This window comes from Zootoca vivipara, chromosome 5, assembly GCF_963506605.1.
Source record: "Zootoca vivipara chromosome 5, rZooViv1.1, whole genome shotgun sequence".
NCBI lineage: Eukaryota > Metazoa > Chordata > Lepidosauria > Squamata > Lacertidae > Zootoca > Zootoca vivipara.
The window spans coordinates 17,093,713-17,237,891 of NC_083280.1; the positions used below are offsets into that span (position 1 = coordinate 17,093,713).

Here is a 144,179-nt window from a genome sequence, read left to right on the forward strand (position 1 = left end):
TGTTGAACACTCAAATGTGAGGAAAGAAGAAGAATATCTAATAAATATATCCTCTCCCAACATTTATTCACATCCCAACAATCATCCTATACTGGGGCATCCCAGGTGTAAAGGTAAGTCATCCAGACATGATGAATAATCCGTATATTTCATTTCCCAGTTTCCTGATCTGTAGCCAGACTATCTCCCTCTATCCCATCATTCTTCACAAAGCCTAAATATTTCTTTTAGCAGCTCAGACATAGCTTTATTATAAGGATTCCAGAAATAAATAAAACATTGTCACCTAGCAGAGAAAAATGGAAAACCGAATGCCCCAGGTCAGTAGATAGCTTGATGAATGTGTTGGCCAAGTATGTGGTAGCTATGAAAAGGGCAGAATTCTTGTTAGGGATAATTAGCAAAGAGATTGAAAATAAAACTGCCAATATTAGAATGCCATTATACAAATCTATGGTGAGACGGTACTTGGAACATTGTGTATCTTTTGGGTCATCTCACCTCAAGAAGGATATTGTAGAGCTGGAAAAGGGCAACAATAATGCTCAAAGGGTTGGAGTAAAACCTTTGACGCTTTTTGGTTTAGGGGAAAAAAGTCAATAAGTGGGTGGGGAACGTGATAGGGGTTGTCAAAAATATGCCTGGTGTGGAGAAAATGGATAGAAAAAATGTTTTCCTCCCTCAATTATAATACAAAAACTTGGGGCCATCCAATTAAGCTGAACTTTAGAAGATTCATGACAGAAAAAAACGAAGTTCACTCAGTGCGCAAAGAGTGGAGTTTGCTCCCACAAGAGTCTGTGATTGTCGTTGATTTGGATGGCTTTGAAAGAGAATAAAGGCAATCAATGGTTACTAGTCATGATGACTATGTTCTGTTTCCACTGTGGGAGACATTATGCCTCTGAATACCACTTGCTAGGAACAGCAAGTGGGATTAGTGCTGTTTCATCCAGGTCCTGCTTTTGAGCGTCCCATGGGCATCTGGTCTTCTTACCCCCAAAAAATCAGCTTTAAAAGTCCTCAGACCTATTTGCCTGAAACCCAGCAGTCTTCTTATCCAGGGGCACATCCTTCACATCTGCTCTTTTCAGAACAATGGTCCATAAAACACACGGGGAGATTAAGCGGTTTGTTTATCACCCACCTCAAAACTGTAATAGCTGTCCTTGTAGAGAAATCACTGCAGTTATCCTTCTGAAATTTGGCAGGATTCATTCTCTCAGAAGGGACAACCATGCCTGCAAATTCCATCCAGTTTGGCCATACTAAAAAATAGCCACAGCTAAAGTTAAGTCCAGGGGTGGGGTGGAGGGAATCTCACCTCCCAACATAAAACCCCATGGACCAACTTGTCTGCAATCTTGAAGTCTAGGGGCTACCATGCTTCAAAATTACACATATTTTAGTTTTAGCTCATGTTTATTTCCTTATAGGAGATGCCGCAGAGGAAATGAGGCAAGCCTGGACCCCTGAGGTAAATTGGGGAGCCTCTAAATTGCTGGGTTAGGTTGTTTTAAGGAGCACCAAATCAGAGTCTGAACCAAACTTTGTGGTCAATGCACACATGCATCTCCACCATATAAGGTTTCAATTGTCTCCTTGTTAATAAAAAGTTGGTAATTATACCTCAAGTGCACATTTCACCACTAGAAGAAAAGCCCAAATAGGAAACCCATAAATCACTTTAAAAGGGATATGTGCCTTTAAGAGGGGAGGAGGTTCATTAGAGTAAATATAAGTCTTTCATGAAGGAAAGATCAGGATGGCTTACACATGAAGTAATTTTTTAAAAGCTTCAATATCTTCTGTAACACCAGTTCTGAAAATCGTGCCGAGAGTCGTTTTGAAAGATAAATTTATATGTCATCAGAACAGCGCTTGGATGCTTTCAGCTCACTCTTAAATTTAACAGATCTTGCTTTCTCCTTATTTAAGCTTATTTTAATCCCTGCTTGAACTCCCAGGACTTTCTATTGCTTTAGAAATGCAACATCTGACTTGCTAGATGGCAACATGAAGTGATGTTAGAAGGAGTGTAAAATAATGCACTTCATCAGCCTTGGTCTTACGTAGCCACCATGGTATTAAATGAACAACCTGTGGCATGAAATGAGGATAATTCAGATTCAGGACCTGGGGGGGTCTGTCGTCAGAGAATAGGAATAGTTGCCTGTTGACCAGCTGCTGTCCCTCTCTCTGGTCTCGATTGTAGCCCAGTGCCCATTCTGCCTCTTGCTGCCTCTATGGGGTTTCTGTTGTGATGCCACCAGAACAATATTGTACTTTGGGGCAGAGGTCCAATGTCCTGCTCACCAGAATGAGCAGGAGGAGCCCCCAATGCATCAGGCATGACTTATCACATTTTAAAGCAATAGAGACGACCATCATAAAAGGAACCCTATAAGACCTGCACCGCTGTGTTTCTCTTATACAGTGGTACCTCTGGTATACGAACTTAATTTGTTCTGGAGGTCCGTTCTTATCCTGAAACTGTTCTTAACCTGAGGTACCACTTTAGCTAATGGGGCCTCCCGCTGCCGCCGTGCGATTTCCATTCTCATCCTGAGGTAAAGTTCTTAACTCGAGGTACTACTTCCAGGTTAGTGGAGTCTGTAACCTGAAGTGTTTGTAACCCGAGGTGTTTGTAACCTGAGGTACCACTGTATTTTACTGGTCTATTGCTGCTGCCATCAGCTTCCACACACTTCTTACTCCAGCAATAAGTATGACTATAGCTCAGACTCTTAATCTTAAGGTTATGGGTTCGATCCCCATCTTGTGCAAAAGATTCCTGCATTGAACTGGATGACCCTTGTTGTCCCTTCCGACTCTACAATTCTTTGATTCTCTGATATGTGCCATTAGGACAGCAGTGCTGAAAAACCATTCCTTTGTTAGACCACTCCAGTGGTCAGTTAATTATAGGAAAGGGTGGTAGTCAGTTGATACTAGATGAAGCCTGGTCTTCACTGAGCTTTCATTGTGATTTGTTTGTGGGGAGGTTATAAGGGAAAGAATATTCATCCTGAAATGATTGCAGGGTATTTACACATTTTCCTGTAAATAATCCGTTCACTCCACATTCTGAAGTGCATTTTCCTATCATCTTCCTAACTGCAACTAACTTATTTTTAAGTGGATTTGTTACGCCAAGGCGACAGAGCTCTCCCTTGAATTGTGCAAACCTATATTTCTGCTGTGCTCTTGAATCCCTCCTGCAAAATACTGACAGCCTGGAGGCAATCTTACTTCTGAGAAAACATGCATAGGGTTGCGCTCTGCAAGCTTCCAATACTTTCTCATCCAAGTAATCTAACCCTGAGTCCTTGGAACTTTTCACCACTCAAGCGATGCAGAAGTTCTTATAATCTGCTTGCCGCAAACTGAGCAAAAGAAAAACTACAAGTGACAAGATGGCATATCCATAACAATGCTATGCGAGCATGCATGCACAGTACATTTTTTAATAAATGCATTACAGCTTTTAAAACCTAGCATATGGGTAAATGGCATCAAGTTACTTGCAGGACCAGGCATCGGATTCCTGTGCAAATAAGACACCAAGGAGGCTGGGTTTTGTGTCAAAACAGGCCACAACTTTATTGAATACAGATGAAAGAGGTTTGGCTTGGGCATGGGGCAATCAAAATACTTCTGGCCCACCCACTGGAAGTGATGTGTGGTCAATCCATATGGGGGTTCCTAAGACTCACATCAAATAGGTGACCCCCGCAGGGACTGCCATCTGGGGGAGTGCCTTCGGCCCTGCTCCCCCTTACATGGCCACTCCCCCCATATCCCTTTAACGGGATACCCCAGGGGCAGGCGGAGACTACAACCTCCCCTCCATCCAAAACAGAGGATTGCCCCGATGCCCAACCAGTTGTGACGATTGCTATGAAGTCCATGCCAGTTAGCCCGGTGGGCAAATTCCTACCCAGCCTCTTAAAGGACGGCAACCGCTGTTGCCACAGCAAAGTCATTAACTATCAGCTTAAACCAAGGGTGGGTGGGCAGGGGAAAAACCCGGCGAAGGAACAAACAGGTAATGCCCCAGGTGCTGGCTGCTTAAATGGGCAAAGGGTGGGTCTGAGGGAAGCATACCTGCTCCATCAGTTCCGCCCCCTCGCACAGCCCAACCCCCAGCCTACACCCCCATTAGCCAAAGCCGGGTGCAGGCTAGGATCCAGTTCCTGATAGGAGACAGAGGGGGCTTAAGCCCCCATGCCTCAGGAAGGGAACCACTGTTCCAGTTCCCTCTTTGGGGCCCCGATGAAGCCTCTGCCATCCTGCAATGCTGCGGCACCAAAAGGGGTGAGCGGACCTATCACCCTAGTGCACAGTTTTAAACCATTTATGCCAATGGCACTAATAAGGCCAAACTTTAAGACATAATATGGGGCTTATAGCACATGCCCCCCCAACATCTGTACGGGATTGAAGCTGGTTGCTGCAACATCTCTTTTTTCTTTATTTTTGTTTTGTTTTGAAAATGTTTTACGCAGGTTGGACTTGCTGTGAAGTGTAGCACTGGCTGAGTCTGCTCCAGCCACCTGCCTCCTTCATTCCCCCAGGGTGCCTCTGGGCCCCATGGTGAGTGGTTGGAGCAGCCTTAGCTGGTGGTCTGCAGCACAGCCACCTTCTTGTAAAATGTCTTTAAAAAACCTTTCCCAATCTAGTGCCTTTGTGTCCCAGCCAGTGTGATCAATGAACAGGATCTCTGGAAGTTGTAGTCTTAAACAGCTAAGGACCGCAATACCTCAAGCATCGTCTCTCTCTCCATATGAGATCATCTTCTGAGGCCCGTGTTCTTCCATGAGAGGTCTGGAGGGTAGCAACGCAAGAATGGCCCTTTTCTGCAGTGGCTCCCTGTTTGTGAAATGCTCTCCCTAGGAAGGGTCGGCTGGCACCTTCATTATACAGTCATACCTTGGAAGTCGAACAGAATCCGTTCTGGAAATCCGTTTGACTTCCAAAACATTCAGAAACCAAAGCGTGGCTTTTGATTGGCTGCAGGAAGCTCCTGCAGCCAATCGGAAGCCACAGAAGCCCCATCAGACGTTCAGCTTCCAAAAATAGTTTGCAAACTGGAACACTCACTTCCGGGTTTGTGGCGTTCGGGAGCCAAAACGTTCGAGACCTAAGCTGTTCGAAAACCAAGGTACAACTGTATATACCTTTAGGTGCCTGGTGAAAACATTCCTCTTTAACCACACCTTTGGCTGATTGACATCCAATGCCCTTTTAAAATGTGTTGTGGTTTGTTTTTGGTTTGTTTCTGTTCTTATTTTTATTCTGTATTTTGTGTTTTTATGGTGTCCTTTTATATTGTGAACCACCCTGAAATCTATGAATGTAGGGCGGTATACAGATTTAATTAATTAATCAGCCACAACAACAACATCTGGATGGCATGAGGCTGGGGAAAGTCTGCTCTAAAATAAAGATGACAGAAGTGGCCAGAAAGTGACAGGGTGACATGGGGGAGGCTCAAGAAACTGGCAGGATCCCTGCAGCACACCTTGACTAGCCCCCTGCCTCAAACCTGGCAGCAATACTGGGACCACCGCACAAAACAAGCCATGTTTTGAACATCTGGGCTATGGTGAGGGAGTTCAGGCCTTCCTAACCCTTTCCTTGAGACCATGTCAATTTCACAAGCTTACCACAACCCTTTCAGAAGTCCTGGGCATCCTTCGAGACTCCTGGAAAAGGCATCCTTCAAGGATACATTCATGAAGTTTGAATCTGGGAAAATGTAAGGGGCCCTTGTTAAATCTGCAAGGGCTAGATTTCTGCAATAAAAAGAAGGAAACATTCAAGACTATTAAGAGGAGAAAATGTGATGCGCCTTCAATAATGGAACGATTCCAGAGGATATGGCCAGTAGCTTTTATGTCCAAGTTGATGCATTTTATTAGAGGGCATGAAGATAGACAGCAAAGTAGCATGATTGTTAAAAACTGTGCACTAGGATGATAAATAATTTGATGGTGTTAACCCATATGCTAGGTTTTAAAAACTGCAATGCACTTTAAAATTATTATTAGAAATGCACTGTGCGTGCATCCATAGCATTGTTATGGGCTAGCTGTGCCATCTTGCTACTCAAAGCTTTCCTTTGCCTCAGATAGGGCCAAGGATCCGGCCATGCGGCAAGGCGATTATAAAAATGCCTGCACCACTTGTGGCTTGGCAGATGGCTTCTGAACTGGGTCACTCTAGCCACCTGCCTAGACTGTGTCACTGGCAGAGCTGGCCTGGTTTGTGGCCAATTCATTAATTACATGGTGATCCTGCTCCCCCCCCCCCGCCAAGGAGCTCAAGATGATACACATGGCTGCCCCCCTGCTGTCTCACTTTATCCTCACAGTAACCCAGTCAGATAGGTTAGGCTGAAAGATGGTGCCTGGTTCCAACCACAGCCACCCAGTGAGCTTCATGGCTGAAAAGGAATTGAACATGGGCTTCCCTTCTCCTGGTTCTACCTTTTTCAAACCAGTACCAGCCTTCGTTAACATGGCCAGTGGTCAGTGGTTGATGGGATATGTAGTCTAACAACAACTGGAGGGTTGGGGTAAAATGAATGAATGAATGACTAGCACGTCCCTGTTTCCATCGGAATCATGTTGGAGGGTTGGCACCTGCTGCTCCACCCATTTCTGCCTCTAGTGCCACACGCCACTGGCTTGCAGCCTCTGGGTGATTGCCCAGGAGGTAATGCGGCCCTCAACCTGTGAAACCTTCCCCATTCCTGCTCTGCCCCATTCTGGCTCTCAGATCAATGCTAACTTAATAGATAGGGATGTTGGACCAACCCATCTGTTGTTTTCATCAAGGCTATGCTCTCATTGTGCCTGAGTGGCTGGCTCTGTTGTTGTTTAGTTGTTTAGTCGTGTCCGACTCTTCGTGACCCCATGGACCATAGCACGCCAGGCACTCCTGTCTTGCACTGCCTCCCGCAGTTTGGTCAAACTCATGTTCGTAGCTTCGAGAACACTAGAGTGGTTAAATGAGTGGCTGGCTCATTTAAAAGCAAATTCGGTTCTCGGGAGAGGTGATTCTGCCATTCCCCATTCTTACTCTTTCTTTGCTCCAGGTATAATAGCATTTGTGTTGTGTCTCTTCATCTTGACTGCAGACTTACCTTAGGGAGCACCTTGGCCAGGAAGCGGGGATTATGAACGCATGTCTGTATTGGATAACTACCCTATTACACAGCTGGTTTGTGTTCTTCAAATGAAGATGTTAACTCTTAACACTTATTTTCTTCAGGTGAAGCCTTCGCGCCGCTTCAGACACTGTTCTCCGTCCCCTCAGAAGGAAAGGCATTTACATTTAATCTTGCCAATGCCCTCTACCTTCAAGAAGGATTCATGGTGAAAGAACAGTATCTCCATAGCAACAAGGAATTCTTTCAGACAGCTGTAAAGCTGGTGAATTTCCAAGATACGAAAGCTTCCGCAGAGGCCATAAGTACTTGGGTAGAAAACAAAACAGATGGTAAAAAAAAAAAGCTCCCTGCCCCTTTCTTGCATGGGTTTGCTTCCCAGTGCATGCTGGTTAGGCCTCGTTGCTTTTTGGAAAGGGCAGAGCTTGTGGGAGCAACCATTAGGTGGATTGAGGCAAATGCCTCAGGTGGCAAAAAGTGGGTTGCCGCAGCAGCGCCCCTAGACATTGAGCCCCTGTCCATTCCCCTCTTTTGTCACACATGCCCTAAGTTAGCTTGCTCTCCTCAGCTGTACTGGAGATGGAGGACACTATCCCCATTGCCAGTGCTGAAGGCAGGTGCAACTGGGGGAGGCGCCATTTTGTTATTTGCCTCAGGCGGAAAAATGCCTTGGGCTAGCCCTGGAGTTAAAGGCACATTCACGTGAATAAAAGAGTAAAAATATTGGGAAATTTTGTGCACACAGTGCAATGTAAGACTGTTCAAACTATCCTCCTTTTAAAAGATATTTTGGCTCCAAAATTCAGCTCGGCTTTGTATGCTCATTTCACTAATGTAATCTGACATTTTGCATATAAGCCATAATAGTAACCAAGGAGACCTAATAAGTACCACACTTATGATCCCTAAACTTCAGCTTTGTTCTATTTAATATGCCTTTAAATTTATGGTTTTTATATATAGATGGAATTATTTTTGTGTCATGGTGTACCAATTAAATGCATAATTTCTTTATGAAAATATATTTTAGTTCTACCTCCACAGTGAATGCTTTAAAGCTAAAAATATGGGAATTGTCCTCTTAGGAAATTTTGCTAGTCTTACAGAAATTCCTTTAAATTCTTACAAAATTCCCTACTGATGTATTACCAAGCAACACCCACCAAACTGGTCTTAAATTTCATTTCAACTCCCCCCAAAATATTTTTCCCCAAATATGTTAATTTTGATTACACAACCAAACAAACATAATATATAATCAAAGCCTATCGGAATAGATATTAAAATGGACAAAGGTAAGAGCTGTTTGACAGTGGAGCAGACTCCAATAAGAGTCTTCCTTAGAGGTTTCTTCTTCTTCTTCTTCTTCTTCTTCTTCTTCTTCTTCTTCTTCTTCTTCTTCTTCTTCTTCTTCTTCTTCTTCTTCTTCTTCTTCTTCTTCTCACTCGCAGCCGAGTAAGATTGTCTTCCATAAACACGATTTTAACAATGGGTCCGTAAGTGGAGGCCAATTCTGGATCCACACGTCCTTCCACAGTGGGGACATTGGTTTCCAGGCGGGAGTTGATCACAGTGTGGATTTGCCAAGCGTGCCTTCCTCTTAGCAAGTTTCTCCCTTGCGTCCTGAGATCGAGTTTCTTCAAAGCCCATGACACCTTTGGTAAAGGCTGTTCTCCAACTGGAGCGCTTGCAGGCCAGTGTTTCCCAGTTGTCAGTGTTTACATTTTTTAAGATTTGCCTTGAGACAGTCTTTAAACCTCTTTTGTTGACCACCAGCATTACACTTTCCATTTTTAAGCAGAAGTTGGATGGCCATCTGTCATGTATGATCTAGCTGAGATGCCTGCATTGCAGAGGGTTGGGCTAGATGACCCTTGGGTCCCAACTCTACAATTCTGAGATTCTATGCCATTGTTCTTATTTTATCTTTATTTGTATCCTGGCCAATTAGAGAAACAGCTAGACACACTGACAGTCTCTTTATGCGCAGGTAAAATCAGGAACCTTGTGGCAAGTGGCGACCTTGGTCCCTTGACCAGACTTTTGCTGGTGAATGCCCTTTTCTTCAAAGGGGACTGGAAGCAGACGTTCAAAGCAGAGGACACCAGTTTGATGCCTTTCACTAAAAGTGACGGTTCTGTGACTGAGATACCGATGATGCATCTTCAGCTCACGGCAAAGCTTGGTAATTCAGACATCCCACCTGGTTTCACATGCATATATATATGAGTTTGTATGAATGGATGTGTAGATCAGTCCATTTCTGCTCTAGATCGATTTCTCATGTGTTTATTCCTAAGTCTGTAATAATAATAATAATAATAATAATAATAATAATAATAATAATAATAATAATTTATTATTTGTACCCCGCCCATCTGGCTGAGTCTCCCCAGCCACCCTGGTCAGCTCCCAATCGAATAATAAAACAATACAGCATTAAATATTAAAAACTTCCCTAAACAGGGCTGCCTTCAGATGTCTTTTAAAAATATGATAACTGCTTATTTCCTTGACACCTGTTGGAAGGGCGTTCCACAGGGCGGGTGCCATTACCGACGAGGAGGAGCTCTGTCTGGTGCCCTGTAACCTCACTTCTCGCAATGAGGGAACCGCCAGAAGGCCCTCGGCACTGGATCTCAGTGTCAGGGCTGAATGATGGGGGTGGAGATGCTCCTTCAGGTATACAGGTCCGAGGCCATTTAGGGCTTTAAAGTGTTGGTCAACACCAACACTTTGAATTGTGCTCGGAAACATAATGGGAGCCAATGTAGATCTCTCAGGACCGGTGTTATGTGGTCCCGGCGGCCACTCCCAGTCACCAGTCTAGCTGCCGCATTCTGGATTAATTGCAGTTTCTGGGTCACCTTCAAAGGTAGCCCCACATAGAGTGCATTGCAGTAGTCCAAGCGGGAGATAACCAGAGCATGCACCACTCTGGTGAGACAGTCTGCCGGCAGGTAGGGTCTCAGCCTGCATACCAGATGGAGCTGGTAGACAGCCGCCCTGGACACATATCATTTCCATATCATTTCCTCACCATGGTGTGATTCTTAAAAATAAACAACCAATCTGTACAAAAATAATATCTAAACACCTACTTAACTATGTATTTTAACATAAAATATGTATTCAGTATCCTTTTACCTTAAAATAGACATTTAATAAATGCATTCTGGTACGCTTTTGGAGACAAGAATTGCATCACAAAATTTTAGAGAAGTGCAAAATCTGAAGGTTAATTATATTCCAATCTGTTTATCAGATCAGTGAATCAACGTACTTGTCCGTCTATAAGGCACCCAAATTTTGGGACTCAAATGTAAGAAAATGGGGGGGGGAGATGGCACAGAGTTGTTGAGCTTTTTTGGGGGAGAGGATTACCCAGGATTGTTTAGCTTTTTTTTTAGAGGGGATTGCCAAAAATTGTTCACCCGCACACATTGCGAAATCCGCCTCCCGTCTGTCCCATCGCCGGTAGAAGCTGCCAATTGCCTGCCCACCTTCCGGAGTGTCAGCCAATCAACACCACCCATTGACACAGCAACCAGTAACACGCACAATAGCCACTGACAGCCACTGCAGCAACCAATCAAACACCCACCCTATGCACTACCCATGTATAAGATGACCCCCACTTTTTAGCATGATTTCAAAAGAAAAAAACACAGTCTTATACACGGAAAAGTACAGTTGGTTCTGTTGAACTCTGAGTATAGTCGCATCAGGACCACGAGATCCTGTGTGCCCAAAGCTACCATTATTACAGTCACTCTGGGCTTTTTCCCCAGGGGGAACTCACAGGAACTTAGTTCTGGCACTCCTCAGGTGGGCGCCATTGCCATTCTAAGAAAATGAGGGAGGTGTTCATGCTGAGTTCCGGCACCGTTTTTTTAAAAAAAGAAAAATAGCACTGCAGTTAATTACTGGATATTTCCTGTGGCATTCTATCCTGTGCCGTTTTAAAACTTCCTTTCTTCGTTGCTTTTTAAATTGTTAATGTCATTTCTTTTAGTCTTCTGGTGGCAGTGCACCCCATACTGTGAAACCCAGCACAGAAGTGTTGGTATGACCGTGACGTTTTAAATGTGTGGTGTTTCGGAGGGGATTTTTCTCCACAAAATGCAGACGCTTTCAAAGAGAAGTGGCAAAGCAGATCAATGGACTCTTTCCTCAAAATTGCGAAGTAGCAATAGTGACATTCCAATTAAATCATGTGCATGTACAAGACAAATAATTTCCACATCTCAAGTTCTCTGCTCGTTATTTCTGTCTCTTTCTCTGAATCTAACCTGATGTGTTGAATTAATCATGGACAGAGCATGTCAAACTCCTTCCCTTCCAAAATGAAGGACTCATGTATGGATTTCAGTTTATTAGTGAGTTTGATCCTGTCTTATAAGGGAGTAGGGGGCCTTGAACCAGGGACTCTGGCAACTGGGTGACTGAGGTGCCCATGATTTAACTCACTGCACCATTGTGGTAGCTTATCAGGAGAAGGAGCTGCCTCCATGCCTCCTTCTGTGACTCAAAGAACCAATAAGTTTCCACTTGGTCTTATAAAGCTGTTGACTGTTCTCAGTGGCGGAGGAAGGGGGTGTGGTGGGGGTGCATCGCCCTGGGTGTCATCCCTGGGGGGGGGGGCATTCGGCGCACCGCCTGCCCATGACTCCCAAGCCTACCGCGAGCCATCGGGGGTAGGGGGGAGCGGCTCGTGGTAGGCTTGGGAGTCACGGGCGTGGGTGGCTCTGTTGCAGGCAGGGGACAGGACTGGAGGGAGGCAAGCGAGCAAACAACAGAGGGGGAAGGGAAGAGGAAGGAAGTGGGATCGGTGGGTGCACCTTTCATTGTGCCTGGAAAATGAGCGCCTACAGCTCCACCCCCGGCTGCAGGGTGCATGCGCCGCTCCGTGCACCTGAGCGGCTATCCTGTGCCTGGAAGGGCACCCCCCGCCCCCCTTGGGAGCGCACCCCACTCCCCTCTGGAGCACGCCCACCCTGGGCATATGCTACACCACTGGCTGTTCTGCCTCCTCACTCTTAAAAAATTGATACTCAGAAGTGCTCTGGCTAACTCACTTTACAGAGATTTCTAAAAAATACATGCAAAATCGGAACCTGATGGCTTGGCAGAGCATCTCTTACATAATTTAAGACGCAACACGGGGATAGGTGTGAACACTAGTGTTGCATATGCAAAATTCACCCTGTGTTTAAAAATGCAGAGTCAGTGTGGTGACCTATTGTCTTGTCTTCATGCCATGGTGAAAGGTGGACAGATGGGACCTGATGCCAGCCAGGGGGTCCCAGGCTGGCTCAGCCCTATCCCCTCCCTGGGGGAAGGGATGAAGCTCAGTGGTAGAGCATCTGCTTTATTTGCAGATTGTCCCAGGTTCAATCACTGGCATCTCCAGGTAGTGTTGGGACAGACTCCTGTGTGGAATTGCGAAGAGCCATTGCTGATCTGTGTACTGAGCTAGATGGACCAACAGTCTAACTCAGTATAGACTTCCTTTGTTCCTGTCCACAGAATGCCCCATTTCAGAGGTTTCTGTTGCACTGCCCTGGCAAGGGAAGCACCCAGAGGCGTAGCAAGGTCATGTGGTACCTGGTGTGATTTTTTGTGTGCAACCCCCCCCCCCAAGTTGGGAGTTGTGGGCGGGTTGCATTCCTCTTGGGCAGCTGGAAGGAGCTCCGCCCACCTGCCACTCCCCTCCCGGTCACCAGGCGACTGACAACACATCAAGGGGCCTCTCCTCCGCCTCTTCACTCTCCTTTTTTGTGCTCCCCGAAGGACCCTCCAACGCAGCCAGAACGTAGAGCCCCTTCTTGCTCGGGGGCTACCCCTATTCAACACCCCTGCACCTGGGAGAGCCCCCTTCACCCCCCAAGCCCACCAGGAGCGTGGCCAGAGGCCACTCAAACTTTTGGTTCCTATTTAGCAGAGCAGTCAAAATGAAGGGGGAAGAGGGGAAGGCCGTTGGCAAAGCCACTCAGCTCTCCCCTTCCCGTGACAGCTCAGGGTAGGCCTGGGAGTCACGGGTGGGGGGTGACATTCGGCACACCTCCCGTGTGGCTACCCCCAGCAGCCTTGGTGTCACTCCCGGGGGCTGCGTGTCCTGTCGCGGCTGGCTGTGCCCATGGCAGAGTCTTCCCCCGGTGCTTGCGAGGCATCCTGAGCCCTGGAGGAGGAAGGAGAAGAAGGGCGCTGGAGGCTGGCCAAGAGTGGAGCAGCTGCCCTGCAGAGCCAACAGCAGAGCTAGCCGCTCGGGCACCCGGTGGCGTGCACCCGGGGGATGGGGCGAGCCGCCCGGGGGGGCGATTGGCACGGCGATTGGCGCCCAGGGGGACGGCACGGCGATCTGTCCAGAGGGGCTTTTATCACCCCTCTCAGAGATGACACTGGGGCGGACTGCCCCCACCGCCCCCTTCCTACGCTACTGGCAGCACCTGCAGGCCTTCTGCTTGTGCATTTGGCAGCCAGCTGGAGGCTGGCTCAGCTGGCAGAGCTGAGTGGAGGGATGCCTCCACTCAATCCAAACCAGACACAGTCTTTTGTAAGGGAGGATTGGATTGCTCTGTAAATCTTCACCATGGTCTAATGAATAGTCTGAAGCCTCTGGGATCCTCTTTCATTTGCTCTTGTTTTGCCACCTCTCTCCTATTACAGTTCGGTAATTAAGACTTTTGCACATTTTCTATTCTTTGTTTTAGGTCATTTCTCTGACCATAACGTGAGCTACCAAGTCTTGGAGCTGCCGTACAAAGGAGAGGAATTCAGTTTTGTGCTGATCCTTCCAGCAGAAGATGTGCCTGTAGAAAAGGTAGAGAAACTCATTACAGCCCAGCTGATGAGAAGCTGGTTTGCTGAGATGGAAGAGGACGAGGACGTAGATATCAGCCTTCCTAGGTATGTAATGACCTCTGTGACGATCTGGCCTTCCTCATTATCCCTTTTGGTCTTAAATCCTTCTTGTGGAAGAGTTCGTGGAATTAAGACACTGAAAAGGGCAAACTGATTTACTGACCTGGGAGCTTTGCAGTTATTTCAGCTAATGGCAGTTTGTGCTTACTAATTTCTCTAGCGAATGTAAATGAAATTAAGAGCTGACAGGTACGAAACGTCTATTCTCCCAAGAAGCACCTTGAAGCTGGTAATGGTCCCACATGCTTTTACTACCCCTGATCCAGAGATGGCACCACAAATGTAGATGGCTTCCAATTCCCATCATCACTGGTCAGGGATTATAGGATGTATAGTCCAACAACATCTAGGGGGCCAAAGGTTCCCACCCCTGCTTTAATCCCTTGTACTTACTGTCCCAATTGTGTCTGTTTTTAAATGTTAGCATGCGTTGCTAGTGTCTTGGTGGACTGCATGGCTGGCTGAGTCCTTCGAGTCCTGTATAGTTCATAATAAACTGGAGGAGGGCTTGGTTGTCTTCTCAGGGAACCTGAACAGGAACACTCAAATTAAGGGCTGAGAATAGGCTGCAAGACCTACTGGTTCCATAATATGTGCAAGCTGAAGTTTAAAACAGCCTGGTGCAAAATAAATGAACCAGTAGGTGGGAAAGAGTCTTCAGCAGTGTGTAAAAATTGAGGGCTCAGGGAGTGATCGTTTCTGGAGTGCGGAACAGAAACATGAGCACCCTTGTATTTTCACCTGCAAAGAGTTGTGGGTGGGTGAAGGGAAGCGGATAATCTGGGAAAGCAGAACAAATGAAGTGCTGCCTGTTAATAGAGCCAATTCATCTTTAAAATATGGGTAAAGAGGAACCAAGGGCATGCTAGTAAAAGATACAAACTTAGATCCAATCCATAATTTAAGCAGAAAAACCAAGTAAAATAATTACTACAATTATTATACTCCAACCACTCTTATTACAATCAAGATGATTTATTACTGTATATCCCTTATAATACATCCAATGAAACCGTCAAAATGCACCTGTCATAGCCTTCATATAATATCTATAAAGAAATATTCAAAATCTGTCTGGTGTAGTAAATCTTCTGCCATCACATCTCCACTTGCATGGGAGTAAACCCAATTGGCCTTAATGGAATTACTTCTGCGTAGTGTTGTACATATGTACATATGTGTACATATGTGTACATATGTGTTGCATTGTCACGCTGCCAAAGCTAAACCTCATTAAAATGCCACAAAAGGCTTCTTAGATATATATTTATATTTCCCCCACAAATTAAAATGTTTCTCCTTATCTCTCATCTTGCAAAGCATGTAGGCTCATCAAGGACATTGTCTGTCTGAGCCTTTGCAGAGATAAATGCAGAGTCCTTACTTACCATTGTATGTATCTGCAACAACATCCTCCTCACCAAAGGGACCTTGGATCCAACTTACAACAGAAGCAGTAAAACACCCTCCCCTCCAAACGACTCATAGGGATCAATATTTTGGAAGTTTTAAAGATCCCTTCTCATCAACTGGTTTGGGAGAGGGCCATGGCTCCGTGCCCCTTCCTCTAATCACCAACTGCGAAACCCCATAGATCAGGCATCCCCAAACTGGGGCCCTCCAGATGTTTTGGCCTACAACTCCCATGATCCCTAGCTAACAGGACCAGTGGTTGGGGAAGATGGGAATTGTAGTCCAAAACATCTGGAGGGCCAAAGTTTGGGGATGCATGCCATAGATGCTCCTCACATCTGGGATTAGCAAAGGGAGGCCAGATGGGGCTGCTTCAGAGCGAGGGATATTCCAGGGCCCACCATATTCTCACTCTCCAGCTTGAATGAAACTGAGACATAAAGAAAGAAAATTTCAATCGGGATTCAGGCCTCATCATGGTCGCGCTGGTTGATGATTTCCGGTGGGCTAGGTACAAAGGTTAGAGTTGTTTCCTAGTTCTGCTGGATCTCTCAGCGGCCTTTGATACAATCAACCATAACATCCTTCTGGACCGTCTAGAGGGGTTGGGAGCTGGGGGGGACTGTCATACAGTGGTTCCGCTCCTTCCTCCTGGGCTGTGTTCAGAAAGTGGTGGTGGGGCTCTCACTTGTGGGGTGCCTCAGGGTTCTGTCCTCTCCCCCATGCTTTTTAACATCCATATGAAGCCGCTGGGAGAGATCATCAGGGGGTTTGGGCTGGGTGTTCATCAGTATGCGGATGACACCCAACTCTATCTCTCTTTTAAATCAGAACCAGTGAAGGCAGTGAATGTCCTGTGTGAGTGTCGGGGGCGGTTGGAGGATGGATGGCGGCTAACAGACTAGGGTTGAATCCTGACAAGACAGAAGTACTGTTTTGGGGGGACAGGGGGCAGGCAGGTGTGGGGGACTCCCTGGTCCTGAATGGGACAACTGTGCCCTTGAAGGACCAGGTGCGCAGCCTGGGAGTCATTTTGGACACACAGCTGTCCATGGAGTCACAGGTTAATTCTGTGTCCAGGGTGGCTGTCTACCAGCTCCATCTGGTATGCAGGCTGAGACCCTACCTGCCTGCGGACTGTCTCGCCAGAGTGGTGCATGCTCTAGTTATCTCCCGCTTGGACTGCTGCAATGGGCTCTATGTGGGTCTACCTTTGAAAGTGACCCGGAAACTGCAATTAATCCAGAATGCGGCAGCTAGACTGGTGACTGGGAGCGGCCGCCGACACCACATAACACCGGTCCTAAGAGACCTACATTGGTTCCCAGTACGTTTTCGAGCACAATTCAAAGTGTTGGTGCTGACCTTTAAAGCCCTAAATGGCCTCGGCCCAGTATACCTGAAGGAGCGTCTCCACCCCCATTGTTCAGCCCGGACACTGAGATCCAGCGCCGAGGGCCTTCTGGCGGTTCCCTCACTGTGAGAAGCAAAGCTACAGGGAACCAGGCAGAGGGCCTTTTCGGTAGTGGCGCCTGCCCTGTGGAACGCCCTTCCATTGGAGGTCAAGGAGATAAACAACTACCTGACATTTAGAAAACACCTAAAGGCAGCCCTGTTTAGGGAAGTTTTTAATCTGTGATATTTTAATGTATTTTGGTATTTGTTGGAAGCCGCCCAGAGTGGTGGGGAAAACCCAGCCAGATGGGCGGGGTATGTATAAATAAATAAATAAATAAATAAATAAATAATCTGTGGTGGACCAAGGATACCTTAATGCTTTTTTGCACAACCCAGTTCCATACATTTGTAGAGGTTGTTCCATTAGGGTGAATGTGTCCCATCGCCCTTAGCCTTTCCTCAGCTGGTCCCCGCCATCTTTCTTACATCCAGCTCAGGGGGCAGCAATGTCTGTCAGCTTCCTCCTCCTTAATTTCTGTGTAGCCCATGTAGAACTCAGCTGGGAGGTGGGCGGGGTCAAAACTAGAATTATTTGGCTCTGCCTCTCATTGACTTGTGCTCCACCTATTACTGGTGTCTCTGCCTTGCACCTAGCTGGTTCTAAGGGTGTCTCTGCCTTGCACCTAGCTGGTTCTAAGCCAACACTGATTCTATCTCTTCACTTCCTACAGGTTTAAAATAGAGCAAATGGTGGACTTGAAAGAGATTATCCAGCCTCTCAACGTTACTGAGATTTTTAATAATGGCTGTGACCTTTCTGGAATAACAGGTGCTTTGATTTATTATGCTGATGGTTGCTGCTGCGAACATTTTATCTGTGTTTTCGGTCCTTATTGTCTGCTGTAATCATGTACTGTACTTTTAACAAAGTGTGTTTCAGCATTTCGCTCAAGGACAAAGGAACACCCTGCTTTTTAAACATATCAGGGTTTTTTAAATATATAAAAAGAGTGAGGGGTTATTATTCCGTGACAGAATCCTTGCTTACCTCACCCCAGATTTCAAGCAAAGGCATGAAAAGGAACAATGTTCAGAACAGAATTGCCACACGGTTTTGGGGCCTCAGAGGGAAGCACATGTGAAACGTGGTCTTTCCTTAGGAGAAACAGCTAAGGAATTTTGAAGGCAGATCACAAGAATTTTGTTAAAAAGTAGTCAGTTTTGTTGCAAATGTTCATGTCCCTCTTTTTAAAAATAAAATAAAATACAGCAACAACACACAAATCACTTAAAGTAAAATTCAAGGCCAATGAGGAAGTTCCTTCTCAGGAGAAGGCATGTTCATTGTTCAAGGCCTAGTTGTCAAGTTTTCCCTTTTCTCGTGAGGAAGCCTATTCGGCATAAGGGAATTTCCCTTAAAAAAAAAGGGAGAACTTGACAGCTATGGTTCAGGGAATAAAGTGTTAGCAAAGGCAGCCATGAAACTGTTGCTTATCTCTCAGGGCCAAACTAGATGCGTGACACAAACTATGTCACTTGCTGCTGTGTTGTTGTTTTTTAAAAAAATTAATGTCAGCTTATCTCTCCACCCCACCCCACCCATTTATTGTCGTTGGGACCATGCAGACATTCAAAATGCTATCCTTACCCACTGCGTACTTGACAAAAACCCACATACACATGCCTGCCATTAGTCTCTGAGGGGAATTTCCTAATAGCACCAAAGACTGCAATTAGTCTCTGAGAGAAACGTCTGGAGTCTAATAGCAGCTGTAGTAGCAGTGGTAGGAATTTTGTTGGCTACAGTATAGCAGTGGAAGGTGTCGGGAACTGCTCGCCACTGTCCCACATGGGAAAGTGAGTAACTGCAGAATACACACCACGAGGGAGCGCTTCCCTTGGCCTATATACCTTGCAAGGTTGACTGGGCTTCTAGTCATGAAGGCTGCATGCTACCTCCAGGAACTGAGGTTCTTCTGAATATCGGTAACTGGGTAACAATAACAGGAGACAAGTTGTGATCACTCTTTCGGCATCTGGTTGACCCCGTTGCAGACAGGATGGCTGCATAAGGCTCGTCTTATGCTCTGGACAAACCCATGTGATCCCCCCCCCATATCTCTAAAGGCAGGGTTGAGATTAATAATGACACATGCATCATATATGAACTCTTTTATCATTCATGTCCCCTCTCAGATTCTGCTGATGTCCACGTTTCTAAAGCCATTCAAAAAGTCTGTTTTGAGGTGCATGAAGATGGGAGTGAAGCAGCATCATCTGCCGGTAATGACCTGACAGAGATCTTACTCCAGGCATCCCCAAACTCGGCCCTCCAGATATTTTGGGACTACAACTCCCATCACCCCTAACTAACAGGACCGGTGGTCAGGGATGATGGGAATTGTAGTCCCAAAACACCTGGAGGGCCAAGTTTGGGGGTGCTTGTCTTATTCGGTCTATCAGGATGAATGTTACGTGACCCCAGATCTAGGCTACCGTATTTTGATGTGATGGGCTGGTGTTAGGTGCCCAAAAGGTCAAAGGGTTGTGCTTTTTTAAACTGTGTATGCACTTGTGGGCAATAATACCGTACTCATGGGAAATAATGGCACATGCTAAATGTTCGTTGGTTGGCACAATACTTCCAGCCTATGGAAGGAAGTTGCATGTCAGGGTAAGGGCAGGGGAGCCCTGGGAGAAGAGGAGACAAATGCTCTGCAGCAGGCATGGCAAACCTTTCTTCCTCCAGACATTTCTAGACTACAAGTACCATCATCCATACACATTGGCCATGGAGGCTGGGGTGAATGGGAACTGGAGGTTGAGCTACATATGAACAAGCAGGGCCGTCTTAAGCATACCTGGCGCCCTGGCGCTGTTGTGCAACGGATCCCTCTGGCGCCCCCGCCCCGCCCTGTTTCCCAGCGCGGCGGGCAGGCGGCCGCAGCGAGCAGCGCGGCTGCCGCCTGGAGGGCCAGAGCCCTGCGCAATCCAGCCTGGCCGTAGGGCCGGCCCTGGGCCAGGGGGCGCTGCCCACCCCTGTTGCGACGCCCCTGCACGCGGCGGAGGCGGCCCCAGGCCCGCATGCCTCCGGAGAGCGGCCTGAAGCCGCTGAACAGCTGAGAGGCACGCCTGGGGCGGCCTCTGCCGTGCCTCTCAGCGGGCGCAGCGGCGCCCCGCGCCACCAGACCCGGGCCTAGAGACGGCCCTGTGAACAAGCGTAGGTTGTTATTAATTAATTCAATTTATATACTACCCTTCATCCAGGGATCACAGGGCGGTTTTCAATATAAAACACACACAAATCTATAACATAGTTACTATAAGCAAAAACAAACAAACAAACACCACCCACCCCGCATTTTAAAAGGCCTTAGATGGACAAATTAAACAAAAGCCCAGGAGAAGATGAACCTAAAGATATGTAATGAAGGTGCGTAGTGAGCCTCCCTTTGCGGAGGATTTCATAAGCTCGGGGCCACCACAGAAAAGCCCCTGCCCCCAGCCCTGGACTCCAAGCAAGTTTTATGTGGCTCACTAATGTGCAGCTGAAGAGGGTCCTTTAGAGACTGGAGATACATTGTACAAGCACCATAGAATTATAGAATCATAGAATCATAGAGTTGGAAGAGACCACAAGGGCCATCCAGTCCAACCCCCTGCCGAGCAGGAAACACCATCAAAGCATTCTTGACATATGCCTGTCAAGCCTCTGCTTAAAGACCTCCAAAGAAGGAGACTCCACCACACTCCTTGGTAGCAAATTCCACTGCCGAACAGCTCTTACTGTCAGGAAGTTCTTCCTAATGTTTAGGTGGAATCTTCTTTCTTGTAGTTTGAATCCATTGCTCCGTGTCTGCTTCTCTGGAGCAGCAGAAAACAACCTTTCTCCCTCCTCCATATGACATCCTTTCATATATTTGAACATGGCTATCATGTCACCCCTTAACCTTCTCTTCTCCAGGCTAAACATACCCAGCTCCCTAAGCCGTTCCTCATAAGGCATCGTTTCCAGGCCTTTGGCCAGTTCAGGTCGGGAGCTTGTTGGGCTTTACTGGGGCAAGAAAACAAAGGATGCAGGAGAGGGCATGGTCCTATTTTGAGAGGAGATGTTGAACTGTTGTTATTCTGTTAGCCCTCTGGTTTTCCTTTGGTTAACTTATAATTTAGGCAGAACGCATTTGCCCCCAAAGCACGAGGGTCTAAAAGTCAAGACCCAGAGGAGCCATTTGTTAGTGGCATCAATAATTAATGACACATCAGAATATATTTAGCGCTTCTCAGCAGTCTACAGCGATGCAAAAGATGCCGCCTGAATTTCTATGATCTGAAGGCTGCAGTCCTAGAACTCACACTCATTTGGGAGTCAGCCATGTGGCTCTTTCTTCCAAGGTTCTTCCTGTTTAAGGGCTGAATTCGCTGAAAGTTCTTCTGCAGACACCTCTCAGGATTGCAATGGCCATTGGCCCAAATGGAGCACAATCTAATGTGAAGTTCATTGTTTTTCAATGGGCAAGCACTTTCAATGAACATGCTGAGCTGAACTATGGCTGAGCTGATGCTTATATGCCTATGGGAGAGAAAAGTTGCTGTATTCTTTTGAGCTCATGCATGTGCATCCTAAAGGGCTGTTCCTACCAGCTCCTCTTAGCAATGCACTTTTCCAGTTAGGCAATGTGTATAAAAAGGGTAAAGGGATATATTAGTGAAAGCACCATACAAAAATTGATGTCAGGAGAAATTGCTTTGCAAAATATGTATATTAAGCAAAATTGCTTACAAATGTGTGTATAAAGAGAAATGCACACTAAAATGTGGGTGGATTTTCATGAGGACTTAAAAAAATCATAAACTGTGTGCAAATTTGGAGAACTGTACTTAAGATTGGAAAACCAAAGAACTGAGAGAAACCAAAACTGGCAGATTTGCCTATCCCTAATGACATTTATATTTCACCTTTCCCCAAAGGAGCTAAAGATGGTGATGTACACAATTTTCTCCCTCTCCATCTGATCCTTGCAACAACCCCTTTCTGTTTAGGGTCTATGCACACTTTCTCTTGGTCCCATGGCTTTCCTCTGGGGGAAACGGCTCTTTAGCACCCAATCGGAACAAACAGTAGTTCTGTTTTTTTTCTGGATTGATGTTTGCTCCAATTTAGCACTAAGGAGTGAGTTTTCTGCGGGAAAAGAGCGGGGCATGGGGGAAACTGCTCAGACCCATGCCTAGAAAGCAGAAGCAAAACAACGCTTGAGCATGTGCTGTCTAGGCATGAGACAAGAAGAAGTTTCACAGGTTAGGCTGAGAGATGAGGATTGGCCCATGGTCATCCAGTGAACTTCATTGCTGAGTGGCAGTTTGAACCCTGGTCATATGGCAGACTGGCTTACATGATCTGGTCCTCTTCTGCAAGCCCAATTTTTCTCACAGTTAGAAGAAGTACAGATCAAAGGCTTGAATGCCTGTGGTGCTCAGGAAACCTTGGACTGGAGCGTTCCTGCTTTGACCGTTTTGTATGGCATATTTGTATGCAAGTGGTACAGTATATAACGTACCTTCACTTAGCAAGGGTGTTAATAAGAATCTGAACAAAAGCTGATATTTAGTTTAATGGCATAGTTCCCTACTATCATAGTGCCTTCTACTAAAAAGTAAGAGAAAAGAGGAAAAAGGCAAATGTATTTTCAAATTTAAACCACTCTTCTAAAGCACATTTTGCAGTTTATGTGGCCCATTTTAAACTTTCAGTTTGACAAATGCCTGCAGGGAAGGTAATAACTATAGTTAAAAGTGAATATAGTCACAAATATGTCCTTCAAATGAGTTTCAAAATGGAGAGGCGTATCTAGAGATTTCAACTTCTTCAACTCAATGCATCTCTAGCAGGTTATTATCCTTGATAGCTTTTGAGAAATCCCTAAAGAAAATGCCATATTATAAAACAACGGTGTGGTGTATAAGAATTTCCCAGTAATGGCTCAATTGCCTTTTGATGATTTGTAACTATAAAGCGGCAGAGCGGGATGGGGGTGGGGGGAGAGAAAGTTGTAACTCATTTTCCACTTGCAAAGATTTTGCTCAGAACGGTAGGTGATCCGAAAAGTGAAAAGCATCTAACAGGATATAACAATTGCTTCTCTTCTTCTGAGTCATATTTTGGAGGCTTAACTGATGGCACATGGTGGTTTGATCTCTTACAGGAAATCTTTTTTTACTAAAAAGGTTATAAGGAAGATTGTTAATCTGTGACACATTCAGCTATGTTAATACATAGGCATCAGTGTCCCCTTGGCCATGAAACTGATCTACGGTTCATGACGGCTGAGCGAAGTAGGTTATAAAATATTATGCTTTTTCTGCTGGAATATCCCATCGGGTGACAGGACAGGTGGACACTTTGCAGATGATTTAGCTAAGCAACTTCTATAGGCTGTAGCTCAAGGGTAGAGCAACTGCTTGCATTCAGAAGGTCCCATGTTCAATCTCCAACACCCCCAGGTAGTTCTTCCAACGTCCTCTGTCTGGAGTGGAGATGTTGGAGGAAAGCAATACATTCATTTGTCCATCCCATACCTGGAAGGGAAAGCAATCTAGTGAATATGATTGGTATTTGAAATTAGTGTCTCTTTCATAGGGTCATAGAATTGTAGAGTTGGAAGGAACCATGAGGGTCGTCTAGTCCAACCCCCTGCGATATAGGAATCTTTTGCCCAACATGGGGCTTGAACCCACAACTTTGAGAACCTCATGCTGTCCTGAGTGAGCTGATTGAGTCAGTCCACAAACAATATGCAATTGATTACGTTTTCCCCCAATTTGCATTGCACTTCCTTTGCATTTAAATGAATGGGGTGAAATAACACAATGGCAATGTAACTATGTAATTTTCACATCTGATTTATATAATTGATTGCACAGTTGATTATGAGAATCACATAAATTAGGCAGTTTCGCAACAGAAAGGAATAACATGTTTTTGGTGGAAGACAAACTGCACTGGAACAGGAACATTGTGGCATGTGACAAAAATGGCCAAACAGAAAACGATGGTCTCTTACATTCCTACCCTGGAGAGTCACATGCACACATGTCAGATATGACAATTGGATGGTAGTATGCATTCATTTAAGCATTTTGGAAAACTGTTTCCCACACACATTTGCTGTTTGCCTTTCAAGTACCTGCCACTTCAAGAAACATTCCTTTCTCTCCATTACTCAGCAGCTGATTCCACCCCACCCCCATGCTTTCAGTAGAGGGGCAGAATATGTTAGAAGTGCAGGCAATCAGGAATTATGGCTGTGATGAACTAGTGTAAAGGACTCCCAGCCAGGTATTGGCATCTATGTACAGCTGGTAGAACTCTCATTCTTGAAAAGCATCCTTTATTTGACTGACCAAGCCATATTAAACCAGTCTTCCCCAACCTGGTGCCATGTAGATGTTGTTTGACTATTGCTCTGCTTTCCAGCGGGGTTTTGTCATTTGGGCAGCCCAAGACCTCCATACACGCTGCCCAGCATTGCACCCTGGGGAAGTCACCTCAATGCTGCTAATGCGTCCCTGGAGGCACACTCCATCAGACAGACAGATGGCAACTATATGTCTTCCCATCACCTTTGACCATTGGGTACCCTAGCTAGGAATGATGGGAACTGTAATCCAACAACATTTGGAAACCCAGAGTTGAGAAAGGCTGCTTTAGGCTCTCATTTCCTTTCTGGACAGCTCACGTTTTATAAGAAATGACACATGTTTCAGGAATTATCCTTATCTATAAATCACAGAGCCCTAGCACCGTAAAATTCTATGGGACACATAAAAAAATCACAGCCCTCCCTAAATTATCACCTGGGTTTGTAAGTCCATGACTTAAGCCCTATATTTCTCATTTGCTCTCTTGTGTTTAGGGGCAAAATCACGACTCTCTCTATTGATTAGCTACAAAGCCTTGATTTTATATTTGATTCCAACGCTTCCCTTGTTCTTGTATGGGCCATGCCACTGCTTCTGAAAAAAACACAGCAGGTACCCACCCCTTCCTTCGTGCTCCCTTGGCTACAAGTCCAGGTCATGCTCCCAGGCTACTGCAGGGATATTTCTTCTCTCTGGCCTCTGCTTGCTGTGCCTCTCATCTCTAACCAGAACACCACTGCCATTCATTTTTCATTGCCCTGATATGTGGCTCTTCAAATCCCTACTTTGATTCCTACTACAGTATTTCTAGCTCAAAATTCCATTGTATGACTAGGGATGGTTGAAACTGTCAATTTTGATTTCTTTTCATTTTTTATTTTTCTAGTGTTCAAGTCTTCACATTTCTGCATCACTTTGCTTTTTAATATAAAAATGTTCTAGTCCGTATTTTAGTGTGAATCTCTCCTAATATAAATAATTTGGATGCAATTTTCTCAAATATGCACATTTTTTACAAGTAGTTCCCCCTAATATAATGCATAGTTGTATTTTTATTTTCACTAATATGTGCATGTTTGTGCCCATTACTTGACAGGAGACTTTGCGTTACAAAATTCAGGAAAGTGCAAATTTCACAGGATGTTTCAGTTTCAGAGTCCTCCCTGCCAATAGATGTGCAGTTGGCAGGGAATTGATGTCTGTGAGAGAAAGAGAGGGTGGGGGGGGGTGGAACACTTCTAGGTTGTTGCACCTGGTCCATGGAGCAGAATCCCAAGATTGTTCTACCTGGCTCATTCTTTGCTTGCTTTAAACTTTTAAAGCATACAGCAAGCCCACAAGTCACATACATTTTATTTGTGGGCATTCAGCTTTCTGTGCCTGGCAAAAAATAAAAATAAATTTAAAAGGGGCAGGCATCTGGGAAAAAAAAACTCTGATTTTGGCTTTAGGAGTGATCCCTGGAACTTAACCCCTGTTTTATGTCAGCGTGGATTTGATTAGTTAAGGACTTATACTATCGCTGTTCCTTGGTGCTGTGGTATAAACCACTAAGCTTCTTGGGCTTGCCGATCAGAAGGTCGGCGGTTCGAATCCATATGCAATGGGGTGAGCTCCCATTGCTCTGTCCCAGCTTCTGCCAACCTAGCAGTTCTAAAGCACGCCAGTGCAAGTAGATAAATAGGTACCGCTGCGGCAGGAAGGTAAACGGCGTTTCTGTGCGCTCTGGCACTCGTCACAGTGTTCTGCTGCGCCAGAAGCAGTTTAGTCATGCTGGCCACATGACCCGGAAAGCTGTCTGTGAACAAACGCCGGCTCCCTCAGCCTGAAAGTGAGATGAGCGCCGCACCCCATAGCCACTTTTGACTGGACTTAACCACCCAAGGGTCCTTTACCTTTTACCTTGTTCCTTGGTGGGATTTAGGGCTACTATTTCAGTTTTGCTATATTTTTAGTTACAGGTAGGTAGCTGTGTTGGTCTGATGTAGTCAGAACAAAATAAAAAAATTCCTTCCAGTAGCACCTTAGAGACCAACTAAGTTTGTCATTGGTATGAGCTTTCATGTGCATGCACACTTCTTCAGATACACTGAAACAGAAGTCACCAGACCTTTATATATAGTGAGAGGGTGAGGAGGGGTATTACTCAGAAGTTTGGTGGGAATGGGTGATTGGATGATAGGAGTGGTAAACCTATCACCTATCAGCCAATCACCCATTCCCACCACCCTTCTGAGTAATACCCTTCCCCACCCTCTTACTATATATAAGGGTCTGGTAACTTCTGTTTCAGTGTTGCTATATGTTACAGCTGTTATTTTTGGATTGTATATATTTTAGGATGCCATCCTTAACCCACTGACAGAGTAAGCACCACTGAACTCAAAGGGACTTACTTCTGGGTAGCCATGACAGAGCTAATAATTTAGGTTGTTACTGTATCTTTCTATTTAAAAAAAAACACTTCCTTTTGTCTGAACCTTGCACTTGTTTTTGCCTTTGTAAAAAATATATTGCAGGCATGCATTTGACAGCAATCATGAGCCTGTCCCACAAGCAGGTTGTGGCAAACCGACCATTCCTCTTTATCCTGAGACATAACTCGACAGGTAAATGGATAAGCAACATATTTATTGTTACATTTGATTAAATGTTTTGTTGTTTATTAGATGGTTGGCTGGTAAGGGTTTGGAAGTTAAAGACCATTGTCCTAAACCACTTCTCGGCAGGTGAAGACACTAGCTTTTTCCAGGCCTTCTCCTCTGATATGATTACCATTGTGTGTGAGGGGGAAGAATGGGTCTGCAGCCCGTCACTGTACGCCCATCAACGTGTGTGTGTGTGTGTGTGTGTGTGTGTGTGTGTGTGTGTGTGTGTGTGTAGGTCTGTCTGTCTGTCTTCTGTTCAGGTTCTGCTTTCAAGTTTCATCTGTGAGAACAGGACACAGGACTAGATAGGCCATAGCTCTTATTATGCTCACATGGGCTCCTCACAGAATTTAGAGCCCTGATTATGTCTGTTGGGTACTGTTGTTGTGGTAGAAACTGGATCGGTTTAGGTGACCAATGAATTTTCTGACCCTCCTGCTTTTCTTATGAGTTTTTTGTTTGTTTTTTGTTTTGTTTGTTTTTTTGTTTGTTTCCATTCCTAGCTGGAGAGAGGAGTTTAATTGGCACTGCCAGTGTGGAACTATGGTTAAGTCACCTCAGGGCAGTTTCACACATTATGAAGCCACAAGCCCAGGTGACTCACTGAATATACACTTGACAGGAAGCTGCAGCCAGCAAATCCTAGCTCCTTGACCTTTATGATACACATTTTTGAGGCATTCATATTTTACAGGTTTAGGCTTTTGAAGAGTCCCTCAGCAAGGGAGTTTGCCCAGACCCTAGGGCAAAGTCATCACCAATATGGCACTGGCAACTGTAGGTTCACATGTGCCTTTGGAGGCTTTTGCTGGTACCCACAGGGTCCCGTCATGTCCTCAAGATGAAGTTTTGCAGTGTGTTCTTGGTGCCTGGGTATGTGTGCAACGCCCACAAAAGTTCCCCCTAATTTGCAAATGTTCCCACAGGCCCAACAAGATTGACAACTCTTTCCATAGAATCAACTACTCCAGGCAATCCTGTCATAGAAGTTATAGAAAGTAAGAAGGAATAGGCTGTTAAACTGCTACAATATCTATTACTGTTTCTTGTAAAAGCTGTAGAAATGCACATTACTATTTTATGATCTTGGCTAAAACCAAACTGTCTAAATTTACCTGCTGCTTTAAATTGAGGATTAGGAAATGGGGCAGCTCATTTTCAGGAAATAACAGTGGCTGAATGCAAAAGAGAAATCACTGTTATTTTAAGCAATTACACAATCAGTACTTTTGTCCCTGGACTCCACTGTAACTAAGCCTAAGTAGGTACCACTGAAATAATTGTATTTTTTTTCTCCTGTTCATCTCTCCCCTCATTTCCTTCCCTCTCCTCTGCTGCTGTTTTCCAGACTGTGTATTTTTTAGATGCCAAACCATTTAGGGCAGAGACTTGTTCTCTCATTCTTTGAAATCTGTCACAAAGACTGATATATTAATGATGATAATAAATAATAGTAATTTCTAAAAACTACTGTCTTATTATGTGACATGATTTCACATCCAGCCTGCGACCAACATTATCTGACTCCATTTAAGGGCTGGCTGCACAGGTGGTTGTTGTTGTTTTTTCGCTGGATGGTGGGCCCATTCGTGGGTTAGTTGCTACATCAGGGATGGGCAACCTGCCCCCTACATTTCTGGACTAAAAATCCCATCATCTCTTGCCATCGGCATGGGCTGATGGGAACTGGAGTCTAACAACACCTGGGGGGGGGGCGCCAAAGGCTCCCCACCCCTGCCCTATATCACCCCCCAAAAACAGAAGCAGTGGGTCTCTGAACAGACACTGCAGCCAGACAGCTGCCATGGGAACATTATCCATAGGAAAATATAGGGGAGAAAATCCAGCCTTTATTGGCTCCATAACATTTAACAACCTGTTCTTAAGTAAGGTGTGAGGGCTTTTTGGGGGGGAGGGGTTGCATTACTGTTTTATGCTCCCTGCTGAAATCAAACTGTCTAAAAGTAACCCGCTGCTTTAAATTGAGGATTAGGCTGAATGGCAGCTCATTTTCAGGAAATAATAGTGATTGCAATAAAGAAGGGAAATTACTGTTATTTTTAGCAATTACACAATCAGTATTTTTTTGTTACGGCAACTTTGATATTGAATTACTGATCATTTGTCATCGCGATGGCAGACAGGCTTCATCAAAGCTCTTGATAACCTTACCACAACGTAATTAGAGCCTTGGGAATCACAGTGGTGTCTAATCTCTCATTTGGCATGTAAAGATGAAACATAGTTAAAATTGTTGCCTCCAAATGGTGGCGAGAGCAGGATAGCCTCAGCGGCAAAAGCAGCATTTTAGCTTGATGTCCGAGAGCGACCTTCCTGTGAGGTATAAATCAATCTATACCGTACCTTTCCTCCAAGGGGTTCAAAGTAGCATAAATGCTCCGCCCCTCCCAATTTTATCCTCACAACAACCCTGTGAGGGTGCTTATGGGCTAAGAAGCAGTGACTGGACCAATGTCAGCCAGTGAGCTTCCTGGCCAATCAGGGATTTGGTCTCCCAGGTCTGAGGCTCTAACCACTACACTGCACTTCCAACCTCCTACATCAGTGCTGGATCCAGGTGTCTTTTTGAGAGGGTGGGGCTTTGTGCAAGATGCCCAAAGTGGGCCTTTCCTCTGAGTGTGTTCCCCTCCTCTTTGTCCCTTCTGCCCATTTGCTTGTCCTCTTCCTCTGCTCTCAGTCCATACAGCTGAGCTTGAGGCAACTGGAAGATGCTTCTCCATATACAGGTGAAACTTGGAAAATTAGAATATTGTCTAAAAGTGCATTTATTTCAGTAATGCAACTTATTTTTTTTTTAATTTTTACAAATGCTTTCTTTCGGAAATTCCACAGTAATAAAACAAATAGTTACAATAATACAAAAATAAACATCGCTATTACATTTCATTAATTACATTTCATTTATAATTGACCTGCCTAATGACAAATAATTACAATTACAACAAATAAAGGCTTGACATATCTTGTTTTGCATGTCATTATGTCATATCTTGCTTTGCATGCCATGGCATCTATTGAAATAAATGCACTTTTCGACGATTTTCTAATTTTCCAAGTTTCACCTGTATATATATATATATATATATATATATATATATATATATATATATGCTCTTGTTGCTGCTTGCATGCTGAGAGAGGGCACATAAACAAGCAGTGGAGGCTCTGGGCTAGTAAGCATCAATCCTTGACACCAGCCCTGCTCCTTTTTTGGACTTTTAATCTGTAAGCAGACTGTCTTTTTAAGGTTTAAAAGACCCAAGGGGCAGTGTCAGGCTTGAGCCAGAAAACATCTGGCATAAGCGAAGTGGCTTTGTCAAGTCTCTATGGCTCAAGGATCGGTAAGTCCATATGTGGGAAGACCTGATATTGCTGCAGCCAGGGTCAGGCCCAGCTTGACGAGATGGAGCAATCAAGTAGTGTATACATTTCCCATCAGGGAAGGAGGTGGGGTGTAAATAAATATAAATTGATAATAATTATAAGGCAGGCACCATCAGGCAAACAACTATCCCTCAGTCTCAGCCCTTCCACCTGTGATGAACCAATAACAATTCAAGCCTGTTGCAATGACCATGGGTTGTGTCCAGTGCTACTCTTACTCAGAGTAGAGCCATTGAAATAAATAGATATATGGCCAGCTTAGGTCCATTCATTTTAGTGCGGCTACTCTGAGGAAAACTTAGTTGGGTAAAACCCAATGAACATGCAGTGCTTGGAGCTCATGAGAAAAGTGCAGCATAAGTACTCATGATTGATTGTGAGATGCTGCGATTTTTATTTGTTACAAGTGGTTTTGCGTAGTGCCCACATAGGCACTAGAACAGGCATCCCCAAACTGCGGCCCTCCAGATGTTTTGGCCTACAACTCCCATGATCCCTAGCTAACAGGACCAGTGGTTGGGGAAGATGGGAATTGTAGTCCAAAACATCTGGAGGGCCGAAGTCTGGGGATGCCTGCACTAGAAGGTCAGGTTAGAAATGTCCAGATAAACATAATGAAAATGAAATTATTGCAATTATTTGGAAGTTCCCATCTGAATAACTTTTTCTCTGCCTTCCATTCAGGGTCCATTGTATTTATGGGGAAGCTGGCCAATCCTGACATGCAGCAGCAAAAGAGAAGAGATAGAGACTCCCTTTAAAAAGTAATAAGAATCACACTAAGGTCATATGTGCTTTGAGGGGGAGATGGAAGTGCGGTTTCTCTTATTGCTGTTGCCTGTTGAATATTCTCTCTGCACCTCATATAGCAAGGTTGAATAAACCATTTCTGCATGTACTGTTCATTTCTAGCTTCTCTGTAAATTATTTTATGTACTTTGGATGCTCTCAAGTACTCCGGGTAATTATAGAAGATTCGTAAAGTGGATATTTGAAAGGAACGATGTGCACTTCAAGAAGCAGCTATATACAAGAGATCTTACTGTTTCTGATCTAAACCATAAAGGGAAAAAGAGAAAAACAATTCTCATGCCTTTCTAAGTTCTCATGGAAATTTTCAAATGGCAAGCTCTTCCGTTTTGATTGTACCTTGACAGTTATTGCTTCAGCCTACGTGCTGCTCTGCTTTGCTAGCAAACGGGTAAGAAATAAAAACAAAATCCTTCAATCCATTGGCGATGATGAGATAAACAAAAAGGAGATTTTGAAAAAGAATATACTGTTACTATTTCTGCATTTTTTAAAAAAAACACAAGAAAACAAAGTATATGTGGATTTTGAATCCATGCTACAAAACTTTTCTTTTCTCTGCCTTTTATAACTGCAGGGTCTGTTTTCCTTCAGCTTTCTTGGGCTGGGACCATGTTTGAAGAAGCCCTGGAAAATAATTGACACCCAGGCCTGCCTAGCAATACCATGGTTTATCCCACCAAAGTAGGATTACAAAAGGGTGGGTGATGGGGCTTGGGTGAACATCATGATTTGATTTTTTATACCTAGAGGTTAGCAGAGCATAGACAACAGAAGGGTATCCCTGTCCAGCTGGGCCATCTGCCCAAACTGATGGAAGACACTCTGCACCACCAAGAGCCTTAAGACACTCTGCACCACCTGAGCCTTAAGCGACAGCCATGGATCCATTGATCCTCTAAGCCAGGCATCCCCAAACTGCGGCCCTCCAGATGTTTTGGCCTACAACTCCCATGATCCCTAGCTTAGAGGACCAGTGGTCAGGGATGATGGGAATTGTAGTCCAAAACATCTGGAGGGGCGAAGTTTGGGGATGCCTGCTCTAAGCTGCATACCTGCTCCTTCAGAGAGAGTAACCCCATCAAGAGCAGGCAACCATCCACGTGGTCTAGGGAACCACCCAACGCAGAGTGTCCCAGTCTTATCTGGATCGAGCCTCAGTTTGTTGGCTCTCGTCCAGTCCATTACAGAGGCAAGACAACAGTCCAGCACATCCACTGCCACACTGGGGCAAGCAGTGTTGCTCACACCTGTACTAAGAAGGGAAGTAGCAGGTGAAGTACCTGAAGCAACCGCCATCTTTCTTTCCCCAGAATGCTCCTGGATCCCACAGGTAGAGTAATGCAGACAGCCAGGTGCTTCTCACTACTTCTCAGTCCCTAAACAAATTTATTTTATTTTATTCAAAGGAGATGTTGGTGTTAGCCTGTGGGTCCTAACATTTCCCCTGCCATACCAGGTGTTGGCACTGGGCCTAAGAGCAAAAGATCCTACTCGACTGCCTGCCTGCCACTCTCGCACCTGCCACCTACCCCCTTTTCTCTCAGCCTAATAATGTGCTTTCTCTGACTAGCTGTTGCTTCCTCCGCTCGCACTTAAATACGGCAGTGTCTAATAAATAAGATTTATTTATTGATTTGACTAATCATTGCATTGCTGCATCATTTACACATTTTATTATTCTAGTCTCAGTGATTTATTTATTTTTTTGAAAAAAGGGCTGCGCACATGCTCAACTAATGCACGATGCAGCAGCAGGATCTGTATTCTGCATAATACAATATCCAGTTTTTAAATTATGCTTCCCCTTTTAGCTGGCTTTTTGTTAGCACAACCAAGTTTGAAGCAGGCATGATCCCAGGCTGTGTACAAACTGCTCTCCAGAGAGCACAGGTCATCACAAGTCCAGGCAGATATGACCTGCTTCTTCTTTGGGTCTGACTTCTTAAAATGCTGTGCAGCCTCTTTCATTTTGGCATGGCATGGCAGTATCTAAACTTTCTGAGCAGGCAGCCAAGTTGTGGCTATCAGCATTTCCCCCCAGATAATCTGCTAAACAGTCATCAGCAGCTATAACGTGGACAATGTGATTCTAGCAACAGTGCAACATCTGCAGTTCTGTGCTCTTCCGTAATGATTTTATGTATACATAAAACCCAAAATTCTTGGGAAACCAGAGACGTTTATCTGATATCTGTTGCACTGAATCATCATCATCAGCTGCTAGCAATGTCCATTAGCACTTCTTTATATATCAACGTTTTATCATGGAAAGCCTCATTCGCTGGAGGATGCTAATGAGGAAAATTTATTTATACTATATTCTCTTTATTCAAAGATACTCAGGCCTTATGCTGACTGGGTCTGTCCATGGCTATGATATAACAGATAGGAAATTGCAAACCCTCCAAGTGTCCCTATTTTCCAGGGATAGTCCCGGATTTACAGAAGCTATCCCAGTTTCTGATTTGATCCTGAAATGTCCTGTTTTTCCTTAGGATGTCCCTATTTTCATTGGAGAAATGTTGGAGGGTATGGAGTTATCTGACCCCCCGAGCCATCTGGAGGTAGCCCTGTATACTGTAGGCAGGTTTTAAAATGTTTAATATTTTATTATGTTTTTATGTAGGTATGTTGGAAGCTACCCAAAGTGGCTGGGGCAACCCAGTCAGATGGGTGGGGTATAAATAGTAAAAATATTATTATGGGATAGGACAGGCATCCCCAAACTTCGGCCCTCCAGATGTTTTGGACTACAATTCCCATCTTCCCCAACCACTGGTCCTGTTAGCTAGAGATCATGGGAGTTGTAGGCCAAAACATCTGGAGGGCCGCAGTTTGGGGGTGCCTGGGATAGGATGTCCCTGTTTCCATTGGAGAAATGTTGGAGAGTATGAAATGGAAGTTTGGGAACTATAAGCCACATCTGTACCATACATTTAGAGGACTGTTGTGCCACTTTAACAGTCATGGCTTCCACCAAAGAATATTGGGAACTGTCGTTTGTTAAGGGTGGTGAGAGTTATTAGGAGATCCCAGTTGCCCTCAGAGAGCTGCAGTTCCCAGAGTTCCCTGGGAAGTGGGGTTGATCCTTCAACCACTGTGTCAACCACGGCAGTTGCCAGGATTCTTTGAGTGAAGCCATGATCGTTTAAGTGGTATAATGGTACTTTCAATGTATAGTTACCCGTTGCCTTGCAGGACATATAGTATTCTGGAGAAGAAAAGGCTAAGGAGTAAACCCTACACATATCTGGAGTGGAGAAGGATGGTGCCTTCTGGCGACTCCTGCAGCCAAGTTGGTGCCAATGTATTGCTCTGCTTTCCTTTGGATCACATCAGCGAGGCCAAGAGGTTGTTGTCTGGGCAGCCCAGGACCTCCATTCATGCTACCCAGGCTGGCACCCCAAATATGTCACTTTGGTGCTAAAAACAACACAGGAGGCAGCAGTTAAGAATTATCGGTCTGCAGCCCGCAGCAGGTGCCAGGCCTCTCTAGTGGCCTTGCCTTGCCCCCGGCGGCACACTTCATTGCCTTTCGAGACAGACAGATGCCAGCATACATGGCGTGGATGTGGCCATAGAGTCCAAATCCCTCTTCAGCCATTCTTAAAAGCTAACCGTGGAGAAATACAATGCTGACTGCATGGAGCCCACACGCATGAACGTTGCCTGCAGAGCTTCTGAAGGAGACTTAACAAAATAAAATAAAAATCCTTCCAGTAGCTCCTTAGACACCAACTAAGTTTGTCATAGGTATGAGCTTTCGTGTGCATGCACACTTCTTCAGATACACTGAAACAGAAGTCACTAGACCTTATGTATAGTCAGAGGGTGGGGCACAAGATCCTGAAGCTGAGGCTCCAATACTTGGCCACCTCATGAGAAGAGAAGACTCCCTGGAAAAGACCCTGATGTTGGGAAAGATTGAGGGCACAAGGAGAAGGGGACGACAGAGGATGAGATGGTTGGACAGTGTTCTCGAAGCTACGAACATGAGTTTTACCAAACTGTGGGAGGCAGTGGAAGACAGGAGTGCCTGGCGTGCTCTGGTCCATGGGGTCACGAAGAGTCGGACACGACTAAACGACTAAACAACAACAACATGACAAACTTAGTTGGTCTCCAAGGTGCTACTGGAAGGATTTTTTAAATTTTGTTTTGACTACGTCAGACCAACACGGCTACCTACCTGTAACTAGTACTGAAGGAGACTTGTAAGTGCAACTGGGAAACCTGGTAAAAGTGCTTAGAAACCTGCTTGTGGAAGGGGCTAGCCAGGGCCTGTTTTCCCAAACGCTACGCATATATTAAAAGACAAGACAATCCCTGCTTTACAGGTTCACAATCTCATAAACACAATACGAAACATGTGTTGCCGTTGTTTAGGGGATTAACACATAACCTTGACACTTGGTTTTAAAAAAATGGTTTTAAAAAAATTGTATGTGTGTGTGTTTGCTTTTATTGGTGTTTTTAATAGCTTTTTCAGGCTGTTTATTGTGAACTGCTCAGATGTATTTTGTTCTAGTAAGCAGTGGGTGGGAGGAAGGAGGGAAGAGAAAAGCAAAGCATAGGAGCAGCTGCTGAGCGATGGGGTCAAGTCGTTCTTCCTCTTGCCATGATATTCTTCTTGGTTGCCTGTCTGTGGCCCTAGGTCATGCTCTGCTTTGATTTTGGGTGGTGGTGGTGGGGAGAGGATGTAGGAGGAAAAAAGAGCAATTAAACCCTTATATGTCAAGATGTCCTATCTTCATTGGCAATTGGGAAAACCCAGCCAGATGGGCAGGGTATAAATAAAATCTGGTATGCAGGCTGAGACCCTACGTGCCTGCAGACTGTCTCACCAGAGTGGTGCATGCTCTAGTTATCTCCCGCTTGGACTACTGCAATGCACTCTACGTGGGGCTACCTTTGAAGGTGACCCGGAAACTGCAATTAATCCAGAATGCGGCAGCTAGACTGGTGACTGGGAGCGGCCGCCAAGACCACATAACACCGGTCCTAAGAGACCTACATTGGTTCCCAGTACGTTTCCGAGCACAATTCAAAGTGTTGGTGCTGACCTTTAAAGACCTAAACGGCCTCAGTCCTGTATACCTGAAGGAGCGTCTCCACTCCCATTGGTCAGCCCGGCCACTGAGATTCAGTACCGAGGGCCTTCTGGCGGTTCCCTCACTGCGAGAAGCAAAACTACAGTAGTGGCGCCCGCCCTGTGGAACGCCCTCCTATCGGAGGTCAAGGAGATAAACAACTACCTGACATTTAGAAAACACCTAAAGGCAGCCCTGTTTAGGGAAGTTTTTAATCTGTGATATTTTAATGTATTTTGTTACTTGTTGGAAGCCGCCCAGAGTGGCCGGGGAAACCCAGCCAGATGGGCGGGGTATAAACAAACAAACAAACAAACAAACAAACAAACAAATAATGAAATAATAATAATAATAATAATAATTAGAATTAGAATTAGAATGGGGACTGGATTGGGCAGATCACTGAAGTTGGGGGGGGGGGTGAAAATACATGAATGAATGGCAGAGAGGGAGTCATCACCTGGGATCAATACTTGAGAATATGAGCAGCGAAATCCATTCTTCAAAGAGACGTGTCAGGGAAGGAAGGGATTTCTTGCCCAGGGTCTTCTCAGTGGCTACATCCAGACTTTGGGACCTTCCCAAGGAGACTTTCCTAGCTTCCTCTTTTGTGTCAGGCCTTTAACCTGCTGATGCAAGATGGGGGATTTTGCTGTTGATGTTCCTCATTTGCATTGATTTACTTGTTTCTTATCTGCTCCTGCTTGAATTGATTGCCCTACTAATTAATAAGCAGAGGGAGGCTATGGGGTGCCTGCCCCCCTTACTGAGCATCTGTTGCAGATGCTGGACTGGATAGTCAACAACGACACCTCCCAGAATCAAAGATTCTGTGATATCCTTGCTCCTCAGAGCAGTCGGAATCTAGTTGTTTGGAGCCTTTGCAATTCTGCTTACATTTTAATAGTTGGGACAGGGTTTTCACACTGGCAAAGATAAATTCATCACAGCCTGCGTAGTACTTAACAGAGGAGTCTGTACAGAGGCAGAAATGTGCTGATCCAGGTTTTCAACAGGCTCTCGGAAGCTATTTTAGCCCCCCGCAAAATTGGAATGTACTTCCTTGCACTCATTAATCATGGCAGCTGAATGTGTAAAGGTCTAAAGTTCAGACCAGCCTTCTGAAGTTTGGTTAGGATGTTCTGTAGGAAATCTGCCCTTGTTCTCTTGATATCTTCTGTTAGCACAAAAACTCCTGTAACATAGAGCATATATTCAAAAGCAGTATGATCTGTTAGTTTCTCTTCTTCTAGTTATTACAGTGAGGCATAGGCATGAGCAGGGGGTGTGCCCAGGCACACCCCGACGCTTCAGAAAACAGGGGATCATGAGAAGCAGACAGAGAAACACAGGAAAAATAGAAAGACTGGATCCAAAATGGATATGTAACTTCTGCCTGCATCTGGATACAGCGGTGGAGTAATTGGTTCCAGTGGTAGCAGTAAGGGAGGAAGAGGCACTCTCTCCTCAACAGGCAGAAGCTGCAGATCCTCCTGACCTTCCCCCCCCCCCTGCCTGTCTCTGAATCTGTCTCATGGCTCTGCCTCCATCCAATCTCCACTGGTCACCTTTTGCGGAGAGAGATCTGTGCGTCTGAGGATTCCTGCATTGCAGGGCATTGGACTTGATGACCCTTGACCTCCCAACTCTGAAATTCTATGATTCTACAAGTTCCTCTATTACTGGAGTCGGTGGTGAATGCCAATAGGGGACGCCTAAAATTTGCAGGAGTACTACAAGTTATTTAAAGCTCAACAACAAACCTGTCCCTGCCTCTCTCCCCAAAACTGCCCAAGGAGGAAATATGTTCAGTAACCATGGAATGTCAAGTGCCAATTGCAAAAGAAAAACGGGGATTTCAGGAGGAGGGATAGACCAACTTGCCGGAGAAGTACACGGCCAGCAGATTGAGACCCTCCATAGGAGGTGAGAATATATTGCAACATTTTCTTGCAAGTTCCACTGGTCAACATAGGTCCTCTACTCGGCTTACTAAATCAGTTGTCTAGAGCAGTGTGAACATGGGAAGGCAAACTAAGGCCCAGGGGCCAGATCCGGCCCAATAGCCTTCTAAATCCAGCCTGTGGACGATCCGCGAATCAACGTGTTTTTACATGAGTGGAATGTGTCCTTTTATTTAGAATGCATCTCTGGATATTTGTGGGACATAGGAATTCGTTCATTTTTTCTTCTTCAAAATATAGTCCAGCCCCCCACAAGGTCTAAGGGACAGTGGACTGGCCTCCTGCTGAAAAAGTTTGCTGACCCCTGATTGTGAATTACAGCAGATATTCACAGATTCTAGATTTCCTTACTTCTGAATAAGATTATCTTTGCATTATCACATTGTATGTTTAGGATTAACCATCTCTCTCTATTTCTCTCTGTAGTCAGATATATAGTATCATAATGTGACTGCGTTGCACAGATGCCATCTTACAGAGCACTGACTGTGCCTAATAGCCGACTGCAGCAATTATATCCATAACCTTGGCCCCAATTGCCATACTTGCCAAATGTAGCAGCCTAAAAAAAAAAAAAACCATTCAAAGTCAAAGCCACGTGTGTCCTGAGAAATCCCCAGCTGATGTGCAAAAGGCAGGCAACGGCCCATCTGCAAAGCATTGCAGGAGCACGTGAGGACATTTGCTTGCTGTTTCATTCCTCCCATGTAAGCCAATTCAAGGTGTATTTCCTGGTACTGAAAAGCCACTGTTGGCTTGGTGCTCAGAGAACGACACTCTCTCCTTGCTTTCCGTAACAAAAAGAAGCTCTAGAATTATGGACATTTAACCTGTGATTGGGAGAAGCTTCTCTTTCCAAAAAGGAGAGATAACTTGGAAGGAAATGCCTCTTGGGTTATGACTGGGGAATTTGTGACCCTCCATCAGACCCAGCCAACATGGCCAATGGTCAGGAATGATGGGAGCTATGGTCCAACAGCACACAGCATACCTGCCAAGTTGCTGTCAGAGAAATAAGGGACCGGGCCGGAAATAGCAGACCGGAAGTAGCGCTGCCGCCATTTTGGAACTGAGTGGAGCATGCTCAGAAGTGACTTTTGATGCTGCTTTGCCCAGTTCCAAAATGGCCTCCGTGCCAGAAGTCGCTTCTGAGCATGCTCCGCCCAGTTCCAAAATGGCCGCCACGCCAGAATTAACTGGGAAAAAACAAAAAATCCATTTTTTCAGCTAGGAACAGCTGGAAAAACGGGTGTTTCTCGGGGGAAACGGGAGATTTGGCAGATATGGATGGTACCCAGAGTGAAGGCTATGGGACTCCTTCTAGGAATAGAGGATAAATTAACACAGGTCCTTTTGTGTCTTCATCACTATCACTCATTTTCACATAATATTTCCAGTAGCTTCTTTTATAGGCCAAAAAGGACACACACACGCGCGCACGCACGCACGCGGACACACACACACACAATTCATCCTCTGAGTGTTGATCTTTATTTTGCCAAAATGATACCCTCGATGAGTTATATCCTCATCTTATCCAGGCGGAGCTTCAGGCTGTTGTCCTCATCACAGAGTCTGTATCATTTAGCAGCATGTTGAAGTAAATACATTTTTTTAAAAAAAGGTTTCTATTGGGTTGATCAGGGTCCCATTCCAGAGCTCTCCAAGAGTTATGCAAAGTTATTTTGCATTACCAGACATTACATCATTAATAATTTGATATTTTTTATGATGTCAGAGGTGGGCAAACGCACAAGAAGTGCATTCAGACATGGGGAATATGGTGCTATTTTTCCATATTATAATGCTAGCGTTTCTGTCCTGTAGTCTAACGTTCTTTTCACACTGCAGTACCTGTCGCATTATGGAACTGTGGCTTTTTGATCAATAGATCGGCATGGCAGGCTACATTTCATTCACACTAGTGGGCGTGATGCGACGCAACAACAAATGTCACTGGACAATGTCATTACTCTTCCACCCTTTTGACATGTGCGTGTGTGTGTCTCCCCCCCCCCCATGATAACAGCACAGAACTGTGTGCTGGTATATTACCCCAAATTTCATCACTTTTCTCTGGTGATTATCTGGGTTAAACTGGCTTTGGGTGGATTTCCCCCACCCAGCCTGGCAATGACACAGAAATTAGCATTAAACTTGCACCGCAGTCCATTAGTTTTCCAGAAGTGGCTTTTATATCATATGGAAGTTCAGATATAATGTGGAAATTAACAGTTAAGTGAACATTGAGGAAATGGAATAAGCTACCATGTGAATGCAGCCAGCGTCTTCAACCCCTTCAACCCCTGCAAGCTTTCAACACTGGCCAATACTCCTCTGGCAGATGAACCATTGCTCTTGCTGTGGAAAAAAAAAATCAAATTACATTCATTACATTTAATTTAAAATACCAAATTACATTACATTACATTCAGCATTGTCGAGCACCTCTCAGGTGTGTGCTTCCTTCCTCTCCTCACACCCCTCCCTTTAATACCTTCCATTGCCTTAAATCTTTTCATCCCATCTCATCTAAAGACACCAGATAATTTGAAGACTTATTTGTAATTAATGGTTACGATTACAATTAGGTGTGAAGAAACATAATGTCTTTATTTCTAAGCAGGGATAACACACACACACACACACACACACACACACACACACACACACGGCTCAGATGGGAATGATTTAAGATGAGCTTTCTTGATGGTTCTTTTTTAATCCTTGCCAAGAGAACAAGGGGAATTCACAGGAAGCCAAGAGAACAAGGGGAATTCACAGGAAGAATCTTGGTCAAAATTTTTTCCTGCTGTAAAAGTACTGCCTTTTGTGTGTTGAGGGCCCCTTCCCCCAATTTACCGACAGGTAATCTCATTCTGTTTGGTGATTCTGTTGGATAAGCCTCAACATTATTACAAAATATAATCCATAGTAATGATAAACTAGGCAGAAATTGGTTGTTGGGAAGCACATAGCGGTCACCACATAACTAGGTCTGTGCAAGGATCTCTCTGTGTCTTTGGGGATAGACTTATTGGAGGGAAGAACAGACTTGCTTCGGGATACAGCCATCTTGCCAGTTCCAATGTGTATGTGTGGTTTTGTTGTTGTTTTTAGTTTCTTTTCAAATAGAAGCTGAGCAGAAAATCCATCAAAGCATATTTGGAAGCAGTAAAAGCTCCTCTCCCAAGCCTTGTCTTCTTCATACAGCACATAGTTTGACTGCAGAACTTTCTCCAGCAGGAAGTAGTGGTGGCCACCAATCTAGAAAGCTTTCAAAGAGGTTGAGAAGAGAAGAAGAAGAGTTTGGATTTGATATCCCGCTTTATCACTACCCAAAGGAGTCTCAAAGCGGCTAACATTCTCCTTTCCTTCCCTCCCCCACAACAAACACTCTGTGAGGTGAGTGGGGCTGAGAGACTTCAAAGAAGTGTGACTAGCCCAAGGTCACCCAGCAGCTGTATGTGGAGGAGCGGAGATGCGAACCTGGTTCCCCAGATTACAAGACTACCACTCTTAACCACTACGCCACACTGGTGTAGGGATATTCAAGGAGGATAAGGCCGTCAATGGCTACTAGTCATCATGATGGCTCTGTTCTGCCTCCACAGTCGGAGGCAGCAATGCTTCTTAATACAGTGGCACCTCGGGCTACGAACTTAATTCGGGTTACGAACTTAATTCGTTCCAGAGGTCTGTTCTTAACCCAATACTATTTTTAACCTGAGGTGCACTTTCACTAATGGTGCCTCCTGCTGCTGCCACACAATTTCCGTTCTCATCCTGGGGCAAAGTTCTCAACCCAAGGCACTACTTCCAGGTTAGCAGAGTTTGTAACCCAAAGTGTTTGTAACCCGAGGTACCACTGTACCTGCTGCCCCAGGGCCGTGACATTCAGGGCCGGCCCTACGGCAAGGCTGGGTGGCGGAGGGCGCCAGGGCACCGGGCCGCCAGGGGGGTGCCATGCAGCGGGCGCTGGGAAACGGGGCGGGGGGCGGGCGCCAGAGGGATCTTCGCACCATGGTGCCAAGATATGCTTAAGACGGCCCTGGTGACATTTTTGTTTCAGAAGACTTTCCTTTGTGACCCAGCTATTTATGGAATGCTAATTGTACATCCATAGAAACATTCAAACCATTTTATAGTTTTTAGGTCTTTCTGGAGGTCTTTTTGCTGTTTATTCCACTTTCGTCTTGAATACTGCTCCAATGGCTTCATCCTAGGAAGCAGTTCGTAAATTGGTTAAACCAGTGCGCTTTTTTCTTTAAAAATGTTTCGGGGTACTCTCATTTTGACTCAAGAAAACCACCATTTTATAGTTCAAATTGGGAAAAATAAATACAGTATATGGACAAAAGTACAAAGATTCACAAAATGTTTAGGGGTATGCATACACCTGTGTCCCCCCCCCCAGAAAAAAAGCACTGGGTTAAACACAATAAATAAATATGGAGGGACAAACGATAAAATACCACAAAAAGACAAGCAATAAAATTATCCATCCGTTACAATAAAGCAAAGGTAGTTATCAATCTGTAGTAGTATCAGTACCCTGAATTTTGTCATTCCAAAACATCACAAATAAACTCCATCATTCTATACATTTGTTGGACTGTTGGTTGTAATAAATTCTTCTGTAATAAGTCAGTTCAGAAAGAGTTCAGATGCATTCTCTATTTTATTCTACCATTCAAATTGATGTGGGGCCATATTCTTTTTACATTGCACTTTACCCTTGTGGTGATGAGCTTTTTTGTTTGTTTGTTTGTTTGTTTTTCATGTCAATAAAGCATTTCTAAACCAAATATCACTGTCCGCTTCTTACAAGAAGACTGACCCCTGGAAATGAAATTATTGTGCTCTGAACCAGGGAATGTAAATACACGACTAAAGAGAGCTCAGCGGACTCCCAAGTCCTGCAGCTACATGGACGGGAAAAAACCTCCCAGCGGGAGCTTCCCAAAGTACAAGCCAGGTAGAAAATAAATATTACAACACCAGAATTTAATGTCCCCATATTCAAGTAACTATCAAGCAGGGAGCTTCAAGGAGAGTTGAAGAAAATTATGCTGCGTTTGAACTGCCGTAATACTGAGGAAGGGAAAGGGCCATTCAGCGTGATGCTTTAATATGAGCAACACAGATCCATTTGGAACAGTTATGGGGAGCCTGGGGCCCTCTGGATGTTATTAAACTACACATAGGGGTTTTCAACTTTTTTGGGGTGGGGGGGCAGGGAACACATTTGGGATTTTGAGGAAGTGCCAGTCACAAAGGGTCTGTTTTTTGAGCGGGGGGCACGGCATAAGACAAAGCAGCTGCTGTGCGGAGATGGCAAAACATGGGTGCTATGGGAGGGGGGTGTATCATAACACAAAATGGCTGCCACATCTAAAAGAGCAGAAAAAGAGGACCATGGTGCAGCCATGCCACCACGTAACTTGGTGATGGTGGTGGTGGTGGGATCTACTTCAGTCACTGCCACACTCGCAGAGAGCAGCTTTTTGCTCCTCTCCTCTGTTCGTAACAGCAGACCCTTCAAGTTCCCCTATTTTCCAGGGACAGCCCCGGATTTAGAGAAGCCGTCCCGGTTTCTGATTTGATCCTGGAATGTCCCGCTTTTCCGTAGGATGCCACTATTTTCATCGGAAAAATGTTGGAGGGTATGGAATGAGACTTCCTGAGGGCTTGTTATCATGCGGAACCCGGCGGAACTCAGTTCCAGCACCTCTCAAGTGGGCGCCATTACCATTATAAGAGAACAAGAGAGGCATCCATGGTGAGCTCTGGCAACTCTTTTTCTAGAGAAATAGCACTGGATGTCCTTATTTTCATTGGAGAAATGTCAGAGGGGATGTCTCTATTTTCATCAGAGAAATGTTGGAGGGTATGTAACGGATGTAACGGCTCCTTGATCACTGCAGATGGTGACAGCAGTCATGAAATTAAAAGACGCCTGCTTCTTGGGAGAAAAGCAATGACAAACCTAGACAGCATCTTAAAAAGCAGAGACATCACCTTGCCGACAAAGGTCCGTATAGTTAAAGCTATGGTTTTCCCAGTAGTGATGTATGGAAGTGAGAGCTGGACCATAAAGAAGGCTGATCGCCGAAGAATTGATGCTTTTGAATTATGGTGCTGGAGGAGACTCCTGAGAGTCCCATGGACTGCAAGAAGATCAAACCTATCCATTCTGAAGAAAATCAGCCCTGAGTGCTCACTGGAAGGACAGATCCTGAAGCTGAGGCTCCAATACTTTGGCCACCTCATGAGAAGAGAAGACTCCCTGGAAAAGACCCTGATGTTGGGAAAGATGGAGGGCACTAGGAGAAGGGGACGACAGAGGACGAGATGGTTGGACAGTGTTTTCGAAGCTACGAACATAAGTTTGACCAAACTGTGGGAGGCAGTGGAAGACAGGAGTGCCTGGCGTGCTCTGGTCCATGGGGTCACGAAGCGTCAGACACGACTAAACGACTAAACAACAACAACAACAACAACAACAACAACAACAACAACAACAACAACATGTAACAGATGGGTGAGAGATGTTCAGTTGTGGTATCCAGTGAAATGTGAGTAAATATAAGTGGTGGTATTCAATGTATGAGGGGAGGCTTTTTTGTGGGGGCGGGAACCATAGGAGAGCCAGTGTGGCATAATTAGAATAGAATAGAATAGATCTTTATTGTCATTGTCCCCTTGCGGGAACAACGAAATTTCTGGTTAGAGTTAGAGTTATGGTTAGAGGATCTTAGAAACTAGGGTTCGATTCTGCACTCAGCCATGAACCTCACTGGGTGATCTTGGGCCAGTCATAATATCTTAGGCTAACCTACCTCACAGGGTTGTTGTGGGGATGAAATGGGGGGGGGGCAGGAGAACCATGTACACCACCTTGAGCTCCTTGGAATAAAAATGTGGCAAATAAATAAATAAATGGTGGGCATGCTGGCACCTATGGGCACCATGTTGGTGCCCCCTGATTTCCAGTTTATGGAATCTGACAGGAACTGGAGTTCAACAACATCAGGAGCTCCTCATGTTCCCTGTCCCTGATTTAGAAGGACAATTCATGTTGACTTCGAATGGTACTAAATGGTTGTGTGAACCAGGCTTTGGTGGCTTAACTATTCATTTCTGAGTTCTCAACGTTTGACTTCCTCCTACACTCAAACATTTATTTTTTTTCCAGATTGCTGTCTGCCAGCACCACTCAGTTATTTTGGTAGCTGTCTCAAACCGAGGTAATAATTGCTGCAGAATAATATTTGCAGATCCTCTTCTCCCGGCTACTGTAATTTCATTGCTGAGATTGTATTTATAGAAACAACATGTAATGAATTAGCTGGGAAAATGAAGGGCCTTGGGTGATCACTGTGAATGCTAGGAGGCAGGTTGGGAAACTAGGTGCATTCTTAAAGTTATTGATTCCAGCAAGCCAGAAATAGTTGTTTTGGCACAGGAGGCAATAACAGTTATAGAAGCAAGTTTGCACCATCTCAGGAAAGATGCCAGCCCCGGGTTTTTCTGCTCCACAGTTTTACTCTTCTGGATTTGTCAGTTACTTTCACACCTTACATTTATAGTACATTTAATGCACATTTAAAGTACATGGCTTCCCCCAAAGAATCCTGGGAACTGTAGTTTATTAAAGCCCATTTATAGCACATTAACAGTTATGGCTTCCCCCAAAGATGCGTTCCCCAAACGATGACCATTCATTTTTTCTCCTGTTATTTGATTGTGCACATAAACAAGCTTTTATTTGCAAACCAGAGTCAGTATTCGAATTGTTGGTCAAATATGCCTACTTTTCAGTCAGGTAGAAAACGCTGGTGGCTGCACATCCTTTTTTGGGGGGGTGCCGCCGTATTGCTTATTAGCTGGCTTCATATTTAAATTCCCGCCTCCTGCCTTCATTGTCACCTCTTTTCTATTGTGTGGGAAATCAAGCTTGTATTTTCATATGTGGCATGGGCACACACTTCTCAGGGGATTTGAAAATGGTGGTGGACCTATCCTGAACATTTGCCATATTGAGCACGCCTCTTATTATGCACCTAATGGGAAACATTTTTAAAAGCCCACCAAGTGCCAGCTCCCCCCCCCTTTCAAATAGGCGAAAAATATGTCACCCCAGACGCCATTTGCACGTTCACCAAACAACACTGTGGCTGGATCTAGATACATCAAAGAAGCGTTTCAGTTAAACACGTTGCAAACTTTGTATGAGAAACTTGATTGGCAAAAATGGAATTCCACAGCGCCATCTCATGTCACAGTGTTAGAATGCACAGACAACGCATATAAAGCGCTTTTTCTTTGTCAAAGTAGCTGAGACCTGGCTGATGGCAGACATTGGTTATGAGCAGTGCTTTTTTTTCTGGGGGGATGCAGGGGGACGCATATTCCTAAACATTTTGTGAATCTTTGTACTTTTGTCCATTTACTGTCTTTATTTTCCCCAATTTGAACTATAAAATGGTGATTTTCCTGTGTCAAAATGAGAGTACCATTTTAAAGAAAAAAAAAACACTGGTTATAAACACTTTGTCCTCTGTTACAAACTATCCTGAAGTTGAATAGGACCACTGTGTGGGAGAGATGGAACGTCATGGAGAGAGACAATCTGGAGAAAACACTCAGGGTTAGTGCATTAAAAGAGCTTCCAGTATTTCCAAATATGTTAGCATCTGAGAAACCAGTATACACAGTATGGTTCACAGATCTCCTAAAGGTGTGCCCACCCCACTAAGCAGTATGTGACGTACAGACCATAATGTTACCCTCCCATTTTCATGCATGAGCATATTCATGTTTTGGTTACTGCCCCGTTAGTTCTCTAGGCACTAAGACACTTTGAATTCTCCCACACCAAGGTTCCCATTGTCCCCTTTTTAAAAGTGACTCTCCTTTTAGCACTGTTTGTGAACTGGTTTTTTTTTTTTTTTTTGGTCTTCAATCCAATCATAAAGATTGGATTCCAGGCAACAGGCTTAGCAGCTGTTCCTGGTTTTGCTCTGATTAATTTCATTTCCACAACGGAAGGGAGTTCCCAGAGCACACGCATCCCAGCTCACCTCTTAAGTATGACCTGAGTGCTGTTAGGTTTTACCTTTAAGACTGATGTGGTCAATGGTGCTACACAGAGATGTGTGTTTGTAACCTTTATCTGAATATTAACACACCTGTGAGCTTTTGCTAATTTGAATAATTGAAGGTAGAGTTTGCTTACTGTAATGTGTTTGGGTAATTGACTATTTTGAATTCTGTATTTAAGCTACCCAAATGGTTCATGGGTATGGTGGTGTAGTGTGAGATATAGAGGAATGGAGTAGAGGAGTGTGCTGTATATAATTGTAAATACAGTAAAAGCAAGCAAAGATACTGAAGACGACTTTGTTATTTCGTCAACCCTGCTGCTGTTGCCACTCGGTTGGTGTGTATTGCCCAACATACATAGCCTTGCTAGCTGGAGGCATTCCACTCCAATCAGCCACTTAAAAATGGTCTTCCGGTTTTGACCAGTGCTTGGTGTACTGTGTAGCTGGTTTGTGAAATGGTGCAGTCTAAGGGAAGGGCTTTAGCTCAGTGGTACAGCATCTGCCTTCAAGCAGAAGACCCTCAGTTCAATCCCCAATAGTATCTCCCAGTATGGCTGGGAGAGACTCCATGCCTGAAATCTTGGGAGAGCCACTTTCAATCAGGGTGGACAATACTGAGTTGGAAAGACCAGTGGGTCTGACTCAATGCAAGGCAGCTTCCTATGTTCCTAGTCTGAGGCGCATTTTCCCACTGGTCCTTGAGGTGAACCCCAAACCATACATAGCATTTACAGCAGGGGTCAGCGACCTAAGGCCTATGGGCCACAAGCGGCCCATGGGGGTCGTTTAACCGGCCCATGGACCCCCGCCACCCGCTCGGGGACCCCTGCTGCCTGCTCAGTCGGCTCCCGTGCGCCGTGCTAAACCAGCACACAGCAGAGCGGGGACCTCCTTCCGCAATGCTGGCCGGCTTCCCATTGGCTGCAGGAAGCTCCTGCAGGCAATGGGAAGCTGCGCAGCCTCCTCCATGCCGGAAGGACGCTGGAAATAGCATTTGTGCAGTCTCCGGCCCTCCGTGGCGTCTGTGGGACCGTGAACAGGCCCAAGCCACAAAAACTTTGCTGACCCCTGATTTAAAGCATATGAACGTCACCGACAGCTTTTGGAGACACTGTTGTTTGATTGGGCGCTAAACAGTCACACTGTGTTCAACAAATAACTGTGCCCAGCCCCTCACCCCCAAAAATGTGTTTGAGATTTCATGGTTGCCTCATTAATTCATCCCGCTCCCCAGAAGCTAATTTTGGGTTGTAGATGTGACACCGCAAATTCTTACAAACCTTCCCTTTTTTACATTAAAGGTAAAGGTAAAGGGACCCCTGACCATTAGGTCCAGTCGTGACCGACTCTGGGGTTGCGCGCTCATCTCGCATTATTGGCCGAGGGAGCCGGCGTACAGCTTCCAGGTCATGTGGCCAGCATGACAAAGCCGCTTCTGACAAACCAGAGCAGCACATGGAAACGCCGTTTACCTTCCCGCTGTAGCGGTTCCTATTTATCTACTTGCATTTTGACGTGCTTTCGAACTGCTAGGTTGGCAGGAGCTGGGACCAAGCAACGGGAGCTCACCCCGTCACAGGGATTCGAACCGCCGACCTTCTGATCAGCAAGCCCTAGGCTCAGTGGTTTAACCACAGCGCCACCTGGGTAAGGCAAAGGGGGTGTTTCTGGCACTGCACAGATTGCCTTAAAAAGAGTTTTCTTAAAAATATGCTTAATATGGTGGGGTTTTTTTGGTGGGGGGAGAGGAAGCCTTGTATCTCCTCCTTTTGCGTGTGTGTTAGAAATTGTTAGAAACAAACACTGACCAAGACCTGTGAAATGTAGGAAGCTGATAACTTATAGGACAACTCCACCATATGGATTTCAGCTGAATTTCAGGTCTTGCCTTCTCTTGCTGAAGGCACACGTTTAAAGGAAAAGTAATTTGGGAACAATTACTGGCAAGGCTTGGAAAGGGAAGGTTGGATGCACATCGGGAAGGTGTGTGCCCCTGTCCCTGCATAAACAGAGTCCTCCATGTGTGGGAACTCGGCCTGGACTGGTGTGCAAGTGGGAGGGTCGCTTATCTTGTGCCATTACGCATGAAGCATAAGGGAGAAATGCAATGAATAAAGATCTGAGCTGCATTCTGGTTTCATTAAATCTGGTGGGAGGTTTGTTACCAATTTCAAAAGGGTAGGGTTAATTATTACTATTTAAAAATAGGATCCATGCTTTCCTTTATACATATCAAAGTGGCTTGCAATAAAAATAAAAGGTATGTAACCAATGGCTTCAAGTTACAAGAAAGGAGATTCAGACTAAACGCCAGGAAGGACTTTCTGGCGGTAAGAGCTGTTTGTCAGTGGAATGGTCTCCAGGGGCAGATTTAGGGTACAGAGTCTCAGGGGTGCCACAGGGGGTGCCACAACTATTATGTAGGCTGGAGCATGAGAGGCGGGGTCACTGAATTTTGGTGTTGCATTGTTGTTGTTGTTTAGTCGTGTCCGACTCTTCAACCCCATAGACCAGAGCACGCCAGGCACTCCTGTCTTCCACTGCCTCCCGCAGTTTGGTCAAACTCATGTTCGTAGCTTCAAGAACACTGTCCAACCATCTCGTCCTCTGTTGTCCCCTTCTCCTTGTGCCCTCCATCTTTCCCAACATCAGGGTCTTTTCCAGGGAGTCTTCTCTTCTCATGAGGTGGCCAAAGTATTGGAGCCTCAGCTTCAGGATCTGTCCTTCCAGTGAGCACTCAGGGTTGATTTCCTTCAGAATGGATAGGTTTGATCTTCTTGCAGTCCATGGGACTCTCAACTCTCCTCCAGCATCATAATTCAAAAGCATCAATTCTTAGGCGATCAGCCTTCTTTATGGTCCAACTCTCACTTCGATACATCACTACTGGGAAAACCATAGCTTTAACTATAGGGACCGTTGTAGGCAAGGTGATGTCTCTGCTTTTTAAGATGCTGTCTAGGTTTGTCATTGCTTTTCTCCCAAGAAGCAGGCGTCTTTTAATTTCGTGACTGCTGTCGCCATCTGCAGTGATCATGGAGCCCAATTTATTTGCAGCTCCCTACGCAACACCCAATATGTGCTACACCCAATATGCCAGCAAGTTTGGAAAACTCAGCAATGGCCAGAGGATTGGAGAAGATCAGTCTACATCCCAATTCCAAAGAAGGGCAGTGCCAAAGAATGCTACAACTACCGCACAATTGCGCTCATTTCACACACTAACAAGGTTATGCTCAAAATTTTACAAGGCAGGCTTAGGCAGTATGTGGACCGAGAACTCCCAGAAGTGCAAGCTGGATTTCGAAAGGGCAGAGGAACCAGAGACCAAATAGCAAAATGCGCTGGATTATGGAGAAAGCTAGAGAGTTCCAGAAAAACATCTACTTCTGCTTCATTGACTATGCAAAAGCCTTTGACTGTGTCGACCACAGCAAACTATGGCAAGTTCTTAAAGAAATGGGAGTGCCTGATCACCTCATCTGTCTCCTGAGAAATCTCTATGTGGGACAAGAAGCTACAGTTAGAACTGGATATGGAACAACTGATTGGTTCAAAATTGGGAAAGGAGTACGACAAGGTTGTATATTGTCTCCCTGCTTATTTAACTTATATGCAGAATTCATCATGCGAAAGGCTGGACTAGATGAATCCCAAGCCGGAATTAAGATTGCCGGAAGAAATATCAACAACCTCAGATATGCAGATGACAAAACCTTGATGGCAGAAAGTGAGGAGGAATTAAAGAACCTTTTAAGGAGGGTGAAAGAGGAGAGCGCAAAATATGGTCTGAAGCTCAAAATTAAAAAAAACCAAGATCATGGCCACTGGTCCCATCACCTCCTGGCAAATAGAAGGGGAAGAAATGGAGGCAGTGAGAGATTTCACTTTCTTGGGCTCCTTGATGTTGGGAAAGATTGAGGGCACAAGGAGAAGGGGACAACAGAGGACGAGATGGTTGGACAGTGTTCTCGAAGCTACTAACATGAGTTTGACCAAACTGCGGGAGGCAGTGCAAGACAGGAGTGCCTGGCGTGCTCTGGTCCACGGGGTCACGAAGAGTCGGACACGACTAAACAACTAAACAACAACAGGGAGCTGCTGAAATTTGAGACCCAAGGTCTGCCACTGTGGACCCCCTCTGAAGGTGGTAGTGTCTCCTTCATTGGAGGTTTTCAAGCAGAGATTTGGTGGCCACCTGCAGTGCAGTGTCGGATTAAACCATGTAGAGGCCCCTAGGCAGTCAAAATTTTGCCCCCCCCCCTAATGCACGTGGTCTAGTCGAACTAAGAAATTTTGATTGTCATTTTGTTTCAAGATCAAATCAATCTTACTTTGAGCTGTTTCCCGCGGGGCCCCTAAACCAGTGCCAACTCTGTCTATTTGGTAATCCGGCACTGGCCACCTGTCATGGATGCTTTAGTTTAGATTCGTGCATTGCAGAGGATTGGATTAGATGACCCTCGGCGTCCCTTCCAACTCTACAATTCTATGATAGATTTAGCTGCAGTGGAGAATGCCAACTAAGGGGTTGTGCCAAAGGTTCATTCAGAATATTAAGAAGCGCCATAGCTTTGACGAAGAGCATCTGCTTTGCATGCAGAACTCTTAGATTCAACATCTGGCTTCTCAGGTAGAGCTGGGATTGTCTCCTGCCTGAAACCCCGGAGAGTAACTGCCAGTCAGTGCAGACAATACTGAGCTTGATAGACCAACACTTTGGCTCAGTACAGGGCCGAGCCCTACATCCGAAAATATACTTATTTTTTCATATTTTGTTCTTCAGTAATAAAGATATTGAATGCAATCAGATCCACATCTTCTGTGTAACATTAGTAGAGAGCTGTTTGCAATCTGCTTTTGAGACATTTAATTTCACAACCTGAGTGCTGCTATATATATGCCACCTTCATTTCCAATTTATGTTACTTCCAGTTCATGTTTCTCAAGTATTCTTATGGGTTTTATGTAGCTGCAGAATCACGCTGAGGTCTATTGTCTAGAGAGAGAGATTCTTTCAGCATTCGTTCCAGATTATCCAAGGATGCAATTCTCATCCTGCAGCCTGTATTGATTATTCTGCTGTACAGTTAAGAGGCTGGCGTATCCCTGGGTGAATGAAAAAGAATCCAGCTGCCCCCGTGCATTCAGGCAAGTAATTACCAGACACACAAAATAAATGAGTCGAAGAGACCTTTGATCAGACCAGGATCATTTACGAGAGCAAATATAAACAGCTGACCCTCTCATGCCTTAGGTCTCTTGGTATTCTTTCATGGGGAAAGGCGAGCAGAGCAGAATGTGCAAAGTGAATTAGGCTGCAATCCTATACCAACTCACTTACCTGGGAGGAAGCCCCATTGAGTTCAAGGGAGTTTTACTTCTGAGTAAACCAGCATAGCATTGAGCTGTGAATAGGGTAAGAGACAGGGTTCCTGCATGTTTAATAGCTTTGTAGAAGAGGGAATTTCAGCAAACGTAATCTGTCATGCAAGATACACCTGCTTAGATTCTCTCTTCGCTACTGAATGGAAGTGACCTATTCCTCGTTTATGTGTGGCCACCCAAGCTGCAAATTAGATGAACAATGGACTTACTCTAAATTAGGTCTGGCTCATAAAGAACATTGTATTTTATTTATTTCGCAAGATTATATACCACTTGATTGTAATAAAACCTCAAAGCAGTTTGCAGAAAGAATAAAATTACCAGTAAAAAAGATGAAAACTATTTAAAAGATACCAAATAATTAAAATCTGCCAAATCATTTTTTTATTTTACATACATATAAACCAGGCATGTCAAACATGCGGCCCTCCAGATGTTTTGGACTACAATTCCCATCTTCCCCAACCACTGGTCCTGCTAGCTAGGGATCATGGGAGTTGTAGGCCAAAACATCTGGAGGGCCGCATGTTTGACATGCCTGATTATAAACATTTTACATCCATACATATTTTCATTATCTTTCTTTCGTATCGGCTCATAAGCCACGATTTCCTTTGACCCCTCCTAATGACTTTCTATCATTATTTCTAACTACTATATTTCTTATTTCTAACATTGTCCTGATTTTTATACTGTCCTTTCATATTATACTGTCCTTTCGCAATATCTTTTACTACTTATATCTACAAAGATTCTTTCAATCCTACTAACATTTTCATTTCTGTACCACTGTCTTTCAAATATTCTGTATATTTTATTCAGTCTTTGATGAACTTCTGGTCCCGCTGTTCCCGGATTCTTCTCGTCATTTTGTCCATTTCTGTGCACTCCATCAATTTTATAATCCACCCCTCTTTCGTCAGTAATTCTTATCAATGATAAGCTGAAAACCATATTAAAATGCATGCCAACAACATAATACGTGTCTAAACAGGCTTGCGTGTTTATAGCAGGCACCAAAGAAAGTATAGTGAAGGTGCCTACCTGATGTCAATAGGCAAGGAGTCCCAAAGTGCAAATACTGCCACACTAGAAGATCAATTAATTATAGCCACAGAACAAACAGGCCATGAGCCATAAGGAACACCTTTATATATTGACTCATGCAATCCTTCTGCAGCCAAAAATTCATTCTGTAAGGCACTTTGAATTTATTTTATGAAGGAAGGTGGTACGTATATGAAATCCAATATTAGGTAAAGTTAAAGAACCCCTGGACGGTTATGTCCAGTCAAAGGCAACTATGGGATTGTGGTGCTCATTTCACTTTCAGGCCAAGGGAGCCAGCATTCGTCCACAGACAGCTTTCCGGGTCATGTGGCCAGCAGGACTCAACTGCTTCTGGCACAACGGGGCACCGTGACGGAAACCAGAGCGCACGGAAACACCGTTTACCCTCCCGCCGCAGCGGTACCTATTTGTCTACTTGCACTGGCGTGCTTTCGAACTGCTTCCTTCCAATCGGCAAGCCGATTGGACCACAGCGCCACCTGCGTCCCAATAGCAGTAACAACAACAACAACAACAACAACAGACAATACCGTAGTTTAAAAGGTAAATAGATAGCCTTCCGGAAAAAGCTTTCTTCCCACAGGGACGCCAATATCACCCCATTGTTGCAGGATTCCCCCTTCTGACATGCAACTGGGCAGGAGTGCTGCTGTAGCCTGTTGGGATGCTCCAAAGGGTGGGAAGAGTAAGCTGGCTTGGGAACCAACAGATCCTGAGCTGATTTCACTGCTGTTGTGCCTTGGCGCTGGACCCGACATGGATCCAATAGTTGCACCAGCTGCAGCAGCAATCTTATGCCCCCCCCCAAATTTGCAGCTGGTGCCCATTGGAAGAGATGGGGTGTAAAGCAGGAGAGCAAATAGTGGTACCAGGGTCAAGGGCAGCTGGTACCAACAAATTCTAGCCTTGTCCCCATCTTTCCCCCCTGCTTTACATGGGCAATACTATAAGCAGGAAGGAGCTGTAAGAACCACTGCAGGCAGGTGGGGGCTTACTGGGGGCACACTGAGGTTAGCAGGGCAACGCCCACCCCCTGCCCCTAATGGACCAACTTCCCCTGGGGGGCTCCAGTGCCCTGGGCAACCACGGAGACCAGGGATCTTGTGGATCTGGCAAGGTGGTGGTGAGGTTTGGCTTGCAGCCTTAAAGCGCAATATAGAATTGGGATGTTTCAAATGCACCAAAACATAGCTGTCAAGTTCTCCCTTTTTCTTAAGGGAAATTCCCTTATGCTGACTAGGCTTCCTCACGAGAAAAGGGAAAACTTGACAGCTATGCACCAAAAGCGGCTCGGAAATGAAAAGCCGGCTCATTCCACCCACCCACTTCCCATAGCTGCCAAGTTTTCCCTTTTCTCGCGAGGAAGCCTATTCAGCATAAGGGAAAATCCCTTAAAAAAAGGGATAACTTGGCAGCTATGCCACTTCCTCCCACCCCCGGGCTCATTCTCTGTTCCACCCCCCCCCGCTCTGCAGCATGGAACCTTCCGAAGCTCCAGCCGCGGAAACCCTCCCACCCCCGCTTTCCGAAGTGGAACGCGCCTCGTTGACCCGTTGCCATGGAGACCGGAGAGGCCTGGTCCGGCGCGTCGCTCCCGCCCTGCGATAAGAGGGATTCGAGGCGGCTGGTTGCGTGGGAGAGCTGCTCGTGTCGCTGCGGCGCTCAGTTCGCCCCTCTCCCGCGTTGGAGACAGGTCTTGAGGGGTGGGGTGGGCGAAATGCTGGGCCGAGGGGCAGCTGAGGGGTGGGGTGTGGTGTGGGGCAAAATGGTTCTGCGGCTGCGTGAGGCGGGGGGAGCCGGCGGCCAAGAAAGGGTTAATTTAAAGGGGCGGTGGGGGTCTTGTCGGAAGGGCGGCGGGTTATTCTTGGGTGGGATGGGGCAGGGCTGGACTGGTAGAGAAGTGAAGCCACCGCCTCCCCACCCCCGGTCCCTTTGCATGCAGACCCTCAAATCCTGGAGAGCTAGCTGCTGTCATTCAGTGTAAGCAATACTGAGGAAGATGACGTGATGCCTTGATTTGGGATTTTTTCTTCTTATCTTTTTCAAGGCAGCTCCCCCGAATTTACAGGGGTTCCTGCTGAAGGGCCAAACATGAAATACTTTGAGTCTAAAAAAACACACACCTGTGGGTAGGAACTAGAAAGCTTCACTTGCTTCATTTCTGCAATTGGTGAATCCCACCCATGGGCGTAGCCAGATTTTTGCTAGGGTGGGTGCAGGAGTTTGTTAAGGGTGAGTGCAGAACTGTCGTGATTGGTCAGTTAATTAAGTATTTCTATTGTTTTACTTGATCTAAGGTTGCAGCGCCCCACCCCCCGCCCTCCCTTGATTACGCCCATGATCCCAACCCTGAAGGGTGGGTGCTGTTAGGCTGCCACCTTTCTTTCTTCTCTCCCCCCCCCCAAAAAGCTGGGCCTTTGAAATGGAGCAGCTGCAAATCAGGCAGAAAAACAGTGGGTGATGCTGGGGGGGCGACTGGGGGGCTTTCCTTGTTGAATTTCTGCCTGCTGCAAATCCACCATGAGAAAAAAAAAGGTGGTGAATCCTGGTGGTGAAGGGGTGAGGTGCAGGCATAGATGAAAAAGTTAACTGTCAATAGTGGCTCTGGGAGATAACTTGCAGTGGGGTTGTCAAGTAGGTGGCGGGGTTAGGATTTGCAAGCAGCAAAGTGATCCTAGGTACCTAAGAAGCTGTGCAATACCAGTCCAAGCACTCTTTGCCGATGGTCTAGCAATGTAGTGTCTGCTCTGACTGGCAGTGACTGTTCTGGGTCTCTGTCAGAGAACGATGTTTCTCCTCACATGCCGCCTAATTCCTTTCATCGGAGATAACCACTACAGTAGTTTATTTATAAGATCTTCCAAGGCACCGTACATGTTTTTTTCCTTCCTCATTTTATCCTTACAGCAACCCTGTGAGGTGGGTTAGGGTAAGAAACTGTGACTGGACCAATGTCACCCAATGAGCTTCGTGGCTCAGTGGGGTATTCAACTGGAGTCTTCCCTCTCTCTGCCCTAGTCTCAAACACGCTTGCTGACTTTCTTCTGCATGCAAAAGATGTGCTCTGGCCCTTCTCTCATTTGCACATTCATTAAAACGTATAGTTCAGTCCGTCCGAAATGCTTATGAAGGGTAGCAACAATAAATAGTTAATGTTTTTAAAAGTATGAAATATATCTCTCAAAAGAGCTTCAACAAGCTCGGTATTAGTGTGGTTGGAATTGTGAGTGAACCTTTTCATACACGGACCAGTTGGATAAAAGAACGCCTAATAACAGAATGTTCCACTCTTGTAGAATAGCTGTGACAAAACCCTATTGAAACCCTTCTACGCCAGACTCACTCCTCTTTTACCACCATGAGCAGTTCTGTCTTTTCTCATGCGTGCTCCCAGCAATTCTGCTTTGCACACAGAAGGTGCCTGGTTCAATCCTCAGCATCTCCAGGTAGGGCTGGGTGAGAGTCCCACCTAAAATCCTGGAGAGCTGCTGCCGGTCAGTGTGTAGACAATACTGAGCTAGCTGGGCCAGCGGTCTTGTGTTCTTAATTGGCAGAATGTACCCAAATGTACCTACCTCTCTCTACATTGTCACATTTGTGTAGGGCACAGAATGAACATACAAAGCTGCATTTTATTGGGTCATACATGTACTGTTGGCCCATCCAACCCAATACAGTGGAACCTCGGTTTATGAACACCTCGGTTTATGAATTTTCGGTTTACGAACGCCGCACACCCATCTGGAACGGATTAATTCACTTTCCATTACTTTCAATGGGAAAGTTCGCTTCAGTTTATGAACGCTTCAGTTTATGAACAGACTTCCAGAACCAATTGTGTTCATAAACTGAGGTACTACTTACAGGTAGGTAGCCGTGTTGGTCTGGATCGAAGTAAAATGAAAAAAATTCCTTCAGTAGCACCTTAAAGACCAACTAAGTTTTTATTTTGGTATGAGCTTTCGTGTGCATGCTGTTTGTTTACTCTCCAAGGGTTTCCGCTGCCTTATTACCTGTATGCTGCCTGTGCTTTTTGGCTGGGAATATAACATGAAGAGCATTTGTATGTGAAGCATATAGAGCCCAGAACTGCAGCCCCCCTGCAATGTTGCCATATGCTGCTGCTGAGTCTAATGTTGCCATTTGGGAAGGGCTTAATTGACTTGCTTGCAAGAAAGGCAGATGTGTGCCAGGTTTACTCCTCTTTCTTTCTTGAATAGACTTTTATTTCTATGTGGATGTAAGATGGTAACGCAAGCCTTTAGACCTTTTGACTTGTTCCACCTAACACTCCCCTTCTGTACCTGGCTACCAACTTTTTTTATTTTACATAATTTTTCCCCTAGTTGCCTTCTTCAGAAGTTTGATTTGCTGACATTAGCAGATGATGATAATAATTGTCTCCATCTTTTAACTGTTGCTTATTTATGTTGCTGATCAAGCTGCTGTAAAGGTGCAGGTGAAGTTGAGGGTATTTTAGTTGACAAACCAATGTATGTCTCAACACCTCGGCTGAATTCTTCTTGTTGCTTAAAACTTTATTTTTCAGTTTCTGAAAATACTTGTAAGCAACAACTCCTAGCTTGCTTCCCACTTGCAGAATACTAACCTCAGTTTCTAAGACGCTAGTGTTAAACTTCCATTCTTAAATGGTAATATGTAAATTATGTACTGTATATAGATAATGCAAATTGTTCACTCAAATCTTTTGGAAATTTTCTGTTATGTGTACCCCACTTTTCTTAAACAATTCAAAGTAGCTCAACAGCAAGCTCAATAAAAAAGAACAAATAAATACAATAAGAATTACTGGTACACATCAGCAGAGAGAAGAAAAATGAAATTGACAGACTATTTTCCAGCAATATAACCACAGAGAAGCAGGGAAGGATCCATATCAGAAAGAAGACAGAAAAGAGGGCCAACTAACCATTCTCCAAAATCTCCTTAGAGAGCCAGATTTTAAAGCTTCTGAAGGCAGTGTTTGGGCCAGGTGAGCATCCTTGGGGAGTTCCAAGGGATGAAACAGAGATCTGCTTCTAGTAGACACCTATTAAAAAGTAGGAACTTTGATGAGGAAGGGAATGAGTAAGAAGAGGGTTCTTTTTTCTTTTTTTACATTTGCAGTTTTGTACAAAAGAAAAAGTTGCAAAGCGACTTAACCACATGAAGCACTACAAATAAAACAAAACCAGATAATTTTAAACACCAAAATCCATACCATGCTCACCCAATAACGTATTCATAAGGACAAGTCCTACCCTAAGTGGTGATCATCACTATAGGGGCCAATACTGTTTTACCATTTATTCTACATATTTAATTCCTATACCTCTAATCCTATTTATTATATAACCTTAACCTAGTTGGATTAAATTACTCTAGTTTTTTTTTTAAAAAAATTGTCAGGTGTATCCTGTATTTGTTTTTAGTGCCGTATAGCTGTTTTATTTATTTAAAATATTTTTAGACATCTCTTCATTGTAGAGCGATTTCACAGCAGGGTACAATTTAAGTAATAACTGAAATTGCACGACATCTACGCAAAATAGGGTTGCCATACATCCGGATTGCGATGATGGCATCGGCAAAATGTCCCAGTTTTGGAAACGTTCCCCCCCCCCAAATCTCAGCAACTTTCTTTGGGCGACTCCCCCCCTCCCCCCCAAAAAAATCTCAACAATTTTTTGTCTCCGGATTATCACTTCTTGAAATATGGCAACTCTAATGTAAAAGCGATGGCATATTAAGGACAGATAAATTAAGAGCCTCATCAAAATGTAACCAACCAATCTTTCAAATGCCTGTGTGGGTGACAAAGTCTTTAACTGGTACTGGAAATTCAACAGTGTTGGCAACTTCCATGAGTGTGGAATTCCATGAGTCCTGCCCTCACCGTAATGAGAAGGTTCTGCTTCACTGTCAGAGGCAGCTGGCATTCCAGTTGCTGGGAACCACAAATGAAGAGATTGCTGTTGCATCTAGGTCCTGCCTTGGGGCTTCTCAGCTGGCCACTGAGGAGAGGGTGTTAGACTAGGATGGGCTTTTCGTCTGATCCAGCAAGGCTCTTCTGATGTTTTTGTGACAGTGATTAGCATAATTAGGCTTTCTCATATGGTAAGCACCCCCCAAATTCTGTAAGCGTTATCATGTTGCATCTTCTGCAGCAAAAAGCCTTAACAAAAATTATATTAAATAATTTTATTTTAAAACGATTTAGCATGTGTGGCATAACCCAGCTTTGTCCAGTTCGTCATATGCACAGGCTTAGTGGGGCTTCCTTATGGTAAACACACATTGAATTAGGCTGTGCCTGCAATTCCCTGAACACTTGTTTGGGAGAAAGCACTACTGAATTCATTGGGACCTACAACCAAGTAAAGACGATTTTAGCATGCTGCTGCATCACAGTTGCTATAGGGCAATCTGTTTTTGTGTGCCAAAATGAGTCATTGACTTTCCTATTTCTCTTTTTAAAAATATATAGTTGGAATTGGTAACAGGTTATGGATATTGTCTTAATTTATTTTATTTATTTTTTCATTCCTGAGCAGATATCAAGTCTGTACAACTTGTTGTATTGCTGTAATTGTTTGACAATTGGCAATCATGAACGCCAGTGACTTTGTGATTCTCCCTGGTTCAAAGACTGGAGTCTCTGTAAAACTGAAAGCAAAGTAAGTTCATTTCTTGTAACTGTCTCGTGTGCTTCGATAACCTATTGGCTTTTTATGTGCAAGCTATTCATAACTATGAACAGAACAATCACCTGCATGCAAACCCTGTTGAGTTCAATGGTGTTTTTGTTGTTGTTTTTACACACCTAGTTATGTATGTAAATACTGTATAGGATTGCAGCCTATGGCTACTGTCATAAAATAATTTGCTTGGAGTTACTTCTGTTGAAGGGACGCAGGTAGCGCTGTGGGTTAAACCACAGAACCTAGGGCTTGCTGATCAGAAGGTCGGCGGATCGAATCCCCGCGATGGGGTGAGCTCCCGTTGCTCAGTCCCTGCTCCTGCCAGCTTAGCGGTTTGAAAGCACGCAGTGCAAGGAGATAAATAGTTATCGCTCCAGCAGGAAGGTAAATGGCGTTTCCATGCGTTGCTCTGGTTCGCCAGAAGCGGCTTAGTCATGCTGGCCACATGACCTGGAAGCTATACGCCGGCTCCCTCGGGCAGTAAAGCAAGATGAGCGTCGCAGCCCCAGAGTCGTCCGCAACGGGACCTAATGGTCAGGGGTCCCTTTACCTTTACTTCTGTTGAAACGTATGGGATTTGCTTCCAAGTAAATGGGTTTAAAATTGCTTGTTTCTGAACCATGCTGATCATATACAGTGGAACCTCGGTTTATGAACACCTCGGTTTATGAATTTTCGGTTTATGAATGCCGCGGACCCATCTGGAACGGATTAATTCATTTTCCATTACTTTCAATGGGAAAGTTCGCTTCAGTTTATGAACGCTTCAGTTTAAGTACTCCGTGGACTGTCTGGAACAGATTAATCCACTTTCCATTACTTTCAATGGGAAAGTTCGCTTCAGTTTATGAACGCTTCAGTTTATGAACAGACTTCCGGAACCAATTGTGTTCATAAACCGAGGTACCACTGTATTGCAAATGGGAGGAGGATAATCTGAATTTGGTGTTTGAACTTAAATCTCTCTTCAGAAGTATACGAGAGCTGCAGTTGGAGAAGGTTCAGCTGGAACTTGAAAATAAAGAGATGGAGAAAACACTTCAGCAGCTACAATCAAACATGAGCAGAGAAAAACAAGAGAGGGAGTAGGTGAAATTTTATGACTTGAAATTTAAGAGTCATGATTCTAGTGAACCCCTGCCCCCCCCCCGACCCCAACCTCCCACTTTTGGGGACTGGGTTGAGTTGTATTCCTCAAGAGTTTTTTCTTCAATTATTATTTAATTTCAAACTCCACCTTTCTGCTGTCTGCACCCAAAGTGTCTTTCAATGCAAGAAATCTGCACAGGAAAAGAGATCACCATCTTAAAATACATAACAACATAACTTTTTTAAAAAATGGAGCAGGTAAATAAGATCGTTTGAAACAAACAGCAGCCAATTAAAATTGCCAACCTCCCCATTTTCAGTTGGATAACAGCTGTTAGATTGCACATTGCTTTTGTGCTTTTCCTTTAAAAAAAAAACATCCCATAGCTTGTGGCAGGGTTTTCCCCTGACACTTATGTGCACTCCCCAGGGGTGCTCTATGCTCAGCTGGAAGAAGTCTAAGTGAAAACTTCTAATTGTTCCTCATCTGGCCATAGGGGCAAAGTGGATTTTAAACTGAAAAGTGGCTTCCCTATTCATCTGTGCCAGCAGCAGCTGTAAAAGCATCAAGATACCCCCCAGCTATGTATCTGCTTCTGCCCATTGCTTTGTAGAATTGCAGCCTTTGTCTTTTGCTGCTGTTGGGATTTTGATACCAGAATTCAATTTCAATCCCCGCTCTCACCCAATGAACTCTGCTTGGTATTCTTTCAGGGAGCTTCATTGTTCATGAAACGGTCATTATCTTTTAATAGAATCTCAATTCTATGAGTTTTAAGTTGCATATGCATGCATTTACAAAAAAACACAAGGAAGTTGTAATTGTTCTGTATTTGATAGAATCCATTTAGGAAGTCAAAATGTTCTGCAGACAAAGCACAACACTGAATATCTGTAACTCTTCTCTCCAATTCCGAGAGCCACTTTTATTAACCTCTCTATATCTGTTTCCCTTTCTCAGTAATGTGAAAAATAATGCTAACTTTCCTCTCAGAAGAGCTTTGCAAGGGTGCAGTCATTAGTGTTCTGCTGCACTTAACAAGATATATGGTTCTGTTTAAGTGTTAAGTGTTGCTAATTGCCTTGGATCATAATAATTAATTTCTGCATCCTTTCTTGGAGCATTTAATGCTGGATTCTGGCTTGGAGAAGCTCAGTAGTTACGGCCTCATTTTTTAAAAGCAATGACACTTCATTTTTTAGTTCATAATTATTTGTTTTGCTGTTCATTTGCAAAGGAGCAAAATAGTACTGGAACTGGAAGCAACTAATATTCTCTCAATGGGATTTTCCCCAGTATGTTGACAGTGTATTGAAAGTTGGGAAATGCTAGGTTTAAGAATCCTGTAATCTGCAGCGGATGTGAGGGAACATGGTCGGGAAATCATGACTAGCTGGGGGAGAAAGGCTTTCGTAATGCATAAAGCCACCCAGTTTAGTAATGCAGTATCAAAGTCTTAAACCCAAGAACTTCTTGATTCATAGCTCACTCAGCCTTATAGTCAGAGTCGCCATGCTACATCTAGGAATATCAGATAATTCTAACAAAATTCAGGAACAGAAATGGCTGGTGTTCAATTATTTGTCCCATCTTCAGAACAGAAACCAAGGCATTCTGAATGCATTCCTCCCCCTTACATTTTTTTCTGCATTGAAATGAATGGGGTGAACTAATGACAACGTAGTTTTGCCACAGTGAGCAGCAAGACAGATAATGTAGTTTTTGGTGGAACTGCAATAGAATGGAAAAAGTGCTGCATGTGATGAGTACAGTACAGGGCAGAACAGAAAAGAATGCCTTCTTACATCCTTAGCTATACCCAGTGCTTCCCCTCCTTTTTTTTTTAAGGGTACAGTACTCTTATTTTTCTGTTCATATTGAAATAATGCCCCTCAATGAGGCCAAACTTAGATTTACAAAATGTTTATGGTTATGCGTCCCCCCCCCCCCCGAAAAAAGCACTGGCTATATCAATGCATCTAGTTTGATGCTTCTGTCAGGTACAAAGACACAACTCCGCTGATGGTCAACCAACTTGGCAGTAGAAATCTGCTTGCTCAGTGGGACCTTTAGTTTTTATTCTCCTCTGGACTCCCAGCATCTCAAAGGAAGGCTAGTTCAACCCAATGCAGATTTCTTTTGGGGGGTGGGGTGGGGTGGGGAGGATGAGGATGCTGTTTGCTATTTAATGTAAATTACACAACATATGTAACTATTTATATAACTTATGTAACTTTACATTCATTTCAAAGTAAAAAAAAAGAAATCACGGTAATCTAAAAGCAGTGATAAATTATGTATTGTTTATGTTCTTAAAAACAACAATGTGAATGGATACAGATTGCATTTGCTTGGCTGATTTCTGTTGTTGACCACAGATGAACATGTGAGCTGCAGCAATTTGCAATTACTTTTCTGTTTTTGTTTTAATTATCTGACATCCTTTGATGAAGCAGCAGGCCCACCACCCTCTCCAGCCCTTCCTTAAACAGAAGAAGTTTCATTGCACCAATGCTTGGTGCTGCTTTAATTATGAGGAGAAGCCGAGGCCTAGGCATGGCTGCAAATGGATGAATTTGCTCCCAGTCCCTTCATACCAGTATTGGGAGGATAGGGTGACATCCTTTGCCCTGTTATCTCTAGACCTATTCAGACATGATGAAAGTCACATGAGGGGAAGTGGCATCACCTTGTAACTCCTGCTCGCTTAGGGGCATCACTGTTTCCACAAATTGGAGGGTGAAGACTTGAAGCCTCCTATGCATGTAGAGCAGGCTTCCTCAAACTTGGCCCTCCAGATGTTTTTGGCCTACAACTCCCATGATCCCTAGCTAGCAGGACCAGTGGTCAGGGATGATGGGAATTGTAGTCTCAAAACAACTGGAGGGCCGAGTTTGAGGAGGCCTGGTGTACAGTAAAGCTGGCCCACCTTCCTTTCCTGGGGCTGCATCCCAGTGGTGAAAGGGGGAAGTGGGCGGGGCAACAGATGTGAGTCTTGCCTTTGTACAATGGACTTCATTTGAGCTATGGACAACTGTATTTTTACACACCTTCCTCCAGGCAAGCAAGAGGATTATTGCAGTTCAATGGCACATTCTGGTAAAGCAAAAGCACTTGAGGGGTGTCATGGCGCAGGACCAGGGTGAGGTATGGCATGGGAAGAGGCCCAAAGGGCAGATAGGGAAGCCTGGAGGGCTGCATTCAGCCCCTTAGGCCTGAGATTCTGCATTCCAGTTGTGGACACTCGCTGCATAGGTATAATAATATTAATTGCACTCCACTCTCCCTCTTGTGATTTTCATTATGTGAACAAAGAATGCCTGAATAGGTCTTCTTTTTTATTGATGTTTTTTATTTTATTAAAAGCCATTGCCTATTATTCAAAAATAGCATAGTGGTTTGCAGCCAGCTAAGACAGACACACTCATCTTAATTAATACATGAGCAGTAATAACAATAATGAATGCAGCAGCAGGCCATACTAATGGGCCACAAAGGCCTCAGTTGTGCCAGAAACACATTACAGCTTTCCAAAGGTAAAGATTCTAGGAACCCCTCCCCCCCAATTCCCTGTTTTTAGAAGTTTACTTTTGGTTTTGGCAGGGTGGGGGGAAAGGAGCGTAGTAAAAATTTCTCTTAATCTGAAAGCATGTACAAATGCAGTTTTGGAACTTTTATAGACGAGCAAGTGCATATCGCTGGAAATCAGGCCAAGCTGGCCTGGGCATGCAGCCCCAGCTGTTGTTGCAGAACAAAGAGAATGTTGGAAAGGTAAGACTCTCACTAGAATTCCAATAAGGTAGGCTTATTGCAACTCAGGGCTATGTTCAAAAGGTTGTTAACTCTGCAAAGCCATTAATTGAACCATTTCCCCCATCTTTGTTATACCACCTTTAAAGGAAATGGAGAAGGGCGATGCATGGTTGTTTTTTTCCTATGAAGAAGTTTGCTTTGAATATTGCAGAAACCACCTAAAAATGACCCATTACCTTCTAGCTTCATTGAATTTCAGGGTTGTAACAGATTGAAGTTATTTTCGCCAATGAGAAACACTTCAGAATTATTATGCCTTTATTCCACATTATGCTTTCTTGTTCCTGGGTATGTTTTCATTGTTCATTTTATTTTTCTTTCTTTCTTGCTGTTCTGCCAGTGTTTTTCTGTCCACCAGCTGCTGCTGAAGTTGCACGATGAGAGAAAAAGGGCTTTCAAAGTTGTTACATATGCAAGGCTAGCAGTGGGGGGAATAAAACACTGTATTTGCAGTTATTGATGTACTTGATAATATTTTCCAGCCCTCCTAGGCTGATTCATATGGCGACTTTTGAGGATTAGTATATATTTTTTTTATCAACCAGCAGTGAATGTGAATCAACCTTTCAGAGAAGCAATCTTCTGAGCACGGTTGTGCATCCAGATTCTGATTTTCTGGGCCGCATTGTAAAAATGCTTCAAAACTGTCTGTTGCATGATGTGGAAATAAAGTCTGACTGCTTGGACAACTATACTGCACATGCATGCTAACATGAGATGAATAGAAAATAGTCAGTACGACCAAAAATGACATTAAAATCAGCCCAGATTTTAAATCATGTCTAACATAACTCTTTGCTTTTTATTTTAACTAGGTTTCATCAGGCAAGATAAAATTAAGAATACTCAAAGAACAAATTCCAGGTAAGAGGATGCTAGTGTTGGAAAAAGTGTTATAGGAATATAGATAACTGCCTTGTACCAAGTCAGACCATTGGTCCATTTAGCTCAGTATAGTCAGCACTGTCTGGCAACACTGTCTGGCTTAATAATAATAATAATAATAATAATAATAATAATAATAATAATAATTTATTATTTATACCCTGCCCATCTGACTGGGTTTCCCCAGTCACTCTGAGCGACTCCAAACAGAATCAATGATAATAATAATAATGAAGCGATAAAACATCAGACATTAAAAGCTTCCCTAAACAAGGCTGTCTTCAGATGTCTTCTAAAAGTCAGATAGTTGTTTATTTCCTTGACATCTGATGGGAGGGCATTCCACAAGGGCGGGCACCACTGCTGAGAAGGCCCTCTGCCTGGTTCCCTGTAACCTCACTTCTTGCAGGGAGGGAACCACCAGAAGGCCTTGGGAGCTGGACCTCAGTGTCCAGGCTGAACGATGGGGGTGGAGACGCTCATTCAGGTATACTGTGCCGAAGTCGTTTAGAGATTTAAAGGTCAGCACCAACACTTTGAATTGTGTTTGATACTTTTTATGAATACAGTAGTAACCAATAAATATTTTTTATAAATAAGGCAAGCCTACCTGGATGGTGTGGGGGCAGGGCATCAGTGTGGTTAGGGCTGCATGGATACAATGGGGCAGCCAATTTGCTGCATGGCCCCAACCGCACTACCATCCAGGGAAGCTGTAGTGACACCTGAGTCAGGAGAGCAGCTCTTAAGGGTCTCTCTTACCACACCGCCATTATTGTTAAAATGAGCTGCAGGTAAGTAATAAAACTGTAGTCTGAAACCTTTGCCATCTAACTGGGATGTTTTTATCTGAACACAAACAAGCTCTTGCCTTGTTACTTCATTTCTATCTAGTGATCTAACAGTATCCTATAAACCTGTGGGTTTTAATTCTCTGAGTCCACATGCGCACAGTGGTTTGTCCAGATGGTTCCACCTCTCATCCAGAGCATTGCCCATCAGTGCCCCGTTTTAATCCATGCTCTGTACAGTTTATGGCTTAAAACAACAACAGTGACAATGCTCCACTACATTTTGCAGCTCCAGAGCCAGCTAAGCAGCCGCTTGCAAGTAAAGTAGCAAAGGATGCAGCCCCTGAAAAGCCCAAAGTGAAGGGAAAGGCATGTGGGCAGTGTGAGACAAAGACTGCGCTCTTGGTAAGTACCGGTAGGTGAAAGAAAGGAAGAATAGCCGCATTTGTTAGTTCAGTGTACTCTTGAAATACTTTTAAAATATTTCTCTGTGAGGGGATTTTGTTTAATGCCTATGAAGGCTAGTAATATACTTTTGGTATCTGAAGGAGTGTGCATGCACACGAAAGCTTATATCAGAACAAACTTAGTTGGTCTGATGCTATTGGACAATTTTTTATTTTTTTATTTTTATTTCGCCTGCATCAGACCAACACGGCTACCTACCTGAACCTGAAATTGAGCATGTTGGTGACTGAGCAGATTGGCAAATTGGGCCAAAAATATGAAGCAAGAAACTATTGCTGAAGTTACTGCTCTGCGTACTATGCTTTGTTTGTAAAGTGGTTTGCACATTTCAAGTTTTTTAAAAAAGAATAAAAAGTATCACTGTTTACATTTTGGACTAGCCCCTTCATAAAGAGGAGGTTAAAATACCTGTCCTATATTGTTCCGACGATTCAGACATTATTCTACAATCTCTCTCTCTACCCCCTCCCCCCAGTAATTCATACTATACTGTGTTCATATTTGTTTTCTGTCTTGCTTCCTTAATTCCATAGTGGGGCCTGCTGATATAATAGAGTTTGCATATAGATCCCATACAGTTGCCTTCTTCCTTGCCCAACCCATCTTCAATAGATCACATAGTTGTGGAATCTGTAGAACATAGGAGCATGAATTCTGATTTTAGCATTTTACCTCATCTTAAGCTTCCCTCCTGCATACTACGACTGTGATTAAGTGGTATGAAATTTAAAGGAAAATATTGTTGAACTAGTTTTGCTGCTTATGTGAGACTTTTCTACAGTGCTATGTTCTTTTAGCTTTTTCTGTCAAGTTGTTCAAACCTCCACACGATTGTCAGGTGTATATGGCTTCCCAAAACTTTGAGAGTTACCTGCTGATCTGGATGCTATTCTGTGATAGCAAAAGGACCAGTCCTGGCTTCTTCGCTCTGCCAACCTTGGAGCTGGTGCAGTGAGCGGGTATTTTTTCCTGCTCATCCTTCCATCTTGGCCACTATGAGTGGCAGGGCTAAGGGATCAGTGCTGGCTTTGCCTTTCCATCAAGCCCCACCCCCAAGTTAGCTTAACTTGAATTTACATTCAGATCCATGAGACTTGGCTTAGTCATGGCTAACCTGCACCCTCTGATTTCAATGCGGGATCTGACAAAGCTGATTCCGCTGGAAGGGGGCTAGTAACTAAGAGTGCAACACCATCAAGAAGGCCTCCACAACTGAGTCCTGCAATGCTCAGACAGTAGGGAGAGAGGCACTCCGGAAAGTAAGTCTCAAATTATTCAGGGTTTTCTAAATATCTGGATCCCATGCAGCAAAAGATGCAAGAAGTGCATGTGCTATAAAATGCCTAGAAAGGCCCTTAAGATAATGTTTATAATAAATCAACGGAGAAAATGTTTAATCCCAAGTTAGGTCTGTTTAAAACAGGCATCCCCAAACTTCGGCCCTCCAGATGTTTTGGACTACAATTCCCATCATCCCTGACCACTGGTCCTGTTAGCTAGGGACCATGGGAGTTGCAGGCCAAAACATCTGGAGGGCCGCAGTTTGGGGATGTCTGGTTTAAAACGTAGGCTTCCCCCAGATACTGTAGGTGTAGACAATGGCACAATAATTTGTTTAGCTGATTGTTTAGCTAATTGTACCTAATTGGGGTGACGTTTTAATTAAAGCGACAGCCTGACTGAACACCAATTGAAAATTTGAAATCCCACTTCCCACTTGTCACTTTCTGCCTTCAGTTTTTAGCCTCCCATTGTGAGCTGTGATGAGACAGTGAAAGCTGTGTTATCAACCTTAGGCTACAATCTTATATGCACACTTCCCTGGGACTTAGGTGCCACTGAACTCAGTGGGGTTTGGTTCAGATAGACATGCAGAGAGAGCTTTGCTGCTGCTTCATGTTTATGCCTTCATTTTCTTTTTTTCAAGGTGTGCTTAGAGTGCGGAGAAGATTACTGTCCTAGCTGCTTTGCCAGAGTGCACCAGAAGGGGGCACTTAAGCTCCACAGAACTACTTCTTTGCAGGTATGTTGCTTTCAAAAGTTTTTATGTTATAATTGTACAATAATCCTCTCGAAGGAGGCACATATCTCATCGCCATTACAGTATTATTATCACAATTTCAGGATCTCCTTTAATTGTCCCATGTAGAAATCCTTTCGTTGGGATCCTTTTCTGCATTTATTTCCCCCCCTGCTTTTATTTATTTATTTATTATTTGTTTGTTTTATTTATGCTTGCAATTCTAGGAGCAACTTTAGTTGTCGTACCTTTTTGCTGTGCTGAGGTCATTTTTCTGCATTTATTCTTAGACAAAGAATAGAAACAATTGCAAGCCAATTGAAAACTCAGAAGACAAGACTGGAAATGTGTGACCATAATTTGTTTTTTTAAAGAAGGCTATTGACACTTGTCAGGTGATTGACACGTGTCGAAGTTGCTGTAACCACAGATCAGAAGGCCTTCAGAGAAGCTCTCTTCAAATGATAACTAGCTGATTCTCAGAGGGAGGCCCTTTGAGTCTTTGTAGAGAGCTGAATGCTCCTAAAACGGAAGCATTTTCCTCTCTGCAGAGAAAGCAGTATGTGTGTGAAATGTTGGGGGAGCGCATGAGAATGCACAGTATGCTGGGTTGCAACAGTGGGAAAAGGATTTGCCTCCAGGCCCTACTTTTAGGGTTCCTGGAGGTATCTGGCTGGCAGCTATGAGGAGGAATATGCTACACTGGATGGGCCTTTGGTCTGATCCAGAGGGGTTCCTGTTTCATCCTTGATTGTCACAGTGTGTCATGCCATTGTTCCACCAAACATGACAAAGCCATCCAGGAATGTGGCTTAACAACACTTATGATGCGCTGAAACTGTATACATCACAATACGGTCATGAGCAGTAGCAGAGACTGTCTCTGAAAGGTGGAGTTGAGAGTTTGTCGTCTGAACCTTAGCAAATAGTATAGGAAATTGGCTTGTCATCTGGTAGAGAAGAGGGACCTGAAATAAGGCTCCATAGCAGACGTTAAAAAGCACCTGTACCTGTCGTAAGTTATCCCCCAGTGACCAAAGGCATTAGGTTTGAAGATTTAGTGCATTCAGCACTACAAAACGCAATCTGTTTCCAAATACATGGCACTGCCACAGTTCTGGTGCAGAAATTCTGGGGCATGTAGTTGTACGAAGGGGGAAAGAATTGAGAACATTAAAGGGTCGGAAAAGAAGAAAAGGGAAAAGTTGTACACAGGGAAGGGACGGCCTCTAAAAGGGAAAGGGAAAAATGGGGAGGTGGCTGGAGAGAGTATAAACTTTGTCCATTGCAGGGAAATAAAGGAGAATTAATAACATTTTTTCTATCAGCTTTTCTCTTGCCATATGTAGCCTTGCTTTGTGATCTGATGGAGACTTTAGGATCCAGTTCCTCGTCCTTCCATGAAATATTTGTAACTGATTTTTCCTCCTTTGCCTTATTTCAGTGTGAAGTTTGCCACCCTTTAATGCAGTCTAATGTTTCTTTAAAAAAATAATAATTATTATAATAACAACAATTATCTGAATGAGCATGAGGGACACTTGCATGGCCTCGAAGTGACACTTGTAGTCTACTTGCTTTTCTGTTATTTATTGCCAAAAACAAATTCTGAAAGAATTTGCTACTCTGCTACTTCCAAAGAATAGCTAAGGTTGCCTCTGTGCATGTAGAAAAGAATGAGAACAGATGTATAAGAGAGAGAGAGAATCTAAAAGTCAACAGAGTAGAGAAAGTCAGATGCTGAACATAACAGGCAATGCAACACAAAGCAATTAGACTGCCTCTTTGTAACATAAAAGAGTATTCACTAATTCCTGCAGAAGAGAGAAAGAATTTACACAGTGTGTTACTGGTACTGTTGATTCTGTTGGAGCATCTGCTTGGAGTACTGCTCTCCAAAGCATGGAAGAGGAATGATTCGTGACTCTAGTGCATCATCTGCCACATGGATATGCAGTACAACACCCTGTTACATGTAGAATTGACTTGAGTATTCTCCCGTTGGTTTTTTTTTTTTTAAGTAGCCGCAAACCATTTTAGTGGATAGATTCACACGCACACATGAAACAACTTCATTGAATATTTGCTTTTTTTATCCTGTTTGTGTCATTGGACTGAATCACACGTGTGATAGGGGAATTGGTATATGTGTCATGGACTTGTATGATCCCTCCTTCCCTTAAACCAAGGGTCAGCAAACTTTTCAGCAGGGGGCCAGCCCACTGTTCCTCAGACCTTGTGGGGGGGCCGGACTATATTTTGAATAAATAAATAAAATGAACGAATTCCTATGCCCCACAAATAACCCAGAGATGCATTTTAAATAAAAGGACACATTCTACTCATGTAAAAACACGCTGATTCCCGGACTGTTCACAGGCTGGATTTAGAAGGTGGTAATAATAATAATAATAATAATCTATTATTTATACCCCACCCATCTGGCTGGGTTTCCCCAGCCACTCTGGGCGGCTTCCAACAAAATATTAAAATACAATAGTCTGTCAAACATTGAAAGCTTCCCTAAACAGGGCTGCCTTCAGATGTCTTCTAGTTGTTTTTCTCTTTGACATCTGGTGGGAAGGCATTCCACAGGGCAGGTGCCACTACTGAGAAGGCCCTCTGCCTGTTTCCCTGGTTCCCACTTTTAGGCCATGATTGAGTTTGCCTACCCATGCCTTAAGCACTCCCAAGAGTCAGTTAAAAAAACCAAACAGTCAAGCTGAACTTTGCCATTACATTCGCACTGGCCATCTATGACTTCGGTTTGTCCTCCAAATTAGGCCAGGAACACACTTGGAAGCTGGTTTCTAGTCCTGTTTGGGAGAGAGCAAGTGCAAAGATAGTTTGCCAGTTCAGTTGCAACAGAACCAGAAAGTAGCAAATGTGTGTCTGAGCACGAAGGGAGGATGCAGCACATAAAGTGCCATGTTCCCAGTCTTCCAAACCATTATTTGGAGGACTGGACATGTTATATTTGAACCAGCCCGTGCGTTCTCTGACTGCTGTTTCAATACTATTTTCTCCTAGTACATGCTTCTGCTGGTAATTTCTACTTCTACACAAACTATTGCTAAATGTTAAATCCCTAGACTTACTATTTCTATCTTGCTTTTCGTCGAGTGATAGCCTAGGTTATGTTCCAAACATTTCAGCAGTGTGTAGACAGTTGCCCCTTTGATTGTCTACTTCTGATCCTTCTCCACTCGACTCTTGAAACAATGGGTGAAATTCCTGGGAACAGGTGTTTTGTTTGTTTTTGGAAATCCGGAATCGAAGCCTCCAAGTGCAAGAGAAATGCCTAGTTGACTACATCTACTTACAGGAGTTGGGGACCTTTTGGCTGTCTAGATGTTGCTTCAGCCCTAGCAAACATGGCCAATGATCAGGGATGATGGCAGTTTGGGTACATTTGGAGGGCCAAAGATTTCACACACCTGATCTGCTATTTTGTGTACTGCAATAGAAGACCCAGGCAGCATGCCTGTAGTCTCCTCTTGTTGGTCATGCAAAATATCTCTTTTTGTTTTGAATCCAACATATGACTTATTTTTTTTCTGTAGGCAAAAGCACGTATACCAGTAAGGAAATTGGAGGCTGCTCAGCAGTTCCTGAAAACAATAAATCCCGAGGAATCTAATGGCTGCATAAATAATGGACTGAAGAAGGAAGTTAATGATATATTAGTGAATACTTCAGACATTCCTTCGCCTTTACCAAAAATGCCAGCCTACAATATTGAGGTAATTCAGGAAATTTACCATCTGAAGTGCTGTGTGTTTTAAATTCTACGGAAATTTCTCTTTCATAATCACAGCAAAAAGGTGGCCTTTTAATGGTTATTTTACGGGTGCCATCCAGTCAAAGGAACCGTTTATTAAGGATGTGGTTAATTTTCTAGACATTTTCTGTCTAAGGAATTGATTCTGGAAATCTTAGGATTCTCTCCTTGGGGGAAGGATTTTTGACCTCTTGAATTGGTCCATTAGTTTGAATGTTATTGTTTTGAAGGGGTATGGCTATATACTTATATTTCACTTGACTGTTCTAGAGGCCAATGTACGCTATTCTTTGCTGAGAAAGAGAGTTACTAGAACTTTTTTTTCTAGAGGAGGAGCCACCACCCCTGCTTTCCCAGAACGGCTGTACCTTCCCCCCCAAAAAAACCAGCACTTTGATTTCTCTCTCTCTTTTCAAGAGTCTTTCTGTTTTTCATCTTGCACAGTCCTATCCCTTTTAATTAGATGCGGGGACTGGGATTTTGTTACAAGTCAAGGGAACCCCAAAACACTTTGGTGGATTCTTTGCCTTATATTGCACGTCACACCTGGGACAGTGTTCTGTGTTTTTTTGGCTGCTAATCCTTTCCATAGTTTTTCTTAAAATTAAGGGGGTGGATAGGTGGGGATATTCCATAGCTGCCAGTCGGTCTGGATGGCAGGGGGCAGCTCTTCCACCAGAAAAAAAATCTAGTGACTCTAGGAGTCACATATTGCACAGTGCCATCCAGAATCAACAGAAGTTAACCCAGTAAGAAAAGTCAATTCCCCCTCTCTTTCCAAGTATTTCACTGGATTTGAGTATGCATAACTGTACTGGAGTAGGGCCATTGTGGTCATATAGAGATGTCCTAATGTGGCCTTGAATTGCATTAGTGATAACTTGGTCCGTTTTGAAGCCTATATACCAGGCTTACTCCACGTTACTCTATTCTAAATACACGGTTTCCTTAAATTCAGGAAGCTTTATATATTCCAATCGTTTGGTATAAAACAGGTTTGTGACCGACTGACATACTGGGATGTATCGGAAATGGGTGAATTTTGGTTAACCCAGATTAATTCTCGAAATCAATTCAGGAAGCGTCTACAGAACCTTCTGCGGAGGATAGGCCTGAGAGCCAGAATGGTGGGTCTTTATTACATGGTGTGTTTGACGAAGAAGAATCTGCAAAGTCTTTTCAGGAAGCTCTGAATCAGTGGAGAAGTAGAAATCAATCCCCGAAATCTAAGGAGGAACGTTCCTGTCAGGTTGGACCAGGTACGGATTAATAATTGCTACATAATATTTGGAAAAGAAAGCTGATCTAGCTTACATTCTATGTATTCCACATGACACAAAGATAGGTCAGTATTTGACTTGTGAATAATGACAATGATTGTTCAAAAAGTGGGGAAATATTTAAATAAATTCCTGGGCATGAACTCATATAAGTGACACCGCACTGCCCGGATTAGTCTACACATTTGGCTTATAGTTTTTGTACATTGTGCAAGGGCTGCACTAATATGAGTTGCATTTTATGATTTTATATTATCAATTCTGAATTATTTTCTTAGTATTGTTAATCCCATTGGTTCTGCCAGAGCCGTGGAGCTACTGTTGGCAAATTAATGTGAGTGATGTCCTAATATGTTTGAATGGTAGCTGATAGTTTTTTCTATATTGTTATAGAAAGTACTGGTTCCTGCCAGGTGCAGACAAGCCCTCCAGTTGCGAAGAAAGCTCTTGAAATTGAATTCAAGGAAGATGGCTTGAAGTATATGGAAAGATTATTGATTAAGAAGCACAGAAGGTATTCGCTGGATTGCTGCAATACACAAGGGACTCTAATCTAATTGCTTATTCTAAAATAGTGTAATCAAAGTATTCAGGCAGTAATATTGGAAAATACTCCTTCATAGGGAAAGGAGTTACTGATATAGAATGGTTATTGGGAATGACTTTATGGATGTCAGGGTAACTTAGGGTATAATGTTACAAATAATTCTGAAAGTGTTGAAAGTGAAAGAGTTGTGAAGGGTTGCATTTTTTAAAATTGAACTTGAGTATCTCAGTAGATGCTGGCCCACTTTGCACGTAGCGCTAAGCCAAACCATGGCTTTCTACAAGCAGAAGTATGTGGTTCCCTCGAGAGGAAATCACATCCTCTTTGCACCTTCTCTGATCCTACTGCTGCTGCTCTGATCCTACTCAGGGCTAAACCATGGTTTGGCTTAGTGTGCCATCCGAACCCGGGCATGTTGTTTGTCACACACCAGACGAATCGGGAGCTGAAACCAAGGTTTGTTCTCAGTTTTCATCTTGTGATTTGTCCAGAGGAGACAAACCATGAAGCCTAGGTTCCGACGACATACTAAGAACCAAACCATTGTTTAACTCACAGTAGCAGGATCAGAGGAAGAGCGAAGCAGCTGCAGTCTCTCTGGGATCCTGCATGTTTGTGCTGCACCATGGTTTGCCTTCGTGTTGTGACTGAGACTCAGCAAAAGACCCAGTCTGGAAGTAGATAAACATCAGTTTTCTCACATTCTCTGTGCAGACCAAAAAGAGTAACAGTGTGATAATAGGCTTGCAGTTCTAAAGCATTTCCCTCTTTGTTTTTATAGAACTCCAGTTGATAAGTTGCCAGATAGTATTATAGCAGAGGAACTGAAACTTGAAAAGCCACAGATTAATGAACATGATGACACTTGGCTTGGAGGAGAGGAAGAGGATGAAGACGAAGACGATGATATAGCAGTTGCTCGTTTTGAAGGTTTGCTGGACTTCTCAATCTGTTATAGTGTACCTTTATGCTCCCAGTGGCAAGCTACATCAGGAACCTGAATGGCTACTCAGGTTTATGGAATAATTGCAATTGGGACATACTGAATTCCCCAAAATGCGATTTGACAATTTACAAAGTCAAATTAAGATGCAGTTGCACCATCATGCAAACGGTGGTATAGAAAGTTGGGAGTGTGAGGTGAAGCAATTGCACAGCCATTTCATTCCTTGCCCAGAGAGGATAATACTCAAAGTACATTAACCCACTCTCTCCATGTGAAAATGGTTGTGTCGCCCAGTCCTGAGAGATTCAAGAATTGAGAAGGTTGGGCTTGACAAATATTAGCTTGGTTTACAAGCCCAGCCTCTCCTTTTACCCAGTTCCTAGCAAGCAGAAAGGGAAAGGTAGAGCCTTGCTTCACTTTTTTGGGGGGGAGACTTGTTGCATAAGGGGAAAAAACAGGAGAAAAACTTGCTGGTTCTTTTGCAAAGTCCCTGCAAGTGAAAGGAAACACTGCCTTGTCTTCCTGCCCTCACTTGCTAGACAGCTTGAAGGGCACACAAGCATGAGCCGTAACTCTCATTCAATTGGAATGCAGATATACAGGATGGGAGATTTGTGCTGGCATTCCCCACCTTTTTTAAAAAATTGACATTCAATCAATAATTGTAGATAAGGTGGTCTTATTTTAAATAGGCCAGGAAACATTCTGAGTACAAGGAAGCATGATGCTAGATAAAAGCCAGCTATTGCAAATGTATTTTTCTTCAATTTGTGAGATCTTAAGACCCTTTCGGTGCTTCAAGTCTGCAAAGTTTGTAGATACAGGGTGCTTTAATGCTTCCTTTTTTTGTTTGCCAACTCCACACGGCTGATAAAATCTGGTAGGAGACAAGTGAATATGGGTGCCCTTAGATTCAGTGAGTGCTTAGGTGATTGTTCTTCAGAAAGGCTCTTGACTTTTCCCTCAAAAGCTTAATGTGTCAATGGTTACATATTACACTGTAATATCAGAAATGAAACTGGAAATACATTGTCCATGTGAGTCCTTAAAATCTTTCCTTTCTCCAGACAATCCCTTGTTACTGTACCAACCTTATCCAGATAATGGTGTTGTTGTTGTTTTGGTCTCTGGCTCCATCCATCGCACTGCCCACTGCACTTACTTTTCTTGTGAAATTATACTGCTGTTGAGCTATCATCCTATCATTTGATTCTCTATGTTTTCAGCATTTCCCCCCCCCCCATTCATTGAGCTGTTATCACACATTATTGCTACAGATAGGGATGTTCCTGCTTAGCACAAAGCTTACTATCCTAACGGTTTCAATTATTCACACCTAGAACAAGAGGCAAGAGAATACCTTGCCATTAACGCTTCCTCAACAGACTGGAATGGCTGGCATTGCAATTTTGCAGCTGCGTAAGAACAATTATTTAGTACAAATCTAAAATACAAACACTTGCAGAGTTTTAATTTTTAATTCCAGCTAAAGAAATGAAAAAGTACTGGGCAGATGTTTCCAAACGAGAAGAGCCCGAGGCACTTCTTGCAAACGTTGAGCCCTGTCTGGAAATCAGGGTCCTTGAAGACGTAAGTGTTTTATTGCCTGGCTAGTTCAAGTTCAGTTTCAATTGTTGCACTTAGTAGACTTTACAAAATAAACAGTAGCATAAATGTGTACAAATGGGATCGCCCACCGCATAAAATTTCCTTTGTCTGCATTCCCATGACAGTTAGCTTGACAGGCTGTTCTAACAAACCCACGGTTGACCGCAGTAGCACGAAGCGAGGTGAGGAGAACACAAATAATCTAAGCAGTGCTGAACACTAGTAACATTAACAGCAGTTAAAGCAGAAAATAAATAAATATGGGATCGGTTGCATTACAGGCTTGCCAGGAGGAAGAAATATGGACATGAGTTTGAGAAGTGGTTGCAAAATGCATAATGTACAGCATTAATGGCCCATCTTTCTAACAAATATTCAGGGCAGTTAGAGCTGGACTGCATTACAAGCCCAAACATTTCTGCGTTGTTTATGTGTTAACCTTATGTATCCATTCCTTTAGTGAATGCAGTCAAGGAAGCGGCACATTTTCATGGATTCCCTGGCATCATATGATGGCATAAATTTAGCCAATATTTTTTGCTACATTTTGAGTCAGGGCTTACCTTGCACTTATTTTGGGTACCCTGGAATATGCTAAATAATTTGCAACAAGAGTGTGCTCTTTTTAAGTTACAGAGCGTACCTTGGTTATGTCAGCGAAAAAGCAAACTCAGCCCTTGTGGATGGGTATATAGGTCCAGGGGACCCCCTGAATTATAGCCTCTGTCATGTTAGAAGGAAAGTGCAGAATGAGCTCTATTTATACCCTACCTACTTATGCTGTGAAGGCACAGCTGACTATGCTGGACCAAACAGGTCATTGATTTTTATAACAATTATTGTGGCTTCTACTTCGATGAAATGGATTTGCCCAGTCAACAAGCATAAAATGAATGCACTGTATTAAAACTATTTTCTACACAGGTGTATTATTTAGAGCAATTGTTGAGAGTCATTGGCTCCCAAACAGTGGCTTCTCTCCTTTTGTTACCTATCTGTATTGGGAGGCAAAGTGGGAAGGAATGAAACTTGACTGGTGCAACAGGAAGCCTTGTTTGTTTAATAAATTTTATATGCTGCTTGATGGTAAGAAAAACTGTTTTAAGTGGTTTACAAATATATAAAATATCAAAATTATCTGTTAAAAACAGGCCCAATCCTCAGACAACCAAGGGTTTGTTGTGTATTGTCTACAGTACCATGTAATTGTTTAGATTTTAGGTTACAGTATTGCGAACGTGACGGAGTGGACTGAGATTCTCTTTTGAATGAATGAATGAATAAATAAGTTTTCTTTCTGATAAGGCTTGCAAAGAGGAGCCAGAAGAACCTGCCAATTTTGTGGTGTCAGAAGCTGGATCTGATGATTTGATTGATTACAGGTAACAATTACAGTGTAATTATGGAACATGGTTACACACATTTGTGCCGACACATTTTGATCTGCATCCCCAGTCGGTCTGCAGTTGTCCATGGGAATTTTTTATTCAAATCAGAACCTGAACAGGCATATATTGGAGAAGTAGCCCATTTGATGCGATATTCCAAGGCAAGGGGGCTCCAAGCATTGAAAAGCGGTACCAGCATTGCACTTCTGGGCCTGCTTCTAGGTCACCTGATTCCCCAAGCCCCACCCCTGATGTCCACACATTGAGTGTAAACACCCACAAAACAGAAGCCTGCAGGTGTAAACTTCTGGATCCATTGAAAATTTGTTGGCGTATAAGGCTAGACATGCCAGGCTTCCATTTTGCAGGTGCCTAAACCACAGAGCCTAGGGCTTGCCGATCAGAAGGTCGGTGGTTTGAATCCCTGCGACAGGGTGAGCTCCCGTTGTTCTGTCTCAGCTCCTGCCCACCTAGCAGTTTGAAAGCACATCAAAGTGCAAGTAGATAAATACATACTGCTCCGGTACTGCTGGCCACATGACCCGGAAGCTGTCTGCGGACAAACGCTGGCTCCCTCGGCCTATAGAGCGAGATGGGCACACAACCCCAGAGTCGTCCACGACTGGACCTAACGGTCAGCGGTACCTTTACCTTTATGCATTTTGCAGAGGTGTGGAAAGGGAAGCCACATTGCAACGGAGGTAGGGCCTAGAGTGCAATGCTGTTGCCTTTTCAGTGTATAGATGCCCCTTTACTGTAATAATGCATGAAGGATCTTCCCAACATTGACCTATTACAATCGTAAGAAGAGCCATGCTGCATGAGGCTCAAGGTCCAGCATATATTTCTCAAAGTGGCCAGCTAGATGCCTGTGGAACCCCAAAGGCAGAATATGCACATGACATGACTTGTGATCAGCTGGTGCACGGAAGCATACTGCCTTCAACAGTGAAGCTACCTGGGTTCTGGTTTTAAGTTTTAAAAGCCCCATTGCCTCATCCCCTTCATGTGAGCAATGTGTGCAGAGGCTTCTGCTATTTCATCTCTTCAGAATCCGCTTCAACTGAAGGAACTCATCCGCTGCTCAATCTCCTGAAAATCATATTTTAGAATCTTTAACTTGGCCTCATTTTTTCCTTTGTTTCCTGAAACACGTAGCATATATTTTTGTACATAAATTACAGCTTTAAAAAAAAGCGGTGCAATTAATGAAATTTTCTGTGTGGAATGTAAATGCAAAAGTAATTATCCCAGATAAAAATCATAATCACCACACAAAATCAGTATCAAATGGCTCCAGTGTAAAATTGTCACACGGTCTGAATGTGGCAGCTAGACTGGTGACTGGGAGTGGCTGCCGAGACCATATAACCCCGGTGCTGAAAGACCTACACTGGCTCCCAGTACGTTTTCGAGCAAAATTCCGAGCAAAAAAACGTTTCCGAGCAAAAGTGTTGGTAGTGACCTTTAAAGCCCTAAACGGCCTCGGTCCTGTATACCTGAAGGAGCGTCTCCACCCCCGTCATTCTGCCCGGACACTGAGATCCAGCACCGAGGGTCTTCTGCTGGTTCCCTCACTGTGAGAAGTGAGGTTACAGGCAGAGGGCCTTCTCGGTAGTGGGGCCCGCCCTGTGGAATGCCCTCCCGCCAGATGTCAAAGAAATAAACAACTATCAGACATTTAGAAGACATCTGAAAGCAGCCCTGTATTGGTAAATTTTTAATGCCTGATGTTTCACAATGTTTCATCTGGCTGGGAAAACCCAGCCAGATGGTCGGGGTAATAATAATAATAATAATAATAATAATAATAATAATAATAGTGTGTTTTAAAAGCCTTAAAAGTCATTCTCTCTCTCTCTCTCTCTCTCTCTCTCTCTCTCTCTCTCTCTCTCTCTCTCTCTCACACACACACACACACACACACACACACACACAAATATATATGTATTTATATATGTTTATCTCCCATAGACCTGTAGGAAGATGCTTTAATGTGGCAATCTGGTCATTTTCTGTTCCAATTTTTGTCTCGTACCTCAAGTGGTCCCATGTTGGAAAATCAGAAAACTGAACCTGACGTTTTTCTGGCGCAAGCTGGCAATATTACCACCAGGTCATCGCTTTCATCTGCAGCTCAGAAAGAACAGTGTGTAAATGTGCTTCACAATAAACAGGAAGAAACACCTCGAGGTGAGCTTATGGTAGTCACTTCTACTGGTAAAAGAGGATTTATGTTGACATAGTTTTCTCCCCCAGAGTAGGTGGTTTGTGTTTGTACAGATGTCTTATCCCGTGGATAAGTGACAACTTCTGTGCTTATTCCCAAGGGCGCACACCTTCCTAAAAACCAATAGTGGGTGCCTTTTAACCTCTATGCACAACTAACTGTTTCTGTTGACTATGCAGTCAGGCAGGAGGCCTGAATCTCCCAGTATTCAGAAATGCTACATGAGCCTTTGACCCTTAAGCATCATTCCTGGAGTATGTACCACCGAGTAAAGACTTGTTTAAGGGAAACAGCTTAAGGTGAAATGTGGCAAGGAGGAAATAATAAAATATAGCTATTGGCCTGCTTCCAAACTTACATGCACAGTTCTTTTGTGGACTGAGCATACTTTGTTCCTAGCTTCTGTCTGGATGTGCAGCCCTCGAGTGCGGGTCCCTGGTTTTACATGCGAATTGATGTAACTTGTGTGTTAATGGCCTATTTTAAGGCAGCCATTTGAGAAACTACATGCAGGGATTTGAACTGACATGGTTTCTCTCTCTCGCTCGCTTGGGGCTGTTCCGGCGCAGAGGAAGCGGTTCCTAGCACCCCTTTTAAAGGAGCTGCAGCAGAAGAGAAGCATTACAAGACAAGGAAGTTTAACACTTGCAAGAAATCAGAACAGGCTTCTAGACCACCCAAATTGGCTCCAAGGGAACCTTGCGCAGCGATGTTTGCAGAGTCGCACGAAGTGTCGCCACTCACTGCCAAGTCTTCAGTGGTAACAAATAAATAAATAAAATGAATTAAACTCAAGCTTTTGTTTTTTGGGGAGAGGGGGTGGGTGCCATTTCCTCATTATTTGTTGAACTATTAGTAGAATAACAGCAGGAATAAATTTCTGTCTTGTATGGCGCACTGCACTTTTTTTTCATTTCATCTTGTGAATGGGGCCATTTTTGTGCCAGTTGAACCCACTGCATTGTTTCATCTGTCCGGAGGGATAAGAAGAGCAGGTGTGGGGAAAGGGGACAGCATAGGATGCAGAGGGAAAGAAGCTTTCTTATTCCCAAGTCTCTGCAGAGGGAAGGGCTCTGGCTCAGTGAGAGAGCATCTGCTTTGCATGCAGAAGGTTCTGGGTCCAATCCCTGGTATCTCTGGGTAGGGCTGGGAGAGAAATCCTGAAGGGTTTCTGCCAGTCTTAGTATAAACCATGAAGCTCTTTGGGTGGCCTTGGACTAGTTCCACCTCTCAGACTAGCCTACCTCATAGGGTTGTTGCGGGGATTAAATAAGAAGAGGGAGAACCAAGTATGCCACCTTGAGCTCCTTGAAGAAGAAAAACGGTGGGGTATAAATGCAGCAAATAAACAACAAGTTTCTACCCAAGCAAGTAAAAGCATAGGTTGGCTCTACCTACTGGTTGACTGCTGGCATTTCCTCTCCCTCACCCTGTTTCCTTTAGGACTCTTTGGTGGCAATATTTCCCATTCATAGAATAATTCAATGAAAGGATCCAACAAATGGAAAAGATTCATTTCAATGGATTATCCGGCATCCACATACTTTTCCCCATGGGTGGCTCCCTGAACAGAATCCAAAAGGAAATCCCCAGCAAGGGGGGAGAAAATCCTACCCACCGTCCAAAAGAATCTCAAGGGAGCCCCCTCCCATTTGCTCCCATTCTAGGAATGAAGAGGCCCCACGTAACTCCTGCCTGGTGGGACATTGGGAAGATGATTTCCTCCTCCTCCTCCTCCTCCTCCTCCTCCTCCTCCTCCTCCTCCTCCTCCTCCTCCTCCTCCTCCTCCTTACTGTTTTAATCTCCCACACACCCATGCAATTGACTTTTGGGAAGGGTCTTGAGAGTGCCTGAAATTGGAGGATTTTCTTTTCTTTTTTTAGTTTAGAGACAATTGTGATTAAGTGTACATAAATTGTAGAACTGAAGAATACACAGTCGTAGAACATTGCTTGCGGAGGTTATGTTCCCGGCCCCCATGCATGTCGATAGAGCACGCATCAGGGTACTCCATCCCCCCCGCCCTGCTCCTGTTTTGCCCCCATTCTGCTTTCTTCTGGGTCCGAAAGGACCTGCACATCAGCAATTGTCATTCGATTGGATGTGCCTAAATGGTTGCTGCCTGTATAAATAATTTTTTTGTGCCAGCATATTTTGTTTTCCAGCAAAAATCTATGAACAGAATCAAGCAGGACATTAGGATTCTGCTAAAGGGATCATCTTTAAAAAGTTATACAGGTGTAAACCATTTCTGAAGGGTGTGTGCTCACCCTTTAATCCATTCTTAGTTACAAGCCAATGGTCAGCAGCTCAACAGGGCCACAGTGCAGAGAAAGTTTCATTGTCATCATGCTAGGAGAGGATGATAGAATAGTTCTTTATTACATACTACTACCTTCCTTTGGGGACGCGGGTGGTCTAAACCACTGAGCCTCTTGGGCTTGCCGATCAGAAGGTTGGCAGTTCGAATCCCTGCAACGGGGTGAGCTCCCGTTGCTTGGTCCCACCTCCTGCCAACCTTGCAGTTTGAAAGCACACCCCAAAAAAGTGCAAGTAGATAAATAGGTACCGCTCCGGCGGGAAGGTAAACGGCGTTTCTGAGCGCTGCTCTGGTTTTGGTGTTCCGTTAAACCAGAAGCGGCTTAGTCATGCTGGCCACATAACCCGAAAAAACTGCAGATAAATGCCGGCTCCCCCGGCCTGTAAAGCCTGTAAAGCGAGATGAGTGCCGGCCGCAACCCCAGAGTCATCTGCGACTGGACTTAACTGTCAGTGGTCCTTTACCTTTACCTTTTACCTTCTTTTACTTTTGCTTGATTTGGCTTTCTTAGACTTTGATGGCTTTGTAGAGGGGTTCATATTGCTCTGTGTTTCAACATCTAGGAACAATATTAGCCAAGTTGTTTATAAACACACACCCCCCCCCCCCCCGCAAAAAGCAGAAGCCGCATCAGTAGGTCAGACTGCCTGTCACTGAAAGTGATTTATTATTTAAGGAGTAAGCAAGGACAAGGACTAGATTTATTCATTAAAAATTGGAGGGGAAAAATATTTCAGTGTGATAGATTTGGAGGATATGTTTCTAATATGATCTGTGGTTTTTTGGGTAGTTTTCCCCCCCTCTCTTTTGAGTTGTTAAAGTGTTTTTGTTTGTTGGTTGGTTGTATAACTTGAAGATTGATTAAAGGACAATTGTTAATTTGATAAGATGTTTGCCTTCCCTAAATACAACATAATTTTTTTAATGGAACTGCATTTTGTGTATGCAATGTTGATTTGAACCTTGATTTTTTTCTGTTATGATGACAACCACAATTTTTTTTAATAAAAAAAAAAGACAGGAAGTGAAGAGAAATAAGAAGCAGTGGCTAGGATTTTGCTCTCATTTGTTAGCTCTGGGGGGGGGGCTGGGAATACGGTTAGGGACTCATATTGTAGGAAAACAGATCAATAGCTTGCTGGACTCTATCATTGGCAGAAATTTCAGAGTATTCTTAAAGCAGACATTTGGGAAACTTTGATCCTGCATTTCCATCAACCCCAGCCAGCATGGCCAGTGGTATGGGATGCTATGAGTTGTGGTTGCAACAAAATCTGGAGGCCCACAGACTCTAAAGTCTCGGTGACACAATATATAATAGATGACTTTTTGGGCTTGCCTTGTAAGATGTACACTGAATGTATTTAATGCAACCACGGCAATGCAGTTTTTGTGACCTTTTAAAAGTTTGAGTTTCATTTTTATGCATAATTTCAACCCTGTGTAACTAAGCGAATTTCAACATTGCCAAAATTACTAGCTTTTTGAAGAAAGACAAGATAATACATGTGGATAACTTTAGCTTTTTAATATCCGTATGATATTTAAAGAATAGTTTTAAGGGTAAAGCTGTACACCGTATAGGGCCTCTACAGACATAGAGATTGGCCATGGTGTATTAAACCATTGTTAAGGATTGGCTACAAACCAGGTTGTAAAACTGATTGAGTCGCTTTTTCCAACCAGGATGAAAGCGGCCATTGTAAGTATACTTTGTTGGGAGCAAGTCCCACTGAACTCAGGGGCCTTCCAAGCAAATATACGTAGGATTAAATTGTCACTGTTCCATCTATGTCAAGCAAACCATGGTTAAGGCAGCTTATCAGCCTCTCCGAATTGCTCTTGCTTGCAAAATGACAATTGCTCTTGCTTGCAAAATGCTTGCAAAATGACAATCAAGCCATGTTGGTGTTTTCATGTAAAACCCCACTTAGACACAGGTTAATTTAGGTCAGAAAGGTACACCTGGGTTAGTACTAACACAGTGCACCATGGTTAGTGCTAACCTGGTTTAACCATTCTTTCTTCACCAGGACATAGAAGATTTCAAATTTTAAAAATGCAGTGTTGCTAGGAGAGCTTATGTCAAGTGGCTTCAAAACAGCATTGTCTTCCCAATCTCCCTTTTCTCCCTAGTTGTTACAGGAAATAGCCCAGAAGGAGAAACCTAGCTGCAGCCCATATCGAGGGCTTGAGGAATTCTTTACAATGGATACAAGCCGTGAGCAAGTTATGACGGAATCGTTTCCTTCGCCACGTGCAGGCAGGCAATCGCCAAGCAGTGGCATTTCATTTTCAGGTAGTAATGCAGAATCAAACACCTCCGTTTCCATGCGTGTTGCTTACTGAGCACATTGGCTTTAGGGCATGGTAGCCTCAGTTGCATATTTAAGTACACAAAGCATCCTTATCTGGATATGCCAGGTCTAGGACATCATGTGTAAGTGCATTTGGCATAAGCTGGTGTAACTGCCATACTGAGAAAAGGCGCAAGGAAAAGATTGTAGCGGCAAAACCAACGAGACAAAAGCATGTCATTCTTTCATGCCTTAAGTTGTAAAGCCGTGTTTATCATACTTGTAGTGGGAAATGCAATTATGTAAGTCACCTGGAAATGTCTTGATTTTCCTCTCTAAAGCAAAGCTTTGATGAGGCCTGTTTTCCCTTAATAACTGTGCATTAAGCTCTTTGGGAAATTATTAAAGAGCCATTAGCAGTCATAAATCAGTTGCTTGAGTACACAAGCTAATTGTTAAATGAAAATTAACAAGCGAGTTGCTTAAAATGTTTTTGTTCAGGCAAACCTGTCTAGATGTGGAGAAATTATATGTGTTTCATTTCTTTTTAGCTTCTGTTTATTCTAATCATCTTACAAATATTTTAAAATACCTAATTTTAACTGTTTTGTATTGATAATTTCAATGTTTCATTTTATACTTTTGAAAACCGCTTAGAGATTTTTATTTTTTACAACCAGGTAACATATAAATTTTATTAAGCAAATAAAATAAATAAAATATCTGAAAGACCACTTACATCCAATGAAAGGTTTTTTGTTTGATCTGATCACCTGCCTTTTAACAGATCTTAATTAACAAATAATTAAATGTGCATATTAGCAGAATCTCAGTATGGGTGCTTGTTGACATGTTTAAGGACCAGAGATAATTTAATCAACTGTAAGTCCATATGCAGCAGTAAAGACCCCCCTCTTCATTCTTTATTACATAAAACAGGAGAGCCTCTAAAAATTAACAGTTTGTGGATTGAAAGTCACCCTTGTTCATTGACGCTGGTGCCATCAATTAATCAGCTAACGATCTAGTGGACTGATTGTGGCGATTAAACCAATCGAAGCTTGCATTTTTCTCTCTTTCCCACCCCTCATTCTATCTGTGCTGTGTAAGTCCCATTTACTGGAATTAGACCTCAAAGAGCAGCTTGACGCACAGAATTGTAGAAGTTGAAACCTTAGCTGCGCATGGAAGCAAATAGTTGGGAAAACTTCATCTGTTTCATTTCTGTGTGCCAGTTTGTTATTGAAGGCACGGGACCAGGGAAAGAAGAGGCAGAACTCCTATAAAGTATGACCTGCAAGTCCTGGGATTGGAGTGAGGACCCAGTGCATGTAAATAATCTGTGTGGATGCATTTAAAGGCAGGTGCAATCTGTCCAACCAAATAATGCTTAAGAAGAAAACTCTGATTGTGTGAGTTAAACATCTACCCTTTTCAACTCCAGGGTCTCAGCAGTGGATGAGGCAGTTCAGCTTAAGTGAATGTGCTAATGAGTCTGTAGTGCAAGATGTCTTGGAAACAGAGCTTGGCAGACCATCAAGTAGACTGGGAAGGCAAAGCCCATGTCCACGAGCTTATTGGTCGAAGTCGTCCATTGGTAAGAGCCCTACTTAAAACGCATGCTTGCACTGTGAAACCAGGCCGAAGTACATCCGCTGTTGCTATTCCTGATTTTCCCGGGTTTCAAAATGTGCAGAGAGCCTCCATGAGGACTAGAGGCTCCCTACTTTACAAATTCACCTTCCAGCTCACAGAACAAGAACTGAACCGAGTAGAAGGAGGAGGGGTGTGTGTAATTATAATGACAAATTGGGGTGGGGAGGCTTTAGTGCCTTGAATATATAACTCCTGAGTGAAGTATCTGACTTTTCTTGAAAAAAAGATATTTTTTTAAAAAAAAATCAAAATATGGGTTGCAAGAGTTCATTTATTGATAATGTCATATATACTAATAATAAACTCCTTCTCCAAGTGTGGAGCATGAATTTGCTATTAGTGGGTCCAAAACAGTACCACCTACACATAAGAGGATGTGGGGGGGGGGGGGAAACCACAAAGTTTGCAGATGTACAAAAACAATACTTTGGTTGAAAACTCCTATTTTAACATATCACAGAACAACATACTTTTAATTTTCCTCCTGGTCCTGTTACTTCATGACTGTATGCGCAAGTATAACGAGTTTTCATGCTTTCATTTTTTGGGGTTTCATGTTAAAAAAAAGTTTGGTATAACTGGGACTTCAACATTGCTTCAGCCTGATTCCTGTCCAGATTGATGTGGTTTCTGGATTTGGGGATGCAGTGTTGCTTAGTGTGTTTGTAAACACCATTTGGACCCATGCACAATGTTTTCTAGAACAGGGAAGGACCTTTTATGCAAGCCTTTAGAAAAGGAAATTTTTATAGCAGGTCTTTAACAGCAAATCATTCTCATGTTTTCAGAAAATGCTTCTGCAAGGCCCCTTTCTGCAAATATTCCTTTTTGCAGAACCATCACGCCCACACTTCGCCCTTCTTCAGTTCTTCAGTCAGGATCCAAAAGCTCAGCTACCTGGCCTTTATCCCGAGCAGCTTCTGAAATTTCAGAAATTGAAGGCATTGATGTCACCGAACATGATGATCCTTTCTTGGAATACAGTACTGATCAACAAGCCTTAGCAGATTTAGAAGACGAATGGCAAAGTAATGCGGGTAATTATGCAATATCATTAAACTCCCATTCTGAAAGATGTATTTTTGGTAGCTTGATTATCTGTATAGTCTGCGTTTATGCTCAGCCGGGTGTTTTTCATTTTCCCATATTCTCTGGATTATAAAGAAGGAAGTCCACAATATTGGGACATAAGCAACAACACTTCTCTGATTCCCTGATCCCTAGGCAAACATTGAGTGATGTCGGGCAGGCACAAACTAAACATGCCCAACTCCCTCAACTGTTCCTCATAAGGTTTGGTTCCCAACCCTTGATCATCTTGGATGAAGACAGAAGAGAGCAGTTACTACCCCTGATCTGGACACTGTACTTCTGTTGATGCAGCCTAGAATAGCATTAGCATTTTTTGCTGCTGCATCACACTATTGACTCATGTTAAGCTTGTGGTCTACTAAGACCCTAATATCCAGGTGTCTCCCAGCTTATATTTGTGTAGCCAGTGTCAAAACCTTACATTTGTCCCTATTGAAATTCCTTTTGTTAGTTTTGGCTCAGTTTTTGCCCTCTATGCTCCAGCCAGCCAAGCAACCAACATAATCAGAGTTCAAGGACGCCTTCTAGCCTGGCAAGAGCACTTGAGGAGAGTGCAGAATAGGGGTGGTGAGGGGTGTGGCTCAGAAGGTTGTGTGGCCTGTGGAGAGTCCCAAGGGCCAGATAGAGAGGTCCAGGGGCCACATTTGATTCCCAGGCTTGAGATTCCTTGTCTCTGGCATAGCATATTGGAGTTATAGAATAATTGGAGCAGTCTGTGTAGGTTCTGCTTGTGGAGGGTTTAGAGGACCCTGATGCAGGGGCAAAAAGGGGGGCTTGTAGAAATGAATCCTATATAATAAAGTGCAAGTGTCTCTGCGTCCAGTTGTCCCGTGTGTCCCTGGGTTACTGTGCATGTGCCCCAGGGACACAGGGATTGGACAGCAGAGACTGCACACGTGCACTCTCCCCCCTGCCTCCTCCAACCGCCGCTCCCGTTGGACACCGCCTCACTGCAGGGCACGTCAGTGAAGCGAGGGTGGAGGCCGGCGGATGCCTCCTCCCAACCCTCCCGCGGATGCCTCCTCCCAACCCTCCCTGTGTCCCGCGTCCTTCCTGTTGGCGGCTGCCACCGACAGCAAGGACAGGTCCCAGGGTTCGGAGAAGCGCTGTGCAAGCGCTTCTCCGAACCCTGGGATGTCTCCTTGCTGTCGGCGGCTGCGGGAGAGGAATGGAGGAGGAGAACGCAGCGCTTTCTCCTCCTCCGTTCCTCTCCCGCAACCGCCGACAGGAAGGACAGGTCCCAGGGTTCGGAGAAGCGCTGCGCAAGCGCTTCTCCGAACCCTGGGATGTTTCCTTGCTGTCGGCGGCTGCGGGAGAGGAACGGAGGAGGAGAACACAGCGCTTTCTCCTCCTCCGTTCCTGTCCCCCTGCCGCCGACAGCAAGGACAGGTCCCAGGGTTTGGAGAAGCGCTGCGCAAGCGCTTCTCCAAACCCTGGGATGTCTCCTTCCTGTCGGCGGCTGCGGAGAGGAACGGAGGAGGAGAAAGCAGCGCTTACTCCTCCTCCGTTCCTGTCCCCCTGCCGCCAACAGCAAGGACAGATGTTCTAGCGCCCGTTATTGAACGGGCTGAAATACACTAGTTGGAATAATAAAGAGTAGAGAGGGTTTAGGGATAGGCATGGGGTATTAGTGAGCAGAAATAGCAAGCAGAAGCTCGGACAGGGACAAGTTCATACATTGCACATTCATCACTCAGTTTTAGCAGAAAGTGCGAATTACTTCCATTGAAAAATACTGTGTGCTCTAGAATCAAGTCTAGAAAACAGTGGTACCACAAGACGAATGCCTCGTGCAACGAAAAACTTGCAAGACGAAAGCGTTTTGCGTTGTGCGAGGCGTCTCGCTAGATGAAGTTTCCTATGGCTGCGCTTTGCAAGACGAATAGGAATGCATTAATTAAATGGGTAGACTGGGTAAACCGGGTAAATGGTAATCCGAGTTTCGGAAGACGAAATTTCCGCTATACGAAGCGACTCGCGGAACGAATTGATTTCGTCTTGCGAGGTACCACTGTATACATTAACCCTCAAGACAGGGATTCTAGTCTCTGTAGTGAAATTCAAATGCCACAGACGGGATTGTTTTGAGCAACCCATTGGCCCACAACTTGTTGGAATCAAAACATGACCACCCTGCACCAGATTTTGGGTGACTCTCAGGTGCGCTCAGTCTCCCATGCAGTTTCCACAAGATGCACAGAAGCTGGGCCTACCCCTGTTAATCCGTGCAGAGTGCAGACAGGGAGAATTGCAGGATCAGTTGGAGTGAAGCCTTTGCTAGCATTTCCAGTTTAGCACTAAAGTGCTGAATCGGCAGTTTGGGATGCTCTCATGAGGGTATAATAACAGAGGCAGGTGCTATGCATTATGTACTATAGTACTATGGACTTGCTCTACATTGGAGAGTTTCTAGCAGTATTTTGAACTGGAGTATATCCCCCTCCCCCAATTTTAATACACAATATGTCACATTTTGACGGCTCTGACTATTCTTTCTCATGCTCTGTGAGAATTTTAGGCATCTTAGTATTTCTGTTGCTTGTTACTAAAAAGAACACTTACCAAATTTCAGATCCTTGGGAAGAATTCAGTGACTTAAGCTCTGGAGATTTCAGTAGACATTCAAAGGGGGCATGTCAGAATCTTCCCGATTTCCTTAATAGCCATGAAATAAAAGACTACAGTAAAGGTGATGCTATAAGGTGAGTTAATCTTGCCATGAACTTTTACAAGAGGATAAAAGAAATGTAAAAACCAAACTCCAAAACCCAGCATTTCACATAATGTGTAACAACGAACGTTCCTTTATACAACACATGCGGCAAAATCAAATCGGAATTCTGCTTACAAACGCTAGAGGTCTGCATGGTTTGCCAGAGGAGTCCTACAGCCTCTCATCTAGGTTAATTTATTTTTCCTAATTATCTGCTAATATGGCTTGTTTCCCAATTATCAGCTCATCTTCCTCTTCACTGAGAAGTGATTAATTATGCAAGATTTGAAAGCATTAACTTTTGTTCTTTTTTTTAATAAAAAAAATAGAGCCTTCTAATGAGAACCCTGTTCAGGACACTTTATCATCCTGCTTTTTCCAAAGCCTGCTATCTCCCACCATGGTTGCACCAAGGGCTTTTTCTTGCCCCAGACATATAAGAACAGTAAGATCGCCTCCAAGCTTCACATGTAACATGCAACAAGGTTCTTTCTGTGATCGTGGGGGGGGGGGGGGCAGGCAGCCATACCTGCCAAGTTGCTGTCAGAGAAATAAGGGACCAGGCCAGAAGTAGCAGACCGGAAGTAGCGCTGCCGCCATTTTGGAACTGGGCAGAGCATGCTCAGAAGTGACTTTTGATGCTGCTTTGCCCAGTTCCAAAATGGCCACCGCGCCAGAAGTCGCATTGCAGCCATTTTGGAACTGGGCAGAGCAGCATCAAAAGTCGCTTCTGAGCATGCTCCGCCCAGTTCCAAAATGGCGCCGCACCAGAATAAACCGGGGAAAAACAAAAAAATCCGTTTTTTCAGCTAGGAACAGCTGGAAAAATGGGGATTTTCTGGCGAATACGGGAGACTTGGCAGCTATACAGGCAGCAGAGATTACTTTCTTTAGAAAAACGGGAACTAATTTTTTTTTACTTTGAGGTATGTTAAGCTTTGGGTATCAAGTGTACCCAATGGAGAAGTGCTCCAACAATAGGCAGAGCCAGCTAATTTTGATTTTGTTTCCAACATCCTCCATATTCCGTTCCACAGTGACTATAAACATGGAGACTGTGGAGGAGGCTGACAACCATTGCCACTCCCTGGATTGGTTGTAAGTCAGAAGGTAGGCAAAAGGGCCTGAATATAGCTCAGTTGGTAGAGCACAAGGCTCTTAATCTCTGGATTGTGGGTTCTAGCCCCACGTTGTACAAAAGATTCCTGCATTAGATCACCATCGTGGCCCCTTCCAGTTCTACAGTTCTGTGATTCTATGAGGGCAGGTTCTCACCTTTTTTGCATTATACCCTAACACGGGCATCCCCAAACTTTGGCCCTCCAGATGTTTTGGACTACAATTCCCATCATCCCTGACCACTGGCCCTCTTAGCTAGGGATCATGGGAGTTGTAGGCCAAAACATCTGGAGGGCCGCAGTTTGGGGGTTCCTGCCCATTTGTAAGAGACTTTAGTTTTTAGTTTTGTGTGTTACTTCCTGTTTTATATTTGGCAAAGGCTTTAAAGGAATGGACGGAACAGGACAAATAATTTCCGCTTTCCGAAACCTTTTGGCCAAACAGTAGGTGGTCTGATCTTCTACGCCAATCCGAGAGCGATAATAGGTTGAATCTAACCAAGTCATAATCGCAGTAGACCTATGGAAGTCAATGGGCATGACTAACAAGCCCAGCAATTTCAGTGGGTATCACTTAAATGGATGCAAGCCACTGGTTACATATCTGTTTTGCTTCATTGTAATTAATCTTATCTCTGTATCGGGAACTTGCCTGCATTTGGATTTCTGGAAACAAAACAGCTGAACCTTTTAATTATGTTTTATTTTTAGAGTTTATGGCGAAAGCCATACAGACGATGAGGAAGACCAGAGGGACAAGCAGCAGGTGATAGAACTGCAGTGAAAAACACACACAGAAACACACACACACAGAGAGAGGAATCGAACTTGATGTATCATTCTGCTTCAATCCATATAAAATCATCAGGCCAAGGCGCTTATCTCCCCAGCATGCCAGGTTAACTGAGCTGATGTGAAGACAAATCTCAAATAAATAAAATGCATGTTGATGCAGAAAAACAAACAGAGAGAAACAATTTTGGGCTCTTCCTACTTCCATTGTCTTCTCCTTTTATATTTATTCAATGCATCTGTACCTTGCCCTTCAACCAGAAAAGCTCCCAACGTGGCCAGCAAATCCATATAAAGAAAAACACAAAATTATGTGTTTTCCTTGCAAAAGATGAATTTGGTTCACCCGGGCCAAGCAAGAGGAGGATTGGTGTATTGTTCCATTATAACGATTTTTTTAGTTGCTGTTCGCTAGAGGAGGTTTGCAGCTATAAGGCTGCTTTCTGGTTTATGGAGATAGCAGCCTTGGTGGGAAAGCTGCAAATTCCAGCTGTATTGTATGATCAGGCTGCTGGCATGGCTTTGACTGTTATGTAACAAGTGGGGGACCTGCAGCAAAATGTTGCAGTATTCCTCTCTTCCCTAACAAGAGTGCTGCTGTTCAGGCTCTCAACTCTCTGGGTCTTGTATACTTGGAAGGAAGAACCCAGGAGATCTTCCTTATTCCTAGACAGAACTTAATGGTGGATAACAGTATGAAAATTGAAAACAGTCCTAGAACATCAACACAGAACAGTACCTTCAGGTTGATTTGGTATCAGTTTTTTGAATACCACAAACTCAAGATTGCCTTATATAAGCTTAGCTGACATGGCTTTACCCACAAATGTCCTTTTTTGCTGCTATCCTACCAGCAAGAGGCTGGTATGGGTCCTCGGCAAAAGAGGCTCGTGGCACCTTTAAAGGGCAGCAAATTTATTGCAGCACTTTTGGTGAACTATGGTCAGATGCATGAAGTGGACTGTAGTCCACAAAAGCTTGTGCCACAATAAATTTGTGGTGTCAAAAGACACTGTGGTTAATACTTCATGGAGGGTCCCCAACGGGCTTATAGCAGTGGTGTGGGCCTTTATTCAACAGGCATTATCACCATAAGTCCCGGTCCCCAAGAATTGGCTACACTTGTGTGGCATCTTGCCTTGGAAACGTGCTCCACTGGTGATGTGTTGATTCATTGGCTGTTCCTTGAAGAAAAATGTTGAAAGTGCACTGAACAGTACTGTGAGAGAACTCTAGAATCAAGAATCACTTTAATCTTTGTAAATATTAAGACAAACTAATTCTCACTTTCCTTGGTAGTTTCTGTGTGATCTTAGCTCGCTACTAAGTTAATTCTGTTTTCTTTTTGTCAGCTTTTTTTCCTGTCGGTGATGGCTGACTTCGTTTAGACCCATCATTAAAAAAATAATCATTGCTGTCACACTAGGTCTGTCGTACGGTTCTTGTTGATAAGTGTTTACCCTCTTTGCATCTCTTGCAGTAAAACCGCAACTTTTTATGAACATGTTAGAAGAGAACAAAGAGCCCTTTTAACTAGTTTTCGAAATGGGGATGGATAGTAGCTGCTCCCTGTTAATTCAGTCATTAACCTTTTCCAGATTACTTCCCTTGGCTATGCTGTTTCGCTTGCCACCCACTCATTATTGCTGTTTATACAAAAATTATGACTGCTTTGGGATTTAAAGTTGTTGATAACTCCTGCTTATTTTTGTTAAGCACCACACTGTCAATACGAACGTGAGGGAAGTTCGGTTCGAAGTCTTACTTCAAAACTACCTTTTTTAGACTTTCCAAAAATGCACAAACTGAAATGCACCTATCCCAAAATTCCAGATTTTATGAATGTTTTCTTCAGTCGAGGAATATTTGCAAAAACATATGTGGAGAAGGAAAGTGTGCCTAAAATGCATTTATTAGTTAAAATAAGCATGGGAAACGTAGTTTCTGCTTGGTGGTATTCAGCTAAGTTTTCCTTATAGTAAACCCCCTGAAATTAATGGGCATAACTGCTGTGTTCATTAAATTCAGTGGGTCTGTTCTGAGTCAAATGTGATTGAAGATCACCCACTACGTATAATATAATAATGGTGCAACAATAAGAGCCCGGCTGGATCAGGCAGGATCAGCTTTCTGCTTTTGCAGCGGCCAACCAGATACCCTTGGGAAACCCATAAGCAGTACCTGACTGCATCAGTGCTCTCCCGACTTGTGATTCTCAGCAACTGGTATTTAAGAGCACACTACCTCTTACTTCACCTTGCCGACAAAGGTCCGTATAGTTAAAGCTATGGTTTTCCCAGTAGTGATGTATGGAAGTGAGAGCTGGACCATAAAGAAGGCTGATCACCAAAGAATTGATGCTTTTGAATTATGGTGCTGGAGGAGACTCTTGAGAGTCCCGTGGACTGCAAGAAGATCAAATCTATCCATTCTGAAGGAAATCAGCCCTGAGTGCTCCCTGGAAGGACAGATCGTGAAGCTGAGGCTCCAATACTTTGGCCACCTCATGAGAAGAGAAGAATCCTTGGAAAAGACCCTGATGTTGGGAAAGATTGAGGGCACTAGGAGAAGGGGACGACAGAGGACGAGATGGTTGGACAGTGTTCTCGAAGCTACGAACATGAGTTTGACCAAACTGCGGGAGGCAGTGCAAGACAGGAGTGCCTGGCGTGCTCTGTTCCATGGGGTCACGAAGAGTCGGACACGACTAAACGACTAAACAACAACAACAACCTCTTACTGTAGAAGTAGAACGTAACCATTGTGGTTAGTAGCCACTGATAGCCTTATTCTGCATGCCTAATTCTCCTTTCAAGCCTTCCAGGTTGTTAGCCGTCACTACATGTTCTGGGAGCAAAAGGGAATAGCTCAGCAGGAACAGCATGAGATTCTCAATCTCAGGACCATGGGTTCGAGCCCCACGTTGGGCAAACGTTTCCTGCATTGCAGGGGAATGGACTAGCTCAGAGTTTCCCAAACTTGGATCTCCAGCACTTTTGGACTACAATTCTCCTCATCCCCTGACCACAGGGAATGATAGGCGTTATAGTCCAAAAAACAGCAGGAGACCCAAGTTTGGGAAACACTGGATTTGTGTGGTCCCTTCCGACTCTACAATTCTATGATTCAAATCCTGCAGCGCCTTGTGTGGAGAGGTATCTATTTTCCTCCCTGTTCCAAAGCATTCAATAAGAATAGCTCTCAGACCATGTCTGCAAACGCCAACTTTTAGTAAATTTATGCAGCATGCTTAAGCTTGCCTCGAATTAGTTTCTCAGGTTGTTTGATGTTGCCATTTAACTGCCAAGGGCAGAGATTAGATGACTCCAGACCACGCTCGGTTTGCTCCCTGCTTGTTCCCGCAACCCTCACCAGCCGCTTTGTGTTTATCGTTCGAAAGCTGACAGAATGTCATTTGTTTGCCACTTTGGAGTCGCGAAACCCACTTCCTGCCCTGATGGGACGTGGCAGAAAACCATTATCTGTGTGCAGAGATTAAGTGTGCTAATTAGCAAAGTGCTCCTTCCTTTTCCTCCAAGCTGCACAATTGTTTTATTCACTGAGGCATGTGGACAAAGGATTGCCACAGAATTGTAGTCTCTGTGTAATTAGGCATTTACCTGTTTGAAAGAAGCGCAATGCAGCCGTCTGCTGTGATACCTGGAGCAAGTGTGGCAGGAAGCAAACAATTTAACAAGTGCATTATGCCGGGATGACACAAAACAGATTTTGGCCTCTGAACTAGTCAGGACTGGCATGGAGAAGAGAGAGAGAGTAAACTAGCTTACTGCCCAAAGGTAAAATTTGCATGCATTGCATTCATTCTATCCTTTTTCCTCTGGCCCCACCCACCCTGTCATGTGGCCCCTGAAAGATTGTGCAGGAAGGAATGCTGCCCTCAAGATGGAAAAACGTCCCCTGCTCTATCCTGGAGAGCAATCTAATTTAGTACATTTAGTTTTATTTAGTAAACACTGCTAAAATGTTGAGCCTGCCAAGCGTGCCTAATACCATCTTTGCAATTGGCATTTGTTCCTTGTTGCCAACGAACTAACAAAATGGGGCATTTTCTGCAGAGGAAAATTTAAAAGGTCCACTCCACATTGCTGGTGTGGATGGAGGGGGCTGTATTCTGCAAGTACTCTCGCAAGCAAGGCTGCAGTACATGTCTGTGCATCCCTGCAGGGTTGTTGTCAGGGAATTGGGCCACTCAAGTTTCAGAAGGGGTGGGGAAATTTTGCACCCCACTTGGAGAAGTGTTCCCAAGTGCATTTCCACAGAGAAGTGAAGGACAAATATTTATATGGGTGAAAGTTAAATTCCCTGAGAGATGGGAAAGGTACTTCGAGCCTGCTGCATCTCTCCCCCCCCCCTTTTTGCCAGCAATGACTCTTCTGCAACCACCTCCAGATTTTGCAAAGTATTTGCATAAAATCCCCCTTTTTTCCATACGCAAATGTGCATCTTATTGATGCACTGAAAAGTGCATTTTATGGAAAAGTGCGTATTTTATGTAAGAAGTGCGCACAAAATGTAGACAGCACAAAGGAATGGCATGCAGTGGGGTGAGCCGGTATGCAGTGCCATACAACTGGGACGGGACGGATCTGTGATCGCGTAGGAGAAATGGCAAGGAGTGTGCAGCCACTCTTTAAGTTCTATTGACCTGTGTATCCATTATCCATCTTGTATGCTTGGCAGATTGCAGATGGGGGTGGGGGCAGTATCATTTGAATTTTATGCCTCAGTGCCAGAATGAATATCTTGGTCCAGCTCTGATTAGTACTGTTCAAGTTATCAGGAACCGTCAAAGCTAAAGTAGTGATAAAGTACTTTTCTTCAGACTATTTCGATGGTTTTTTTTAAAAAAAGAAATAAAATCCTTTCCTTTCAACATACCAAGATACGATGGGATGTCCACATTTCTTTTACAAGAAAATACAAGGTCATTGTCCAAAGAAAGTTTACAGTGGGTGGGTTTTTTGTGGTGTTTTTTTAGCTATTCACTTCATCAAAGCATAATATACAAATGTCATGATTGCATATTATTTTCAGTGTTGCTGTGCCGATGCACGCTACCTTTGACAATTTAACAGACATTTATAAGTGCCGGGACTTCAAAAGCCAACCTTCTTTAGTATATGCAATTCCATTCTGCAGTGCAAATTAAAATTCTCTTAACTGTCTTAAGATAAGCATCACCAACTTACATTTCATATGCTGGAAGAGAGATGGAGTCTGCTTTGCAAGTCAAAATATCTTTCCCACAGCATATTTTGCATGCTAAATTTTCCTCCTGCTGAATATGTTCACAGAATTATAATTTTTGGATGGCTTATGGTGATTTCACTCTATATACCTTTTAAAACAGACAGTGCTTTATTATATCAATATTGCTTCATTAGTCCCACTTTTCTCTTTCTAGAATCTATGGGCGCAATTCTCTTTGTGTAAGTTTTTATAAATCTTCCAGATTTCCTGGAAGAATTATTGACTCTATGGATGCAATCTGTTGAATATAAATATTTTTTTGTGTGTGTGCGCACACACACACTAGGGTGGTGACTTTTTCAATTTTTTTTCCTCAAAAATTATTTCCTGTAGCACAAATGGATGAACTTTTGCCTATTAATGACTAAAATGAGGTATATTCCATTGAAATATTTAAAAAGGTTACGCACAAACAGTTTTAAAAAATTTTGTATGCCGTTTTACCATTCATAAAATTGTATTAACAATTCTATATATATTTCGTATCAAATTTGGACACACCACATTCTACAATGGGGAGTGTTCTTAGCAACATAGGGTATACAAATGTCACACCTGTGCAAGGTAAAAGCCCCTTTTTGGGACCTCAAAACTCAGCTAGCAGACCCTGCCGGACATGCTGGGAAAAGAACCTACAGGAGAGGTAACAAAACATCATCCTCTAGCGGCGTCTATACTGTTACTGCAGCTAAAAAAAGCTTCCTTGTGGGTTTGATGACCCTATATAATGTTGTATATATGTGACTCTAAAGCTTGGGTTCAATTTTATATCTGCTTACAGTGACTTCAAAAATGGTCAAAAAACTGATAAATAATTTTTTTAAAATCATTTTGTGCATGAGGTTTTTTTTTATCAATCTCTTTGAAAGTAAGATTTTATCTAATCTTTAATTAAAGCTCATCAAATTATGATACAGGGAAATGAGGTTGTAAAAAAGTCATCACCCTAGTGCACACATTACTTTTTACAATGGTGATCAATTAGTTTAGTTGATAGGGCACAATGCAGTGAAGGAACACAGATCTAAGCAGTGCAAAATAAAAATAAAATAGAAAAATTCCTTTCAGTAGCACCTTAGAGGCCAACTAAGTTTGTCATTGGTATGAGCTTTCATGTGCTTGCACACTTCTTCAGAAGTAATTTTTCTATTTTATTTTTTATTTTGTTTTGACGGCAGACCAACACGGCTACTTATCTGTAACTGGAACTAAGCAGTGCACACATTATTGGTGGGAGAAGGTAGGAGGCTCTGAAACAAAATGCATAACCCCCATGATACTCCCCCCATTTTTTTTTTTTTAGGAAACCATCCCATCCTAAAAGCAGCATCTAAGCAGCTTTCTAAAAGATATGGGAACAAGTCTCTGGCCCACCTGTAATTTGAGCACCACATTAGGTACTCCAGCCCAAAGAGACAGAATCCTCCTATATTTTTTTGTTTCCAGCCACTTGAGTTCGATTTCCTTGTTGCCCTGTTTGTGATAATCTGCATATTCCCTGCTGGTGTTCAAGAACCTTGGAGCTGTTGTCTTTTGATTCCTGGAATCAGACTCCTTTGGATGACCTGCATCCATCCCCATTTGCTTGCACACAAAGCTTAGTTGTTTGAGTTTTATTTATATACTCATAGAATCGGAAGATACTCCCAAGGGTATACTCCCCCCCCCACCGGTGCAATGCAGGAATCTCAACTATAGCATCCATGACAGATACAGAAGAAGAAGAAGAAGAAGAAGAAGAAGAAGAAGAAGAAGAAGAAGAAGAAGAAGAAGAAGAAGAAGAAGAAGAAGAAGAAGAAGAAGAAGAAGAAGAGGAGGAGGAGGAGGAGGAGGACGAACCTTTCCAGACTGGGTTTTCTTTGCAGATGTTGTCTGTGATGTGTCATTGATGCAATAATTGTCCATTAGTGGTTGATATATACTGGATTGTCCATGCACCATTCCATTTTATTAGTTCCCCAATGCTTCCCCAATGATAATTCATTATTGCGGTCTGGAAATACAGCAGTGCAACAAAAGTGGGGACACTCTCCCCCATGCCATAACATTAGTAGTATGAAAAGTTACAGGATTTCAGCGGGAAGTTATGGGACATGCACGGACTGAAAGCAAAGCAGTACGTCTACCTTGAAAATTCTGCAGGCTCAAACTATTTTGAAAGCAAGATTGTGTGTGTAACTGCCCCAATATCATCATGAGAACAAATCATCATGAATGCGCAGTAAAAAGGAAATCTGGAGGGCTGTGTCCAGTCTTCATTGAGCATTCATTCTGATTTGTTTACGGAGCAGGTTAGACATCAGTGAGCATCCTGATTTGCTTGCTGGGTGTTTGTGCACCTCCCCATGAATCATTTGTTCATCCCAAAATTGCCAGTGAATTTTCCCATCACTTTCCTAATGGCAAATAAAATAAAATAAATCACTTTTAAAAAGTGCATTTGCTGTGCTATGGCAGCAGAATGCTGTAATTGCACAAACCTAAATTTCTGGCATGCGCTCCAATTCTTTCCTGCTTAAAACAGTAACAGTCTGGAGGCACTCATTGTCCCAGCAATAATCGAAGTTTGCAGCAGTAGATGAGCAATGGTCCTTCCTCCAGTGTACATAGACCCTCAAGTTACTGAGGCCCCCTGGGTTGTGGCAGGAGACAGATTGATAGGAAGGAGTATCTGACCAGACCATGTTCATGACGGCAGAAGAGCAGCCTGCCAGCTGATTCAGAGGTTAGATGGTTGATAATGGGAGAAAAGTCTTTTCCAGTTGTGACATCCTGCCCTGCTGAGTGAACTCCACTGGGACATTCACTGATGACTTTCCATTGCCAGGGAAGACTTCCATATTTAAAAGCAGGCTTTAAAAACATTTTTAAAATCCCTTCCTTTGTCATTCTTCTCTTTGTTGTTCTCTGCTGAACTGAATTTATTATTGCACTGCTGCTGCACATTCCTTAATTGTGTTTTGACTGTATTTTAAATACCCTTTAATTATTGTTGTTAATGGGACCAACCTGGAAGAGAAACAATGAATGGCGAGTTACAACCAATCTAGATGAAAACAAAAACAAAAGTAACTCTTATGCACATCGAAGCACTATATGTATGCATGTGTTACTTGTGTGCAGGATGTAAGCATGCAGTGGGTGCTTTCAGCCCTGCTCCTGATGTCATGCCTTATTTCAGGCATCCCCAAACTGTGGCCCTCCAGATGTTTTGGCCTACAACTCCGATGATCCCTAGCTAACAGGGCCAGTGGTCGGGGAAGATTGGAATTGTAGTCCAAAACATCTGGAGGGCCAAAGTTTGGGGATGCCTGCCTTATTTCCACAAGTCCGTGCTGCGTTTCTGTAATGAGACCACAACATCTGAGCTCCTGCTGCTGAGCAGGAAGGAGCTCCACTTGAGTGGGAAAAGTGATGGTGAGGAGCCCCTGCACATGTGGAGGAACTCACATAATGGACTTTGTTTACTTACAACCCTACACTTTGCATGCTTCTGCCCTACATACGAGTAACACATGCAGTGGTGGACTTTGGGCTTTCGAATTTCAGCAGCAACCAGTGTGTGATGCCAAAATTCTCCCCGCAGCCTTCCACCTTCAGTTCTAAGCCATCGTTGTGGTGCCTCCTACAGTGGCCTCTCGGCTTGGTGCCCAGTGCAGGCGAACCGGTTGCACCTCCCTGAATCCGCCTCTGACCCATGAATATGGTTCAGCCTAGAAATCCCATTAAAATTTACTGTGTTTTACCTCCACTGTTGCAGACGGTATGGTTCTGAATACCAGCTGCTGGCAATCAGAAGTGTGTGAGTGCTGTTGGGCTAAGGTTGTGCTTGCAGCCTTCCCATAGGATTCTGGTTGGCTACTGGGAAAACAGAATGCTCTCATGCTCAGGTTTCCCACAGGCATCTCTCTGGTTGGCCACTGGGGACAGGATGCGGGACTTTAGCCTGATCCAGCAGGGATCTTCTTGAGTTCTTAGGGAGAGTGAGGCGACCAGTCCAAGCGGCAGATGCTGGGGTGTGTTTAGGGGGCAGCAGTGGTAGCCGGTCTGATCGTTCTTCTCCACTGGAGGGCAGAGGTCTGCATACAACCTGATCTGCTCTGCACTTCCTAAACCAGCCTGCAACCCCTGAGCACGGCGGGGCATGTCCCATCTTCAAATATCTCTGTTGGGCTTCAGGGAATCGGCATCCTCCCCCCTTGGCAGTAGATAAGCAAAACAAAGTGAAGGGAGTCTTCTTGCAACTTAGAATCTATATATATAAAGTCCAAGTTGTCCCTGCGTCCAAGCTGTCCCGTGTGTCCCTGGGTCACTGCGCATGTGCCCAGGGATACAGGGATTGGACAGCAGAGACTGCGCGCGCGCGCACTCTCCCCCCCCTCTGCCTCCTCCAACCGTCATTCCCGCCGGACACCGCCTCACTGCAGGGCACGTCAGGGAAGCGAGGGTGGAGGCCGGCGAAGGCCTCCTCACAACCCTCCCTGGCCGTGAGGAGCGGCGGTTGGAGGAGGCAGGGGGGGGGAAAGTGCGCACGTCCTTCCTGTCGGCAGCTGGGGGAGAGGAATGGAGGAGGAGAACGCAGCGCTTTCTCCTCCTCCGTTCCTGTCCCCCTGCCGCCGACAGCAAGGACAGGTCCCAGGGTTCGGAGAAGCGCTGCGCAAGCGCTTCTCCGAACCCTGGGATGTCTTCTTCCTGTCGGCGGCTGCGGGAGAGGAACGGAGGAGGAGAACACAGCGCTTTCTCCTCCTCCGTTCCTGTCCCCCTGCCGCCAACAGCAAGGACAGGTCCCAGGGTTCGGAGAAGCGCTGCGCAAGCGCTTCTCCGAACCCTGGGATGTCTTCTTCCTGTCGGCGGCTGCGGGAGAGGAACGGAGGAGGAGAACGCAGCGCTTTCTCCTCCTCCGTTCCTGTCCCCCTGCCGCCGACAGCAAGGACAGGTCCCAGGGTTCGGAGAAGCGCTACACAAGCGCTTCTCCGAACCCCAGGATGTTCTAGCGCCCGTTATTAAATGGGCAGAAATACACTAGTTCTTTAATAATTACAGTGAGAGATAATGAATGTCTCCCTTGAAGAATGGTGGTGCTTCCAATTAAGGCTACACTCCACCCCGCCCCTCTCAGTCCACGTCACCCCTACGTCTGGTAACCTAAGCTTGTAGTTGCTGTGCTTTCTGTTCAGCAACTTTCTCAGCTCTCCTAGATCGTCGGGAGGGGGTTAGTATTTCACTCCTCCCATTGCAAGGATCATCCAATCCTATTGTTTACTTTCTGTTCCATGAGAAAGGAAGCCTGTCTGTGTGACTTCCGTCTCTGGTACAATTGTACTTTTTCTTTCTGCTCTGTCTTGCGATGAAACAGGATGTCTGTATGAGGGCTGTTCCTCTCATACGTATTTGTTATGTTCTTTAATCTGTAATTAGTAGAAATAAAGTAGGTATGCCCAGATACCTCCTCACCTCCATCTGCGCTGCTTTACTCTGCGTAAGACCGGGTGCTCACAAGACTGCCCAGGAATGATGCTGTGTAGCTGTTCCAGTTGCCAGAGGAGGCCATGGGGCCTGCTGGAGTGTTCCATTAGGGGGATGCTATACAACGACTGTGAATCTGTTAACCCTCTCTCTTCCAGTGTTTCCAGCCATTCTCCTACCGGTAGCTGTTCTTCATCCAGCATTTCCCAGCTTTTCCCTTCTGAACTATGCCCCTCTGCAAACCACTGTTCTAAATCTATCCTGTCCTCCTGCTTCTGGGGAGATTTAGGGTCAGGGGGAGGAGGCAGCTCCCACCATGCCTCCTCTTTGTAGCCCTCCTCAGCACAGTCCCCAACAATCTCAAGGGCAGTCACATGGAAAATGGAGTGATATTTCTTTCTCCTGCTCTGGAGGTTAGGACTTGAACCAAGGACTTCAAGTTACAAGAAAGGAGATTCCAACTAAACACCAGGGAGAACTTTCTGACAGTAGGAGCTGTTCAACAGTGGAATGGACTCCCTTGGGAGGTTGTGGACTCTCCTTCCTTGGAGGTTTTTAGGGAGTTGGGGCATCCCACACAGCCCCACATCTCCATATGTTTATTCAGTGCATAGAGGGGGTTGTGCGTACCCTCCTATGATGCCTTAACTTTGGCTGGATTTTGCCTATTGTTACATTGGGACCCCAATTTTCCTGTTGTATTCTGGGATTATTCTCTCCCCCACTTCTGCATTATACTTTGAAAACTCCCTCAATTTATTCCCTCTGTCCATAAATCAAAGGCTATTCTGTGAAACATTACATCTGACCTAAAATGAAAGCTATTAACCTGAATCTATACCGGGTAAAATAAATATATATACCCTTGTGAGCATGATTAATGGTCAGATTGCAGGAATATTGGTATGTTTCCTCATAGTTATTTCCCCATTTTATAACGACACTTGTGTCTCCTCTACAGCTATTCTAGATAATTAATTTACTAATGTGGTTGCTGTTGGGACAGGAAATATTTCTTAGATCCTTCAAAATCCTTGACACATGGTAGAGAAAATGACGTTTGAGCCTCTTGGAGAAGATCAAGTATATAATGCTCATTATAAAATCTCTCATCTGGTGTGTAGTTAAGAAACCTGGAACTTGGCAGAGTTAGAAGTGGGGAAAATTGGATGCTTTTGATCAAAGATGCTTATGGAGGATTATTATACAGGAAAGTATCAAGTAGGTGGTGAGAATATGAACTACTGAAGACCAAAATTGTCACTGCCGTTAAGGCTGCAGTGCTATGTGCCCTTACCTGGGAGTAGGGATGGGGAGATAATTGATCCAGTTTGCATTTGAAGGCAAATCTATGAAATTCAGACTTATCTGAATTTTGCAATGCAGTTCTACAAGCAGACACTGTTTTTTTAAAAAAGGGCATATATTAGGGGAAAGTGTGCAAACAAATGTATATATTAGTGAAAACAACATACAAAATGCACTATATCTGGGAGAACAGCTTGCAAAACTATGTCTGCATTAGTCAACACTGCATACAATTTGCCCTGAAATGTTGATGAATTTTCATGAGGATGTTTTTTTTCTTCTTAATTGCAAATTGCTGCAGAAATGTGGAGAACCGAGTTTAAGACTGGGAAAATGAGAAACAGAGAAATGGAGTTGACACTCCTTTCCATCCCTACCTGGGCGTGAGCCTCACTGTCCTCAATAGGGATCTTCTGAATAGATGTGTATATGGTTGCTCTGCAAATGGAATAATTCCAAGAGTCACTGTCTCTTTTTTTAAAGTGCTGGGATTGTCTGCCCCCCCCATATGACACAAGTTACCTTCCACTACTGGTGCAGAGAGATCTTCAATCAGCCCCCAATTTTGTTGTTGTTTAGTCGTTTAGTCATGTCCAACTCTTCGTGACCTCATGGACCAGAGCACGCCAGGCACTCCTGTCTTGCACTGCCTCCCGCAGTTTGGTCAAACTCATGTTCGTAGCTTCGAGAACACTGTCCAACCATCTTGTCCTCTGTTGTCCCCTTCTCCTAGTGCCCTCAATCTTTCCCAACACCAGGGTCTTTTCCAGGGAGTCTTCTCTTCTCATGAGGTGGCCAAAGTATTGGAGCCTCAGCTTCACGATCTGTCCTTCCAGTGAGCACTCAGGGCTGATTTCCTTCAGAATGGATAGGTTTGATCTTCTTGCAGTCCATGGGACTCTCAAGAGTCTCCTCCAGCACCATAATTCAAAAGCATCAATTATTTGGCAATCAGCCTTCTTTATGGTCCAGCTCTCACTTCCATACATCACTACTGGGAAAACCATAGCTTTAACTATACGGACCTTTGTCGGCAAGGTGATGTCTCTGCCTTTTAAGAATGCCCCCAATTACAAATGGTAAATTAATGTCAGGAAGTCAGGGAAACATGTCCCATTTCACCATCTGTTATGAAACAGGAATGTGCCACCCCTTGCCCTGTCCTGTGCCCCCCCTTGTTGCGCCCCACCTCCTCCTGCAACACCCAACACTCGGCAAAACTCGGTGAGAGGGGGCATCTTGCAAGGCCTTGCTGCTCATCTTCTCCAATCCAGGGATGGGGAAGATGCGCAGCAACATTATGCACTGGAACAGCCCCCTCTCAGTGAAACGTGATGGGTGTGTGTGTGTTCCAGGTGGGACACCACCTCTTGTACTTCCATTGCCTGAGGAGGTGGGCTTTCTCCTGCCTAATGGCATAGCTGCCAAGTTTTCCCTTTTCTCACGAGGAAGCCTATTCAGCATAAGGGAAAATCCCTTAAAAAAAGGGATAACTTGGCAGCTATGCCTAATGGGTGGGCTGCCTCTGCAATAAGCTGATGGAAGCATAGCTCAGTGGCTAAAAGGTAAAGGGACCCCTGACCATTAGGTCCAGTCGTGACCGACTCTGGGGTTGTGGCGCTCATCTCGCATTATTGGCCGAGGGAGACGGCGTATAGCTTCCAGGTCATGTGGCCAGCATGACAAAGCCACTTCTGGCAAACCAGAACAGCACATGGAAACACCGTTTACCTTCCCGCTGTAGCTAGGTTGGCAGGAGCTGGGACCGAGCAACGGGAGCTCACCCCGTCACAGGGATTCAAACTGCTGACCTTCTGATCAGCAAGCCCTAGGCTCAGTGGTTTAACCAAAGCGCCACCTGCGTCCCATGCTCAGTGGCTAACATATGTTTTATTGATTTCAATGGGCCATGCTTGAACAATCACTGTGTCTGGGTACAGCTGAATCTGGAAAGGACGATTTGTGCATGGAAGTAGGTCTCTGGGTGCATATGCTGCACAATCCATTTTTGGGGTGCCTATTTAGGTGCACAGCACCCAAGATGATACCCGAGTGCATTGCAGGATGTGGTATCTGTCTGAGTTGCAATGCAGACCTGAATTTTCACAGCCTTTTGATGTGTGGAGTCAACATCTGCATTCCAATGTATACACGTGGATATGGAAAGCCTGTTGTGCACTGCAGGGCATGTGGATGAGACTTCCTTTCCATCTTGTAGTTACAGATGCAGATTAGGAGTTTTTATGCTTGCCCCACTTCTCCAAGCAGTGAGAGGTTTCAGGAGCGCAGCCTCTGCCTGGGTTTGATTTCCTGTGGAACGAGGTCACTGGATGCTTAATGGCATTCTTGAAATATTTGCATTTCCTTTATAAATATACAGGTTGAGCACCAGTGGAGGGAAGCACAACTTTACTCCACTCCGACAGTCATCCAAAGCCCATTGCACTCATACCAGGTATTTTAGGGGAACAGCCAATACCTTAGATACTACTTTTTCTTATTCTAACCCTGTTGTCCTCAAAATATTGTGGGGGTTCCCCCCACAAACATTGCTAGGTTACATCTTTCCCAGTGGGGAAGCAAGGATATTTGCTGAACGTTAATAAGGACAGTGATTAAGAGTTGCTTTCCTTTACTATGTCCAAGCGTTTGTCTTCTTGGCTAAGTCAACACATGAGGGGAGAGCAATGATGTGTTGGCTGGAAGTTGACTGTCTGCATCGGGTAGCCAGATGTACTCATGTAGTCTCCCTGCCCATTGCAGAATCCTGGGCGATGAGGACTACACTGGGTGGTGAGTCTTCACAAGTAGAACAGATCCCTCACTGCCAATGGTTGCAACCACAGAATCACAGGGTTGCAAGGGATCACAAGAGCTCATCTAACCCAAGCCTCGGCTCCTTAGAGCTAAAAAGGTGCTCATACTGAGTCAGGTCCTTGATCTGTTTTACCAGCTACTGTTTACTGTTTACTGACATCAGACACTTGGCACAGGTCTCTAGGCTTGCTACCTGAGTTCAGTACTGGAGACTGAACCTCTGTCATGTGGGGGAACCTCTGCCTCCTCCTCCGGTAACTTCACAGATAATAATTAAGGAGTAGTTTATATTTTATAGTCCTTTTACTCAGGCATCAGGTTGCAAGCAAAAAATCCACATCCCTCCCCAAGGAGAAGAGTTGGCTACTTTAATCCTCCTCCTTTTCTCTTCTGCAGCAGCCAAGGCGCAAATGGGAAGTTCCTCCTCTCTGCATCCTTTGTTCTCTGATACAGCTGGACTGTCTAGTTTGTGGGGAGGGAGGGTCCCCCACACTCTCTAATGACATCTCTGCTATCTGTCCCCTCCCTTCTGTTCCTCTTGCCATTATCCCATAGCTAGGTAACTCCTGCTTAAACTGCTCTGTCTCTGTCTGTCTCTTCTGAGACAGCTGCATAGAAATAGAAATACTTTATTGTCACTGTACCACTTGTTTAAAGGCAAAGGGACCCCTGACCATTAGGTCCAGTCGTGACCGACTATGGGGTTGCAGCACTCATCTCGCGTTATTGGCCAAGGGAGCTGGCATGCAGCTTCCAGGTCATGTGGCCAGCATGATTAAGCCGCTTCTGGCGAACCAGAGCAGCACACGGAAACGCCGTTTACCTTCCCGCCAGAGTGGTACCTATTTATCTACTTGCACTGAGTCCTTTTGAACCGCTAGGTTGGCAGGAGCAGGGACTGAGCAACGGGAGCTCACCCCGTCACGGGGATTCGAACTGCCGACCTTCTGATCGGCAATCCCTAGGCTCTGTGGTTTAACCCTTATTTCCCTCTGAAAAAGGTGGAATTCCCAGAGTCCCCTGAGAGTGGATTAGCTTTCAAACTACTCTGAGAATTTTAGCTTTGTGAGCGGAATAAGGGTTTCTTAATATCTCCCAGCACCCTTAACCAACTATGGTTCTGAGCATTGGGAAGCCATTGCTGTTTAAAGTAGTACCGCTTTGAGTGTATAGAAGGGCCTCACTCCATGCAGCCACTGAGCAGCCATTTTCTGTGAGGCTAAAAGGGGTGGGGAAACTTGGATTTGCTAGCCATCATGAGAACCCTTGTGATGAAAGAAGGTGAGAAAAAAAGAAAAGAAATATCTAAATAAATGATCAAGCCAACATTGCGAGCGGCAGTTCTTTAAACCACTTCAGGAACGATCATCTCCCTTGCACCTTGTGCAACTCTTCTTATGCTGCTGCGTTTAATCCTTAAATTTAAAAATAGAATCAAAACGCCAAGATTGGCCACTGGTCTTGATTGTCACACAATCTCTGGTGGAAGAGAATACAAATGTGCTTCCGGTGTAACTCCGAGGCAGGTGAACGCTGGCTGTGTTGTGCTGTGACTTATTGCTTGCTGCTTATTGCAGCGGGAGACGTGCTTTTTCCATAAGCTGAACCCCAGGTGAGTTCAATTTGCAAGGAACAGATAGTGCACCTAGTAGGGGGCCCTGGAAAACAGGTGCCTACTCTCTTGTTTTATATCATGATCATGCCGTGTTACTAAGAGAGCGTGAAAACCACTTCTGCCGGAGACAGAAAATGAGGAGGAGGACACATTTCCTGTACATTGGTCTTGAAGTGCTGAACAGAATTAAGGCAGCACAGAGTTAGATGGTACCTAAAACAACTGCAGGAACAGCCTTATTTATTTGAGAAAGGAACTGTACAGTACCACCCCAGAGAATACAGAAAAACCAAAACAATTGAGGAAGAGATGGCATGACTTAGACTGCTGAAGTGGGAGATCTGGTATCTGGTATAGAGAGAGCTGGGCCAGCCCGATCATTAGACAGATTGAAGCAGCAGATGCCAGAGTGCAGGAAGCGGTGGCATTCAGGTGCTGGAGGACAGAGCTGTTTAGCTGTATGACCCCTAAGCTAGTCTGCTGCCCTCTGGTGTGCTGGAGGATTCATCGCCAATGTGAAAGTAAGATTCAACCGTCAGCCCAGTCAGCTTCTGTAAATGAAATGGGCCAGGGCAGTGCGGGGAGGGAGGTGGAGGCCATCTTGTTCTTTGCCTCAGGCGGCAAAATGTATTGGGGCAGCCTGGATGAGAACTGCATTGTGATGCTCAGCAATGTGGGAATTGTAATGAGGTAACGCATTTGACTGAGTAAGAGCTGAAGCTGGGAAGTTACCTCAGCCACCAGCTCATTACGCCTCAGGCAAGTCTCTCTTGTCTCTCACTCTCGGTGGGGACTCACTGACTTCTGGTGGCTGCTGAGGATTTTCAGACAAGAGTCTCCAACTCCTACCTGTGAGCTATCCATCCTTGTGGGAAGAATTACTTGAGGACTGAATGGAGCCATTTTCTGAGCTCGTTTCAAGAATGCAGGTGCTTGCCTTTATTTTTATTTTCCATTGGCAAGATCCAGAGGCTGCGTATCATAGATTCTATCACTTCAATTCAGCCTAAAGTGATGGGATAGCTAAGTGAGGTGTTGGAGGAATGAAAAGTTCCAATTTGAAGAAGCCCTGAGCAAGGTGCCCTTTGGGGACCCCACCGCCACCCCACTGCCGCTGACCTCAGTAAAACCGACCAGTGGCAGCAGGCAGGGCTCCTCTAAAAAACAACCACCACATTTTTATTGGGTCTGCAAAAAGTGTGGCTGAAGCTGGGCACCATCTTCTTCTTTCCCTCACAATTGCTCTAGGTCTCGATATAGCAGAACCCAGAGGCATTCTGGGGAAATGAATAGTCTGGGCTGCTGCAGCCTTGACTGGCCTTTCACTTCCCAGAGTACCCGCTGACTAAGTGAAAATGTGAAATGTCAGCCGCAGTGCGACTCAACATTTGCCAGACCATGCCGGGCACTGACACTGGGCCTGGTGTCCCTCCACTGGCCACCTCACTGCCACCCTACCCTTCTGCCCCAGCTCTGTAAACTGCAGCATGAGGCGTCTAGAGGTTGACTCTATGGCCTTCACTGCTGTTGATTTTTCTAGGCCATAAGGATCCCTCATTGGTTTTCCTGGGAGGGGGAAGTTTTCCCATGGTCACCAAAAGCCTTTGAGGACACCTAGGGAAATAAAGGTTGTTGACAGATTACTTCTGATTCCACCAGTGTGGAAGAGGAATCTCCAGCCATAAACTAGTCCATGGAACACTTACTTTTTCCCAGTTCTGTTTTTTGCCTCTTCAACTAAATATATATTTATAAGTTTGTAAGAGAAGTGAATCCCGGAGGACAAGAATTGCCTTCACTTGACTGAAGATTCCCCTCCCCACCCCCTTGAAGTCTTTTGAAGACAGATTCCTTTCCACAGATGTGAAGTCTTTGATGTCATGCTATTTAATTTTCCCATTAACATATAAGTATGTAAACGTGCCAGAGTGGGGGCGGAGGAAGGGTGAGTCGCTGAAACTGCAAGAAGGGAAGGCAAAGGGATCTGCCTGAAAGGATGACAGGCTGCCCACCTGGGACTTTCTCAACCTTCAGAAAGCTGGATTACATTCGTGTCGGATTTGATTCAACTTCTGCTTTATGGGCCACATGCCCCACTCCTCCATAATGGGGAAAAAGCTGACCAGTTCTTGTCCTAGCATAAGATTGTAGGAAGCTGTCAATCAAGATCAATATTTTATACACTGACTGGATACAGATTATTGGATGAGAAACCTTCCCAGTCTTACCTGGAGATACCAGAGATTGAAACCTGGGCATTCTGCAATGGAAATATCTTCTTTATCCATGGACAATCACTTGGGCGGCAAAACTTAATTCACAAGAAGCCTCCCAATGCATCCAGGTCTTGAGAGAAGGGCTGTAATGGGATGGGCCAGGGAGGTGTGGGAGCATCTGGATAAACATTTTAGCCCCTTTCCCCCTTCCTAAGTTAGTCTTCTGATTGGCTAGAACCTTCACACTCACTCCAAAATTTTGCTTTAGGTAATTTTTTTTGGCAGTGCTAGTTAGCGTTAAGCAACCTCTCACCTAGGAAGAAGAGAGGTATATATTTTTTTTAAAAAAATCTCCCCTGGTATACAAGACCATGAGAGCAATGGAAATCAATAAGAAGTCTGAAAACAAGGGCTTCTTTTTGCAAATCCGATGGCAACACAGGAAACAAAGTGCTGATCATCAAAACTGTAGCGTTAGTGCCTCTAAAGAACTGTTAATAAGGTGGATCCAGCAATTAGAATAACTAACATTGCCTGGAAAAGCACTCTTAGCAGGATTGTCAGACGTGGCAATGGTGAGGGCGGGTGGGGGAATCTTATAAATTAGGTCCAGGGAGACTTGTGGATTATTCAAAAGTTTCCTCAGCTGTGTTCATTAAATGTTTCCTAGCCTGCTGGAATTGCTTCTGGAAGTGCCCTTGCTGCTGTAGGAGTTAAGCATTCCCAAGAGGGAGGGCGGTCTGTAGCTCAAACACAAACATTGCTAGCAGAACCTCATGCTACCGGAGATGCCAGAATCCCTGGCATCTCCAGTACAATGAAGAATCAATACCCTCCAGGTATTGTTGGACTCCCATCAGCCCCAGCCAGCATGACCAATGGCCAGAGATGATGGGAGCTGTATTATTTCTAGAGCACTTCTTGGATGGGGGAAATGCCATGTACCAATAGTCTGAACTGGTATAAGGTAGCTTCCTTTGTTGCTAGTCCCATGGAGTGGGTGGGTTGCACTCACCTGACCTCCAACTTGCTGCTGCTACCAGGAGTTAGAAGGGGGACAGGTTAGGCGCTGGCAAGACCAGCATGGTGCAAACACACCAGGAAAGTCAATCTTTCACTTCCTCTGCACTGCGCTGAGCTCACTGCCACCTCCACCTCCCTCCCAGGAAGCAGCAGCAACACAACCAACAGGAAGTCAGGTGACTGCCACCACCACACTGTGCCATCAGCTACTGAGATTAGACAAGGGGAGTTAGAGCAACTAATTGACGGATCCACAATTTGCATGCTCTGGAAAGAACCTCAGTTGGAGATTTAGCTTTGGTTGCTGTCTTCCTTTAGGTCAGGCACCCCCAAACTTCGGCCCTCCAGATGTTTTGGACTACAATTCCCATCATCCCTGACCACTGGTCCTGTTAGCTAGGGATCATGGGAGTTGTAGGCCAAAACATCTGGAGGGCCGCAGTTTGGGGATGCCTGCTTTAGCCAAGGAGACAAGCCACTAGTTGGTTTAGAAAAGTTGCTTGGCAGTTGCAACTGTTGTTGATGCAAAGCCTTGGGTCAGTATTGTGTCACACTGTTTGTTCCCCGGTGAGCTTGTCTTTTGGGAGGGGGAATCATTATCACTTCTACAATCCAGACCATACACAGATATCCTCCCAAAATAGCACATTTTTATTAACATAAATCCATCTTAACGATACGTTCTCAGCTATAGCAAAATGTGTTTCTTGACCCTACCTTGTAACTTGATAACAAACTTGCTTTGTTTTGATCTTACCCTTGCTTCCCCTAATAATCCTGGGAATTGTAGCTTGGTAAGTCACTTCTGGTGAAACCAGAGTAGCGCACGGAAACGGCATTTACCTTCCCGCCAAAGCAGTATCAATTTATCTACTTGCACTTTGACGTGCTTTCAAACTGTTAGGTTGGCAGGAGCTGGGACCGAGCAATGGGAGCTCACCCCGTCGCGGGGATTCGAACCGCCGACCTTCTGATCAGCAAACCCTAGGCTCTGTGGTTTAGACCACAGCGCCACCCACGCATTAGGGCTGCCCAACTAGTTTCTTTGGGGTTTGGATACAGGTTGGCTTGGCTCTGAATCAGCCTAGGTCAGGTCTGATCCAAACTCTTGGATCAGGCCCCATATTGGACTAGGGTGCATAGACTTCCTAGCTACCCGATTTAAGGCTACACCTGCTGTTTATGAGTGTAGCAGTGATTGTTGTGAGCTGCTGCTCCAAATTCAGCCTCTTTCCCACTCGTGTCCTCATCTTTGCTTCCTTTTCTCTAGATGTCACTGTCGCATAGCAGATAGAAAATAGATATCTCCAACGAAAGCGTGGAGTGCAGGCGAACGAGAGGCAAGCTGTGAACTGATTTACTTGGCCACGGTTGTCATATCAACAATAAGGTTTCCCCAGCAACTAACAGAATAAATTATTTTAAAGATTTATTTACATCTCCTTTGTAAAAAAAAAAGGACATTGCATAAAAATGTATATTATTTTATCTTTGCAGTTATGAGAGTAATTAAAGGCAGCTTCTCCAGCCATTTTCACATTAATACAAATTATTTGAAATTAGTTTCGTTAATATAATAGCTGCCAATGGAATTAATGAAGATTCGCCACTTACTCCAAAGTGTTGCCATTTTCTATCCTAACCATTTACATATTTCAAAACTGTTAGCTTGATTGCTGAGAGAGAGAGAGAGAGAGAGAGAGAGAGTGTGCACATAAATTATTACTGTATGTTTATTTGACAGGATAAACCTTCTGCACTACATAGAGTAGATTATATATGCAAATTCTGCTGTGAGAGAGATTTAATATATTTCCCACTCAGGGCTGATCTGAACAGGATTTCTGACTACTGTTTATATCCATGCATCCTCTGACGAACTCTGTTTCTAGCCATGCAGTAGCTGTTCTGAGATTTTGGGGACCTGTTGGCTCTTTGGACCCAGCACAATGGATTCATTTGTAACCCCAGCAGCAGTTCCCACTTGATCAAGTATGGCTACAGGCAGAATTCTTTCATTCAAAGGAACTAAGAGAGGGCTCCAGACAACACAAAACACTTGTTTTCCAGACCCAGTGACCCTGCACCATTCATGGAGTTGTATGTCTTGTTATCACACAGCTTCTTGTGTATCAAAGTATCAACAGCTGGAGCAGTACAAGGATGGAATTAAAGAGTAGGACCATTCAACTGCTCTCACCATTGATGGGTGGCAACAAGGGAGAGAGCATTTCCAGCTGGGGTGCCTTTCTGTGGAACTTGGTCAACAGAAGCCAACAGGGTGACTGTCTTGATACCTTTTAGATGCTAGGTGTACACCCTCCTCCTCCTCCTCCTCCTCCTCCTCCTCCTCCTCTATTCTAAGTATTTTTGTGACATGTGCTTCCTGTTCCTTTCACTGCTTTCTTATGTGTGTTTGTTATTTATTGTTCAGCTTTGGTTTTTTTTAATTGTTTTACTAAGGAGGAGGGACACGGGTGGTGGTGTGGTCTAAACCACAGAGCCTAGAGCTTGCCGATCGGAAGGTTGGCAGTTCGAATCCCCACAACGGGGTGAGCTCTCATTGCTTGGTCCCAGCTCCTGCCCACCTAGCAGTTTGAAAGCATGTCAAAGTACAAATAGATAAATAGGTACCAATCTGGCGGGAAGGTAAATGACATTTCCATGCGCTGCTGTGGTTTGCCAGAAGCGGCTGTATGCTGGCTCCCTCAGCGAGATGAGCGCCGCAATCCCAGAGCTGTCCGCGACTGGACCTTACGGTCAGGGGTACCTTTACCTTTAATAAGGAGGAGGTGGGATTTCACACCAAGAAGCTGAATGAAGCCCTCTTTGCCTGTCTGTCTTGCCCTCAGGGCTGGTATTCAAAAATATTTTTTCATGCAGCTCATGAACTTTAAGCAGTTCACTGCTGGAATATGTGGCAGTGGACACCAGCTTGGACATCTTTACAAATATACTCTTCATTATTATATTCAGAGGGAATGCCTCTGTTAGATCAGAGGTCAAAATGGTGCCCTTCAGATTTTGCTGGACTACGGGTCCCATCATCCCTGACAATAGAGCATTCGGCATGGGGATGTTGGGAGGTGAAGTCCAACCCCAAGCTACTGTGCTGGCTACCCTTTTACTAGAAGCAAAGGGTATTCTTGAGACTTTTTTTCAGCAAGAAATTGCTGGAACTCAGCACCTCACCATTGCCATTCTAAGAGAATGGGGAGGTGTTCGTGGTGAGCTCTGGCTCCTCTTTTTCTAGAAAAATAGAACTGGGTATCCTTCTTGTTATGCTTGTGAGAATCCCAGAAGGATTTGTTTGGTTGTTGTTGGAGATAGAATACTAGACATAGTGCTGGATTTAGGGTGGTGCAAGCGGTTCCCCTACACTGGGTGCTGAGCCGAAAGGGTGCAAAATTGAGAAGATCCATAATTGAGACGATCCATTTTGGGGTGCCAAATTTTGGCCTCACACAGGGCACCATATGATGAAAAATTCTGCCCCTGATAGATGAGATGGTGGATGGTCTGATCCAGCAAAACTGTTCTTATAAAGCTCAGCTTGAATTTGCAAGCCTCTCCATCTTCTTGTGAGTCTACCCTGCTAGACAAGAAAATGAGAGATAAATTGTCAAAACATATAGCCTCCAGACAGTGCTGATACCAATAGACATCTTGTCCTAATAGACATCTTGTTAAACAAAGATTTAACATGCATAAGGTATTGCTCATTTCTCTCCATTCATTTTGCTATTAATGTGCAGCACATCTCCTAATAGAAAAAAATCCTTCATTAGTTTCCTTGTGGAATACGGTACTTGAAGTTAATTTAATTAGAGTAGCGATGTCGAGATCAAGAAGAAAATAGTTGATTATCTGATTTTATTTAGAAGTTCATATCTGCTACCATTTGGGCATTTGTTAAAAGGTTTGTGATTTTCTCTAAAAGAGTCATCTGCTCAGAATAATAGAATTGTAGAGTTGGAAGGGACCCCAAGGGTCATCGATCCCAACCCCCTGCATTGCAGGAATCCTGCCCACAGCCATCCCTGGGTGGGTTCTGGTTAACAGCAAGATGCAATTGCGTATCCTTGATAGAGCATTGCAGTGCCACATTTCAGAAACATTTTATGAGAGATAAAAACAATCATTTGCAGGCTCTTCGTCGCTCAGCGCTCTTCTAGTATAGTAAATTGCTTGTATTGACATATTCCTGTAAGTATGGAATATAGGCATCTGTGAGAGTGGGTGTATTGAAAATGTAGCTCTCTTATTTATTGTTTTGCCCAAATGAAATTGCAATTCTATTTTGTGCTCCAGCTCACTGGTTGGCCAGCCAAAGATATAGTGGCATGTTTACTTTCAGATCAGTATAACTGCAAAATGGTAAAAAGGTAAAGTACCCCTGGACAGTTAAGGCCAGTCAAAGGCGACTATGGGATTGCGGCACTCATCTCGCTTTCAGGCCAAGGGAGCCAGCATTTGCCACAGTCAGCTTTCCGGGTCATGTGGCCAGCATGACCAAACCTCTTCTCACAATGGAACACTGTGACAGAATCCAGAGCGCACAGAAACACTGTCTCAGTGGTGTAACGTTGGAAAATGTTGATCACTTCTCCTACCTAGGCAGTTACCTTTCCACAAGGGCCAAATATCTTCGCAGAAGCTTACAAAAAGCTTGGCCTATCACTCAACATCCAAAAACCAAAAAACCAAAGTGCTGCACCAACAAGCACAAAACAACCCCTCTGCAGCACCACAAGTCCAATTCAATAGTGCAACATTGGAAAATGTTGATCACTTCTCCTACCTGGCCAATTATCTTTCCACAAAGGCTGACATTGATGCCAAAATCCAGCATCGCCTGAGCTCTGCGAGTGCGGCTTTCTCCCGATTGAAGTGCAGAGTGTTTGAGGACCAGGACATTCGCAGGGAAACCAAAATGCTTGTTTACAAAGCTATTGTACTACCAACATTACTGTATGCTTGTGAAACATGGACCACTTATAAATGCCATCTCCAGCTCCTCGGAAGATTCCATCAATGGTGTCTCCAAAATATTTTATACATCACTTGGGAAGACAGGCGAACTAATATCAGTGTACTGGAAGAAGCAAAATCACCAGTGTTGAAGCAATAATTCTTCAACATCAACTTCGTTGGACTGGTCATGTTGTGCGGATGCCTGATGATCGTCTTCCAAAGCAACTACTCTATTCCGAACTTAAAAATGGAAAGTGTAATGCTGGTGGTCAACAAAAGAGGTTTAAAGATTGTCTCAAGGTAAATCTTAAAAAATGTAGTATAAACAGTGACAACTGGGAAACACTGGCCTGCGAGCGCTCCAGTTGGAGAACAGCCTTTCCCAAAGGTGTTGTGGGCTTTGACGACACTCGATCTCAGGACACAAGGGAGAAATGTGCTAAGAGGAAGGCGTGCTTGGCAAACCCACACCGTGATCAACTCCCGCTCAGAAACTAATGTCCCTACTATGGAAGGATGTGTGGATCCAGAATTGGCTCCACAATCACTTATGGAGTCACATTGTTAAAACCGTGTTTATGGAAGACAATCTTACTCAGATACGAGTGATCACCAAAGAAGAAGAAGACCCATTTATCTACTTGCACTGGAGTGTTTTCGAATTGCTGGGTTGGCAGAAACTGGAACAGAGCAATGGGAGCTCACCCTGTTGTGTGAATTTGAACCACTGGCCTTCGGATTGGCAAGCCCAAGAGGCTCAGTGGTTTAGACCACAGCACCACCCACATCCCTAGTATAACTTACCTTAATATAACTGTACATCTTACCAAGTTACAGTTTATAAAGAAAGGTAGAGTGGAGTGTGAACTTCAAGAGTGGGGAACCTTTTTTCCTCAGTGGGTCACATCTTTTATTTCCCTCTCCCCCATACCCAACTTTTGCAGGTGGATGTGAGAGGTTCACCTGTCAGCCAAGTGATGTCATGATGACGTCAGGTGATTGACAAGTGAGTGGTCACACCCACATGTCAAAGTTCTTCTGTGGGTGGAGGGGAGGGTCTACTGCACCAGTGCAGTCCCACCAGGGAATGTGCTGGTGAAGCATTACTCAGAAGGATTGAACCCCACCCCGCTGATATCACCCAGTGACTGAGATGTGAGTGTGGTTTTGGGGAATCAGCCTCTTGGGCCAAATTGGACCCCTTGGCTGGCCCCCACCCCTGGTAAAAGTGATTCATTCCCTGAGAAAGCTTTTCTGAAATGAGATGGGCAGATTTCACTCATCTTATATATTAACAGTGAACTCTTTTCCCAAGAGTCAGTCTCTCTATATAGCAAAAATGACATCAACCCATGCACAAAGGGTGAGGGGATTGCCAGGCACAAGGGAACCCCAAGTTTTACAGAGGGACTAAAAACTTCAGAAAAAAAAACTATTATAGGTATACAATCCTCTGCTTTTCTGACATACGAAAGAAAAATGTTGCCAACCTTGCAGCTGCCAACACTCAGAGCTCTGAAAGTTCTATCCCAGAGCTTTCAGATATCCAAAATCTGTATATCCTCATGTGAAAATGTCAGCTGTCACACGGCAGTTTTGGAGCTGTATTCCCCCCCCCAAAAATAAGGAACAGCACACTAATGTCCTATAGCAATGGGAAGAAACGTGAAAATAGAAGAGTTATGGGATGAATAATTTATAAGAAAACACTTTTCTTCAACTCATTAAAATGGCCTGACAGTCATAGAGATGTTACAATTTTCTTGCTCGAGATGAAACTAGAACACATGCAAATGAACATTTTCTTTAAAAGGGGGGGAAAGAAAGAAGAGGAAATCAAATGCAACCCCATTTCTTTCTTTCTTTCTTGAGATCTTTAGAAAGAGAAAATAAAGTTACATCGTGAAATAGGACAGATTTAGAACTTATTGTCACAGTCACTGACTACAACTGATATTTCGGTTGCTAGCAGCTGAGCATTAGACATCAGAATTGTGGGTTTTTTCCTTCCTTTATTGAATGTAGGACTTTTTAGTCTTAAAGTGCTTCCTGAGAGTGCCTCTAAGCTAAGGTACTTTTTGAGGTCTCCGGAGTGCTCATTCCACGCACTTTAGACTCACAGGTCACATGGAATCAGTGTAGCTTGCAGGATGGGTTACCAATGCTTTTCGGGCTCATGGGTATGTTTGGATTTTTGAGTTAGTGCTGTGGCTGCCACCCTCTCTGGTCACTTCTCTCTCTGGATCATGCCCCCCCCTCCACCATGCTGAGAAAGAGAGAAAAAGGTGTGTATACACATTTTAATTTTCCAAGGGATCTAATTAAAACGAACCCAGTAGAATTAACAAGCCCATAGAGCTGAAAGAGGAAGTGGGAAAGAGCACCACACTCTCAACTTCCTGCTTCAGCTCTATGCAAGTTTCTTCCCCCACCTAGCAATTCTATTCTTTTAATAAAGTGATGCCATTTGCGGAAACAAAGTTCTTTCAAGTCTTACAGGTCCATACCTTATATTCAGGAATTCAACAAAACGGCCCCACCTTTCATCAAAATTAACCTTCTACAACTTTCCTTCTGTCCTTTGAACAAATTTGGTCAGCTAGTCCATTTCTCCCAATTCCAGACATTTCATTAAGCTCCATTGCAGTTCGCTGTACATTTCAAGGGAGAAAAACGATTATCATCCTCACCAGTATGGATAGACACCCAATTGCATATCTAAATCTATCTATTCGTTCCAGTTAAGTACATTAGACAATGTCCGTATCAGTGGCCACAATGCTCATGTCCTACCTTCACCATCAAAGACAAATTCCCTGAATGCCAGTTGGTGGGAATCTCAAGTAGGAAGGGAACTGCTGGGCTCCGGTCCTCTTACTAGCTTATTCTACATCAGAGGGTTGCCAGGCAGGGGGGCAGGGAAATCACCCTGTGCTCCCTGGAGGAGTGGCGGGGGGGGGGAAGTATTATTTAATTTTGAATGAGAGCACCAATCTTTTTGTAATGCACCTCCATAAAATGCCACTGGATAATGGCTGATCAAAGAAGCAAAATGAAAATGAAATGCATGCTTTCCACATGCTGGCAGCACCATGCATTAGTGCAGACAAGATTCTCACACTTTCTGGACAGAGTCTAGTCCTTCTCTGGAGAATCTTCATGCATTTGGGGCAAGCCACAAGGCAAATCGCTCTTCTGCTCCATGAACATTGTCAGGAGCTGCCTTATTCCCAAAGGCTTCTACTTGATCCCTTGCCTCCAACTTTCCCAATAAACTCTTTCAGGTTTAATGATGCATTTCTGATAATATTCACTGAAATTGTTTGTATCTGTACCCCAAGCTCTAGACTGCTAGCATATTATTATTATTATTATTATTATTATTATTATTATTAATTATTACCCCGCCCATCTGGCTGGGTTTCCCCAACCACACTGGGCGGCTCCCAACAGAATATTAAAAACATGATAAAGCATCAAACATTTAATGCAGGCTTCCTCAACCTCGGCCCTCCAGATATTTTTGGCCTGCAACTCCCATGATTCCTTGCTAGCAGGACCAGTGGTCAGGGATGATGGGAATTGTAGTTTCAAAACATCTGGAGGGCTGAGGTTGAGGAAGCCTGATTTAAAGCTCCCCTAAACAGGGCTGCATTCAGATGTCTTCTAAAAGTCAGATAGTTGCTTATTTCCTTGACATCTGATGGGAGGGCGTTCCTGAGGGCGGGCGCCACTACCGAGAAGGCCCTTAACATGGTGGATTTCTTTTGTGTTGGCATAGAACACTTGAAACAGGATGCATTTGTGGCTTATGTTAATAGGAGCTGTTATCCTGAGATAATATGAGGCTATTATTCCTTTTGGCTGCCATGGCCATTATTTCTAATGGAGCCACACTGTTAACTATGTTTCCTGATTCCACCCTATCTTAACAGATAACACAAGAAACTATATCTTACATTTCTGAAAAGGCCGTCGTTCTTGACATTCCATTTACTTTATCTTTGCCACTCCACATTACACTCAAAAATTAAAAGTTTTGCCTGGCTGCAGATTCAGTAGCCTGCTGTTTGTGAGCTACCTCCGGGGACTTTTTTTTTTTTATACCCTTTTCTTTTCTCACTAATTTGGATGGCATCTCCCAGCTGGCAATGGCTGCCATCATGGCAAATGTTTTGATGGGAGCTGTCAGTGAAGCCTGCACTGAGGTGTTGTGAGCTCTTTGCTATAGTCATAGTTCTGACATATTTGAAGACAGGAATAGATAGCTAAGGTAATCTAGCCTCCTGGTCCTCAGAGTTGCAGATAGGCCTCCCAGAATAGTTGTTCTATGGCATGCGGTTGCCATGGGAACAAAAACTTGTCCAAGGACAACCTTACACCTCAGTGTCTGGAATCCAAAAAGCTGTCTCAGGTTTGTGCAGAGGTGCCAACTTGAATTTTTTTTGGGGGGGGCAGGTAAGCCCCACCCCACATAATCAATCACAAGATGTGACACGCACACACAATTTGAATGGCAATGTCCATCAACTTTGGGGGAGCCTGGCCCCCCTCATTTTTTGGGGGGGGACCTCGGCCTCTAGGAGTTGGCTCCTTTGGGTGTGTCCAATGACTTATATGCAACTTCTGCAGCTTTTGACTTTTGAACTCCTGCACCTTGAAAGGCATCACCCTATTTCAGATCTTTCCAAATTTTGAACTGGGTTTGGACTGGGAGAAACCACCACTTTATGTTTCCAGTTCTTCCTCCTCGGCGACCAATCATGCAGAGGAGATGCACCCACCCCCCCAAGCGGTGGCCCTTTCTTGAAAATACTCAGCAAAATTAAGAGTGGTGGAAACACACAAACAAAGCCATGTAACATGGGGGGGGCACACTCACCAACAACAGGAGTAGCCTTTGCAATTGACCCGCAGCTGGAAATGGTTTCTTCTTAAGTGACAGAAAGGAGAGGACACAAACTTTTATCTGTCTTCCAAACTAACATGGCTTTAGCTACAGGTAGGTAGCCGTGTTGGTCTGACGTAGTCGAAACAAAATAAAAAAAATTCCTTCCAGCAGCACCTTAAAGACCAACTAAGTTTTTATTTTGGTATGAGCTTGCACACGAAAGCTCATACCAAAATAAAAACTTAAGTTGGTTTTTAAGGTGCTGCTGGAAGGAATTTTTTTATTTTGTTTTAACATGGCTTTGTTTGTGTGTACAGGCGCCTGCTTCATTAGTTTATTTTGTTTGTTAAATTTTCCACCACTCTTAATTTTGCTGAGTATTTTCAAGAAAGGGCCACAGCTTAGGGGGAGTGCATCTGCTCTGCATGTAGAAGGTCCTTCCTTCAATCTCTGATATCTCCAAGTAGGGCTAGGAGAGTTCCTACCTGAAGCCCTGGAGAATCACTACCAGTCAGTGTTGACAATCATTTATTTATTATTGTTATTTATTAGATTTATGTACCGCCTTTCATCAAACAATCTCAGGGTGGTTCACAAGATAAAAATACAATACAGTGGTACCTTGGTTCTCAAACTCTTTGGTACTCAAACAACTTGGAACCGAAACACTGCAAACCCAGAAGTAAGTGTTCCAGTTTGCGAAATTTTTTCAGAAGCCAAACATGCTCCGTTTTGAGTGCCACACTTCCGTTTTGAGTGTTACACTGAGGTCTGTCTGTTTTTGCTATTTATTTTGTATTTATGTTTTTGCAGCTTTTTGTTTTTGTTCTTATGACCATGTGGAACCCAGTTCAGCTACTGATTGATTGATTGATTGTGTGACTGCAGTACATTGTTTATTGCTTTCATTTTATGGGTCAATGGTCTCGTTAGATAGTAAAATTCATGTTAAATTGCTGTTTTAGGGGTTGTTTTTTACTTTCTACGGTAAAGTGTGTCTTGGTTTTGGAACGCTTTGGTTTTGGAACGGGTTTCTGGAACGGATTTAGTTTGAGAACCAAGGTCCCACTGTATTAAAAATAAACAGTTAAAACAAAAACAACGAACAGTAGCACCCCTTCCCTGAAACACATTTAAAAGGCTGTAGAATATGAATCAGTCCAAGGCCTGGTTGAAGAGGAACCATAAAAAAGACTGATCGCCGAAGAATTGATGCTTTTGAATTATGGTGCTGGTGGAGACTCTTGAGAGTCCCATGGACTGCAAAAAGATCAAACCTATCCATTCTGAAGGAAATCAGCCCTGAGTGCTCCCTGGAAGGACAGATCCTGAAGCTGAGGCTCCAATACTTTGGCCACCTCATGAGAAGAGAAGACTCCCCGGAAAAGACCCTGATGTTGGGAAAGATTGAGGGCACAAGGAAAAGGGGATGACAGAGGGCGGGATGGCTGGACAGTGTTCTTGAAGCTACTAACATGAGTCTGACCAAACTGCGGGAGGCAGTGGAAGACAGGAGTGCCTGGCGTGCTCTGGTCCATGAGGTCACAAAGAGTCAGACACAACTAAATGCAGGGCAGTCTCGAGCCCTGCGCCACCGGGACTCTACCTAGAGCCGGCCCTGACTAAATGATTAAACAACAATAACAAGGATATACAATGAAGGCACCAGCCAAACCTCCCTGGGGACAGCTTCCCACAAATGGGGAGTCACTACAGAAAAGGCCCGTTCTCATGTTGCCACCCTCCAGACCTCTGATGGAAGAGGCAGATGAAGAAGAGCCTCAGAAGAGGATCACAGAGTTTGGGTTTCTATCGAAAATCCAATAAATTCTCTGCAATTGCTTAGCTCTTTGTTGGCAATATTAAGCTGTTGTCTGGAATCAATCCTCTGGGGAAACGTCCTGAATTTTGTCTCCGAACTGCTTGCGTTTCACACCAACGTTGCTCTAGTAAGAAGAGAGCATTTTTGAAACCCAACGTGCAGATACATTATTGGCCTCGTGTCAAAGTAATTTACTGAAGAAATGTGTTTTTTCTTAATATGCAAGAGATGAAAAAGAGTGTTCCGGCCTTTTCTCACTAGCATTCAGCTCGCTGGAGTACAAAGGAAGGAATTCCACCAACACAATTTGGCTGGGTGTAGCTGCTGCGGGTGCTTTATTGATTGTGATGATAACACAAAATGGAAACAAACTTTTGCAGTGGAAAGGGGGATAAGTTACATTGTGCATTCTTCAGGTTCCGGCTATAGGCTATAAAAATGTAAAAGAAAACAATGGCAGCCATATATTTGGGCAGGAGGGGTATGAAACAAAATCTGATAGAAGAGAAAATGAGACAGAACTAATCATTTGTCTAGAGCAGAGTTTTTTCAGACTGAGGCCACATTTCCATCTGGGCAGATGCACTATACAAGCCGCGCCTAGCCAGTGCCTAGGTGAAGGTGTGGGGAACCTTTGGCCACCCAGAGAGGTCTGCCAATGCTACCTGTCCTTCAATATCAAGGCTGTCATATCACTAGATCTGGCTCTGTTGTCTACTCCAACTGGAAGTCATTCTGTAAAGGTGCTGGGCATGGGTCCTTCTCAGATATGCCACATGAAATCATTTTAAATGGAAAGTTTAAACATTATTAACAGAATGTTCTACCATTGGATCACGGCCCCATCTTAAAGATGCATCTACTTTATCCTCTTCAGAAGGGCTTGTCTAGGACAGGCACCCCCAAACTGCGGCCCTCCAGATGTTTTGGCCTACAACTCCCATGATCCCTAGCTAACAGGACCAGTGGTCAGGGAAGATGGGAACTGTAGTCCAAAACATCTGGAGGGCTGAAGTTTGGGGGTGCCTGGTCTAGGACATTAAGAAAAAAAACCATTTGCAGAGTGGGGGCGTTCCTTTGCAGGTGAAACACCTAAGGAGTTCTGAGAGAAGGCAAAACGCTTCAGCTGCAACTTGCAAAATTTCTCCTAGGGTTTCTGTGCTTTCCTATAATGTCTGCAAATTTCATCTGAAGATAGATTTGAATCAAACGTTGAGGTTTTTGCCCTGCAGGGGAAACATCTGAGGAATTTCAAGAAAAGTCACTGTGAGGCCAGTGCAATTTCTCTGGAACGTTTCAAACTTCTGTAATTTAAACTGCAAGAAGATAGATTTAGCTTAAACACCAAGGTAAAACACACACACACACACACTGATTCCTCCTCTCTATCTGCCTATCTGTCTTAATTATAAGAGCAGTTCATCAATGAAAGAAGCTGTCTGAAGATATTGTAGAATCTAGTTCCCCAGAGATTTTTCAAGGGAAGGCTGGGTGTGTTTTAGCAAAACACTGGGGAAAAGATATTTAAGTATTATATACGAAGTGGCATATTAAATGTATTTGACAAACTTTGTGAGCATTGCAAATTTGAATTAGGGAATGCAGTGAAGTTCATGGATAACCACATTTGATGAGAAAGTATCAGGTTCCCTCTTTACTGCAGGTTTAATTTTACCCTTTCCTCGAGGAATCCTACCAAGTCTAAGCAGGAAAGGGCATACCTTTAACGTATCCAGAAATTAGCACATTTCCCACCTTTTCTGTGAAACAAATAATCAAGAGTAAAATAGAGAAAGTCTGTGCTTTCTGATTTTTCTTCATCTGGGGATCTTTTCCTTTCATTTTCTAAGCAGGATTCTTATTTAGGGCTTGGATCCTCAGCACACATACTTGGAGTGAAGGTAGTCCCCTTGATTTCACATAAGTAAGATGTTGAGATATCCATACTGGCATCCTAAAGAAAAGAGAAGTTTCTCTACACTTCTGTAGAGCAGGAGACCTCCAGCCTTCAGGACTAATTGTGCTCTTCATAGACCCCCATGTGGCCTGCCAAAGCCTTTCCCACAAACCCACATCATTACTTGCTGTATGCGACATTAGGTGTGAGGCAGATAAGAATATGGCTCCAAAAGTGCAACTGCAAGCTTGAAGTGAGCTCCTGATTCTTCCTTTGCAAGCAGGACCGACCGATCTGCTGTTCGGCACCCACACTGAGCCCCACTGGGGTTGGCCGTACCAGGGAGTTCCCAATTGCAAACCCCCTTCTGCAGAGGACCTGGTAAAGGTGAGGGGAACACACACCTTCGAAAGGGCTTGCTTTTTAGGACAAATCTGATTAGCACTGACAGTGAGCCCCACAGGGATGGGCTGTGCTGTCCATAAGCTTTAATTAGCTTGTGTTTAAGTAAATAAAGTTACCAGTCCAGTCGCGCTTCCGGACGTAAATCTTCTGCAGAGCTTTATTTGCGCAAACGGCAAAGAGTAAGGTGAGTCAGCAAGAGTTGTAAATGCAGGAACTCTGGAGCAGGTTGCAAACTCAAAAACTTTATTTAGAAAAAACGTAGCCTGGAGATAAGGCAGACATCCTTCATCTCTGGCCAAGTAAAAACTTAAACAAAACTGTGCCTCAGTGCACAAACTTGAGGCATGACTCCTACACACAGCAATCAAAACTAAGAGAAAACGCTACTGAGAGAGAAAACGCTCCTAAGAGAAAAAGCACATGCAAGGAACTGACTATTTATACAGGCTGTCGAACATTCCCGGATGTTTAAATAAGCTCAGCTGCTCAGTGTTTAGAGCGACTAGTATAACTTAACCCTTTAATACCAACATGTGCTAAGGTGCTGAAAAATGGAAAACCCAGTGCCATGGATTGTAGACTGCTAAGATGTGTGACAATCCACACCTCCATTTCTGCTGTTCCAGACAAGCAGCTAAAAGAGTGCTCTATCTCAGCCTGATGGGCCACTATATATTGCTGGCTGGCTGGCTCCATGAGGCACCGTCCTCTAGCAGCATCCAATGTCATTGTGCTTAGCCCCCTTTCCCAGAATTTCTCCAATGAGTACTTGGTGATCAGTATTGCAATCGCCCCACAATGCTCCAGGAAGATGCTATATCACTCTGGGTCATTCTGTGCTGTGCTCATCAGAAGAATAACTTGGCCATTTTCTTCATTTGGTTAAGCCCGCTCACCAGAGGATCCTATGGTGAGGAATGAGGGGAAGGGCTGTAGCTCAGATCTAGAGCTTCTGCTCTGCACGCAGAAGCTCCCAGGTTCAATCCCCGGCATCTCCAGTTAGGGCTGGGAATGCCTCATCTAAAACCCTTGAGAGCCACTTCCAGACAGTATAAACAATACTGAATGAGATGAACCAATAATCTGACTTGCATATGGCTGCTTATTATGTTCCTATGAGCCACTCAAAACTGGAGTAGTCCCCGGCTGCATTTATCTCTGTGTTGGTGGCTTACTAGTTGTGAAGTGAGCCATTTTTATATCCAAGGCTGTCTTAAGCAGATCTGGCACCCTGGCGCCGTGGTGCGACGGATCACTCCGGCGCCCCCGCCCCGCCCCGTTTCCCAGCACGGCGGGCGGTCACAGCGCCCCCTGGCGCCACCCAGCATGGCTGTAGGGCCGGCCCTGTTTATATCATGATACCCAAACAAAGTTTCACCCTGAATGGTGCAGCATCAGCTACGAATCTGGGCTCACAAGGCCTGGGGCAGTATAAAAACTGGCCAGTTGTAGCTTGTCACCATGGTTTTAGCTCTACTGAAAAATATGCAGAATAATAAGTCACTATGGGCACAGCAAAAATATGATTACAGTTTAACCCAGCTTAACTTTCGGAGCAAACGCATTGCATGAGAATGAATGCGGCAAATGATAATAAAGCATTTGTTTCATTTTGAGAGGCGCATACTTTTGCTGAACATTTGAAAGCTAGAGCTAGCCTCGAGCACCAGCGGTTTATCCTTGATGAAATGTGTTTTTGGATTTGTAAATATAAATAAGTAATGGGGGAAGAGAGAGTTTAGAGAGAGAATTGGGAAACAAAGGCATGAAGGGGGGGAAATGAGAGCGAACAGAAATTATTGGCTGAGATAAACGTGCATTAAAAACCTAGAGCACTGAATATCTCAATCTCTGCACATGGAATCAATAATGGAAGGAAGTGGAGAGACTCAGGGTCCACAGGGAGAAGCTTCGGGCAGGAAGTTTCAGTTTACTGAATTTATGCATCACTAGGGATTGGGGAGAAATTTGATTCCATTCGCACTTAAAGGTGAACCTACATAATTCACACTTTCTGAAAAAATACATGAACTGAAGCTGTCCTTCAAAATTCGCACAGGTCTGAATTTTGCAGTGCAGTTCTCTGGCCATGTAATTTGTACAAAAATGCACACACTAGGGTAAAATGTGGCTAAAAATGCATATATTAATAAAAATAGCATATGTAAGTGCATTCTATTTGGGGAAATTGCTTTGCAAAAATGTGCACCAGGCAAAATTACATACAAAAAATGTGTGTATTCAGAGAAATTCACACTAAAATGCTGATGAATGTTCTATTTTGAATATACTACCAACTGATGTCGAAATGTGGAGAGCTGAATTTAAGGTTGAAAAATATGAAGGGGAGAGATACCAAAGTTAACAAATTCTCCCAGAAAAGACCTGAAGTTTTAATATCATATTTCATTTGTGTCGTTTTACTGTGTTTTTTATTACTTTTTATGCTTTATAGTTTATGCTTATCAATTATATTTTACTGTAAGGTAAATCAGGGATTGTTTTTTACAGTGAAATGAATCCGTCATCTTGCTGTAGATCAGGAATGGGTTAAGAAGTGAGACAGCAAATCTTGTGGCTTTGTGCACAGCCCTAATTTTGACCTTCCCCGCAGTTGGAAGTGTGAACCACATTTGGCTTGGTGTTCAAAAGTTGCTCCAGTGAAATTAATGGACTTCAGCAAGTCATGAACAAGTCCACTGATGTCAACGGGTCTACTCCGATACAACTACCTGCCTGGATCAGTGGAAGATTTAGGAGCACTTGGTGTTTTGCAGCACGAGATCTTCAGAAGGCTGGTAAACAGAGAGAAAATTAACCCCCCCCCAAAAAAAAACCTTCATTAAAATTATATATGAAGCCATTCAGGCAAGAAAAATGGAATATGCATTGCAAAGGAAAGATAAAGCTGGTCTTAGTTCTCCCTGGTGTGGCTCGCAGTTTTATGCTATCATTTTCTACTTATATTTTATTTGCAGCCTCTTTTAATGTAACGGACTAAATCTTAGGTGATTTTTTTGTTTTGTTTAAAATGAAATGCAACACTAGGTAGGTTGGTTAATAGCCTCTTTTCTCTTATTTGAAGCCTAACATTATTTTTAGGTAAATTGAACACGGATATGGATTTTACTGTTTGCTTTTTTTTTTAAATACATATATTTGCACCTTGCTTTGGATAGTCTTGGCCTTAAATTCAGCAGGCAAAGAGAAAGTGTAGTTCAGTTCATTATAAAAAGGAGAAGTAATTTAAGAACTCCTTGCTATAGAACACATTTCTGATTATGGCATTGTATATATGTACGTGCGTGCCTGTGTGAGTATTGGTATAGTTTTTCTTACTTTCCACCAGAAAAATAATGGTGTCTCAGTTTGAGCTACTGTAGACTGTCATGTCAGTTATGTCTACGATGACTTTAAAAGGCTTTTCTCATTGTGTCCTCACACAAACCGTATGCAATCTTCCTTCAATTATTCTGAATTATTTACATCAAACACATTCATACAAAATAGATTAAATCCAAACCAATGTACTTTTTTATTATTATTCTCCACTGCATTGTACAGCTCTGGGACTTCGAGAAGATCTGACATGTGTATGGTTGGGTGCAAGTACCCAGCTCATTTGAGAATCTGGTTGGCATCCAAGCAACACAACATGGAATCTAAGTCCTCATTCCTCTCAGGGCCCAGAGTAATGGCTCCCCGGTTCCTCCTAATTCCATCTCTACTTGCAGTTACTCAATGATGACGGAAGGTCACTTGGAATATGCTTCCAGTTATGACTTCATGTGCTCCATGGCTAAACTATGGTACTATTACAACTTTGGGGGGCTGAGCCATGGCATGAAGGGCTAGGGCCGAGGAACTTGTGACCCATCAACTGTGGTTGAACTCCAGTTCTCATAAACAGTGGCAGAACATATGCTCCAGCTTCCCAGGAAGGGTGCGCAGGGTGCACCCCAAGGGGCATGGCATGGAGATAGCTCACTCTGCCTTGGCAGCATCCTTGCACGGTGTCACCCAGCCAAAGAGAGGAACGCCAACGCTGCTGCCGACTCTCCTCTCTCCTCTCCCCAGGTCAGGCTTGAGCCAGGAGTGGAGCTGCTGGCTGCTTATGGGGGGGTGAGGGCTGGGCAAGTGAAGGGTGAAGGGTGAAGGGTGAAGGGTGAAGGGTGAAGGGTGAAGAACACCCCTGTGCCTCACCCAGCTCTCACAGCCAACAGGCAGGCACTCACACACTGGGCAGGAGCAGGGAATGGAAGGTGCTCTTCACCCTCTGCTTGCCCAGCCCTCACCCCCGATGAGCGGGCATTCACACGCTGGGCAGGGATGGATGCAGCACAGAGGGTACTCTCCACCCTCCAATCACCCAGCCCTCGCCTCCCGTGCGAGCAGCTGTGTGATGAGGATCTCTGCAGATGGTGCCTGGTTCACATGCCTCTACCCATTGTGCACCTGGGGCAATGCCCCCCCTGGAACCCCTATGCCTCACCTGTGCTCATAAGCCAATGTTCAAGGGTGATGGGTGTCAAGATTGCCTGACCTGCAAGCCCCAGCAGTCAGAAATTTTGTTTTGGCCTAAGCTGGTACAGGTGGCGCTGTGGGTTAAACCACAGAGCCTAGGGCTTGCCGATCAGAAGGTCGGCAGTTCAAATCCCTGCAACAGGGTGAGCTCCCGTTGCTCGGTCCCAGCTCCTGCCAACCTAGCAGTTCGAAAGCACATCAAAGGGCAAGTAGATAAATAGGTACCGCTCCAAGCGGGAAGGTAAACAGCGTTTCTGTGTGCTGCTCTGGTGCGCCAGAAGCGGCTTTGTCATTCTGGCCACATGACCTGGAAGCTGTACACCGGCTCCCTCGGCCAATAATGCGAGATGAGTGCCGCAACCCCAGAGTTGTCCATGACTGGACCTAATGGGCAGGGGTCCCTTTACCTTTAAGCTGGTACAAAATTCCAACCAGAGCCTTCCAACTAGACTCTGCAAAAAAAGGAGGCAGACATCACTCCTGTTTTTTTGTACAGTCTGGGGCAAGAGACCCCATCAGACTTTACCAGATATATCTGGAGATACAGATAGGCAAGAACTAAAAGTCCACTCTCTGCCCTCCTAACCTCAGGCAGTTACACTATGCAGTAGGAGTTAACCAAGTGGGACACTGGATTTAGTTTCCAGAATAAAGCACACCAAATTTAAGTGAGGTAGTTTATTTACAGTGAATAAAAATGGGGCATAAAAGGGAACCCATGGAAGCACACACACACACACACAAGAAGAATATTGTTGGAAGATCAGGATGGGGAAAATGCAGGTCTGAATAAAACAATAAAGCAAGCTATCCAAGTTTAATACAAACCCACATAGTTCATGATGCCACGCCACAGGAACGAAACAGGGCAGATGTGTGCCCAGGTATCACGAAAATGTGTGAAGTATCTGAGGCAATAGACAATGAGGCAAAATGGCTTTTAAGGGAAAGGGCTTTGCAAACTGATGGGATGCCTCTTATGTTGGATTCCCTCAGAAGGTGGTGGACTTGCCTTCATTTTTGAAGCAGAGGCTGGATGGCCATCTATGTGTATAATAAACAGAGACATACAAGAAAAACAGATTTTTCTCGAGGGAGCCATTGGGGTGAAGTTAAAGCCAATTTACTCCAGCAGAGGCAGAAAAACAGTCCCATAAAAGTAACTCAAGGAGAAGCCAGCTATTGGAAGAAGTAGCATTTTTAAAAGTATACCTGCCAGGGCAAAGTATACATGATGACCATTGTGAGTACTGATCATTCAGAGAGTGTCTGTTTCACTAGCAATGAACTGTAAGTCAACCCATCTTCTCCCTGCCTCCCTCCCTCTCTCCTTCTCTCTCTCTCATTTAAAGCGCATAAGAATCAGGTGGGACCTTTAATAAAATGACACAGTGCAGAGTGCTCCCGGTGAGTCTTCTATCCAGCTAATCGGCTAAACCTTCTTCCAGGAATCATTTCACTCTCCACCTCAGCTTTCACCCCACAAACAGACAGTCAGCTTTCATTGGTAAATATAACAGGTGAGGAAAGTCCCACCCCATTGTTTGCTTTATGGCATTTTAAATATATGGGGTTGGATGCTGGCAAATTATGATTAACTTGTCCCATGGATTTCCATGCTTATATTCTAAGCATCGTGGGCAGAGCCATTCAAATCTGCCACTGCTCTGCCTTTGTGGAGTGATGGAGCTATCAAACATCCACAGCATGGCCATTCATGAAGGCAGTGGTGGAAGGTAGGAGGGTGGCGAGCAGATTGGCACTGGCTCAGCTGTGAGAGTGGCTCAGGATCTAGGAGGCTCAGCCCTGCTACCAGAATGTAGTCTTCTGCCAGGCTCCACTACCAGAAATACAACCAACTGCCTTTCTGCCCATTTAGTGGGTAGAAGCGAGGGCATGTGTTGGCTGGCAAGAGCCTGGCCGAGCCAGCAAAGGAATGATTTCACTGAATTCAGTTTCCTCAGCTTCTCATTTTTCCAATCTTACGGTCGTCCACATTTTCTGCAGCAATCCGCAGACTTTTTTTTTTTTAAAAAAAAGATGCTCGTGAAAATTCATTAGTATTTTAGGGAGAATTTCTCCTAATAATGTAGTTTTGAGCAATGTACATATTTTTGCAAACAATTTCCCTCAATAGAATGCATTTTTGCACATTATTTTCACCAATGTTTTTATTTTTATGCACATTTTCTTCTAATAAACCGGCATGCTTTTTTTGGGGGGGGGGGGTAAACATTGGTTGGCTGGAGAACTACACCACATAATTCAGAGAAGTGAGCATTTCAAACAATGACTATGTTTCAGCTCTCCTATTGTTTCAGAAAATGCAAATTAAGTAGTTTTGCCACTCTGAGCTCCCCGGAGGAAAGTATAAATCCAATTATTATTATTATTATTATTATTGCTGCTAATAATAAATGCAAACAGAATCAAATTTCTCCCCTATCTCTGGTGTAGAGCCAACTCATTCCTTTTCCAGGTAGGGTATAATATAAATAGTATGAATATATAAATGCCAGTGCTTATATATTAGTTCCAAACAATGTTTTGCAAAGGAAGAGCGAAGTCTTTAGAGTGGAGTACCTGAGAAAAATTCTTTTATCTGGGAGAAATTTACTGTGCATTCTTTGAGTATACCTTGGCTAGAGCAGTGATTCCATTTTATCTCGCTTAAGAGGTAACTGAAATTTATTGCCAAACAGGTGTACTGTCTTCTACTTTGCTAGTAGTTTGAAACTGCAGGAGGAGAGAGTGCTCTTGTGCTGGTGTCTTGCTTGCAGGCTTCTCTGATTGTTCCTATACAGTACAGATAGCCAAACTAGGACCCTTCAGATCTCTCAATTCCCATTAGTGTCAGGCTTCAAGGAATCTGATCCCCTACCCTCACGGCAGGCTGCCAGTAATGGAAAAACAAGAAGCTCTTACCAAGGTGTTTTATTCAATATTCACAGAGAGAGACGTAGGCTGCCGTTTCTAGGATAATGGTGTTGCTCCTTGTAAAGCCCTACCCCTACGTCTCTCCTATTATACGTCATCCCTATGTTGGCTGATCTGTGCTTTCTGACTTTGAGCTTTCTTCCTACTTTCAATGCTCGTTGGGTCGAAGAAGAAGAAGAAGAAGAAGAGTTTGGATTTGATATCCCGCTTTATCACTACCCGAAGGAGTCTCAAAGCGGCTAACATTCTCCTTTCCCTTCCTCCCCCACAACAAACACTCTGTGAGGTGAGTGGGGCTGAGAGACTTCAAAGAAGTGTGACTAGCCCAAGATGACCCAGCAGCTGCTTCCCCCTCCTCTCCTTCCACTATCTCCCAGCTTTGTCCCTCTTCTGTCTTAGGGTCATGACCTTCTGCAAACCACCATTGTAAATCTATGCTGTCCTACTCTTCTTGGGAAGATCGGGGGGGGGGGGAAGCAGTCTCTACCATTCCTCCTCTGATGTCCACTCCCTGACTATCAGGTCCAGTCAGCATGGCTGATGGTCAGGAATGATGGGAGCTGGAATCCAGCAACATCTGAGGGCACCACATAGCCCCCCCATTATACAATCTTTGCAATGCTAACTTTAACAAAACTTGCATTCTGTCTGTCTGCATGTCTCTTAAGTGTCTGTGCTTACTGCATTGCACAATTTCATTTACTAATTGAATGGCTTATGGTTATTTTGTATGGTAAACCCTCACCTTGCACACAGCATGCCCCCCCAATCTTTTAAAAAAGTTACTCTTTCCAGGGGTGGAGAATCTGTGGTGCTCTGGATGCTACCGGACTCCAACTCCTGTCATTCCTGACCATTGGCCTTGTTGGCTGGGGCTGATGGGAGTTGAAGACTGCCAACATCAACACAGCCACAGGTTCCCCACCTCTGATCTAAGTTAATGGAAGGAATTCTAGGGGAGGGGAAGGGAAGCCGAGCAAAACTGCCATCTACGCAATACAGCCATACCTCGGTTTAAGTACGCTTCGGTTTGAGTGCTTTCAGTTTAAGTACTCCATCTGGAGTACTTAAGTACCCACTGGAACGGATTCATCCACTTTCCATTACTTTCAATGGGAAAGTTCGCTTCAGGTTAAGTACGCTTCAGGTTAAGTACGGACTTCCAGAGCCAATTACACTCATACTTCGGTTTAAGTACGCTTCAGGTTGAGTACTCCATGGACCCGTCTGGAACAGATTCATCCACTTTCCATTACCTTCAATGGGAAAGTTCGCTTCAGGTTGAGTACGCTTCAGTTTAAGTACTCCATGGACTGTCTGGAACGGATTAATCCACTTTCCATTATTTTAAATGGGAAAGTTTGCTTCAGGTTAAGTACACTTCAAGTTAAGTACAGACTTCCGGAACCAATTGTGTACTTAAACAGAGGTACCACTGTAATCAATAATTCAAAGTTTGCAGAGTGAAATCAAGAGTGACTGATTATCCTGACTCTGTATGTCCTCGTGTGTTCCTTCTTTTTATAATTGCTTCCTCCAGAGGAATAAATAATCAGTCTTAGAAAGAGAATGGACGTGGGAGATGAAGAAACAAGCAGAGTAAAAACCTGACAAGTTTTGGGGCCTAAAACATACACAGGCGGGCGATAATGGTATTTCTGATGTTGAGAGTTAGGATGGGCACATGGAAAAAGACCACATACTGACTCAAACCATTGGTTCATCTTGCTCAGCATTGTCTGCCTTGACTGGCAGCAGCTCTCAAATGTTTCTGGCGGGGGGCATTTCCAGCCCTATCTAGAGATGCTGGGGATTGAACCTGGGACCTTCTGCATGTAAAGCAGATGCTCTGTCACTGAGCCACAGCTGCTCGCCATGGGGGACAGTGAGGTGGGAGGGAGGTTGAAGGTGAGCTGAAAAGGGAGTTTGTTCAGGTGTAAAAAGAAGGTGAAGGGAGCTTTGTCAAGGGGTTTTGTCAAGGTGGGTGGAGGTTGGCAGAGGATGGAGGGAAGGCAGGAGTGGCAGAAGCTGTGCTCAAGAATTGCTAAGCTATCATTGTGCGATCTCCCTTCTGCTTCTCTATAACAGGCCTAACCAGTGGTGGAGCACTGCAGCTACTAATGTGGCTACATCATCACCAATATTGTGGCAAATATTCACAGTGGTGGTACTGTGGCTGTGGATCCTTGACCTCTAGATGTCAACCTTCCCCAACCCAGTGTGGCTTTCAAATGTTTTGGACTATGATTCACATAATCCCTAACTACTGGTCATGGGGCTGATGGAAGTTGGGACCCAACAACATCTGGAGAGAACCAGGTTGGAGAAGACTGCTCTTAGTGCTTTATTGTTTTGGGTCCAAAAATGCTGATGGACCTCAGAAATTATTATGGCTAGACATACCTACAGTTTATTAACTTATAAATCTTTTGCAGCTCAATATATCAGGACACAACTGAATTAGGCAAAGGAATAAAGGAATTACTAAGGTACTGTTTCTGCTCAGTAGTATGAGCTTTCGCCTAAATATTGGAGAAACAGAAGGCTTTCTCCGAAAGAGAAGGCTTGAATAGCCACAGAAAAGATAAATGAAAATCTTGGGGCAATGGAGTTTTTGGACCTCTAGGTTAACTCAAGGAGGGTGATCTTTCTTGACCTGCTTGTAGGAGCTACTGTAGGCCCTAGCAGTCTCGATTCAAATAAAGCCATTTAAAAGAAATAAATAAATGTCACAGCATTCGAAAGCTCAGTTTTAGTCCCCAGTCCCCATGACTATATTCTCTGTCTCTTTACCCAACTCCTTTGCAAACTTTGGAGGAAGTTGAACTTTTAAAAATATTGGGACAGCACACAGAGCCAAAGCCTTTTTTATATATGAAATGTTTGAAGCCAGACATAAATATGTGAGAGATGTGAGCTACCCAGTGAAGGGAAGTTTATGGCTTGGCTCAGAACCATCCATCTCATCAAAAGCCAGTCTTAGTGTATAGTTTCATATTTCAGTTAGACAGTATGGCTGTTTGATGGCAGTTGTGGGCCTTAATAGAGCAGGATTGTGCCGTTGACTCAGATTATGCAGAATGTAAAAATGTTGCATTTTTGCATTTCCTTTCCTGTGCATGAAAGCAGGGTGTGATATGTCATCATGACTCAACACTGAGCTGATCCATATGTTAACACTTCCTTTGGGGAACCACAAAGGAGAGAGGGTTGTTGGGCTAAGGTTGTTGGGGGAAGAGAGGGTTGTTGGGCTCCGGTTCTGGTTATGGGCTTCCCATAGCCATTAGCTTGGGTGTGCTGCCCAAGGGACAAGCACCAGCTCACCCTCCTCCCCAGAATAGGGACATTCTGGGATCAAATCAGAAGCTGGTATGGCTTTCACAATTCCGGGACTGTCCCTAGAAAATAGGGACACTTGGAGGGTATGAAATAAGTCCACAATTCAAAGTTTCAGAAGTGTTCATGTTTACATGACTGGGGAGAAAAAGTGACTTGACTTACTTTTTCTAAACTTCCTCTGCTAAATGTCCGTGAAATAAGCTTAGAAATGAATGAATACTGAACAGGGGTGTTTGTGCCAATTTCCAAAAGGCCATACAGTGATTTGAGCAAATGAACAGAGTGTTAGATCAGTGAATTCTATACACATTTCCCAAAGACATGTGGGCGTCTTCTGAAACAGACACATAATACAATCTGCAGGTGTTGGGCTCTATAAAAATAATAATAATAATTGCAGATGCCTTTACATTAAAGGGGAGCATCAGAATGAGCCTCTGTTGAACTTAATAATTATTCCTGCCTTTCTCTTATATGTGAAAAGGATGGTGAAACTGATGCTTAAGTCTATTAGAGGAATATGGCATGATAATGAACATTTCTTTAGAGAAAGATCCACACAGAAACAACATGGAAACAAAAGATACTAATAACCTTTAGCAGAGAATTAATAAATGCCTGCAGAATAGAAAAGTGGCTTATGCAAATTGTTTATCAAGCAGGATTGTGCAGCATTAGCACTTTAATTGTATGGAGTGGGGATTGGGGGCAGAATAACTCTCGGAAGCATTCCATGCTAGTAATCATAGCAAAAGTCTTAAATTAATGCTCCTCTGCAGTGCATATGTTTCTCATTTATGGATTGTTTCTAGCCTTAAGACTTTGGCAAAGAAGAAGAGGGAGCCGAAGAGCCTTTAGAATCTCACCATAAACTAAAGCCCCGGCTTGGAATTTCAGGAGACGTTATCACAAATGCTTTATTATCTGACGGAGAATGTTATTATACAATTAAAAGTTTCGAACGCAAGCATAAAGTGACAAGATATGCGGCTTTTTGGTATGGAGAGGTTTTAATAATGAAAGCATACATCTTGGTTGCCGCAGGCTTTGAGGTGTTGCACACTCTCCTTCACATCCTGGTTACACTGGTATAGGCTGAGGCAAGCACAGAGGAGTCTCAGCGAGAAAGGGTGTGTATCTAGGCATCAGAGGTGCCAGCTTCTCCAGACGATCGGGTGGGGTGGGGGGTGGGGGCGACACGACATCACATGCACAACATCCCCTGAATATTGAGGAGGCTTGGCCCTCTCAAAAAATACAATTGGGGGGGGGGCAAAACTGCTTCGGCCCCTAGGAGTCGTCACCTATGCTAGGGATAGGAGGGAAATTTGGTGTGGTCCCCATTTCAATGAAAACTTACTAAATTCGCACTACCTGAAACAATATGTGAACCAAAATGCAGCTCACATGGGACATGTACAGTTACCTGAATTTTATTTTCCTCCCACATTTCTTCCCAGACCCTCTAGTTTAAATCAACCAGTTGGAGGTCGGCAGGGACTCAGATATTTTTCTTTCTCTCCCTGAAACCTTCTCTCTGCTGATATTAATGTCAATAGAAATATCATGGAAACCTGACTGCTTCTGGTATTTCCAGGAGAAATACCAAACAGAGGAGCTATTCAAATATTACTTCTCTTGTAAATATCATAAGGATATTTGCTGCTGAGAGAGAGAAAGCAAGAGTAGGGAATGGTTGGTTGGAGAATGGGACACAGAAATAGAAAAGGGAGCATAGAAACATCATCAAGCTCAGGAGGAATCAACAGGGCCCCCTTCCAGGTGTTGCGGGCCACATCTTCCATCATCTTTGACCACAAGCCATGTTGGTTGGGGGCTGATGAGAATGGGAGCCCAAAACATCTGGAGGGCACCATGTTGGTTATCCCCAATCTAGCTGGTGGTAGAAGACTGTCCTACAAACAGGATGGGTATTTTGGAAATATAGAGCAGGCTTCCTCAACCTCGGCCCTCCAGATGTTTGGAGACTACAATTCCCAGCATCCCTGACCACTGGTCCTGCTATCTAGGGATCATGGGAGTTGTGGGCCCAAAACATCTGGAGGGCTAATAAGGTTGAGGAAGCCTGATATAGAGCAATGCAGGGTGAAAATGGTAATCTTGTATAATAAGCAAATGCTGAAAATTTGCTTATTATAGAAGATTAAAAGATAAGTATCAAAACAGAGTGGTAGCGATGGATCAGCATGCCAAAGGGCAACTGAGTGAAAAGAATAAAGTGTTCTGGGATGTTAATCATAATCAATGGATTTGGAAAACTTAGCAGTGTTAATTACTGATAATACACACTTCTGCCAATATTATTGGTTGTTGGGTTGGGGTGTTGGGTGGCTGTTTTGGTGTGATTTATATTGTAATATCAACTGCAAAAATTGGACCGATGTGGCCTCCACAATAAATTTAAAGTATTTTAAACTTACGAATACCAATGAACAGATGAAATTAACAAGGCCTTCCAACAATCCTATGAGACATCAAGGTCTCCAAAAGCATCCTTAATGGCTCTACCACAACCAGTAATGCTCACTAGCCCCTGAATACCCATCCGCAACCACATTTGGGGACAGAAATGTTTACCCATCCCAATTTAAATGAACAGCTGCCTCTCACACAGTGTGCAGAGACAAATGCGGATTTAGGGCAGCATGACTGGTTCTGCAGCACTGGGCGCTAAGCCTAGGGGGCACTACAGGACGTCACAATGATGACATAGTGCAGGCATAGGCAAACTCGTCCTTCCAGATGTTTTGGGACTACAATTCCCATCATCCCTAGCTAACAGGACCAGTGGTCAGGGATGATAGGAATTGTACTACCAAAACATCTGGAGGGCCAAGTTTGCCTATGCCTGACATAGTGAATTGAGCAGAATGAAAAGTGTGTGTGTATGTGTGTGGGGGATTTTGACCTCAAAAAGGGTGCCACTGAAATTTGAAAGCCTGGCAGAAACACATTGGCTCCCTCTCCATTCATAGACATGCCCTCAAATATCACACTCATCGGAATGATAGGCATTTGGGTATTGCATTTGTGAATATAAGAAGGAAGAAGTGATATGCAGAGTAAAATCCCAGCAGTATATTTTTTTGGTGTTCATCTGCATACAAGGTACTGTATAACTGATGAAGTGGTTTGAGTTGCCCCTTATGTTTCTTTTAGAATTGAACAAATCCATTAGCATATTTTATCTGGGCTTGAGGCTACTATTTCTAAGGTAAACAATGATTCACACTTTCTTGATTCATTCTCAGGTCTCCTGAGATATCATGCAAGATTCCTCAGCCATTATGAAAATCATGTTTGTTCTGTGTTATGCAAATGTTGTGCAATGAATGTCCCGTGGAGATTCCAGAAAGGACATTAAAGTTAAAGAAGTGGGAGGTAATAGTTAATTCTGATCTGATCAATGGTGGCTTTCTCTTTCTTTCTTTCTTTCTCTCTCTCTCTCTCTCTCTCTCTCTCTCTCTCTCTCTCTCTCTCTCTCTCTCTCTCTCTCTCTGTGTGTGTGTGTGTGTGTGTGTGAGAGAGAGAGAGAGAGAGAGAGAGAGAATCATACAGTTCTGCCTCCATCTTACCTGACTACAAATTTAGCACATGAACGACTTGAAAATAAATAGTCAATTTCTTAAAAATCTGTTATAAAAAAAGAAAAGAAAAGAAATAGTCAATTTCAGGGACTAATTTAGAAAGAGAGTTTGGTCAACAAATGCAGGATTGTTTTGAAGTGTTGTGCTGATTTTCAGCCTGTTGTCCTTGTCCACTGGATTTCAACTTTTTAGTTAAGAAGAATGATGACAGGGGATGCAGGTGACGGGGGTATGAACGGTGTGAATTTAGGAGATGGAGAAGGGAGGAATAGTCTGTATTATGCATAATGCTAGAACCAATAAAAATGATTGGCAGTATATTTAGGGCAAGCAAAAGAAAGTGCTTCTTCATTTAACATGGAAGGAGGTTCAGGGCCACAAGTTGTGAAGTTGCTCACTAGGATTAACAGTGTGATCCTCTCCAGATCAACTCAGAAGTAAACTGGCCTTAAAGGAGGAGTTGGGGGTGGAGAAATGGTAGAGTGGTCTATGAATGACAATTGCCTGTAACCACTAAATAGAACAAGGAAGGACTTTAGCTCAGTAATGGAGCATCTGCTTTGAATGCAGAAGGTCCCAGGTCTATTTTCCAGCATCTCCAGGTAGGGATGCTTCTTCCGCGGCTGGCGAGCCTCTTCTGGCTCGGGCTCCTTCCGCGCTGTCTTCCTCGTAGTGGCGCTGCCGGCGGGGCTGGTGGGCAGAGGCGGAGCACAGCCCAGTGGAGTGCAAGTTTGACGTTCCTGCCCGCTGCGCTGCGCCCTCCAGCTTCCCGTCGCGCTCTCTAGTTCCACGCTGTGCTTGGCCTTGCCGGATGGCGCAACAGGGAGCTGGAGGGAGGGCGCGGCGCAGTGGGTGGGAACACCAAACTCGCCCTCTGCCGGGCTGTGCTCCGCCTCCGCCTCTGCCCACCAGCCCCTCCAGCAGCGCCACTCTCGCCCATGGCTGCCCTCCACAGCACTGTCTGCCGCCGCCGCCGGGAGCGCAGCCTCCTTCTTCCTTATCGCGCCTTCGGCAGCAATGTGACGTGGGCCAGATCACGGCCCTTGGGTCCCTAAAGTGCCCCCTAGTGGTTGCCCCCCAAATACAGCCGCCTAACCACAGCTCCTTGAATGCTAGGCATGGCGTGCTTCCCGGCTGCGTTCTGGGGACGCCGCATCTCCTGGCCGCGGCTGCCATGCTGGCGGAAGGCCCGCTTCCGTGCCCCTCCCATGGTTGCGCCGGCCCTGCTTATAGGGGAGGCAGCTGCCCCCCTGCCCCGCGCTGGGTACGCCCATGCTCGGCTAGATACTTCAGAAATTGTACTCACCACCCCACTGCATCATGGGCTTTGTAATTGTAACGTTGTGTAAACAGCTACCCTTGCGGATATATGTTTTCACTTGGAATAATAGAGTCTGAACTGGAATGGACTCTCCAATGAAATGGCAGCATTCCATTGATGCCATTGATAGTCCAGTGCTGAAATGCATCCACCTACCCTAGAGATTGTATGATTATACAAGGATCTGTGAAAGTTCTGCATGGGACTTGAGCCTCGTCTCATAAAGCTTTTGATAGGGGCTATTCCTATTCAAGAACTGATGAGTCTAGTCCAGGTCCTTTGGAACTATTAGCAAAAGCCTTTTCTTATGGGGACGAAGCAGCTGTGAGAATATATTTACTTTTTAAGCTTTATCCCACCATGTGTCAAGTGAGCTAGTTAAGATCCTGAATGACTTTCAGCCTGTCCTTCCAAGCTCAGATTCTAAATGGCTTTCAGTCTGACTTACAGAAACTTTCTTCTGATGGGATGCCTTGGAGACTGACTCATCTGTGATCAGATGTTAAAAGCATATTTTTTACCTCTTCCAGCTGATCGATCTTTTGCATCCATTTCCTGCCTACCCTCACCTTGCTGTTAGTAAAAGATTTCTAAACCACCTTTTAGGACATAAGTTTCCCCAGAAGATGTTGTACGAGACTAACAACATATAAAATAGCCAGTTTTAAAAACACACGTGCCTTTTAAAATGGACAGTGAGAATGAGCCCAAAGCAGAGCAATTAATAAAATGCAGACTGAAAATACAGCATCTTTTCAAAGATTGCAGCCTGGTGCACACTTTCTTGGAAAGGAACCCTGGGGAATTCAGTCATTGAGTGGCAATGACTTTGATGAAGCATAGTCATAGGACTGGGCTGCAAGGCTGCAATCTTTAATACAGCTTTGCTTTGGAGTAAGACCTACTGAACTTAATAAAAAATTCTAGGTAAACATGCTTGGGGTGGGGCTGAGTGAGCCTGAGTTCTAACACACACATGTACACAAACAAAAACTACAGATTATTGTTGTTCTCTATTGGCAATTTACAGAAGCCATCCCATAGATACAAGTCCTCAAGATGGACACAGCTATGAAGAACCCACCTTCTCCAAATGCTTCCTAGTCTATCTTCTTCCAGTTTATCTCTGCAACTATGCAGGCCCATGCGACTAAAACAAAGAAAGTCCAGGCTTGTGATTTAACTAGACAGTGTTCTATCTCTATGCTTTCTAATACAAGTTGTGGACCTTAACAGATTAGACAACTGGGCCAAAGCAAACAAGATGAATTTTAACAAGGAGAAATGCAAAGTACTACACTTGGGCAAAAAAATGAAAGGCACGAATACAGGATGGGTGACACCTGGCTTGAGAGCAGTACATGTGAAAAGGATCTAGGAGTCTTGGTAGACCAC

The 144,179-nt window shown here is 44.2% G+C and overlaps 2 protein-coding genes across 2 annotated transcripts in view; both read left to right on the plus strand.

Annotated features, from left to right (window-relative positions):
- Positions 1 to 32,772, plus strand: part of SERPINI2 (serpin family I member 2) — a 42,205-nt gene extending 9,433 nt beyond the window's left edge. The window contains exons 3-10 of the mRNA XM_060274410.1: positions 7,279 to 7,506; positions 9,165 to 9,359; positions 13,888 to 14,083; positions 17,641 to 17,738; positions 19,106 to 19,192; positions 26,845 to 26,934; positions 27,900 to 27,971; positions 31,063 to 32,772. Coding sequence (XP_060130393.1) covers positions 7,279 to 7,506; positions 9,165 to 9,359; positions 13,888 to 14,083; positions 17,641 to 17,738; positions 19,106 to 19,192; positions 26,845 to 26,934; positions 27,900 to 27,971; positions 31,063 to 31,139 — 1,043 coding nt within the window. The 3' untranslated portion in view covers positions 31,140 to 32,772. The remainder of the gene's footprint in view (positions 1 to 7,278; positions 7,507 to 9,164; positions 9,360 to 13,887; positions 14,084 to 17,640; positions 17,739 to 19,105; positions 19,193 to 26,844; positions 26,935 to 27,899; positions 27,972 to 31,062) is intronic.
- A 22,587-nt stretch (positions 32,773 to 55,359) lies between these two features.
- Positions 55,360 to 97,580, plus strand: ZBBX (zinc finger B-box domain containing). Its single transcript, XM_060274216.1, has 20 exons — positions 55,360 to 55,507; positions 60,369 to 60,491; positions 61,487 to 61,600; positions 65,286 to 65,376; positions 66,234 to 66,282; positions 67,384 to 67,499; positions 69,490 to 69,585; positions 73,146 to 73,325; positions 74,442 to 74,622; positions 75,037 to 75,157; positions 75,972 to 76,120; positions 77,623 to 77,726; positions 79,050 to 79,126; positions 81,177 to 81,352; positions 81,914 to 82,122; positions 85,819 to 85,981; positions 87,424 to 87,576; positions 88,424 to 88,672; positions 91,300 to 91,429; positions 93,270 to 97,580. Exons 2-20 carry the CDS (start codon positions 60,424 to 60,426, stop codon positions 93,340 to 93,342), a joined length of 2,499 nt encoding a protein of 832 aa, XP_060130199.1. The 5' UTR covers positions 55,360 to 55,507; positions 60,369 to 60,423; the 3' UTR covers positions 93,343 to 97,580.
- The last annotated feature ends 46,599 nt before the right edge of the window (positions 97,581 to 144,179 follow it).

Coding starts and splice junctions, on each gene's coding strand:
- ZBBX (XM_060274216.1), top strand. CDS start 60,424: ATGAACGCCAGTGACTTTGTGATTCTCCCTGGTTCAAAGACTGGAGTC. Junction 66,283..67,383: donor ACTCAAAGAACAAATTCCAG/GTAAGAGGATGC, acceptor TACATTTTGCAG/CTCCAGAGCCAGCTAAGCAG. Junction 88,673..91,299: donor CGAATGGCAAAGTAATGCGG/GTAATTATGCAA, acceptor ACCAAATTTCAG/ATCCTTGGGAAGAATTCAGT.